Here is a 114,385-nt window from a genome sequence, read left to right as displayed (position 1 = left end):
AAAACCCCGTCCTTTTCCACTCCCTTCTCTCAGTACCAAACTGACCATTTTTTTGTGCATTTTTCAAAAGCCTGAAGTTGGCAGAGTTAGCTCTGAGCTGGGGGTTTACTTACACTTTAAAGGTGTGTAGGCTCATCAGGTTTTTCAGGTCAGGCTTTAAACACTTTAACTTTTGGTACCCTAACACTTATCTTAACCCTTACTTTAACCCCAAATGAAAGTTTAATTTGCATTCACATTACGGACCTTGCCCAAGGGACCTCATGGATACCAGTTGTGCCTGGGATTGGATTAAAACCCCCAATCTCCTGAATCAAAGTCAGCAATGTTAAGCACTGGTCTATAGACACCAATATTCTTCTAATGAATTCAATCCTTTTTATCTTTAATTAATCTTTTGGTCACTTTTATAAAATCATGTTTCATTGGCTTATGGTTTAAAAAATATAAACAATGAGTCACAAGAAGTCATTAAATCCTGACTAGAGTAAAAACTAAAGCCCATACAACTTAAGACAAGATTCAAAAGCAAGAATTAATCCATAACAAGTATTTAACAGCTGTGTTATGATGAATGTTCTATCTACATTATTTTTTTCCTCTTTCTAGTATGAGCATGTTGCCTCTTTCTAGTATGAGCATGTTGGAGGCAGCTGGTTGATTGACTATGATATCTGCTGCCTCTTCGCCCAACTAAGCCCTGGAGATCTGGCAGAGTTTAATTAATGACTTGATAACTGTTGAGGTGTTAAAGAGGTACACAGCTATGAAATATGACTGAGGAGTGGAAGCAGATTTGTGCAGGATTTCTTCCACCTGGTTCTCCATATGCTCTATCTTCTTATGTTTCCTCTCTCTGTCTCTGTCCTGTTATGTCTGGTTTCCATCAGTCTCATCGTTTTACTCTGTATACCTCATGCTCTCTCGCTTTATCACACAAACACCCACATGTCGGGCAGCATGAGGCTTGAAACATGTTACCAGACACTTTACTGTTGGAGCTAAAAGCATACTGGAAGAAGATTGTACTATTTGATGTCATTAACAAGCAGTAGTGGTTCATCTGGTGTTATACCAGCGTTAACAGTTTGTCAGTGAGACAACCCAGATGCATAAACAGCACTGCACAGTCACAGAAACAGATGATTACCATCTAGTGGGCTCAATCTGTGGCAGCAGACCTAATCAGTGTGGAGGGTAGCCAATTTTCATACAATAAACGATTTTAAAAATGTGAAATCACACACATAAGGACAATTGGCCAACCCCCCTCTCTTCACTCGCCTTCATCAGCCCTTCCTATCAGGCAGTGGAGGGGAGGTTGCTGTCATTTATAAAAATTATTTTAAATGCACTCCTGTCTTAAACAATGACTTTGCTTCATTTGAACATCTTGGTTTTATTAGCAATCAAAAAGATCCCATCTTAATTTTAATTATTTATAGCCCCCCCAAGCCCAACAGTGTTTTTATCCAGGAGTTTTCTGTTTTTTTTTTAAATTACATTTAAGGCTGGAGTCAGTAGATCAAGAACCACCACATACAGACGGTCCAGGAAACAGGAATTAAGTGTTGTGCTCTTGGTGTTGAGCCAATTGTAAACCACAGACATTATAAGCTGCTCACCTGAGCTAAGGAGAAAAAGAACTGGACCATTGTTCAGTGGTCCAACATCTTGTTTTAAGATGAAAGTGAAGTGGCATTTCATTTGGAAATCAAGGTCCCAGAGTCTGGAGGAAGATCTGAGAGGCAAAGAAATCCAAGGTGCTTGAAGTCCAGTGTTTCCAGTTTCCCCAGTCAGTGATGGTTTAAGGTGCCATGTCATCTGCTGCTGTTGGTCCACTGTGCTTTATCAAGCCCAGAGCCCACGCAGTCATCCATTTTACATTATAGAGCACTTCATGCTTCTATCTACTTTGGAGCTTTATGGAGATAATGATTTCCTTTTTTTCCAGCAGGACTTGGCACCTGCCCACAGAGAAGCTAAAATTAGAAACTGGTTTGCTGATGGGGTTGTTGCGCTTGATTGGCCTGTAAACTCACCTGACCTGAATCCCATAGAGAATCTCTGGAGAAATGTAAAGAGGAAGATAATAGACGACAGACTTAAAAATACTGATGAACTTTAGGCTGCTGTCAGAGCAATCTGGGCATCACAACACCCGAGCAGTGCCACAGACTGATTGCATTTATGCAACGTTGCATTGATGCAGTGATTCATGCGAAAGGAGCCAAGTGGATAAATGAGAATGTTTTTCGATAACTTAAAACTTTAACTCCATACACCGTAACTCTCACCCTAGCTGACCACTGACAAATCGGTTGAAATATTGGTTAAAGAAAATTCCTGGGGTAACCTGTGGTAATTTGTCTTGTGTGCAAGGTAATGATGTGATGAGTTAATTCCATTGCACAGTAGGTTTGTAAATGAGATGGATGATGTACAGATTGTTGGGAATTTTAGATCTATATTTGATTATAGGAACTGTCTGGGTTTGGGCTTAGCATCAGATATTTACTACTTCTATCTCTGCCCCTGGAATAGCATTTAATAGAATTTCTAAGGAATCAAGAGACAGAATTTAAGGCTAAAATGTTCTTAACAGGCAAAAAAACTGATATGTAGCAAAATGATAATGCACTGAAATTCCAGGAGGGTAGTTCTGCAGCTAGCAGCAGTCCATGTAAGCAGCCAGGTGTGCCAGGCTGGTAAGAAACCCTATCTGCAGCTCTGCTGGCTGTGAAAAATAACAGCCAGATGAAAGAAAAACTCTTGGGGTCAGGATTATAAATGATTAAAATTCTTCAATTTTTGTCATGTAAATTTGCACCTTTCATCCTTGAACTAACTGAACTGCCCACAGAGAGCCTCTCTTCTCAGTGCTGGTTCCCTCATTATGTTCAATATTTCATGGTGAGTCCAATTATACATGCACAGGTAAGAATTCACTGTTGCATGTTCTCAGCTGTGGCTGTGAGCCAGGTGCTGAGTTTACATCTGAGATATTATGGACACATACTGTCTCAGTAACTCTTCCACATGCACATGAAGTCCATGTACACCAATACTAAAACCAAGAGCATACTGAGCCCACTGGTGTCCACCTGGATTCTGGACACTGGCCTGATATCCACTCTGCCCTCATCTGCTTCTGTCTGTTTGGCTCACAGTGTGTGAAGAGCAGCCATCTGTTTGGGAGGAGCACCTGTCCTTTGGCTGTCTCTTTGCCTCTTTGTTGTTAGGGATAAAGCATTCACAGCTTTATTTTTGATTTTCTTTCAGAAAACTGCACTGAAATGTTAGCAAAACAGAAACCGTTTTTATAATGATTGTGCTGCGTTCTGTCTTGATAAAGTAGATACTAAATATTATGAAGCAATGATGATGATGATGATGATGGTAAAAAATGACATCTAGAGACTTAGCCAAGGTGTCATTATAAAATCATTTTATTCATCCTTATACTCTTTGTTTTTGATTGTTTCCCCCTCACCTGAGCAGATCACATGAAAAGATAAGACTGATGACTTGCTGCTTTTATAGCCAGCCTCAAGTGGACACTCAAGGAAGTGCAGGTTTTGCACCTCTGCACCGGCTTCAGTTTTCAACAGTGGAGAGCGCCTCTCGGTAAATGTTAGATTCCTCATGTTTAGAGATTCTTTTGTTCAGTGGCTTTTATTTTGACATTTCACTTGGGAAGTGCAGTTAATCTAGCATCCTTTTTTACCTATTTCACAGTGTTTACCATAGTGCTTGTTGTCTCCATCGGTGCCAAAGTTGCTGAGGATGTAAGTGGCCTTAAGTGCTGTATGATTAACAAGAGTCATGTCTGTTTATTCTTAGTTTGTATTATTGAATGTGACATGTTTTAACCATTTACATTTAATATTCCTTTAGAAAAGTTTTAGATTTAATGCTTTCAAGGAAGTGCATGTTTACGCTTTATGTTTCTTGCCACAAAAGAAAAGCGCCTACTGTTCTTTTTTAAATTCCATTAAACCTTCCCAAAAAATTAACTTAGTGTATAGTAATACCGCCAGGTGTTTAAAAACCACTTAAAGCAGTTGGTGGTGTGCATGCACAGGCACAGTGAGCGCACTCTTTTACTCGTTTTTCATTCACTCCTTATAAAAATGCTTCAAGTCTAAAAAAAAAACATTTATAGTTGGTTTATAGTTGCAGAATATTTTTCAGACTTCATAGGTAAGCTGAGTTCAACCCCATGTGTAATACCAGATATACGTACCATGAGTTCACTGAGCTCATAAAAATGTACCGGACTACCATAGCAACCAAAATAAGCAACGACTACCTTTTAACATAATCGGCATATCCCATATAAAGGGTTAACGTACGTTCAAACGTTTATAAAAATGTTGGATGGTTTTATTTGTGTTTCATGCGTGTTGCAACATGTAAAGTTACTAACAGAAAATTTCAGATAATTCCCATCACTATATTACCACAGAAAGAAGAATTAATGTGCTTTTAAACTGACTTTGCCCTGGATCAATTTACGACCAGCGGTGCGGGTTGAACAATTTGACTTGAGAGAAGACCAGAGTATTGTGCTGCAGTGCATGCCTTGATGATGGTAATTAAAGCACTACCATAGCTATTTTTTTAAATTTACCAGTGCACAGTATTATCAGATTACCACCTTTTCCCAAGAGTACCTGGATGCTGCCGAGGAACTCAACTTTACACCAGAAGTCAGACTATTGCTGCTATATCTTGTCTTCTAACACTGGAAGTCATGGACGAAATTTGATTTCAGAGGTGGGGGGGGGCACAACTGGTTTGAGTACGGGGATTATGGTCAATAGACCTCGTTTACATAAAATTATACCTAATTTTTTAGTACAAATAAGAGATAATAAGCTATAATAAGATATAAAAGTAAGATTATCATCACCCTAACATTTGTCACAATGCTCAGTCTCATGACTAACATATCTTTATTCTTTCAACCTCACCTGTGAGCCTCCAGCCTCTCCTCCTCCATCTCCTCCAGCCTCTCTTCCAGTCTCTCCTCCTCCTGTATCTCTTCCAGTCTCTCCTCCTCTACCTCCTCCAGTCTCTCCTCCTCCTGTATCTCCTCCTCCATCTCCTCCAGCCTCTCTTGCTCTACCTCCTCCTGTATCTTCTTCTGGATTTCTATTATCTGTCACCTGACAAAAAAATATTGATGGATGACTTAAGAACAGTGGGACAATTTGGGATGCAACAATCATTGATTTTGATGGTATAGTCTGAAGAAAAAACTCAGTTTCTCAGTTATTATGTCTAATTTATTCACAAACAATATGGATGTATAAAATCACATTTATAATCCAAGGTTTTATTTTATTTTTCCCACAAACTTCCATTGTTAGTGTTTTTAAACAGTGGCTGCCTTTCAAAACACAAATAATACATGAAAAAATCAAAAAGTGTATCTCTTTGGCTTTAAACAGATGCTTTTTAAAAACCTCTGTGTTGTTGAGGCTCTACAGTAATAATAATAATAATATTTTATTTGTCAGCTCTTTCAATAAAACTCAGACACTTTACAAGAATAAAACAATTACATAATATGAACATATAAACTGCAATATAGAAGTTTGTCATGAAGTTAAATGATAGAATATTTAAAAAATACAAGTACTACTATTACTACTACTACTACTACTAATAATAATAATAATAGGAGGGGAGAGAGTCTGAGTTTCTGATGAATGAGGGGAAGGAGTTTGTGGTGTAATGTGTTCCTCTGAGTAACTTACACTTTGACTTCTAAAGAAGTCTCTTATATCCACTTTTCTTTTTTTCGACATCTTGCCACCTGGCTGCGCCTAATTACCAAACACATATACACACGCACGCACACACACAGACACACATTCAATGTTAATGTAAACGAAACCTCTGATATTAAAAAAGCTGACGTGGCCCAGGCAGAACAAATTCCAACATGTTAACAACTTACAGTGGCAGATGAACGTGGACTCATGACCAACTAGCTAAACACCGGTGTGCTCATGTGCTACAGTCCAGGCGCTGTTTACAACCAGATGGAGTGACAGCGGGGACGGCCAATCACACGTTAGCAAGAAACGGCAGAGCCAATCGATGAGCTTGTGGGCCAGTGGGCGGTCTAAAGGGAAACAGGCTTCAGCTTGAGCAGCCGTTTTCCGCTTGGTCCTAGTGCTCAACCTGTCTCCATTTAATATAGCGTAACACTGTTTTTGGATGGTAAAAACTGTAGGGGACCAAAACTGCCTTTTTAAAAAGTGCAGGGGACATGCCCCCCCCCCCCAAAAAAATTATGTCCTAGCCGGAAGTCACTTGAACTGGATGTCTTCTTCATTATTTTCTTCGTGCGTCGCCGCCATATTAATAGAGGCCAGTCCGCCACATAAAGAAATACAAGTGGACAAAAATTATGTGGGCTTTTGGATTAACAAGCACAGCGATAACATTACATTAGTTTTAATGAATTGATGAATGAATGATCTTAATTCACATATCACTGAGCAGAAACATTATATGCAATGGGATACTGGTTGGCTGGCCGGATGTCGACATCGCCACCATGTTGCCAGACTAAGGTCCACTAGGAAATGCATTTCATGTAGACAAGGAATGTACAAGTTTTTTCGGAATTAAAAGCTGAAACGATGAGATTAAATTGATTTTAATGAATCATTTATAGTCAGTGATCCATATTAAAATAAGAACTGATAGTGAAATATAAAAGCAGATCCTGCTTTCTTGTATTTTCTTAGTTAAATCAGATGTATCCATGATTTAAAATAAAATAATTTAATGTACAATATAGTTTCATATAATTATAGATTTTTTCATTTTGAATATCTTTATATAAATTATGATATAAAATAAATAATATAATACATATGTAGATGATTAATAGAATACACATATTTCTGATTATATGCATGTAATTAATATAAAATATATACATACATAGCCATATATCTTACACTGAATGTTTCTAAATGAACAACTAATACTTCAAAGACAAAGCAGATGTTTCAGGTGCTGCAGATTTGAAACCTCTCGTTATTTAAAGTGGTATAAGATGCTGTATTTGATGGGTTGTTATGAACTGTAAAATTAAAACAGAGCATTATTTTTGAATGCTTCAATGTATCACAACTAATTTGGCATTGAATCTTTTGACTTGAGTTAAAAATCCCACTTTTATAAACTCTGGCAACAATTTGATGTTAATCATTGAAAAAATTGCTCCCTCTCTGTTTGATGACTTGCTGATATTCTCATCATCTCTGCAGAGAGTCTCCATTGCTAAAGTTCGGGAGGTAATTAGGATGCTTATATGCAAAATAATTATCCAGTCTCATCTCATTAGGGTGTTTTTTTGACAGCAGGAGCAGTAAGGTCATGACTGGGTCAAAAACTCAACACACGGTGATTTCTGTCAAATCTTCTCATTATTTAAGAGGTTTTTACAATATATTTTTAATGCCTAAAAGGAAAATTGGACTGGAAACCCTGGAGTTACAGTACTGTGCCTGCTGTGGACTGTAGAAGCACATTTTGACCAAATCTGCTGTCATCTATAGTCACTGTATTCAGAACATGGCATTAAGATGTTGTTATGTACATCAGCATACAGCAAGATAAATAACTATGCAGTCTGTGTTGATGTTTTTGTTGAATGGATGGTGGTGAATTGTCTTGTCTTTTTCGAAGAAAAGCAAAAAACAAAAAACAACTACACTGGGAACAATGTCACTCGGGAGGTACTCTGAGACACAAGGAGGCCAAATGAGCAAAGTCAAAATAGAAAAAAGAATTAAAAATAAAATTTTATATATATATAAAACTTATCTCTTATTTCAGGTTCAACATAGTAAACTCACATACATCTGCAATGGTTTTGTTAAAATGACTGTTAAGGACAATGCCATTCTTTTAAAGCTATAATATTGTTTGATTCATAATTGTTTTTTAAATGTAGAAAATAGAAGTTAATTGGACTTAGAACACAAAAAAGAAACCCAACTCTTCCCTTTCTGACTCCCCCACTGCTGACATTCAGGAAGCTAATATCCAGTTAATAGATGAGCAACATAACCTTCAAATAATTCATTTCTATCTGAATTCCAGAGGCATTTTACTGACTCACAATGCTGAGTTGATTTTTCTAAGACGCTAAAGTTTAATGAAGGACCTTGTTTTTACTCATTACTTAGAACTCCAGAAGTTCATGTTTACTGTGCCTTTAACACCCCGTGCATGCTATTCAGCATATAAGTACCACTGTGGCTTCATTAGTGGCCATTAATTTCTCAAATTATAGTCTGAAAAGGCCCTCTCTTATATCTCCCAAGATTTTACATAAGCTCTAGGTTTTATCTAATCATCTCGCCCTCAGCCAGGACACTCTCTCTCTAAAAAGTTATTCTACTTCAGATTATTGAAAACCTTTAACAGGACCCTTAGAAGTAATTATGAATTCCATATTCTGAGCAGATTAATACATAAAGGCATGAAGCACCTCTGTCTGCTGCACTGAGCCTGAGCAGTCTGGATGGAGGCTTGTCAGTTAAGAGTAAACACCGACTGTTTCAATATGAAATATTCAGCTTTCGACAGTGTTTCCTGGGAAAACTGTGCAGAACCTTTAACAATTCAGAAATGCCCCAAAAATATCATCAAATAGAGGCACCAAATCAAAAACAAATTTAAAAGACATTATATGCTGAGATCTGCTGATAGGCTGAAGTAAAGCCTGCCACACATGGAAAGATTTAAAAAATCTGACCAGTTTTTCAGTATGAGACCCTGCACATAGAGACATGTTATCACAGATAGTACTGTTTCATTTGTAAAGTGTGTGGTGTTGAATGAGAAGGTCAACTCAGCACAGCCCATACTAACAAATTGTGTTCACAGAGTCTCGGCCTGGTCTCGTCTCTTAAAATCCCAAATCTTGCACAGTCAGATGTGGCTTAAGAGTGAAAAAGACGCTGTGATTTGCTGTTAACTGCATGCTAAGTCCATTATGGTTTCCATTTGGGTCTGGCTCTCTTTCTTGTCAATTCGTCTGTGGTTTGTTTTTACAGCACACATTGTTTAACACTCATTTTGTTGCCACAAATCAAGGTTCTCCTCCACTTCTGATGTCCATCCGACTTTATGTTTCCCATTCACCGGCGCAGTCCATGGTGCTGCCATTTGCTTGTATTGTCATGGCTGTGTTTTAGTTTTGCTTCCTCTTTCAGTCAGCCTGCTTTTTGATTGGCTCAGTATCGTGTCTAAGGTCTGCTCAGCTTCCCCTGGGTGCTCACCACACACAACAGGATTTCTGGTCACAAATATTGAACATGTTTAATACGTAAACTATCTTAAGTCAGAGAGCCTCAAATCAGGACAGAGAGGGAAAATACTTCACACTCTCTATACACATGACTGCAGCCCCAACCCCCCAGGCGACTCCATTGTGAAGTATGCAGACAACACGACAGTGGTCGGGCTCATCTCAGGGGGGGATGAATCTGCATACAGGGATGGGGTCAAAAAACTGTCATCATGGTGCAGCATCAACAACCTGGTCCTCAACACAACTAAGACTAAAGAAATAATAGTGGACTTCAGGAGAAACAGATCTGACCCTCAGCCCATACACATTAACGGGTACTGTGTGGAGAGGGTCTTAGACTTCAAGTTCCTGGGCCTGCACCTGAATGATGACCTAACCTGGAAAACCAACACCACAGCTGATCACCACTGATCAAAAAAGCACAGCAGTGACTCCACTTCCTGAGGGTCCTGAAGAGTAATGCTCTAGCCAAGGAGCCGCTGGTGTCCTTTTACAGATGCTCCATTGAAAGTGTACTGGCATACTTCCCAGTGTGGTTCTCCAGCTGCACTGCTCAGGAGAAGACAGCTCTCCAGAGGGTCATCAACACAGCACAGAAAATCACAGGCTGTGCTCTCCTCTCCTTAGAGGAGCTGTTCAGGTCCCGCTGCCACAGGATGGCCCTGGGCACCCTGAAGGACTCATCCCACCCAACACATCACCTGTTCCAACTACTACCCTCAGGAAGATGGTTCAGGACAATAAGAATCAAAACTAACAGACTGAAAAACAGCACCTATCCAAGAGCAATTTCAATATTAAATGAGGAACTGCTCGAGCACTGAATGAAACTGAAAAAGAAAAAAAAAATTGTTGTACGTTGTACAATGACAATAAAAAATGATTCTGATTCTGAAATTTGACTCCCAACACACCATACACCAGGATAGTCTCTCAAGATAATCTTTAGAACCATCTTGTTTGGTGTTGTTTGTGGGATTGGATGATTGAAGTCTGAAGAAACAAGACACAGTGCCATGAAAAGGTATTTGCCCCTTCTATGATTTCTGATTTTTTTTTTTTTTTTTTTTTTTTTTGGATATCATCACACTTAAATGTTTCGGTTCATCAAACCAATTTTTATATTTCACAAAGACATCCCAAGTAAATACAAAATGCAATGTCTGAATGATTATTTAACTTTTAAAAGGTGAAAAATCTAAACCTATCAGACCCTATGTGAAAAAGTAATTGCCCCCCTGAACCTTAAGTGGTTGTGCCACCCTTGGGAGCAATAACTGAAATTAAGCATTTGTGATAATTGGTGATGAGTTTTTCGCATCGCTGTGGAGGAATGTTGACCCACTCTTCTTCACAGAATTTTTTTTAACTCAGCCATATTGGAGAGTTTTCCAGCATGAGCTGCCCATTTAAGGTCACACCACAGCATCTCAGTTGGATTTAAGTCCAGACTTTGACTTGGCCACTCCAAAACCTTAATTTTGTTTATTTTGAGTCATTCAGAGGTGAACTTGCTGGTATGTTTGGGTCGTTGTCCTGCTGCATAACCCAAGAGCGCTTGAGCTTGAGGGCACATACTGGTGGCCAGACGTTGGCCTTCAGGATTTTCTGGTAGACAGCAGAATTCATTGTTCCATCAATCACAGCAAGTGGTCCAGGTCCTGAAGCAGCAAAGCAGCCCCAGACCATCACACTGCCACCACCATGTTTGATGGTTGGCATGATGTTCTTTTTATCAAATGCTGTTATTTTTACGCCCGATGTAACGAGCCGCACACCTTCCAAAAAGTGCAACTTTTGTCTCGTCAGTCCACAGAATATTTCTGTAATCAGGCCTGGGTGTGGCCAGTAAAATTGAACTCAGCACTGCACTGTAAAAAAAATTCCGTTAAATTTACGGTAAAACGCTGGCAGCTGTGGTTACCAGAGATTTACTGTAAAAATTACGGTGAGAATGTATGAGAAAAAACTGTTTTCATTCTACAACTGTAAATATTACAGTTCAAACCTGTTTTTTTTTAACTGTAAATTTCTGTTAAAAAAAATACAATATTGTAACCATTTATACAAGGATTTGCTGTAAAAATAACAGTTATACTGTAACCATATTTACAGTAATTTGCTGTACAACTTACTGTAATTTGATGTAGAAGTTACAGCTCTATTACAACATTTTCTACAGGGATTGGCTGTAAAAATAACGATAATGAAACGAACCTGTTTACGGTAAATTACTGTAAAAACACCAGAAATCCTGTAAACCTAAATACAGTCTATCTCAGTAATAAAAACAGTAGACCCGTATAATGTTAAACGGTATTTTATTATAACTACTTAAATTTTACAGTAAATTACTGGCAGCTGTGGTTACCAGAAATTTACCGTAAAAAATACAGTACAAAACATGAGAAATTACAGCTGATATTTGCAGATTTTACGGTAGTAGCAAAATACTGCCCAACTTTAAATTTTACAGTAAATTACTGGCAGCTGTGGTTACCAGAAATTTACTGTAAAAAATACAGGACAAAACATGAGAAATTACAGCTGATGTTTGCAGATTTTACAGTAGTAGCTTAATACTGCCTTACTTTAAATTTTACTGTAAATTACCAGCAGCTGTGGTTGCCAGAAATTTACTGTAAAAAATACAGTACAAAACATGTGAAATTTCAGTTAATTTGCTAGATTTTTGCAGTAGTGCCCTAATACTCCTACTTTTAACAAAAGATTCAAGCTCTCTGATAAACAATAAGAAACTCTGCAGTTATATGTTTGCAATAAAAAACCTTTCAACACATGTGATAACTTGTCTGTATACTCACAAAGCAGTTTAGATCTTGGAAAAAAAAAGCTTGTGTCCATATGTACGACAGGTAGTCCTTGGTGTAATGCATGAAGATGAAACAAAGTCATTTGCCCCTAAATGATTGAAGAGTAATGAGTCCAGTCTTGACTGAAGAAGGCCTTCCACTTGGGAAGCTTCACGTGGCCAAGAAACTTCATCTTCTTGAAGACTTGAGCACAGTTCATCAGGTGTTCTACTTTGGACTGGCTCCATCCTCTCTGCAGGAAGTACATATACAAAACAAAGTTAGAGTGATTCAGTGCTTCAGTTTAATGCCTACACAGATGTAAATTTGAGAAAACTAGGCTCTAATAAGCCATGCTTACAATCAGCACAACAGAATAAAATAAACAGTGTGTACAGTACATACAGATCGCTTCTATAATAGAATATGGTGAAGAAACGCAAATGTACCCACAAGTGCCAGCTATTAAGTCAGCAATCACCTAACAACAGCCAATTACTTTTTCCGTTATTGATTATAATGAGACAGTTATGACATATTAATTGCAATTTGCTTTTCCTTTATAGTTTAGAGCTGTGGTGCCCAGGCTTGTATCCACTGAGCTCCCCCCTCCTTCACATATCCAAGAAGATATGGACCCACACAAAAAGTGACATAGCTATTGCTGTAAAAACTAAACATAAATTTGAATTGATGTCATTATTTAAAGCAGTTTTAATTTTGGCAGATATTTTTAATTTTAGTCTTAGTTTTAGTCTTTAAGTGAAATGAATTGTAGTTTCAGTCACATTTTAGTAATTTCTGTCCATTTAGTTTTAGTCCATAAAAAGTCCTCACATTTTAGGTTTTACTTTTAGTCCAAGCATTTATTGTCTTGCTTAAATCTGGTACCAAGTCATAGTGGGATGTTCTCTGCACCCTGCCAAACCTGGGGTCCCTGCTTTCTACAGCTGAGAGACAGAAGAGCTACAGCTGCATTGTTTTTGACAGAATTACCCACAGTGGAGAGGTATCATGGATTTTGAATGTCCGTGAAAACTACATTACATTCTAGTCAAAAACTAAACTTAGTTTTTGTCAGTTTTAGTCATCACAGATCTATTTTTGTTAGTCTAGTTTTTGTCATGGAAAACAAAGCTGTCGATGAACATTTTTAGTCATAGTTTTAGTCGACGAAATTAACACTGGTTTAAAGCTACACACCATAGCCCAAACCACAAGTGTTAGCAAAAGACCTTGGTATGAACCATTCATAAGGGTTATATTGTGATTTTAGGTAGTTGAACCACAAGATAAATATTTGCAAACTATGCTCTTTATTTATATATTTACCTGTAAGACCACCCAAATAAATATAGAATTTGCTTTTACATGTCAATATAATATATAATTTTATATATAATTTCTATATAATTTCCCTTCGGGGCTGAATAAAGTTATTATTGTATTGTATTAGGGTAAGCCTACCCATTAAGCCCAGGCACCATTTAAGCCCACTTGCGACTTTGAAGTCAATTTAAAAAAAAAAAAGAAGAGGGGCCTGTCTTATGCTATACATTATTTTGTCCAATCACACAATTTCTTAATTATATGTCAGTTTTTGTTTGACACCAATCACATTTGTAGATATTGAAAAAGGCCCGCCTACATTTGTGCAGTCTCAAGGAGGCTCAGATAAAGTCGCCTCAAAACTTTGGTGTTTTGGGACCCCTCAGAAAGAACCTCTTTTCAACCATTTTCAGCCACTGACTTGTTAAGTACATTCACATTATGTAATTTGAGAGATTATTGATTTGTTTTTTTGTGTATAAACAGGTATTTTTTTTGTAATTTCTTACTATTTAGTTTTATGTGAAAAGATGAGTCATGCTAGCTAGCGTAGCAAGCTAATCACTAGTCAATACATGTAGCCCTACTGATAGATACACTGCTTAATGATTAAAAATGATAAGTACACAAACTAAGTGTTTTCTGATTCATTTTACATAAATCTTACATAAAACTTTGAACAAGAATTCCTTGATAATTCAGAAAGTTTGGCAGAAGAGGAATAACTGTGATGGCAAGTTTTGCAGCATATTTAGCCTACAGGCATTTCTTTAAACATTTGTTTAACTTTGGTGAGAACATATTATCTTCATTTCCCTGGTAGTCACTGTAGTACCATTTAAGCCCAGTGTGTTCCATTTAAGCCCATCTGATGTGTTTCAATAGAAAAAAATGAAATTTTGAGGTTTGATAGCTTTTCGCTGTAATCCTGTGTTGGATGTTGTTATACTAACTTCATTAACACGAGTACATCACAGATCACACACTGACCAGAAGAATTGTTATGTCAGTTAATTTTGCATAATTATTTGTTTATAGTGAGAAAAATGCCAACAAAAAAGAGGAATTACAGCAACTGTCCTAAAATCATCATTGTTACAGCCAAACATTAAATCCAAGTTCAATAAGATATTGTTGATTCACTGTAATGTCATTTAATACTTTTAAAAACAAACACATTTTTTTTATTTTGTCAATATTGAATCAAATTTTGTCAATATTAAATAAAATGTTCAATGAAATGTTAAATACTGAAGCCAATGAAAATTTGTTTTAGGCCTACTTAGTCATGTTTGTGGTGGTCCATTGTTACAAGCCAAACATTAAATCCAAGTTCAAAAAATCAATTTTGCTTAACATGTATAACATGTTACTGAATGTGTTAACTACCTGAAAAATATAATAATTTTTAATATTTCTGTCAATAGATGTGGTTGTGGGCTTATTTGGAACACAGGTGGGCTTAAATGGTACTTAGGTACCAATTAAGCCCATGCCAGACTTTTGACTTTATTCATAAAATTTCTTTAATTTGTTCTTTAAAATATGCATAAGTAAATAAATATACTTCCAAATGAGAGATTAATTCTTCATTTTAACAAGTGATCATGTTTATAAACCGTCTTTGTATCTACGAAAAATACGTGAACTTAGATTTTGGTGGGCTTAATGGGTACACTTACCTAAATGCTTTGGGGTACAAAAGGATTTTGCTGTAACAAAGATGATGGGTGCTGAATTTTAAATCAATCATAATGAAAACATATGACTCACACAGAAAACTGTATTGGCCCCCATATGGTGTGATCATCAGAACACTGAGAACAAGCTGGACAAAGCAGTGGCATGGCAGTATTCTGGGTATTTCTACATGACCAGATTAATGCAGTGCTTGGTGTAAACTACATAAAATAAACATAAAATGGCTTCATGTTGCTTAAAGAAAGATTAATCTAAAGAATTTATTGAGGTATGTACAAATGCTGTGCAAGGCTTACCATTATTTTTCCTTGATAACTGGCGTCTTTTTAGAAGAGTGGAATACCGGAGACAGTATGAAGTAATGGAGTCCTAGTCACCACTAGCAGAAGAAACAGGACCTTAAAAAAGAGTAAGGAAAAATAGAAAGACAAGGTAAAGCACCAAATCATGTCAACTTAGAAGTTTTGAACACTTATGTATGCACTGATTGCAAAGTACTATCCAATTTTTGAATTCACTCAAAAAAGGAGGGGACCCAATCTCTTCTTGTCCCGTGAGCTGAATGTCTTGTCACATCCCTTGTGTTTTGTGGCAGAAGCTACAGCAGACACAAAAATGCAGACATACATGTAGAGTGATCCAGCTGTTAAGCAGTTATCAGACGGGTGTTGCTGTGTTTATATGTTCTTCTAAAATCAACACTAAGCTGTGACTGGTGCTACCCTCTCCACTTAGAGTGTGTGTTGATCCCACAGCTCTGTAAGTCATCTTGCTTGCCCTTGCGCTTTTTCTGCTCACAACAGTTTTGGTTTAGAAAAAAATGCTGCACATCTATTTCTTTTATGTTTTTTAAATTTGAAAATTTGGATACTATCAAACCTAAAAATCTGAACCAGAATCTTTATTGTCATTGTACACAAGTACAACGAAATTTTGCACAGTTCCATTCAGTGCAATTATTATTACCTCTGCCAAGGAGGTTATGTGATCGGCAGGGTTTGTTTGTTGGCAACATAACCCAAAAAGTTATGGATAGATTCTGATGAAATTTTCAGGGAATGTCAGAAATGGCAAAAGGAAGAACTGATTTGATTTTGGGACTGATCCAGATCATCGTCTGGATCTAGGAATTTTAAAGGACTCTTCACTATTGGGAGATAGGGCTAATGGCGGAGGTCTGCGCTCTCTGAGTGCTTTTCTAGTTTATTATTGCAACTGCTCTGGGATATGTGCTGTTTTTCAGTCTGTTAGTTTTGGCTCTTATTGTCCTGAACCGTCTTCCTCAGGATAGCAGTTGTTACAGGTGACAATAACACAGTTATAAAAATAACTGATATTGTATCATATGATGCACACGGCTGGAAGGAAATAAAACATTTTGCCAGCATTACACTATACCATATAACTACCTCTAAAGAGGAAAAATTATTACCTCTGTAGGAACTCCTGAGTGGATCCCAATGCTGGTCAATGCATAGCATGAGCTGCCTTGAAGCCTAGCAAGAGGCTCCTGGGAGGATGATAAAAGTAGAAAAGAATTACAAGCAAATCATCCATTACCATCCAAATGAGTCTTTAAAGTGTTTCTGAGATCCACTTACTACAAAAATCAATACATGGGGCAGGCTTTCCACTGGTACCCCATCTGGCAAGAATGTTTCAACAAGGCAAAAGAGGTTGTCTTCTTTTTTGTCGAAACAGGAGAGAAGCCCTTTATGTCCTCTGAGCAGCCCTCCAACTGTCCTCTCTGAATCTTGAGCTTTGTGGCATCCTGCAAAAATCAAGTGAGCTATTAAATCTTTAGTGCCATGACACTGACGTGCACATATCCCCATTGTGCATTTAGGAGGTGCTGGAGCCAACAGGTAGTGCCCAGGACCACCACAGTCCACCACCACACTATCCCCTTATTCCTGGGGCTACTGCAAATGTGAATATGGGCGAAACTTCCGGTGCCAAAACGGAAGTAGGCTACATTAAATACATGTATTCTAGTACAGCAACTAACTATAGATGCTAACAAAGAACGACAGTTGTTTCAATAGGAATTCTTCTGGAATTAGTAAATATTTATATTTTTGTTATCACATGTTCACATTGTTTGTATTATAAGCTGTAGATAAGTAAATAAGGTGGATACCACATTATTCCTGGGGGTCTACTGTAGCTATGAATGGAAGTGGAACTTCCAGTACAGTAACAATAATAGCAAAAACATGATTTTTCCAAAGGCTTACTAAAGTGATTTAGTGTCAACAGTGGTTGTTCTGAAATAAATAAATATTTATGTAATAAATACTGCTTCATTTTTGTTAAATCAATGAGCTGAAATGTTTTAATCATATTTTCTGTAATGCTCAGTACCTGTTGCTATGTTCATGGTACTAATATTATGACAAAGTTAAATATGTCTCTCACAACATGCTGTCCACTGTCTAAATGCATCGGGGATGTGATTCTTTTAGTATTAATTTATCATTAATTCTTAATACAAAACTTGACATTTACCAAACTGAAGAGCTGGCAACTTGAGTCATGGATAATTTTATAAATATAATTCCCATATTTAAGAGGGATTAGTTTGTAAAATGAGAATTTCAGCAACTCCACAAACTAGAAATGTATCTTTTTATACCGATATAAAGCTACTAAAGTTAGCTAAATATGCCCTTGTAGGTTATCTAAAGTAATGTCATCAATTTGAACTCTCCAGTAGAGGCTAGAGAAATAATAATAATATTATCCCGTCTGAGGTGAAGCAGTCTAACTTTATGTAGTTTAGTATTAAAATTGCTTTAATAGTCACGTTTAGCATCTCGTTTCTATGCAAAGTCCCATTTAGATAGAACGGAGCGGAAGTTGCGCCCATATTCATGGAGGGATAGGAATAAGCTGGAAAGCCTACCTCAGGAGACTCTGAACACAGATATGAATGTGACTCTGAAGAGGAAAAATCCTTCACCTTAGGTCGCTCTGAAGCATCAGTGCTGGCGGGACTCTCACTTTTGGCTAGGGGACATCACGGTCCTCACGGTCACTCCCACCTCATCTGGAAAACTCCGTCCTTTTTCTTTCCCTCTTCCCAGTGTTCCCAGTATCCAACCGCCCATTTTTTGTGCATTTTTCAAAAGTCTGAAGTGGGCTGAGTTAGCTCTGAGCTTGGGGTTCACTTATGGTCCCCAACACAGCAAGTGTTCAACGTTCTCCACGCTAAAATGACAGCAAAAATACATATCAAACAGCAATGTTGGCTGGTCTAGAATTGAAACAAAATGCCTCCTGACCCATTTAACTTCTACCTATAAACACGTGGTGTTACTGAATGAAAAGAACTCAAGAAATATTTGACACTACGACAAAAGAAGTTCTACATACCTTACCAATAGCTCGTAGGCTGATGCTACGGGTGACGTCGAATTAATACACGCCAATGTCCTGCTTTGTATTCCATCTTCGTTTGCAGCTCGTTCTACGAGCAGACAGCAACTTTATGAAATATTTCCGCGCACACGAGACCACAGAAGACATGAAAACGCTGTAGTTTACCAGGCAGCCGTTGGCGGTTTGATTTTCCAACGAACCACACACGCATGCGTATAAGGGCCTTCTTTCCCCGCGCCTGCGCGACCGTACCGTCGCGCATGGCAATTGACTGCAACCACAGTGCGCAAACGCATTTGGAGAAAGCAGCACTGTTAGTGTACATGGAGGGAGGTGCCTGGAAACTGTTCACTCTGGAGCTCGTTTCCAAATTGTTCCATTTTTAAACACCCAAATCGCTGTTCTAGTACAGACAGAATAGAAATCGTTCCTGTGTAGACAGGGTTGAATGGCGACGGGAAACAGTTTTTCAATTAAGAATTTTTTTTCCCTTAGAAATCAATTTGATAGACTATATGCACAGTTCCCATTCATTTTTAAAACTGATTATGGAGGGTTTCTTGTCATTCTATTTGCATTCATGTTTAAGTTGTTTAACCAGTAAAAATAACTATTGTATTTATATAATGTATATACTATATATTCAACTGTATTATATACATATTATATATACAGTATGTATCTCTCTCTCTCTCTCTTTATGTATATATAAAATAGTTCTTTCCAATTACCTTGTTATATTTCCTATCGGTAATATGTGTCATCCAATTTCAGTTCTGAAAGATTGACTGAAACATTAAAGTACATCAATGTATTTTGTGTTAGATGCATTAAAGGAAGTGGAATGGCTTTACAAATGCAATGGCATTCTTTGTGAGAGCAATTAACATCATTCTTTTCCAATAAATCAGTTAAACTAAAATAATTGACCACTTTCATCCATCAAATTAAGAACAAACAAAATGATTTTTGGTACCATTCTTGGTTTCAATAAGGTTTTCATATTAACTGTAACTGTCCGTTTATTTCACAAGGCAGCATCATGTGGTGTAGCACTGAGAAACAAATGTGGACATAACAACAAATTGGTGCTTGTTCACAGGTTTTGCAGGTTGACAGGTTTTTACTGTATTTTCTACAGAACTTTCCTGATCATGCAGTATTTTTAACCTCTTGTCCCTGCTAAAATTACGGTATGTGATTGCAATTTTTTTCACAGATTTTTACTGTGAATTTAAATGTACATGAGAGAAAAGTCTGTAATTTTAACAAAATACTACTGTAATTTTTAGAGTAATTGCCCGTCTTGAAGATTACAGTATTTTTCCTTTATTTTCACAATCTTCTTTCGTTTAAACGGTACAATTTTGTAATTATTACGTACTTTAATTGTAAAAATTTATGTTTCATACCGTTGCTTGATTTACAGCAATTCTGTGTATTTTATACAGTAATATATGTTTATTTGTTTTACGGTCTTTTACTGTTGCTATTTGACAGTCTTTTGCCGTATTTTCTACGGACATTTTTTACAGTGTGTAGTGCTATTTTAATAATGTATTTATTCAACAAACAGAAGCCTCAGTAGCATGTGGAAGAACCATTCACAGCTACAACAGCCTGGCACCTCCTCCTCATGCTGGTCATCAGCCGGGTCACACTGCTGTAGGACGGCATCCCATTCTTCAACCAGCATTTGTCACAAGTCAGCCAACGTGGTTGTGTTGGTCCCTCTGGCACAAACAGCATGCCCAGGCTGATCCCACAAGTGTTCAGTGGGGTTTGGGTCAGGACTGCTGGCAGGCCATTTCATCCTCTACACACCCAAATTCTGGAGTTCAGTCCATAGAGATATGGGTTTGCTAGTTGTAGAATCTCATCTCGATATCTCTCTGCTTTGAGATTACCCCCAGTTAAGACAACAGGGCACCTTTCCAATGGTACAAGATTTATTGCCAAGAAGCACTGTTAGAACAAAGGAATAATCTACCAAACACACATTTCCTTGCTTATTTCCTTACTTTTCCTTCCTTACTTACTGATAAGTTCAGAAATGATCAAAATATAAAATTAGTGGACACTAATTGTTTACAATATAAACCCCTAAAAGTGTAAGTATTTATATACAGAATAGAATCAGGGGTTAAGAATCTACATTTTCTAGAATGTTTCTAATGAAGAAGTAAATGAGTTTTTCCTGAAAGCACACAGCTTTAAAAGCACCGCTGTCTGCCAGCTGCTGACTGCTTGGCAGCAGCAGTGTTGTAAAGCAGAACCAGCTAATCAGGCCTAAAACTAATCTCCTCTAAAATTACTTCACTTAAACGCTGCCACTGCCTGTCCTCTGAGCCGTTAACATGCTTTACATGGAGCAAATTGATTTTTCCAGCCTGATTGAACTCAACTTGCCTGTGATTGGTGCTGCTGATTGACTGCTCAGTGATTTCCCAGACTGATCCTGGTTGCTGTGATTGTTGGAGCCTGTTGTGCTGTTAGTGGGGACTTCATCTGAACACAGATTAGGAAAGGGGAGCATGGAGAATTCATGGTTCTACTCATAAGACAACAAAACCAGCTGTTTACAGGTCATATGCTCTTCTCTCTCTAAACCAGGGGTTTCAAACAATCGGGCCGGATTTACTCCAGTGAGAGGTTCTGCAGGCCAGGCAATTTTATATATAAAGTGCTTAACAAAATTTCTTGGATCACCCTAACCCTAACCAAAGTAAGGTTTACGCCACAGCTGCCCTAAATTAACAGCATTGGTAATTACCAAAATCATTTTTTATGTTTCTGCAATGGTTAATACACCAATATGTAGAAGCTCTTTAACCCAAATGATACTTTTAATGCTAAAATATAATTATCAGTGTTATCCATGAATTTTCAAATTTACTGATTTACAAAAAAACTGAAAAAATAGTCAAGCACATGAATATTTCTTGATTAATATGTCAACTTATAGTTATTTACTTGCATTCCTGAACATAAAATTTTTTTTTAATGCTTGAATGTTATGCTTGATTAATTTCTGACTTCTCAGAGAAGCCCAGTGAGCCGGCTCAAATTTGGGTGAATTCAGTTTGATATCCCTCATTCCTGTACAAAATTGTAAAACATAGAGAGCTCACTGAGAATGAAAGAGTCCACATTAAAGCACTTCATGATGCTGGATGGTCTTTGAGACAAATATGACAGGTGGTCTAATAAATTTGTTAAGCACTGTATATATATATAATCTATTATATATTTTTGTGCCTTTATTAGATAGGGGAGGACAGTGGATAGAGTCGGAAACAGGGTCAAGAGTGGGGGAGAGACATGCGGCAAAGGGCCCCAGGCTGGATTCGAACCCTGGCCGCCCGTGTACATGGGTAGCGCCTTTAACCACTAGGCAACCTGCACCCCAATTGCACTTCTTTTTGACATAAAATTAAATTGTATGTAAGCAAATTTAGTTGAAATTAGTTTGGCATCACACATTTTTATAATGACTGATTAAATCAGGTAGGAGATTGAACTGTGTCACTCACCAGAACAGAAACGATGTCTGCATTTGTGGCTGATGGACAGTTACGCAGGGAAAGTATTTGCTATCCTGAGAGCAGCTTCAATCCCCCACAGGGATAGATGTTTGGTTTTACAATGCAAAAACCTCTGACATTCATTAAGGCCTGAGGAAGGAAACAGGAAAACTGAAGTGCAGACAGGACCGGACTCCATGAGAGAGCGAGATGCAGCTGTGCACGGTGGTTACGTTCTTTATCTTAATCCATAAATAAATGAATAAATAAATAAATCACAAAAAACTCCTTTCCTTTCGGTCTCAAAAATCTTGCAGTCTGTATCAGCTTATCTTTTTTGGACAGTGTGTTTGCAGAGCTGAGATGAAGCAGGTGCGCTGCTGTGCGTTGTGCCGTGCGTCTTTTTTATGTTCCTCCCTGCTCTAAAGAGAGTACAACGTACAATATTTACTCATTCATTGCATTGTATAATGATCTTTCTTTGCTATATTATAGATAGATCATGAACAATGAGTGAAAATTTGTATTTTAAACACCTAAGTTAGTTAATATTGAAAATTAATATTTTTTAAAAATGTCCATCTTTTCCCTAAATGTCTCATATGGCACCTGCTGGCGGGCCGAAGTGGCTCGCGGGCCATAAGTTTGACACCCCTGCTCTAAACATTGATTCCCTTATTTATACTTCATTTTGTTTGTTTTCTAGGCAAAAAAAAAACAAAAAACTGGGCACATAATAATATCAACTGGTTCATAACTCTATGACTCTGTTTCTTCTACTACTACACTCGTAAAAATACAAACTAGCTGTTTGCTACATTCACAAGATGGTATCATGTAGTGTCTATATAGTAATTTATGTTTTAAGGTTGAACATTGTATCATCTTGATTTAACATAAAATGCAATAAATTACATTTTTATTGATTTAACATAATACCAATACGTCAGTACAGCGATTTATTTTTAGCACATTCTCCCATGAAATTTTTGGTGCCCCATCCACTGGGGGGCCCAGATCCTAATTAATGGACCTGAGGATATTTTGTGGCTATATGATGCTAAATAGTGAAATTATATGATTACAGGCAAGTGTTTGCTGATCGTCTCTGAGTCAGATGTTGTTTTAATACAACATAATGAGGAAAAAAATCATACCAATCAATTAGGTGGTGTGTGTCTGGGTTTGATTTTGGTTGACAGAGTTTTTCTTTGGTTGACTACAGGCCTAGCTCTTTACTGGTTTCTTGTCAGCCATAAATCAAACTCTGTCAGAGGACATGAAAAGGAAAGAGGATTTATTCCTGTTCTTCACATGACATTTCTGTTTGATCTCTCCTCTAATTGTTTATCCTGCTCTTACCTATTGTTGGCTGTGTTGTGTTTCATGTTCACTTCAGGTAATGGGATGTTCCTGTCACTCTTTTTAAGTCTTGTCATCTTTGGCTTTCATGTTTGCAGCACCCTGCTGTGCCTGCTCTGCACTGTAACTATAAAATGAATAGTTCAGTAATGAATTTAATGATGTGAAATTTAAGTCTCTTCCTTGTGTTTAGCCTATGGGGAAAGCTTGCAGTTATGGCCATTAAATGATCAATCTAAAAGGGGAAGAAATGCCATTCGATCAGCAGATTGGCCTTTCTGTATAAATCTCATTAACTTGGGAACATGCTATTCCCCTGTCACTCATCGAGCCCAAAATGTCACTGAAAATTGGCACTTTGCTTTCAGAGCAAAGGGAATTTATATGAGCCTGTTCAGCACAACGACACCTCCTGTTCACTACTTAGGATGCTGGGACATTTTTTGTTAGTTTTATCTGAGCTTTTCTTGATGGTCTAGCAGATTTTCACATTTGAACAATGGAGGGGAATAACTGAAAGTAAATAACATTAAAGCAACTCAAATGTAATATAAAACATATTACTAGTGCATCTTAAAAAATTAGAATATCATGAAAAGTTCAAAATTTTTTGTCACTCTTTTCAGAGAGTGAAACCCATATATTATATAGACTTGTTACACATAGAGTGAAATCTTTCAAGCCTTTGTTTTTTTTTTAATGTTGATGATTATAGCTTACAGATAATGAAAACCCAAAATTCAGTGTCTCAAAAAATTTGAATATTACATGCATTAATTAAGATCAATAAAAAAAGGGATATTTTAAACAGAAATTGGTTGGGCCTCCTTTTGCATGAATTACTGCATCAATGCGGCGTGGCATGGAGGCGATCAGCCTGTGGCACTGCTCAGGTATAATGGAAGCCCAAGTTGCTTTGATTAGCTCCTACCTGAACCCCATAGATTTTCTATGGCGTTCAGGTCAGGCCAGTTTGCTGGCCAATCAAGCACAATAACACCATGGTAATTGAAGCAGCTTTTGGTACCTTTGGCAGTGTGGGCAGGTGCCAAGTCCTGCTAGAAAATGAAATCATTATCTCCATAAAGCTTGTCAGCAGAAGGAAGCATGAAGTGCTCTAAAATTTCCTGGTAGATGGCTGCGTTGACTGTGGACTTCAGAAAACACAGTGGACCAACACCAGCAGATGCCATGGCAGCCCAAATCATCACTGACTGTGGAAACTTCACACTGGACTTCAAGCAACGTGGATTCTGTGCCTCTCCACTCTTCCTCCAGACTCTGGGACCTTGATTTCCAAATGACATGCAAAATGTACTTTCATCTGAAAAGAGGACTTTGGACCACTAAGCAACAGTCCAGTTCTTTTTCTCCACAGCCCAGGTAAGATACGTCTGACGTTGTCTCTGGTTCAGGAGTGGCTTGACACGAGAAATGCTACATTTGTAGCCCATGTCTATTGGTCTGTGCCTCAGTCCAGCCTCAGTCCACTCCTTGTCAAGCTCCCCCAAATTCTTGAATGGATTTTGCTTGACAATCCTCTCAAGGCTGCAGTTCTCCCTTATGCTGGTGCACCTTATCCTACCACACGTTTTCCTTCCACTCAACTTTTTATGAACATGCTTGGATACAGCACTCTGTGAACAACCAGCTTCTCTAGCAATGAGCTTTTGTGGCTTACCCTCCTTGTGGAGGGTGTCAATGACTGTCTTCTGGACATCTGACAAGTCTGCAGTCCTCCCCATGATTGTGTAGCCTTCTGACCCAGACTGAGAGACCATTTAAAGGCTCAGGAAACCTTTGCAGGTGTTTGGAGTTAATTAGCTTATTAGGGTGTGACACCATGAATTTCCAATATTGAATTTTTCCCAATATTCAAATGTTCTGAGACACTGAATTTTGGGTTCTCTTATCTGTAAGCCATAATCATCAAAAATTTCAAAAAATAAAGGCTTGAAATATTTCACTCTATGTGTAACAAGTCTATATAATATATGGGTTTCACTTTCAGAAAAGAGTGACCAAAAATATTTAACTTTTTCATGATATGCTAATTTTTTGAGATTCACTAGTATTGATACATCTATTAGAAAGAGTACTGCTGCATTTTGATAAATATGCTTATTTGCCTGATTAGCATCACCATCATGTCTGCATGAAGTTAATATGAGGCTCACGCTATGAGTTTAAGTTCATTCTAATAACTGGAAACTAGATTAAAGTTAAAAACAAAAAGCCTAAAAGATTTCAAATGGGTCAGTTTTCTTCAATATTCTACCATTACTGATCATAACCCTTATCATAGCCTGTAGACAAATCATGACACAAAATTAGAGCACCATTAGGCTACATTTTGATGTGCGCAGTATGGTGCTCAAGATTCTTGCCAATCTCTCTAGCAACATGTACAACAGCCCGTAAAGTTTAAAATTTACAGACAGGATTCAGTGGTGTACAGTGCCTTTGTTTTACCCTTTTATTGATTTTTTTAAATCAATTATGCTCAATATAATTTGGCTTTTTTTAACAAAAAAATACAAAAGAAATCTCTTTAATGACAAAGTGAAAACAGATTTCTACAAAGTAACATCAATTAAATAAAATATGTATTGTAAAATAAGTGACTGCATAAATAATTACCCTTTTTAAAGGTGCTGACCTAACTGAACAAAGGTCAAGCCAAATGGTGCATAGCAGTCTTACAATTAGTAAAATGGGGATCACCTGAAGACAGTCGATGTGTCTCAAGTTACTGTAGTGTAAAGACACCTGTGTCTGGAAGGTTCAGTCACTGGTTAATCAGTATTCCTGGCTACCATTAAACCATAAGGACAAAAGAACACTCCAGGCAACTCAGGGAAAAGGTTATATAAAAATATAAGTCAAGGATGGATACAAATAATTTTCCAAGGCACTGAACATGCCCCAGAGGTCAGCTACTGTAAATCTATCATAAAAAAAAAAAAAAAAAAATGGAAGGAATATTGCACATGTGTAAGTCTGCCTAAATCAGACCGTCCTCACAAACAGAGTGACTGTGCAAGAAGGAGACTAGTGAGAGAGGCTACCCGGACACCTATGACTACTCTGAAGGAGTTACAAGCTTCATCAGCTGAGATGAGAGAGACTAAGCTTTATGGGAGAGTGGCAAAGAGAAAGCCACTGTTGAAGAAAACTCAGATTAAATCTAGAATAAAGGTTTTTGGTCTTAGGTGACCAAAATAGTGCTTTCTGGCTATCAGACAAGATTCTACCCCTACCCCTCACATAGTTTGTCCATGTCTATTTGTTCCTGTAAAGCGGCCTTGGGTTTCTTGAAAGGCGCTATATAAATTTAAGCTATTATTATTATTATTATTATTATTATTTTTTTTTTTTTTTTTATTATTATTATTATTATTATTCTGTGTTATGCAGACACCAAACACTGCACATCACCACAAACACCCCATTGTGAAGCATAGTGGTGGCAGCTTCATGCTGAGGGGATGTTTCTCAGCAGCCAGCCCTTGGTTTGTAGAGTAAGAGGGTAAAATGAAGCAGCAAAACGTAGGAAAATCCTGGAAGACAATCTTTCTCAGTCTGCAAGATAACTATGACTTGAAACAAACAATGACCTGAAGCATACAGTGAAAGCTATACAGAGGTAGGTTTAAAGACAAGGTGAATGTTCTAGACAAAGCTAAAGGTGCATCTGCTAAATACTGACTTGAAGGGGGTGAATATTTATGCAGTGACTTATTTTACATTACATTTTTTGTTTAATTGACATCACTTTTTGTTTCCCCTTTGACATTAAAGAGTTTTATGTCATCATTTGTAAAAAAAAAAAAAAAAAACCTAATATGATTGATTTATGAAATAAATAAAAGGGTAAAACATTAAAAACTGTGAATACTTTCTATAGGCACTGTATGTCTGAGAACAAAAGGAAACAGAGTGCAAAGATGATAACCAAGTTCCAGGTTTTGGCAAAGAAAATATCCTTGCTGTCTAGCCTTTTCTGGTCTGAAAGGACTACTGCGTTAACAATCCTTGACAATCTGAATGAACCTGAGCAGAGAAAGATGAATCAGTGATACACTCTTCAGCAGGTATCATCATAATATCCTTGAGTGAGACATTCATCTGCTACTGAGCGGGTGCTGCAGGAGGAAGCAAGGTCATTCAGGTCTAAGGTCAGACATTTAACTAGATCATTCAAACAATAATAGTACATCGAAAGACTGATGAGAAACATGTTATTTCAAAACAAAATACAGTGTAGTTATAGGCTAAATCAAATTAAAAAATGTATGCTAAATTTATAAAGGTTTATCAGTAAGGCATAGGTAATAAAAGTCAAAATAAGCTTGTAATTACATTAACATGTACTAAAATCTAGTTTTCTCAATAACAAAAAGAAATCTGTGTATATGCTACCTTCCCAATGGCAAACTCAATGAACAAAAAATTGCTAGACCAAGCCTTTTTTGTCTGTTCAAAAGCATATATTAAGAAGTAAAAATATTTCATTAAAATATTTTAAAACATTAAATATCAAAAATAACCAACTGACAACAAATTTTTACCTTTGCAATAATTGAGTATTTTCTCTTTTTCCAGGGCCACCATAATGAGCATCCTCTTTCAGAGTAATGAGAGGAGTAGCATTCAGCCAGAGAAACCCTCTGGGAGGTTTTCTAGCCTTAAAGCCTCTCCAGGGTTTCTTTTAGTTGAATGTTTGTCGTCCCATTCCTGTCTGAGAGAGGATGCTGGTCTTCTAAAGCCTGCAGTCACTCAGGCCTATCTTAATAGAGATCTCCCCTCTCACACTGAACAGTCAATTGAATGTTATCAGTTTGGCTGTGAATGCCGACTGAAAACAAACAAAGGGTTAAGGGTTAATACCTTTGGTGTTAGAGGGGGTGACATGGGGAGCTGGACGGACACAGAAGCTCATTTCTTGCAGTACAAGTGTGAAGGGATTGGATTTGTATATTGCTCGCCTGTCTAAGCCCTAGTGATGGGACTTAGCTGCTTTGACTGAAACATGGATGTCACTGTCTGTTGTTTTTTTTTTTTTTCATCCAAAACTTGGAAACAAAATACAGCTCTTCATGTGATTTATGAAACTTTCTGCCTATCCAAGAAGCCAGAGGCTGAAGATATACTTCCTTTTCAACCATGCATCCATGTAGACAATCAAGTGTGTCATGATTGCAATTATTGTGCACTACTTATGTGGCTGAAAGATATCACTGGGGGTATACCAGAAAGCTCCAGCTACATGCAACAATGAGATATGTGGGATGTTAACAACAGATGTGGGAACACTGTGCACTGATATGTCTAAACATAACAGAACAAGTAAGGGAATTTGTGTATTGTAGATTATTTATTTGTTGTAACAATGCATCCTGGCATTAAATCTTATACTTTTGGAAGGCCTGTTTATTTCCCTTTAAAATGGAGCCATATTTGTAAGGATCATGCATTTGTGGGAAGAGCAGCAGAGCTGAGTGTGTGGGCTGCACCAAGATGGGCAAAAAGACACTTTCTGAAAACACACATGCACACTACAGTTGCAGTCAATTGCCACGCGTGAGTGCCGCAGCAGTCTGAACCAAGCCTTCTGGTGTACTTAACTTCAGCTTCCCAGTCACAGACAGTTGGATTAAAAATGTTGCAAACAGAAGTGTGAAAAGGGGAAATAGCATTCTTGTTCTGAGGGCTATAAATGCCTAAAATATAAAAGGCTCTCCTTTGTTCCACCTGTGCTCATATGCAGGAAGTGCTGAGAAAATACATGAGAAATTAAAGATTGTAGGAGCTAAATTTTTCCCAATTTAGATTAATTATTCTCAGCTGATACATTTTATTGTCAAAAGTATTCACTCACTTTCCTTGACTCGCATATGGACTTAAGTGACATCCCATTCTTAATCCATAGGGTTTAATATGACATGGGTCTACCCTTTGCAGCTATAACAGCTTCAACTCTTCTGGGAAGGCTTTCCACAAGGTTTAGGAGTGTGTTTATGGGAATTTCTCATTTCAGCCTCTTGTATCTGCGATCTCATACTTTCTGTCATTACCCAGAGTTCATGACCATAGGTGAGGGTTGGGAGGTGGATTGACTGGTAAATTGAAAGCTTTGCCTCTCTGCTCAGCTCCCTCTTCACCACAATGGTCCAGCACAACGCCGGCAATATATTGCCAATGCTGCACCAACGCGCCTGTCAATCTCACGCTCCCTTTTACCCTTACTTGTGAACCCCAAGGAACTTGAACCCCATCACCTGGGGCAAGGACTCACTCCCCAACCGGAGGAAGAAATCCACTGTTTTCTGGCAGAGAACCATGGCCTCGGATTTGGAGGTGCTGACTCTCATCCCGACTGCCTCACACTCAGCCACAATGCCAGCAGGAATCGAATTCTGAGGTCCGCGACCCGGACCCCCCCCAAGCTGCGCATTGAGATCCTGTGCATGAAAATTTGACACTTCATACTTTAGAATCATCATCAGGTCATTTTCACACCTGATTGTCCAGAGGACTTGGTTAATTTTGGAACTGTAATTGCAACATTGTTGCAATTTCCTATGGTTTGGTTCGCATTCACATTACCCTTAGTCAAACAAACCAAACCATAACCGTGTGGTGCTGTCATCCCAAACAATGAGAGGCAAAGAAGAAAAGGAGCTGTAGAGGAAGACAAAACCAGAAATCCATCTCTGCCAGTCTTTTATCCACATAAACAATGAAAAAACACAGAATTTACGCTGTGTTGGGGTTTCCGCTTTTGCATTGGGGCATTACGAGCAGCCAACGAGTGAGGTACTGACATGCATTTGAGTGTATTAATTCACATATAAATCAGCACGTCATTACACTTTATGCCACTTCACGTCTTTGGTTCAAGTTGGTCCGCTTTGCTTTCACACTTCAAACAAACCACACCAGGGTTCATTTGGAAGTGAACCTAGACACCCCGTTTTTAAGCGGACCGGAGTCCGCTTGTTTGGTCCGCACCAGAGTTTGTGTGAGCTTTCACACCACCCCAAACAAACCGGATTATCCAGAAAAAAGGACCAGAGTTAGTTTAAAGTGGACCAAACAGCTCTGGTGTGAATGCGCCCTCAGTCTCAGCTTGTCCTTAGTACTGTCTGTTACCAGTGTCCCTATGTTGACTCTGTCACATCCCCTCTGCCTCTACACTGCCTCCTAGTGTTAATTTTCAAGGATGTGCACAGCGACACTCCTGACCATACTTCACCTCACCATGCCTGCTTGTTAGCACATTCAGTGTTTGTTTGCATTTCTTAGACTGCTCAGTGTAAAGCAGACAGGAGAGTTGATGGCTTTTCCTTGTAGAGATTACAGACGGTGGTGATGAGAAGACATTTCAAGGTCAGTGTCAGTCAACAGCCTCACTCACTGTAGATTCAGTCCATCGCTTTCTAGCTGATAGCTGTCTTCACTTCTTGATTCTGATGAACAGTTACAGTCAACCACACATACAGTCATGGACAAAAGTATTGGCACCCCTGAAATTTTTCCAGAAAATACACCATTTCTCCCAGAAATTGTTGCAATTACAAATGTTTTTGGTATAAACATGTTTATTTCGTTTATGTGAATTGGAACAACACAAAAAAAATCTGAAGAAAGAAGACAAAATCGACATAATTTTAGACAAAACTCAAAAAAATGGGCCAGACAAAATTATTGAAGCCCATTTAAAACTGTGGGTAAATCATTTTATTTCAAGCATGTGATGCTCATTTAAACTCACCTGTGGCAGTAACAGGTGCTGGCAATATAAAAATCACACCTAAAGCCAGTTAGAACGTATGAAAGTTGACTCAGCCTTTGTGTTGTGTGCCTGTGTGTGTCACACCAAGCATGGAGAAGAGAAATAAGAGACGAGAATTGTCTGAGGACTTAAGAAGCAAAATTGTAGAAAAATCTGAACAATCTCAAGGTTAAAGGACCATCTCCAGAGATCTTGAAAGTTCTTTGTCCACTGTGTGTAATATAATCAAGAAGTTTATAACCCATGGAACTGTGGCTAATCTCCCTGGACGTGGACAGAAGAGAAAAATTGACAAAAGAATGCAACACAGGATAGTTAGAATGGTGGATAAACATCCTCAGTCAACTTCCACACAAATTCAGGCTGTCCTGCAGACTCAGGGTGCAAAAGTGTCAGCTCGGACCATACGTCGTCATCTGAATGAGATGAAGCGCTATGGCAGGAGACCGAGGAGAACCCCACTGCTGGCAAAGAGACATAAAAAAGCCAGACTGGAGTTTGCAAAAATGTACCTGAGTAAGCCTCAATCCTCCTGGGAGAACATTTTATGGACAGATGAGACTAAGGTAGAGCTTTTTGGAAAAGGAAGTCATTCTACTGTTAACAGAAAACAGAATGAGGCCTACAAAGAAAAGAACACAGTACCTACAGTCAAACATGGTGGAGGTTCAAGGATGTTTTGGGGTTATTTTGCTGCCTCTGGCACTGGGTGCCTTGACTGTGTGCAAGTAATCATGAAATCTGGAGACTATCAAAAAATTTTGGGCTGCAATGTAGGGCCTAGTGTCAGAAAGCTGGGTCTGCGTCAGAGGTCATGGGTGTTCCAGCAAGACAACAACCCGAAACAAACCTCAAAAAACACCAAGAAATGGTTGGAGACAAAGCGCTGGAGAGTTCTGAAGTGGCCGGATCTAAATCCCATTGAACACCTATGAAGAGATCTCAAAGCTGCTGTTGCAAGAAGGCACCCTTCAAATCTGAGAGACCTGGAGCAGTTTGCAAAATAAGAGTAGTCCAGAATTCCAGTTAAGAGGTGTAAGAAGCTTGTTGATGGTTATAGGAAGTGATTGGTTTCAGTTATTTTTTTCCAAGGGTGTGCAACCAAATATTAAGTTGAGGGTGCCAGTAATTTTATCTGGCCCATTTTTGTTTTGTGTAAAATTATGTCAATTTTGTTTTTTTCTTCAGATTTTTTTGTGTTGTTCCAATGCACATGAAGGAAATGAACATGTGTACACCAAAAACTTTTGCATTTGCAACAATTTCTGGTGTATTTTCTGGAAAAATTCCAGGGGTATCAATACTTTCGTCCATGACTGTAGGATCTCATTCTCATTAAAACATCAGGGTAAACAAGCTCTTCTCAAGATAGCATTTAAAGCCACAGATATTGATGGTAAAGCTGTGATATCCTCTCCAGCTGAATCAGACAGGTGATTTTTCTCTAAATCTATTGTGCTGCCCTGCTACTCCTCTCCTCAAATTCTCCTCAGCAGGCACTGGGGTGCCAAACCCTGAAGCCCTCGTAGATCACAGAGCAACATCCCTGCTGTCCTTTAAAAAAAAGCCTCTCTGTAATGGTGACTCATTTGGGAGCAAAATGGGTCATAGCTCAGCTGGAAACTTCCACTGACCTGGAAAACTGGATAATGATAATAATATTGAAACCATGACAGATAGAGCAACACAGTCAGACAGATAGACAGCTAGAAAGACAGACAGACACTTGGATGGATAGATTAATTCACTGCCTTTGTACAGTTTTTTGTTTCCATCGATCACTACGATGCCTGTTTTAATTCAAACACTCATCAGCACAGACTTAATTCAGCAGCTAGTGGTTTTCTCCTGTAAAGCTGAATATGAATTAGAGAGCAACACATAATTACAGAGAAAGGTCAGCACAGACCCAATCTGCTCTAATAACAGGAGAAGAAAAGTTGGCTGAGCCCGAGAGCGTTTTACAATGTCAGAGACAGATACAGCTGCTGGTTGTAACTCAGCTGTTTCACTGTGTGAAGGGTTCTTATTTATTTCTTTTTTCAGACTTTATGGCTGTTTTGCCTTCATTGAGATAGGACAGCAGAATAGAGATGGGAAAATGGGAATATAGGGAGATATGCACTGAACAGCGCTGAGACCAGCAATCAACACTGTACCCTGTTCATCAAGGACTATAGCTAAACCAAAGTCTAGTGGGAGCTTTCTATTTGCTCTTGTACAAGAAAATAAAGTTTTATTTTTCACTGTAGACCACTCTGAATGACACTGGTATACTCTAAAAAATTACATCCTAGCTCTACTTACAAAATTATGGTACATTTTTTCAATTTTAAGTATTTCCAACTCCAGCAGTTATTGTCAGACTGACATATTCTCACAATTCCTTTAGACAAGTTAAACTAACTTAATACTATTTAGAATTGAGTATTCAATTTCAGTTATCCAAATTTCTTTATTTTATATTTATCCTACTTAATAAAATTGAGGTAATAATTTGTATTGACCTTTTCCAGTATTTGCAACTTCATTCACTTAAGTTGAAATAAAGAATACAGAGAAACTTTATGGTGGAACTGTTTATTTCATAACACTTAGGCCAACGTCTGTCTCCTCAATCACGATCTTTGGGATGGTTGGTTCAGACTTTGAGGCTCCTACAGAGACAACAATCCTCGTCACATCATCAGAATCCCATACTTCATCCTAAATTGGAATATTTAAAGTCACATGTTAGTCTTAAGTCATCATATTTTAACAAAAGTATCATAGTGCAGTGTTTCTACACTGCTGTGTTTAAATTAAATTTACTCACTAAATGTTCTATGAAGAGATCTTACTCCCACTCAGAGATAAGCCACCAGGCTATGGATAGGCCAGAACAACCAAAAGAAAGGGAAAAACAGTAGAGCACCTTAGGGAAGAGAGGACTGACAGATTACCGTTATCTAATTTTTTATTCAATGTACAGGCTGACTAACCTTGCAAAGCAAATGGATACGCCCGTTTCCTTGTTTTTCACTGGTGAATCCATCTTGCAAAGCTCCCATCTGAACCGTTTGGGTTTGCACACGCAGCTCGATAGCTGCTACATCATGTGTTTTGTTGCTCTTATAGGCCCGTAGAGATGTGACAGACAGAAAGTTCGCCCAATCACACTCAGAGTTTTTTTCAAAGCCTCTGCCTTTTCTCAAACGTTTCCTATTGAAACGTTAGGCTGACCAAAATTGATTGAAAATAGCCATTTAAATGAGGCCAAAAGAACTTCATTGATTTGTGCTTTATAGAAAAATAAAGTTAAAAAATAACAGATGATGCAAAAAAAACTGCATTTAAGACTGTTAGCTAGCTTGAAATGCAATTCTAAAAATGTGCCAATGCTAAGTTAATGTTAGCTGAGGACATGTAACCATGAACTTTTAAATATTGAGGGTTGTGATTTAACAGTTTTAAGACTGTGCAGACAGTTTGTAGATATCAATTAGACAAAGAAAACTGCTAGTTAACATTTATATTTGCTCAGAAATACTGTGTCTCTCCCTTTTCTTTTGTGTGCTGAGTGCCGTGTGTCAGCAGAACAAGTTTGGGCAAAGCCAGACTTTGAAATAATAAATGTAGTTAAAACAGAGTCAACAATAAGTTGCCAAAACTTAATATCTTTAAGAGTCAACTGGACACAAAAAGATATGTTTAAAATTGCTAAACTATTAAAGGGGTCATATTATGCAAAAATCACTTTTTCAGGCTTTTATAACAAAAATATGTACCCCTGGCCTGTCCACATCCCCTCAAGTACCGGAAACACCCCCCTTCTCCAGCCTTCAGAAAATGTGTGCTGAAACAAGCCGTTTTTTGCCCTCATGATGTCATTTGAAGAGTTAGCCCCGCCCCCAGGTTCAGTTGGCCCTCTGCACTTGGAAGAAAGTTTCGCCCTCCTCTCGCGAGCCACATCCATTTCCTGAGAGGGGCAGAGTCAGACAGCTCATTACCATTTAAAGCCACAGACACAGAAACAGCTCGTTCTGAGCAGGCCTGAAACAGAGGGGTTTTAGACATACAAAAATCCTATACTGGAGTGTTTTTCAGCAACAGACTTCACAGGCATTTTTTGGGAACCTCTGAGACAGATATAAACTTGTCTTAAAAGGGTAAAATATGTCACCTTTAAGTTGAGTCAGTTCTCTTACATTTTGACATACTCATTTAAATTAGTTGTAAACTGACAAAACTACAGATAACAAGTTTTTTAACATTGACAAACATGTTAATTAACATTAACATAACAATAATAATAATATAGTAAATTAACATTAAGTCTGTTTTACTAACCCCATGAGTCATTTTTAGAGCTTACTGTCGGTGATGTACTGAAAGTTGAGAATATACATACCAGTTACTGATTACTGATAATTGCCAGTGCTGAGTGGTTCTTTTGAGTAGCATCCATTAGTGGGATTTGAACTGTGACATGCTGGTCACAGGTCAAATTCAGTGGAGGGCTACTTGGGCACAAGAAATGCCTGGTTGGCTTACAGGGCCATACAGACCCTCAAGGCATCTGCTTCCTCTCTGTATTGCTCTGCAGTAAAAACACCTGACGGCATAATCCTGACAGAGGAGGCAGATCTAACGGAAAAATGGTCTGGCTACTTTGAGGAGTTGTATCAGGGAGAATCTTCCGTGTTGCAAACTTCAAGAGGCAGCTACAGATGCATTACATGTGGGTCCACCTGTAAGCTGGGATCCACCAACTGTCGTGGAAACATGACAGGTGGTGAGCAAGCTGAGGAGAGCACCAGGCTGAGATGCTCAAGGCAGGTGGTGAAACCTCCCTCCTGTAGTCACAGGTGCTTATCTGGTCCATATGGAGAACTAGCATCATCCCTACCGACCGGATGAGGGTGATTGTTGCCCCAATCTGGAGGGAAAGGTGATGAAAGTGTAACAACTACAGGCAACTTGGGCAGCGAACTGTGGTGTGTCATTTGTCAATGACCAGGTCACGGATCTGGCTCAGATAATCCACAAATTGACCTCATGCATGGGGAGATGGGTAAGGCAGTGTGGTGCTCATAGTAACTGATTATGCAGACCAAAGTTAGGGTCTTGCTTATTGGGTGCCTGGAAGTCAGTGGGTTGGACCAGGTCTCAGGAGCAGCCTTGTGCATTGTGGAGGGGTCAGCTGGGACGACACCTGGAGAGACAGGTCATGGGCTGGGTGCTGGCCTGGGCAACGGCCATCAGGAGGCTGGAGTTATAAGGGCCAAGGTTGATGGGGCCAAGTGCTGAGGTACGCACTTTATATATATATATATATATATATATATACATATAAATTTAAGATTTATTCATGAGTGAAATAGGACCGTGGATAGAGCCTGAAATTAGGATGAGAGAGTGGGGAATGACATGGGGGGAACAGAGCCTCAGGCAAGACTGAACCCGGCTGCCCACGTACATGGGGCATGACCAAACCACTCGGTCATCTGTGTCACTGAACTGCATTATACTATTATAAAAGACATTAGTGGCACAAATAGCAGACTGAATGATTAAACATTGCCAGTAAAAGGCTACTTTTTGCAGAGACTGTAATGTGGACGCTAACAAGCCTGGTGGTGCTGATATTAGCTTCACCCATCAAACTAATCCGAAATTGTTACCTACAGATGCAGCGATCTTGGCTATCAATATCAAAATCTGTACAAGTTATGAAACCTTAAAAAAATGAGCTCAATTTTGACTGTTGTCTGAGTATTTGGACTGGTCACTTCGTCTGAATTTAATTTTCTGTTTTATTTAACATTTTGATGCGTAGAACGTCCCTCGTTTAAATGTATTCTGAGAATCTAACTGCATTGACATTTTAGATTATTATTAATCAGAATAAACAGATGTATTTCAGTAGGTGAAGTAAAAAACAATTAGTCATAATTGTTGCCTGTCAGACTTTTGTCATTTTTCCCTTGTCTGTTTATAATCTACTGATTGAATATGCTAGCTGATACTGTAGTTTAGCCTCCTTTTATCATTCTTATTGCTTTTTCTTTTTCCACTTTTGTCTTTTGTTGAAAATGTAGATATAAACGATATCAACCAAGGTTTTGTTGAAAATGCTTTATGCTTGGTTTGGAGACTGTATTTTAAGTACAAATTTCTCACCTTTCTGTCTGACCTTCTTATTATTTTTGATTCTGCAAAATAATCAGTGAGCATAATTATGTTGTAGCCACAATATGTCTGCATTATTTTAAACTCTGTGGCTTGTGTTGATGTAACTTTCATCCTATGTTTAAAGATGCTGCTCCTACTCCTGCTGCAAGGATCATAAAGTCCCCCCAGTTTATCATTTTTTTCCAGAGAAAACACCACGGAGGGTCTGAAAAAGTATTTATGAAATATTTATAACGTGGGTAGAATCCCTGTTGTTTTTAATCACATCACAAGAGCAGCCCCATTATAATTATCTTAATGGTAACTTTCATCATGAGACCCACCTGCTCATGAGCCTGCAGAGGCACAACACACATAAAAGGCACTAATACACACTGTCATGTGCACACACAGGAGTAATGTAGCATCAGTGTTTGATGCTGAGGGTATTGTTCTGTCTTGTTGAAATCTACCTGAGCTGACAGCTTCAAAACAAAAAACGGATGCTATGGCTTACGCTGTTGGGATGAATATATCACTTGTGTCCTTTTGTATTTCTGGGCTAAAACAAGACAGATGCGCTTATTCAGATTAAAACAACCCTGTTGAAACTGATTACTTCACAAGTCACTTAAAAGTCCCACTCAAATGTCTTTTAGCATTTCTGAATCCTGACAATAGTACATCAAAATAAAACAGCAGGAAAAGGAAAAATTATGGCCTGTTTTGAAAGAATTAATACAATTACAAGATGGTTTGGCCTGCTTCACCTTGGTTACAGAGCTGCAAACAAAATGAATAACAGGATTTTCCAAACACTTCATGTCCTATAATTTCAAACCTTTATTTGTTAATTTGCAATAAGAAGGTTGTTGGTTCAATCCCCATCCCCTGATGTCAGTGGTCAAAACTCTTAGCTCCCACTGCTTCATTGGTAGCATGTATATAGATGCATGTGTATGGGATAAGCAAATACTGATGGCTGATTCTCCATCAGTGTATGAATGTGGTGTGAATGGGTAGGTGTGACCTACTGTGTAAAAGCACTTTGTGAGATGGATTTCCATTGCCAAACAAAACTGAATCACAGGCAGCATCATCAGATGGTTTGTTTCAAGCTGCGACAGCCCCGTTTAGACAGCTTTAACTGCCACGCTGGTTGAAGCAAATTTTCCTCTGGGAGCTCTCTCTTGAACATTTTGCTTATTGTTTCACATGCTGTTCATATCTAATATGTAAACATGAGACCCATCTGCTCATGAGCCTGCAGAGGCACAACACACATAAACACACTGTTGAAGCGGAGCTGCCCACTCTCACATCACCATTTGACTCACGGTCTTGCCAGTGATACCCAAAAATGGGTTATTAATATTTATATGGAAGAGAAGTTTCCACAAAGGACTCCAGTTGGCACCTCTGGCCAACAGTCAACGTCCAGGCCTCCCAAGAGTATAGTAAGACTGGGATGACCAAGGACCGAAAGCTTCGATTTTTGTCCACATGTTCAGATATGGGAAACACCATACCGTCCTACTCAGCAAACCCATTGCCTCATTTGTGAGTCCAAGTCTGTGGTTGATCTCAGCCTCGTAGTCAGCAGATCGATGGATTACACTGCCAAGGTAGGTGGACTGCTCTTCCATGCTCTCACCATTCACAGACACAGATCTGATGGCAGTATCCAAGGTATCCCCAGATGCTTTGATCCTTGTTTTGGCCCAGGAGCTGTGCATTCCCAATGCTTCAGCTTCCTCACTAAACGATTTTAGAGCCCCATAAAGACATCTACAGTTTTCAAAAGGATACAGATTCATCAGCAAAGTCCAGATCAGTGATCTTGACATCGCAAAATGACACCACAGTTTGCTGTCCCTGTTGCCCTGATCTTACACTTAAGGCTACAAAGTGCAATCATGAAAGACAAAGCAAAAACTAATTCTCATATATGTAAATGAGACCAAAAATATTTAGTTTATTTGAAAATGCAGCCACCAAAGCATCTGACTTGGGAAAAGCTGGCCCTATGGTCACGCTCTGGTCGAAGGATATAAATGTCATCACCCTCTTCCTCTCACTCTTGATGAATTTTCTGAATATTTCCAGCTGTATCAGCACACCCCATTTCATGCAGTAAATGTAGTTGGATGGTGGAAGTGAAAAAAAACATTAAGATATGCAGTTCATTCCAAAACTTCAGGAAGTGTTCAGGTTAAAACTGCACTATTTTCTTTAAAAAAATGTAAGAAGTTGAAAATCTTCATATATTTTGGTTATTACTCACAATGAAGGAGGTGGCGGTGGGTCCTGAGTCCAAAAGCCACTGTTTTATACCATCTAAAAATCAGACAAGACCAAGAATGACTGTTTCTTTATAATTAAGCATAATGAAAGCATGTTAACCTGGGCAATGGGTCATGCCAGACAAAGAGGGTTTGAGCATGCAAACCTGATCCTGAAATTCTGTTTTAGTGACATTTCCCACAGAAAAGACAAATAAATGTGACCATAAGAAGACAGCGGGAAAAGAGTTGTGTAAATTGATGCATGAAAGGAGTTTGAGAAGAGAAAGATGCACAGTCTTGTCCACAGGGGTGCCAAAATCAACACAGCGTGAAACTTTCCTCACAGAAGTTTCAGAGGAATAAACAGCAGAGTCATGAGATAATTATTGCTACACTCATCCTTTGCATCTCTTCAGGTGGGTGATTGTTAAGAAAACTTGGGTGCAATTTGCTGTGGGTGTCACACCGTCTTCATTTGTATCATTTTTCAGGTCAGGATGGTCTCAGATATTTCACAACGAGTGGCCTGTCAGTGTAACCTTGCTGAAGCTGAACCTTGTGCAGCTCTGGAGATGGTGTAATAACAAGCTCTGATCTGCAGTATTGATGGAGCAGTGGGAGGGCAGGAGAGCGGTCTGAGTCATCAATAACCAAATGTTCATTTGTCACTCCAGACAGGGTGGTTTCAGTGGAATGAGGAGATAAAAGTCCGGCCTGAGATTTATCAAAAAGCTCTTTATTTGATAAAACAAGGTTGTGACTTTTGAAAGCAGATAAGTAAACTATTAAACTAAGTGAAATCAAAACCCAAATGCAAATGTAGAGTTGAATTAATTTGATGCTTTCCTGTTTGATGAACCATTGGAGGGTTTTGTGAAATGTAGTCTACCCCTTCACCTTTACATGCCACTGTCTGGACCCACTCTGCCACAGAAGTTTAATCCTTTCAAACTGTTAACCTGTACTTTCTCTCTTTGTTCCCCTCTCATTTCTTAGCAGACAGCAGGTTCATTCATCATTGTCTTTGTTCCATTTAAATAAAAGAGAAAAAAACCTCACATGAAGCTGTCCTGGGGTTGACTGGTTGGCTGCTGAGTTAAAGGATGCGTCTGTCTGGTAGCCTGACAGTTTGTTTTTACAATCAGTCTCTTCTGCTTTCGGGAAAATCTTAGCCTTTCTTTTTCAAAACAAGATCATTCATTTACTTCCACTTTCTTTACAAGTGAAAACTTAAAAGTTTCACATTTAAAAGATGCTGAAACCAACAAAACATCTCACAAAGTGGCTTTTAAAACAAGTGTGCTATCTTTCACCTGGTGTTAATTGGCACCCATTGCAGTATGAGTGTTGTTTCTGTTTTTGCAGCTGATTCGTTGGTCCTTTTCAAGCCAAGTTCTCAAAATCAAAAATCCTTTTGTGCAAACTCTGGCTCCTCTTTTACTGTGAAACCAGGCACACATTTGGAATATTTACTATAATAAACTAAAGGAATAAAGAGTGTCTGGCATGAAAAGTGTCTGGCATGTCTACTTTAATGTTCTTGTCTGACACCTACCCTGCAGCAGCTATAAAATAACATCATAGCAGGGGTGTCAAACTCAGTCAAGAGAGGATTCTGAAACTATACCTGAGAGCCCAACAGGGTCAACATTTAACTGTCAACCTCATTTTCACCAGTAAAAAATTATAGAAAAAAATTAACACTGATGATAAATAATTATGAGATTTTAAAAAGTCCAAACGTTACGTTTAAAGGATTAAAATCTGAGACAAAAAGTGAAACTTATTACTTCACAAAAAGTAAAAAGTCAAATGATTATTTATTAGACAAAAATATTAGATAGAAAGCCAAATTCATACATTTTAAGGGTCAAAATTTGAGAGAAAATTCAAAATCATGAATTTAAAGGTTAAAATAAGATTGTGATGCTAAAAGGTCAAAATATGAAATAGAAAGTCATAATTATAAATTTAAAAGGTTAAAATTTAAAGTAATAATCAAAATAATAAGTTTAAGTTGTAATTTGGTGATACGAAATCGAAAATGAGAAATAAGAACACAAAGTAATTTATCTTCTCACATTCATAACTTAATACCTACTTATTTATACTCTACTTTTCCAGATTTGTATGACTTAAGAATAATATCTTAAATCATCAAGGTTAAGGTGGGCCAGTTACAATAAAAAATATATGATCTTGCAGGTCGGATTTGGACTTTTGGCCTTGAGTTTGAAACCCCTGCCTTATAGCAATCATCAGTCTTTATGGTTTTGTTTGCTTCTATGCTTCTTTAAAAGGGTGCAGTCTGTTCTACTGGTCTCTTAAAAAGGGTTTTGTTAAAAGAAATTATAATTTTAAAATTAAGGTGAAACTAAATTATTTGTGGTGGGAAATCAAAAGTTTAGTCATGCAGAAAACTATCCTGATATTATACTATATAAAAAGTAGGGGAATTGATATGCACCCATTTTGCATTCTCATAAAACACAACTAAAGTAGAAAGGTAAAGTAGATAGAATAAAGGGAGAAACCAGCTTAAGCCACAACACTGATGCCTTGCATTTCTCTGACATCTGAAACATTCCCACAGAAAGAACAAAAACAGGTCATCTTTAAATCTGGCCAGCATGAATTTGGGCATCAACTCACACAGCTGTGTGTGAAAATGTATTACCTCTGAGTGTTCAGCCCACAGCAGACTTAAAAATTGTGGTCAAAATGAGCTCGGCAGGTTGTGTTTGGAATGAAATGAGCCGTTCATGATTCAGCTCGTGGTTGGGCATACCATGCAGAAAAACAAGCCTTTTTTCTCTTTAGATCTTTGTCTTTAATGTAAACATTTCATGCTTTAATGTTAGAGGTGTTCAGCTGAATTTTACTGGGATAACTAGATGGTTTTGGTCTGAAAACAACAAAAGCTCCAAGTAAAGGCAAGAAAAGTGAATCTGTTGACTTTGTCATGGCAGCGACCATGTTAATTTTAAGAATGCAAGCAGTGTTTAAAGAATATCTACACAATTACTGTATTTTTGCTCTTTTTCCTTCTAGATATATAAATACGATGTCATGTTATGGAGCTCCCATTTTGCATTCACATTGCAGGCTTTGCTGAATAATAAAAACCTCTTAACAGTGCAAGTAACACAAATGTTATTACACATCCTACACAAATAATTTGTTTATTATTTTTTAACCCTTAAGTAAATGTCAATACTACTTGTTTAAGAAAAGCAGGATAAAAAAAGGTGAAAGTCTTCAATTATTATATGTCTAAATCCTCATAATAGCCACTTTTGTCATTTTTCTACATATTTTATATTATTATAGAGAAAATCAAGGTAAATAAAGTGACCATGTATGGTTTCCTGCCTGTTTATAGTTTAAAAGAAAGAAAGAAAGAAAGAAAGAAAGAAAGAAAGAGAGAAAAAAGTTTCCATAGAGTGTATTATGCATTTAAAAATGTTATTCGTGTAAAAATAAACATAAAATGTCAAATGAGTATTTACTTTCATTTGAAAACATTCAAATACAAAATGATAATTTTATACACATAAACATTTTGAGGTACAGTTTGACACTTTAAAGGTAAACTGACATGCTACATTTCCATAAAACTTAGGACATGTAACTGAGACAGGTCAGACCTAAAAGACTCATCTGAGATGCTGCAGATTCTCCTGACAGGGTCAGAAAGGTCAGTTGGTGAGGCTGACTTTAGATTCAGAACCTTTTTGGAGGCAAGAAGTTATTGGCTTCAGAATATTTTGATAGCAATGATGTTGTCACTGTTTTATCATATAATTCCAACAGGGGAATGAATTTAGCAGTGATGACACAAAAAAAAATTCAAACTAATTTATGTCATTTGAGTGTAATTAAACTGTTAAATGGTTGTAAAACTGACTAAAATCGCATTTATACACACTTTCCCTGGTGTTGAGGGCTAAAATGAGCAACTTCTGCCATCTGTAGGACAAACAAGGAGTCACAGCCAGGCAGTAAAGGGAAATTTCACCCCTAAACACAAACTTCCTGTAGATAAATACATGATAACTAATGAAAACTCTAACAGATCTATACATATCTCCACATTGAATTTGTCTCTAACAAATGGTCGTCTGACTTGACTTAAATGGGTGAACACATTTATACAGCACTTCTCTGGGATCTTATATTGATGTATATTTGTTTAATACAAATACACTGACAAAAAAGACAAAGACAAAAACAGAAATCAGCTCAAGGGAAAGATAGCTTGTCAATACAGAGGTTAAAAGAGTGGAGTGACAACCTATTGTGACAATATATGTGGTGTGATGAGCTGTAAGAAGCTCTCCTTTTGCACAAACACTACGACAAAACACGTTCCCATTGCAGGATACACTTTAGCGAGTGCTACATTTTTGGGGGGGGGGGGGGCTTGATCGAATCGTATCGGAACTGTTTTATATATCGTCTATAGCTGGAGAGACTTTGAAGGGAGACATTATTTGGTACGGCTGTCCCCTTAAAAGTTGCATCACTATCCTTTTTGGTCCCCTTCGCTTTCCGTTATACCCGGAAGTGAAGTTAAAGTTTTGGTGTTACGCAGTGCGTCTTTCAGTACCACCACTTCGTACTAGGAGATTTCCTTATTAATGTAGTCTGAGTTATTGTGCTAAAATGTCTGTTGGCGCTCAATTGGAAAACGCAAACCCTGTGATTTTCCAGCGGACTGGGGAGAGGCTGCAGACAGCAACCGATGAGGATGAGGACATCCATGATCCCATTGATGACAGAGAAATTTTTGATATCCTGTTGTGGTGTAGACTCATCTTGGCAGGTTTACGCCTGATAGAGAACTGAGTACTCGCTTTTGGACCCAAACAGTGTTTATTTCAAACCCTGTCAGCTGTTAATATATATTTAGCCGTCTGTTTTATTCGCACATGACGTTTGTGATAACGCATCTGTTACAGATTCATGAATACGAGCAATTTTAATAACATTAGGAGGTTATTTTTACAGTAGAGGTAACCTATTTAATTAAGCTAGTGACATTGTTTTCAACTGGTCACACAAACTTGTTTAGTAATTACTATTTTGGCTGGCGTTTTGTTGAATTGGGTGACCGTGTTAACTGGTGACTCGTCTGTTTTCACACAGTTACATCAGCTGTTGAAAGCTACATGTTCCAGGTAACTACTGCGTCTTTGCTAAGTTTTCTTCAGAGATACATCTTATGGGAAGGTTTGCTTTATTTTTCATCATATTATGACGCTATAGTGACCCAGATAAAAGAGGCATCCGTTTGGGCTTTTTGCGTCTTCAACATCCGTTATAACTACGACAACTGCAAGTGCATTAGGCAGAAAGTCACGAATTAACACGGTCACTCGCTGAACTGATACACCGGGATTGCCAGAATAGTTCTTAAACAGCGAATCAGTTAATTATTGAATGATGAAAATGAATAATCATCTTAAGAAATTGGATATCATGTTAGTTATTAGAGGAAAATCAAACAAAAAAGGTTTATTTCGGTTCACAGTATTTACCTTGTGCAAGAAAAAAGCTTTTGTGTTTGATGTGCTCCATTAAGCTACACTACTTGAATATAAAAATGTCAGGTTTGTTTCGCATTTTGCTGTATTCTGTAAAAGTATAATACATATGTAGATAGGGTAAGTATATATATTCACTGGTGCCTTTTATTACCCGTAGTTCTAGGTAACTGGCTGTAAATGTACATTGATTGTTACATCTTTAACAAAAAATACATATGATCAGATCCATCAATGACCCAGAACATCCTCTGTCTCTGGAGGAACTCAATGTCGTGGAGCAAATCAGAGTCAAGGTACCCTCCTTTCAGCTTCTGAAACTTTATTCCCATATCTGGTTGAATTAATGTCTCTTTATAATGGACAGGTTCTCAGATTAAATGAAGTAAAATGGGTTTCTCCTGGGTTGTTGCATTAACTCTGTAGTGAAATTGTCTCTTTGTGTCTTTTCTGTCTCGTCTCAGGTAAATGATGAAGAGAGCATTGTGGGCGTTGAATTCACACCCACTATCCCTCACTGCAGCATGGCAACACTCATCGGTCTGTCAATCAAAGTCAAGCTGCTACGCTCCCTGCCGGACAGGTTCAAAGTACGTTCATGAGTGTGGTGGTAATATAAATGCACATAAATTGCATCTCTTAATGTGTATTTTCTCTACAGATTGTTTTTCTTTTTAGTCTAAATGCAGTTTTTTATTCTGTTTCTGCTCAGATTGATGTCCACATCACTCCTGGAACTCACGCCTCTGAAGAAGCAGGTACAATATGTCAACCAGACACAACAGACCTGTTGGGATATTAGAGCATGATTCCTGCATTACTTAATATCCAACAATTGTTTCAATAATTTTTATGTTCTTTCTGCAGTGAACAAACAGCTGGCTGACAAAGAGAGAGTCGCAGCAGCTCTGGAGAACTCCTCTCTGCTGGAAGTAGTCAACCAGTGCTTGTCCACCAGGAACAGCTGAGCAGCCATTCAGCATTGTCGCCCTCTGCTGCCCGTTTTGATCAGTTTAGCTCTGTCAAGCTCTTTATCAGACCTGTAATGAATCCAGGTGGGAATATCCAAAGCTAGGAAACACTGAGACAGTACTGTCACCAATCAGGTATTACTGGGAAAAATACATGTGCATGCACAAATAAATGTTGCATGTTTTCACCAAGGAAGATTGATAGAAACTGTTACTTACTATGGAGAATAGGTCGATACTTCAGCCTGTGAATTTTTATGTATAAAGGTTGAGAAATTCTGCCCTTTTACTAATTTAGTATAATTCCTAGATTTATACTAAACATTGTTTTTAAGATAAGCAACAATTTTTTTCTGAGCAACAATCCTACCTGGATTATAATGTTTATAATTTTGATAGTTTGAAATGTATATGATTAATAAAATTGAGCAGAGATCATTTTCTTCTCATTTTTTCTCCCTATTTTTAAATGGTCTTAACTGAAACTTCCTGTGACAATATAGCTGTTTATGCAGTAGGTCAAGGTAAAACTAATTGTGGGAAATTTAGATGTTAAAAAGGGCAAATAATGCAAAGAAAACAAGTGCCAACAGTTCAAAAGGAAAAAGAGAGGTTATAAAAAATTATATATTATAAACCTTTACCTCTAGATAGATTGGTCTAGGGTTTTTTGTTTTTGTTGCAGATAATGATAAAATTATCTTAAAGCAAACATTCAATTATGCAAAGTTAGTTTAGGAAGAAAGGATTTGTCTTGTGAGCCTAAATAAGTTACAGAAAGGACTCAAAAAACAATTTAGAATTGTTTTGACAAAATGTGAAACTTGATCTGTGATTATTAAGGTGCATGTTTTCCTTACCTTAATTACCAAGTATGCATAAGATAAAACACTATAATTATGTAAAATTCATGCTTATAATAATGCAGTTTATGCACCCATCACCAAGGTTAAGCAGCAAGTTAAAATGAGCCCCCCCCCCCCCCGATCATCGAGGATTCAGTCATTTAATCATTTTTATGGGTTTAATTCACGCAAAAAAAATCCAAAACAACTTATTTCCCTGTCCTCCTTTATCCACTGGAGGGCGCCCTTACCCTTTCTGGCAAATTCAGGGGGCGATGGAGGCCAGTTATGTGAAGTCTGTGTCTGTCAGATCTGAATCGAATCTGGCAAAAACAAACTACAGCAGTACCTTCCAGCATGCTTGTCCACCCACTCCCTTAACAGTGAACACGAAATGCTAAGTATTGGCAAAATATGAATTTTAAGAATCCATAAGTTCTGATACTCGCAGATTGGTCGGCATTTACCGTGTAAACTTTATTGTAATTAGTACATTAGCCTACATTTACAAAAGTTGCCAAAGACGATTGTATAATCCCACACAATTACAACTAAAGCCGCTGTTTGGTGACAGTACCAGAATGCACCCATGTAGGCTCCTAACATATGGCAGGCCCTGAAAATAATTAATTCATGCTCATTTAGGTTCTGTTGTAAAAATCTGAAACATAAAACGCAATCAGTCGTGTCTGGTGTTTGTATGTGACAGAGCAGAGGCGGTGTGTATTCAACATTCATACTGAGTTTTAAAACGCCACAACATCCATCATTCTGAGCACCACTGGCCCTCTAGCCGAGACCCATGCCATACATGTATTGATAGTTATTGGGGGGACATTAGTTGTTCGTCTGGTGAGACTCAGAGTTTTTCCCTCCTGCTCCACATCTGGAAACATTGCATCACGGCTAAAACCCCGGATAGAGACCCAGCCGACACAGCTGCATGAGCTGAAACCAGAGCCGTGTATACACAGGGTTGAGTCAACTTTAACGCTCATCAGCAGTGAAGAGGGAAGAAAGCCCAGGTCAGCTCAGGACAAAGAAGGGGGACAGGTTTATGAGACACGACATTAGCTATTGCACAGGGGAGGAAAAGAACGTAAAGGATTATTTAGCCACAATCTCTGTTGTCTGTTGGCGTTAATGTAGCGTAATAGTTGGCAATGGAGAATATGCTGATTTAACGAGTAATACAAAAATATCAAACTACCCTTTGAAGTAGGCTATCTGGAAGACCGAGTCCATTTTCCCACTGGGTTGCATTTTTCTCAGTTGGGGAGGCATTTATTTTTTACTGATGTGAGCCTGTTCGATAGGCCGCTGACTGTGGCAACGCGCACACAGTCAAACTGTTCCCTGACTTTCAGCATTTATCTTCTGGTAGGCATAAACTCACCATAATGCCTTACTTCTTAATTTTAATTATGCGAAAGGAAATCCTAACTTGATATTTATGTCCTCACCTTCACGCAAGTCTATCTCCACCTACATCAAGAGATGCTCCGTATTACCACACCATGTCCCTTCTGCAGGTGTGATTAAAGAAAGCTGTCATGCTCCTTTTGTTGCGCAAGTGGATTGTCACGTGACATAATAATCAAATGTTTCTCTTTCATTATCTCCAAAATCATGCTGTCGTTGTTAAAATTTATTTAAAATGCATGGAATATTTGCACAGAGGTTGTTTCAATGATGGTAAAATATTTAAAGTTGTTTTTTTTAACTGATAAAATAAAACGCTCATTAGCATGTACAGGTTTAAACAGGGGTTAATGTTCTTTTTATTGGCGTCTGCTTAGATGCGGTAGTGGTTGACATTATTGGGTGTTTCTACTGTTGAACTTTTTTCTGTCTGGTACTCTCTCTTTATTAAAGAAACAACAATTCAACGCCAACAAAGAAAAAGTTCATAACATAGTTTGAGGGTGACGTAAAACAAAGAAAAAACGTTCAAGTTCTCAAAATTCCTCAAGCAAACAGAATAGACAGCACAACAGCTACAACCACCATCACAGTTACCCCTTTAGACCATTTTTTTCTGCCCATATCTGCCACTTTTAACTTTTTTTTTGCCATCTTAGTCTCTTTTATAAAATTTGTGCTGCACTGGGCCATTTTTTGCCTCTATTGGCCCATTTTCAAAATTGTAACTCAATTTCAATCCACCTTTTCTGTCTGTTTTTGTCCCTTTTTACCAATGTTACCTTTTTTTCAATGATTCAGTCATTTTTCTCTATGTTGTCTCAGTTTCTTCCACTTTGTCTCATGGCATCCTAATGATTTATCATATTATGGCTTAGAAGTCTGACAATACTTTAAAAATACTTTGGTCCAATGTGCTCAATCACATTGATAACATTACCAGAAAAAGGTTATTCTTTTTTGAAAAACAGGTTTACATTTTGAAAAAGACTATATTGTAATTTAGCATTGTACTTTGTTACTTGATATGATCTCAATCTAGGATGCCCTGTCCAACATATTTGTTGAACCTTCTTGATATGGGCCCTGGAAGTACCACTTTAAACCATAACAATTGAGAATGGAGACCCCTGCTGGTGACTGTATTCTTTCAATAGCCTGCTTTTGGTGATATTAAAAGAAATGGGGGAAAATTAAACCCATTTTCTTAGACTGGTTTTCCGATTCTTCCTTCATGTCCTTGGTTTAAACTGACAAAGCAGAAAGAGTAACTCCTTCGCTTCTTCTTCAGTCGCACCCAGTCTGAATGAGTGTCTGCTCGTACCCTGCAGGAGGAGGCTTCACTCAACCCAGTGTATATATGGCTCTGGATAAGGCCAATGTAGCTGGCCTGGCTGCTAGTGCTCAGCACATTCAGGGCTTGCTGCACACAAGTCCTCGACCCCAACTACAGTCTTCATGGAAGATTAGTAGCCGTGCGTCGAGTTTCGTCTCTACAGAGGTATGTTAAGCTAACATTATCGTATATTCTCGTAAGTTTCAGTGTTTGTCTGCTTGTGTAGAGGAAAGCTTTAGTGGAGCGGAAAACCGTGAGAGTCGAGTTCAGTTTACAAAGAAGTTGTCATCTTTGAGACAGCAGCTGGGGCTGGTTCAAGCACTGATGGCAAATGAATTGAGACCAACTCATTACTTTTCCGTCTAAACAAGCTTTTGTAACGACTAAAGGCTTGAAACGGGATATAGTATTGTGACAACATGCGAGTGTTCCGTTAAGAAATGATGGTCAATGGGAGTTTTTATTATCAACTGTTTCACCATTAAAACGCCTTTAGACTGGCCGTCTGTGAGGATTTAACGCGTTACACATAGCCCAGTTAAGCATGAGGGATGTTTATTTTCCAGGAGACTTACAGAGAAAGGAAGGGCTGTAGTTTTTAACATATTTTGGTTTTATTTAAAGCAGCTTAGAAGTCAGCAGGGACCACTGGTGGATATGACACATTAACAGATGTTAAGCTGGGATCATCAGCAACAAGGTTTAAGATTTGGAAGGCTAAGGGAAAGGAATTTTTATACACAACTTGTGTGTGTATGTGTGCAACCTGTTTGACAGAATGCCATTTTGGCTGTAAGCAGTCTCTCTCAAATCTCTTTCATAGACTCACATTCATTCCAAGGCTGAGCTTCTATAAACTACATGTTTACACATTTAGTCCTCTAACTTTAGAAAGAGTTTATTCATACCTCTGTGACACTGACCTGATGGACATCAGGAGACTAAAACAGCCTTCTTTCTCTGTCCTTTTACCTTATTACATACCAGATGAGAAGATACTGTCACTGGTGTGTAAACCCTGGCTGACCTGTTGAGCTCTAAACTTTCCTCCTATGCACTGATTTGTTTCTTGCTTTATAATATATGAGTGTACGTGCCTAACATGTTTTGAATAGTTCTACTCATGCAGTATGGGTGCTGTCTTAGTACTAGATTTGGTAGATGTAATCATGATGGTTAAAGGGTGGCTGACATGGTCTAAATAAGAACCACATAATTTATTTTTTGATACGCTGTATTGTACAAGACAAACCCCATGCATCAATGTCACCTTTATTGGATCCCTTTTGCAGTAGTAAGAACCATAGTTTTGATTTGTGGTATGATCAGTTTGTAATATATTGGTCAGTTTTAGTATGCTGTTTAAATTTTAATTTAACTAAAATAAACTTTCCCTGGTTGTTTATATGATACATTTGATATAAAACAGTCAAATCTTCATATTTGTCTGCTGATGTGTCACCCCAGAGGGTTTGCCCCAATGATGAGTGAAACTCAGAGAACTGGGTCCAAAATAAAGCAGTAACCATTTTATGTGAGAATTTCCCCCAATAATTCCAAGATGCCTTCTGCATTACATATTTTATTGCATCCTAACCAAATGCTTTGTAAGGAGAGATTTATTTGTAGAAGCAAAGAGCTAGAGCCTTTTCTGCATCTGCTGCAGGCCTACTGTGCATGCATACTTTTCAAAAGTCTGCAAGGGTTGCTGCTAATTTGTGACAGATTTCACAAATCTTTTTATTAATCTAAATGACATAAGAATAGAAAAGGCCTCCAAAGCAGACTTTTTACAAACATAAGAGCCTACAGAAAAATGGGAATATCTAAGACAAGAGAGGCTGTAATCTTTATGGGGGAATTAAATATATTTTCACAGCTACTCATCAATCGTTTGTTGCCATATGGACTACAGAAGTCAAATATTGGCTTAGGAGGGCGCAAGTTGTGTGAAGTGATCTTAAACGTGTTCAACTTGCATGTTCCTGGTTTCAGTGTTACACATACTGATTTTGTTTTATAAGGAATAAGATTTATTCATTTTTGCTGAACAAAGCTGGTGTTCTGAAGTGATCTCTGAGCTGAGTTCACACAACAGTCAGCATAAGATTAAGTTTTATTTGCTGCTGGTGCTTTTTACTTGCAGTCACTTAAAATCACATCTCAAAAGTCTCAGCTTTGTGCGGTTTTGGCTTGTATTCAGGAGCAGTTTAGGTTTCAGTGTCATGTTTAAGGTCACTTTGACACGCGGACAGGAGAAACTATTTGGAAACACATCACCCAGACTCATATTAACATACAGCTATCTTCTGTCCAAGGAAATTAGAATTATCCAGAAGCCTCAGACCAATATAAGCCCCTTCCCCATTTACCTGTAAACAGTCATAGTAACTAAAGAAAATATTCTGAAGCATCTCTTTTCAAGTAAAGCCAGAGAACTGAAGGACACTCCTGAATGTGAACCATAAACAAATGCCTAACAGAACTTCATCACCTCTTAAAAGAGCATCATAACTTGAGCTAACCTCATCTAAATGTTTTAACATGTTTCTAGGCCAGATATACTCGAAATCTAAAAAATATTCTCTCTTTTGGTGCAATATCTGCTCCGCTCAAAATCATACATTTTTATTTTTTGCATGCAATTTTGAAACACAGTCATCAACCAATGAATTGTTTGGTGTGTCTGTATATAACTTTATTTTGCTGGACAAGAAGACATTTTGGGTTTTTTCTGAGGGGCTTTGACCTTGTTTTTGGGTTTAAGGCTCCTGCCAGGGACTTTATTGGGTAATCGATATCTATTTGTATGTTATTTTTAGGGATGCACAGACGCATCGGTTTACATCAGCATTGACTGATATTGGCCCTGTTTACAAACATTTACCGTTGAACAAATCATATGGCATGACTAGAAATATTTCAGTTAGGAACACTCTTGTCATACATTTTGCCATTTTATTGCAAAATGAATGACAAGAGTGTCACTTGGAGGGGAAGGCTCTGCACAAAAGATGCTCCTAGCATCAGTCAAGCAGCGTGCTTTGACTAACCAGGGAGCGCATAGCCAGAAACCCCTGTATCAATGGCTACATTCATGACAATGCTTATTGTATACAATAAAATTAGTTCAAAAGCAATTAATACATAGTTGCATGAATCTAAATATAAGGGTGCAACAAACTGTATCCTATAAAGGAGGAAGCTGAGGTGGAGGAGGTTAAGCTTTGCAAGCCGCAGCGTGGTGCATCAGCATTAATGCAAGCAGGGATTAATGAGAAGTAAGTCATATTTAAATACACTGCTGTGTAGAGAGAAAGAGCTGTGATTGGCTGTGGGAGCTAGGAGTCGATAATTAGGATCAGCTGGGCATCAGCTGATTGCAGCTGAGTGTATGACTGCTGTGTCCTTCATGAAATAATACTGAGCTTCATTTAGTAGTTATTTATTTTAAAGGGTCAGAACATATGAATGAACATAAGTATAAAAGACAAATTAAAACATGGGGGTTAGCATGGTTAGCAGATCTGCTTATTTATATCTGTAGTCCCTGGGCAGGTAACACAAAAAATAGACAATACAAAAAATCCTTACAATGTAAAAACACACAATAGGAAGATAAATGTAAACAGTTACTGGAGTGTTGAGTCCATTCTCTTTTGTCTGGGCTTTTTTTGTGTGTGAAAAAAAACAGAGACTGCTAGTGGTTTTTAGGCTTGTGGGGGGCTCATTGAAACCCTACTACCTGTCTGGATGGTACCCCAGGCTGTGCTTACTAGACACATCCACCCATGACTCCACCCTAAAGGTGTGGTATTTGTTATTTTTTCAACAGATTGTGTTTCCATGCTCCTGGAAATATGCAAGGAGACCCAGAGTATGACCTGGGTTGTGTCAATCCTCTGTCCTGCCCAATGGTGCTCTCAGGTGGACTTTTTTTGCCAGTACCCTTACAGCTGCCTCAGTTTTTGGCCAAACATGCCTGAAAGTTCTGAAGTACAGTACTGTATGGTTTGTTAAAGACACTGTAGATTTTTGACCTCATCAAGCTGCTGGAGCAATTAGAAACAATACAAAGGGACGTTTCTATAAACTCTTGGTTTGCAGGTTGCTTATTGCTTTGGAGTAAACTGGACTGACTTTTTGGTATCTGCTTAGCAGCATCTTTGTGAAGAGGCAGTTAATTCAGTCATGAATCTTACCAGTCTATGTCAGGATTTCTTTGTTGAGGGTTTGGCCATTGCACAGCAGAGAGGAGCCTTGTTTACATGTTTCCTCTGGTTGTGTGCTCATTTATGAGCTTTTTCACATAACTAGTTTTAGGTCAATGCAGCTTGGAGTTCTTGGCATACCTCAGTGTGAGTATAGTGACTTTAGGGGGCTGGTTGATCATCTGTTGTGTATCCCTGCGAGTTCATTGATACAAATTTAGTGTGTCTCCACCCTTGATATTGTTGTCAAAAGTGTCTCATAATTTCCTACATTAAATTCAGAGATTCAACAAAGAAAAGAAAGAATGGACTCACTGTTCAGTGTGTGGTGCAGACAGAGGAGAGCATGTGCATTTATTTAGTGTGTGTGGGTTGTAGAAGAAACCTATGCTCTGTCTTTGTGCTGTTTCCTGTGTTAAGCATGTGATCCTGGCATATCTCAGTCCATCTGACACTGAAACTCATGACCACGTGCCTCATGTTTTTTGAATGCAGCAAGTCAGATCCATCAAGAGAGACAGGGATCATTTCAACATGATTTTTGTGGGTGTGAGTTATGAATCAGAGTGCCATTACAATGCTTTAATGTTTATTCATGAACTCAATAAATAAAAATAAAGTTAAGTGGTGGGTCTTGGTATTTATTTCCTTATTTTAAAGGCTGGTGCATTTTGTCCTACACATTGATTGAATTATTGCTGTGGTTGAACTTTGTTAGTGCAGGTTAAAGGAAGTATTATTTAAAAATCTGAATTTGCAGACCAGCTGAATATTGAGCTGAATTGAATGACATTTTCTTGCATCTCTGCTCAGCCAACAGTTTGAGTCATATGTGGTGTGATCACAAAGAAGCTGAAGTGACCGAGGAGCCTGCAGGCGCTCCTCACTAATGTTCATGTGACAGTGACATACAGAATGAAGTGCACATGGATCCCCTTTTCTGATAAATTCTGCCTCTATTCTCTGCTCATGGTTGTTTTGAGGCTAATTTAGGACTGTGCCCTTTAGATCTGTGTTAATATTGTGGATTACCACATTCCAGGTTAGGCAGTGAGATGAGGAAACAACCAGAAAAACTTGAACCTGATGACATCCTTTTTTTTCAGAGAGCAGAGGTGGTGCTTTGTTAATAGGAAAAAGGAAATATTTAAAATAGTATGACACAACCAGTCTATAGTTTAGATATGGCTAGAACCAGGAAACAATAATCAGCCTCTGGAGGACAGAAGGAAATAATAGTTCTGAGAAACACAGGTGCATAGTGTGTAAGATTACACAGCACGTTTCAGTACAACATTTCAATAATATAAAGTGAGTATATCTTTTCTGATGAAATAGCCATATTAATAAAGGACATCACACATTGGGCCTGCCCACAGAGTTTGCTGGGCACCTGCAAAACTCAGACAATGGACCGTCCCAGTTGTGGTTTATTGGTGATAACATTGTATTGGACCAGAAGCAATGGTTCTGGCAACTTTTCTAACTGAAAACTCATTTTGAAGCCAAAGAGTGTATTAAGCTTCTGTTGGGATCTAATGCTGAAGTTAATTGTGTTTTTTTGACCCCCCCCCCCCCCACACACACACAACTTTTTAACTGTTTTGACCAATTTTTAAGTACAATTTAGCCATTTTTTCCTGACCATTTTTGCTCCCTTTAAACTCCTCTTTGTCACTTTCAACCAATTCTCCTCATTTTTACCCATTTTTGCATCTGTTTATCAATTTTATTGCCACTTTCAACCCCTTTTTGGCATTTATTTATCCATTTTCACCACTTTTTCTAGCCCGCTGTGCTTCTTTTTGCTATTTTTTTTTTTTGCCACTTTCAACCATTTTTGCCACTTTTAACCCATTTTAAGCACTATTTGCTGTAATTGAATTGTATTGCCCCCAGTTATCTCTGTTTTATCTGCTTTATTTTCTGGAATCCTGACTATTGTGTGCATTATGACTTAGCTATGAAATTTGGCCATACTTTCCAGATACTTTAGTCCAATGTGCCAGTCTACATTGTTAACATTATCTAAGGTAATAATATTTTAAGGAACGAGGTTTACATTTTGACAAAGGTTAAATTGTACAGTCCTTTAGCATAAATAATAAAAAACTAATTGTTCCTTTGATAAAAGGGGTTATTATTCAGGTGAAAATAAAATATTGATAAAGCAGCCTAACTTTTCAATGGACTGTGATTTTGCTGGCTTCTATTAGCCCCTCATTTGGTTGGGCCCCAGAAAGTTTTCCCCCTGTATCCCCCCTTATTGTTGGCCTTGATACAAATATGAAAAATCTGAATTCATGTGATGGAAAAAACAATTATGCTGCCCTTTTTTGAGCAGCATTGGGTGCTATCCCTTTTTTTTGTTTCTCTTGTTGACAGCAGCTAAAGAGTAAAGGCACAAAGACATGGGGGAAGCAAGCAAAGGGAAGATTTATGTGTTGAGAATGTCAGAGAAGTGCCACAGAAGAGTCATATTTCTTCTCAAATTGACTTCAGTCTCTTACTTTGTTAAGAATTTGATGATATCAAATTCTTAATAAAATTCAGTGCAGATTATGCATGTTTCAGTCACTTACCTTTTCTCCTCTTAGAACCCCTAATAGTTTACCTTCTTGTACTTATAATATTAATTGTTATATACTATCTTTTTGAATAATTATTGTATAATATTCTGTGAATATTCTCTTCTGCTTTCTGCAAGAGATATTTCACATCCTCACTTTCACATCTCATGTTCATTTTCTGAAGGTAGCAGCGTGTCAGCTTAGCTCTGCACAAGGACTGGAAATACAGTAAAACTTCAGCCAAAAAAAGCCATCCCAAGTCAAGGCTCGGTCCCTTTACTAGCCTGGTATCGATGCATGTTTTGACTAAAAAAGTTAGATCTGAATTAGAGACCCCTATACATTATATATATAGTATGTATTCTATATATCTGAAAAAAACAGATGTTGCATTAAAAAAAACAGAAAAATGAAGTGCATTTTCTGTACATTTGTAAAAATTACATCCAAATCTTGTATTTTTTTCCTTACTGGGTCTTAATGTTTTCGGAACAGCCGTCTTACAAGAGGCTGACACAGACTCAGTCGGAAGAGGAGGAGGATAAGTAGAGACAAAGCAGGCTGTTGGAGCAACTTGTTTCTTCATTTACTTCATCAGTCCTTTCTAACTATTCAAAGTTAAGTTTAGCAGACAGACTTCGGCCCATGAGTGTAGCTGCTGTGACTGTTCATCGGTAGCGCACACTGAAGCTGTAAATAAACAATCAGCACATGAGCAACCCGCATCATGTTGACACTTATGGTGGGAACCCACTAAACGCCGATTGGCCTCGTGTAGCTTGGCGTCTGCCTGAAGGTTCATACCAATGTAGTGCAGCAGCGTCACCAGAAACTCAGAGCTCACTTCTCTTACCAGTTTTAGAAGTAGTTATACGAATGTTGGCTTGCTTCATAAGCTTTAGCTAAAGCTAACATAGCTATGCTAGCTACATAATTAACACTAATACATGATTCAATGTAGCTAAGTTAAGCTTTAGCAAATGTAGCTTGGGCTAGCCTAGCTACTCAGCTTATGTAGCTGCTTTTTGAGCTTAGCTTAAGATCAGTTAGCTGTGTAGCTCCGTTTGCTACTTAGCATACACAGCTAACAGAGCTGCTTTTGCTGCATTAACATTTTTTCATGGAGGATGAGCTTTTTCTGGAAACTGTTTATTCTGCTTCATTTAACATTTTGTAATCAGGTTTTGCCGGTCAGGTTTTTAACTTTTGGTATCCTAACCCTTACCCTAACTTTAAATGGAAGTTTAATCCAATTTTATTTGTATATTTTAGTGGGTTTTTCAGTTCTCACAGAAATGGCATCTCACATGATTGGTCTGATGCTTGTCCCTAATACATACAGAAAATTTTCACAAGATGCAAGTAAGTTAAAGCAAAGGCTGTTAATTGCATGCTAGCAGCTCTTAAGGTCACTGAAAACATGTAATCTTTTTAAAATTAATATTGGCTCTACAGGAAAATTTTTGCTGTCTCTTATAAATCTCCTTTATACATTATCTGCCAAAATTCAATAAGAGCATATTCTCAGATTTCCCTAGTTATTTTTGCAAAGCTACTTCATTAGTTTATTAAGCTTCAGTGTTCCCAATCTAATGGAAGGATGGGGTGACTCACTGTAGCTGGAGCCTGCCTACATCAGCTGCCAGAAAACACCACAACGTGATGTAGAATGAAGGAATCTCAGTTTGAATGATGTCACTTAATAACTGCAATTTGGTGAATGCAAAGACAACATTAATTATGAAATCTGCTTCACATCTTTACATATATCATCTGTAATTTTTCACTAGTCTGCTACAAAGTGCGAATTGTATCTTGATATGAGGTTTTTCCTCTCTGTTTTTCTTGCCACCAAATTCAAACAAGGTTAGATAGATATCAACAGATGTTGACATCTGGGGTTACTTTTTAATCAAAAATGACATGGCTAAAGAAAGGAAAGATCCAGATTGTCTCCAATGGGGCATTAAAGTTTTGTTTTCTGTTTTTGGATGTTTTGATCTCAGTCATTTAACAGTTTTAGTTCCAGTAATTCTCTTGTTGCTTTAAATGTAAAATCACATAGATTTCCAGTTGCACATTTGTTTCGTGTCAAGGCAGGTGTTAATTTAATAGAGAGTGCATTTCTTCCTGATGCATTAGCCAGATGAAATGCCCTCTGTTGGGCTCTTTATGGTTAATGAAAGTAGTGGCTCAGACATGTTTTTCCTTTCATTTGAGACTGGAGTAAAGAAAAACAGCTGAGCTCATGGGAGAGAGCCAGGCTGCCTCTCGTAGACACAGCTCTGCTGCTGTAGTGTGCTGGAGAGAGGAGACCAGAGGGAGAGTATTGAAGTGCGGCCGATGGTGTGTTGGCAGGACGCCGCTGAATGTGTTGTGAGGCAGGAAGTGTGACACTGAGAGCGCAGGAAGTGGCTGCTGTGTGGAGCTATGCTAACTCTTTCGTCCAGCCGCTTCAAGGGCTGGGATCAATTCACTTTCAGTTCAGTGGAGGGAACTATTCATTTTGTAACAATAAACATGTGGAGTGCTTTTCTTTTTTTTTTTTTTGTCTTCATACAAGTGATGTTGAAGGCTTATTATGCTTTGTGCTCTAGAAACATGGTAGAAGAAAATTCAATTTCTGTTGTGAATTAGAGATAAAAAATCAAATTAAAGACATCAACTGTAGCCCAGAATTTTTTTTGCCTTCATTTACTTCAATATTCATTTACTTAAATATTCTTAGAATCTGAAGCTGTGGTAAGCTAAATTCTAAACTTATCCTTCAGTATTTACAGCTACTTCTTCCGACCCATCTTCTACTTCTCTATTGTGGTCATCAGCCTGAGCATGTTTTCACACACAGTCACTCTTTAACCAAACTGGTTTGTGTTTCTCAAACTCAGTAGGTGTTAAACAAATGAGCGGACAAAAAATCCTCTGCACATATGTCTCATCCATTTGACATCATGGAATCTTTTTTAAATATCCTCTATTTAGGAAGTATGCTGTAGTCAGTCATTAATCATGAGGACCTTTGAACAGACTGTATGATCGATTTAGACTCTTAGAATGGGAATTAACATCCATGAAATGATTCAAAACTACTGAAAAGGCTGCTTTCTCAAACAGCTGTGTTTATTTTAGAGCTATATTTTAAACTCACAATTTTCATCTTTAAATAGTGATTAACTGCAAATTAATTGTGCATTTTTTTATCTGTTCTGAATGTACTGTACAGGGATATTTCTCAAGATTAGAATACCCATATCGACACATAAGTAGACAAAAATGCTTTCTTTATGCAAATGTTTGTTCATGGCAACAACCTGAAAAAGTGACGGATAATGTCCAAAAAAATTCTCTACACTAAGCACAAAGATACTGAGTGCTCTTGCCCTTAATGTGACATTACTGAATAATATCACAATGTAGTATCTAACCTCAGATTTGTAGAAGTTACTCCTCTGTTCTAGGCAGCTTCACACAACAGATCTCATCATCACACATGTACATAAAGTACATAGTTAGTTTTAATCACTTAAAGGTCATTCCCTGGATCCTTCACACTTGAAGCTGAGAATTTCAACCTCACATGGGGGAAAACAAAGGCTCACAAAAAACATCTCTTTCCACCAAGAGGGCTCGAAACAGGACAATACAAAAAAGAGATAATAAACAGAGAATTAAACTACACATTACTGGGAGAAATCAAGTCTCTAGTGAGAGCATACATGTGGACGAGAGAGCCTTTTAGTATTTAACTTACAATAATGGCTCTCGAAGAAAGTTCATAAGTGCAGTCGTCAGATGCAAATTATTTCTAGCAGAACCTCGTCCTCCACAATATTAATCTGCCTGCAATCTGTAGCCAATCATTTAGCAACCACTGTTGAAAGTTTGTTGCTTGCAGAGTTGTCTGAGTGTCTCTCCATTGTAAACAGTCCAGCATGGCCTCCCTTTGGCTAAGGGGACGGCTCTCTGCATTGGCGGTGTGCTTGGCCAGCAAGTGGTTCAGGGTATTTAAAACTCTACAATCAATCAACCTAATCATTTCATTACTTCCACATGCTTAGAAAAACACATCCCTGCAAGTGAGAGTGAGCAAGAACGGAGAAGGGGAGGAAGTAAACACGGCGAACAGGTAACCTTGCAAAGCAGATGGATTGCCTGTTTCTGTGTTTCTCACTGGCGAATCCATCTTGCAAAGCTCCCGTCTGAACCGTTTGGGCCCAGTTAGAAAGTGACAGGACCAATCAGTGTTGAGGGGTAGTACTTTCGGGTGCGGCAGAGTTGTGACGTAAACAAGCAGCAACAAGAGGCTGGTGCAATTATGGCGGAAGACCTTAGCGCGGATCCTGCTAAAGCGCCAGTTTTATAAGAGCTTGAAGACATTTCTACGTAAAAAAAAGAACAAAGAACAGCATTGAGTTGTTTTCTTTTCAAAAACGACAAAAGTCGAGTATTGACATGTCTACAGTTGCCATGGTCGCATTATGCAGTTTACTACGGAGTTTACTCCTTAGGTAGGGGTGCAGCTCAGTAGCAGCTACGTCACATGTTTTAATGCTCTGATTGGCCCCCAAAGATGTTATAGACAGAACGTTCATCCAATCACCCTTCAAGTTTTTTTTTTTTGCAGAGGCTCTGCCCTTTCCCAAATGCTGTTGGTGGTTTACCAGATGGATGTGTGAAACAAATCCATCCGGCATGTCAGGTTAGTGAACAGGCTGAAATGGTTGAAAGTGTGGGTTCATTTTCCCCCAAAAAATGAGATGAGAAGCATGACGTGCAAATGCCTGTTGAACAGTGATTTCATCAAGGCATGCATCTTTTTGCACAAGATTGTATTTACTTCTATACCTTCTACTGATCTAGGATTCAGACAAGTTTTATATTTATTTTTAGGTTTTATCTTTTAAAGAAAATGAGCAGTAATGTTGTATTATAATTCAAGTTCAGAGATTGAAGATTCACAAAGTCGTTTGTTTTGACTGAGACTTTTCCAACAAAAAAGATCATTTATTTTAGCATGTTCTGATCTCAAACACTGGATGTTTAACATGTTTCGTAACCTGAACTGTTTTTATAGCCAGTAAATGAAGTGTGCTTGTTATTGACTTTCACTTCAGGTAGCATACATCTTCAGTGTTTAGTGAGAAAGAGACTCAATAAAATTTGAGTTGTTAACAGTAAAAAAACATATAGTTTATTTTTTATTTAATAAAATCATTACAATTCCCATCCCTATTCTCTCAGAAAGTAAGGGGGAGGCCATGAAGGAAGTAGACCAAAGTAACCATGTATGGTTCTCTGCCTCATAAAGGTTAAGGTCTATTTATGGCTTTATGCCTTTATCTGTGAGAGAGGATTGATAGTTGGGTCAAGAAAGACAGTAGAGATTTGAACCAGGCCATCCACTTGAAGGACAGCCGCCTCTTTGCATGGGGCGCACAGACATGACCACAGACATGGAACCTCATTGCTTTATTACCCATTTGAGATTGATGTGCATGCGTTTGCCACTAACCTAAGCAGATTGCAGCAACAGTAAATATACAAAAGATTAAACTAATAATAAATCATGTGACACTGGGAAAGTACAGATAACATTTGGAGGATCATACGGATTAGGTCCTTTAAAGCAATCTCTGAATTCTAGTTTTATCACCACCTGAATGGCTGACTGATCTCCATACTTGTCTGAAATGTTTAAAACCTTGTCACAGACTCTATTTAAAAGTCAGCCCCAGTGGGAACACCACCCCCCTCCTCCTCCCCCCTCCTCCCCCAGGTGCGGAACTGAAAAAGAGGAAGTTGCGTGTGCCGTATGTGTGTGTTAAAGTGGGACTTCTCTGAGAGTCAGATGTGAGTTTAGAGGAAGAGGAATCAAGAAGTTGTACTTGGTGCAGAATGTTTTTTGAAAAACACTTTTAGATGCCGCTGATCTTCCGCTTTTTCTGTTTTCAGCTGTATGTGGCTGCTCTTCTCATTTTGCCTTTTTATGAGAAATGAACTGAGGTGCTTCTTCTACTGCCTTCTGAACTTGCTGCTGATTTTTCTATGGACACAGATTGAGTGAGTACACTCCCAACATATATGTGGTTTCTGATACAGAAGCTAGAGCTTATGATTCCTATAAACAGTTTCTAGTCTTCTTGCAGTTTTGCCTGGTTAAAAGCCAGCTGGTGTATAATTAGTATTTATCTATTACATATTTTTTTTTAAACCAGACATCCAGACTAGGGCTGGGCGATTAATCGGAAATTAGATTAAATCGCAATGTGGCCTGCTACTATTTTTTAATCGCAGAAGGTGCAATATTTCTTTAACCTGAAATTTGTGCCAAAATACCAGTTTACACCTTTTTTTGCAGCAGAGATGGTTTACATTGCATATCTTTTTTTTTTTTTTTTTTTTTTTAGAATAGTCTGCAAAAAATCCTACTTTCTTCGCTTGTGTACATTTTTCTTATTGAATATGAGAATGGTGTAAAATTGACCACTCCTTTCAATACAAAATTCATGTCCGATTTGCAGAATAAGTCAAGATAAGCACAGTAAGGTATCTGTTGAAAGTTACATAAGATGGGCAACTTCAGAAATAATTGCACATGGAATTGCAATTGCAATATTGTGGGAAAAAAATCGCAATCAGATTATTCTCCCAAATTGTTCAGCCCTAATCCAGACCAGTTTCCTGTGCATGACAAGTTGACAAGTTGGTTTATATAGAGCTGTCCACATTTTTGACACTTTTTGATACCATTTGGTTTAAAAAGATAAAGTATTCATCATTTTAATTTCTGATGGGGTTAAAGCAAAGATTTTAGTCATATTTTTGGCCAAAAGCTGAAACAAGAGAAATTACTGTCTGAATTTTACAACTATGTTGCCAGTGTAATATGATTGTAAAATCTGCTCAGTGTGTCAGAGATCCTGCATTTTTTTAATCAAAAACAAAGACTTTCCTAATATTGGGTGCCTAGGACTTTTGTCCCTGTTGTACTAAGTTTAAAAATAAGGAATTGTAACATCTGTAAATTAATTAGTATGCAGCGTATTTACTCCAAACCCACAAGTATGAGTTTGATTTGGGAACTTGACTCAGACCAGATATAAAGCCCTTTCTAAAGTCAGACTGTGCTTCTTTAGGTGAAAAATATGATTGTTGATGTGATTTTTCAAGTATATTAAGGAGCTTTCTTTGTATGAGAACATCTTATGAATATTTCCATCAAGCTAAATAAGGAAGTAAAGCATTGTGGGTATGGTTACGTGATTGTACCAGTGATTAACTAACCACAGCTCTACAGAAAGGTCAGAGCTCACTTGGCTAAATGTTCTGAGACTCACTGATATAGCTCCAAAAATCATTGAATTTCTAATCTGTATATTGTGTCTAATGTAAGATTGTAAGTCAGCCTGTAACAATGCTAGTGTTCATCTGCAGGGGTTCACATGACATCACAGTGCATAAAAGGCTCTGATGTGAACAAGAAATGATGCTGTCACATTATTTGTCCTGCAGGGATTGACTTGTTTACAGTGCTATGACTAGCATGTTGTTGCTGGCAGTTTTATCAGACGACACCAACATCTGCAAAAAGTAGAAAGCTGGCTTCTACTTAGCCTTTCTTTTAGGTGTGCATAGACCTCTAGAAATAAAAATAAAATCTCAGTGTTATTTGGTATATAAGTTAATGCCTAATGATGCAAAACTTTAGCATCCAGTGAACACATGTTGATTGTGTTTTGTCATCCCACAGCACGGGCAGTTGTGCAGATCAGGAGTAAAAGAAATGAACATTTTCAGTTTGACACAAAGTAAAGGATGCTTTTTATTTTAATGGCAAAGAGAAACAGCAGATAAAACTGTGGCTGCATGTATTTGTTACATGTTCCTCAGTTATTTGATCAGCCTGAGTCAGTGGTTTGACTTGTAGAACTACTGGCCATATGAATGTGTGCAGGAACTTCTTCTATTTCCTCTATTCTGCTAAAACTGTTGGAATCCAAATATAAACATGCTAAAGTCCCATCTGGTTCCACATGTCAAGAGAGGAAATGCATGTATATCCAGACAGTCTTGCTATAAAAGAAAAACCTCAGTTAACAGAACAAATACACAGATATTCTCTTCTGTAAACATTTCTGCCCTGAAATGTGTTCAGCATTAATTTCTTTATTTAAAGAATGTCAGAGATAAAAATTAACCTGCTGAACCAAAGCCTAAAACAGCAGCAACAGAACCACATCGGTTGCCCAATACAGCTGCTGCGTTTGAGCATGTGTCAGCAAGTGCCTTTGAACGCACCACAGGATGTTAGCTTAGCCACTCAGCACTGTTCCTGCACAGCCAACAAATTTATGGCTATGCTGGCCTGTACTCACTAAGTCTAAATGGCTCTCTAGCTCATGTTCAGGTGGGTTTTTTATCGTGAGTGGAGAAAAAGCAAAAGGATGGTCTGTTTGAGTCGTTTTCTTGTTCCTGAAGCCAACACATTTGCCTTGAGCTGTGTGAGAGCTCGGGTGGAGTTGAGTCTCAGTGATGGGAGGTTTCCACTTAATGATATACCCACTACCACCCATCATCACCTTGAAGACAACCACAACATGTTTCTGCATAAAACCACACCTTTTTCAAGTTACCAAAGATATCAATTTGAGAAAGCTTCATAGTCTCATAACCTTCTGAGACCTGAGCTTTTGTTTGAAATGCATTTTTAGTTTTTCCCACTTATTCAGAATAATAAGGACCTGATAAGTTTAAAGACTCAGACTTTTTCTTTTAACAGTAATTCATTTTGACTTAAAATGATGTCAAATAGCTACACAAATTCCCCTAAAGTATCAAAGAAACTACCTAAACTTTCTGTAAAAAAAATTCCTAAACACATTTTTAAATTTTCCTATAAAAGTACCTCAGATTTTCTTCAAATATTTCTCAAATGTTTCAGTGAAACTTAATCATAAAGTCTACATTTCTATAAAATATTTCCCCAAAATTTCAAGTAAATCGTCAAATGAAAAATATCCCCTAAAATCTCAAAGCAAATTCATCGAAATGTTCAAATTAATTCCCCAAGATTTGCTGTGAAAATGATCTAAAATTCCTCCTAGAATCCTAACAAATTCCCTGAAGATTTCCATAAAATTCAGCAAAATTCAAAGGACACCCCCTCTAAATACCCAGTCAAATTTCCCAAAATTCAAAACAAATGTTCCACATTTCTGAGAGAGTACCCAAAAAATTAAAAGCAAGTCTACACAAAAATGACAAACTCTACCAAACATCCCAAAAAAATCCCATGAAAATACAAAAAAAAATCCAAAATGTCCAATGATTATCTCAAAAATACATAAAAATATCCCCAAATTTCTATCAAAATAATTGAAAATTTCCAAGACATTCCAAAAATGTTAATGAAAATTTCTTGCAAATTCTACCAGCATTTCAAGTGAATTACTTAAACTTCAGTGGACATTCTGGACAATTAATTTACAGAATTCTAATATTAGAAATTATTACTCATGTACTCATGTATGCAGGGTCCTAGTTGGTTAAAATAATGTAGCTAGCTGATGACTTTGTTTGTTTGTTTTTTTTGTTTGTTTGTTTGTTTTTTTGATCAGGTACATATGACCTGCTTTTTGTCTTAAATCTTTTTATTCAAATTTGCACATGAATGTGAAACCAAATGTTCTCTTGCTTAGAGGAGGGACAGAAAACAATGGTGAGCAGTGCTGATGCCTTTATTTCTCCATGAGCTACCTTCAGAGTGATATTTTACCTTTAAACTTAAACATAGAAATGCAGTATGAGATAAATCTGCTAGGTAGATTATGCATTTATATGGCAGTTATGAATGTGTGGATGTGATGTCTGGGAAAGAACAGGTTTAAAAGTCAAACATGTCTTTTGTGTTGAGGTTTTACCTGCATGTATTTGAATGTATGTGTTAATGTGCAGTGAGTAATGAAGTTGAGGAGCACAGGAGGTTCAGAGGCAGGATGAAGAAGCCTTTTTATGGCTTTTTGTAAACTGAAACACATGTTAGCCTTATTCCTTGTACATGTATGTGTGCCCGTGGTCCGTGTGTGTGTCTTTATGGTGTCTCTTCAAAGGATCCACGCCCGGGAACCCCTCGTATCTTCTTCTCTGTTTCCCTCCATCTTTACTCTCTCTGTCTATCAAAGGAGCCATTGTAAATTCTTAGCTAATATTAGTCGCTGTGTTTGTGAGTTGAAGATAGAGCGAGGGGGGTTGTGTCGTGCATTTTAAATGACAGCATGGTTTCCTGTGGTAGAAGTTGATTTCTTTCTGCCTTCAGTGTCATTGCACACTCACAGTCAAGTTTAGTTTTAGATGTTTTAAAGGAATAGTTTTGTGAGAGTGTCTGTTGCTAATGTGATAAATGCCAACCATGCACAAAAAGGGGGTTTTCCATTACAGCCTCTCCTTCCCTGAACACCAAAGAAACTCAGGCTCATTGACTCTTGTCTTCTGCCTGATTTTATCTTCCTGTCTTACAACTGCAGTTTTCAGTGTCATTTCATCACTGCTGCAGGAAATGAGTCAAAGTGTTAGCCTCAGTGTCCTCATCAAAACTGTGAAATGGTATTTGAACACATTTTTACCACAAACTGAATTAATACTTGACTGTGTTGACTCTCGGTGAGCCAGCTCATTCCTTAAGTTCAGTGTGGTCTGCTGCTATTCTATGAATTTGGCATAGTTTAGGACTAAAAGGACATACAGCATAGTGACAGAAGTATGTTTCACTGTCATAGAAAGTTCAGTCATAGTGCAGGCCAAATAGAAACATCTGTAGCTGTAGCATATTGCAAGCAGACACATGTGCATTTGACTTCAAAGTTTGAAATCTGCCAGTGCAGCTTCAACAGCCAGAAAGCAGAACAGTAATAGTTTTGGGCTAAAACTTGTAATCACGTGACATTACTGGTTTTCTGTGCCCTTTACTAATACACAGTTTTTGTGTTAAAAAAGCAATTCGCCAGCTAGGAGCCAAAACCTTGTATCTCCAAAATCCCCACATTTTTAGGGAATGGGGGAAGAAAAACATTGCATTTTCAATAAATTTAACACTGAATGGTCATTGTCAGCACCTAATTAATGATTTTCATTGCTTTAAAATGGGTTAAACCCCACTGACAGATGAAAAGGGTGACCAATAGCTCTGAGTTATGAAAAATAGAGTTAAAATCATGATAAATGGAGATACAAGGTTTTGGTCTGACACCAGCAAATTATAAGATCATATTTCTCATATCATATTATGTAAGGATATTTATCAACTGGTCTAACCCCTTTCTACCCAACCCTGCAGAAAATATGATACATCACCACTTTTGTATTTGGACTGATGCACATTTTGCTGTTCAACCTGCTCACTCTGACTCTGCTGTTACAGTTTGCAGTTCTTATAGCCTTCACTTATAAAACATGACTTTCCAAGCCAGAGATGCACTGTTTATGACTTATATCACTGTTTTCTAAGTTACTTCTTTTGGTGTAAGACATCCACTTGGCCGACATTCTCTGTCATGTTTTTGACCATGGAAACATATCAAAGTTTGTCCAACAGGTGAATTCCCCTCTTTTCTTTGGATCAGCTTTAAGGTGTACTCAATGCCAGCATAAAAGGGATTGGACACAGCTAATAAACGTTGGCTACTGATATTCGCTCATACCACGTTATTTGCCATTGGCTGATATTTGTCAACAGGACTGATAATGGCTAATACTGATGTTAAGATGGTGCTTGTTTTTAACAGGGAATGTACTGCAATTATGTTGCACCTTTTTTTCCTTCTGGCTGCAAGGAAACAAAGAAAAAAAGTTTGTTGAGGCTAGAGATTGACTGATATTGTTTTGGTGTTTTTTTCAAGGCCAATACCAATACCATATATTTGTAGTTCACAGGACCAGTAATCAATATTGAAACTGATATTCCCTAATGGTGAACATATAAAATGTTTTAAATGTGGCAAAGTAAAATTGCATGACCAAAAAAAAATTAAGGACAATAAACATTTAGCCAGAGCTCTATCATTATGAGAAACGGCACAAAGCAAATCAGTATGCAGGAAAACAGAAAGTGATGTCATACGTTCACTGTGTTGGTGGTACCAAGGCCTAAGTGTTAATTGGCCAGTAGTCATGTGACATCTAGCCAACTGGACTGTGTCATATCAAAGACAATTGTTGAGACTGAGAGGGAAAATAAAGCCAGTGTAGAAGACGCACCTTGTAGCTGAACTATAGTAGCGCACCTTTTGATTAATTGACTTTAGCGATTATTGGTAAAATAAAATGCTGATACTGATAATTGACCAAATCCAAATATCACCATCAATAGCCGGTCCGGCCGGTAATTAGTCCAGCCGTAGTATAGATGTACTGATTGTAAAAACCAGGGCTGATACTGATAGATGTTTAGAATAATATTTCAGCCAATAACAGAAACAGATTTGGATGTTTTTTCATTTCTTCTTTTGATGTAAGTCCATCAAATGCTGAAGTTTTCTCTCATGTTTGACAACAGAACATTTCAGAGTTTGTCCCAGAGGTCACACCTTCTGCCTGATAAAACCCACTTTCTCTTAATTAGCATTCAGGTGTACTACATTGAATTGAGCCTATATACAACTAATAATTTATTACTGTTTGGGCCACAGTGTTTGCCGATGTGCTGATGTTTGTCCATGAGGCCAGTATAGCCAAAGCCAATGTTAAACTGTTACATCTGTGCATCCCTACTCCATACAGTCTGCAGCTGGAATCTTAGTCTTCCCATAAACGTTAGAACTTCGTATGAATCTAGCTAGTATAGGTTAAGTGTCAAGGTTAAGGTAAACTTTATTTTCCCCAAGGGGCAATACGTTTTACTGCCAGCAGAGAACAGATAAAACACGCAGCAATACATACACAGAATCCACAACATAAACAGGTTAACATGCAGATATAGGCCACTAAAGTTTGTGGGGAAAATCAGATCAAGGAATTAATGAGGCCAGTAGAAGCCAGAATAAATGAACTCTTACATCTTATTATTCTACATATTGGTGCCATATAACTTTGACCAGATGTGTGACTCTGATCAGCAAGGTTGGCTTTGGCATTCCTTGTGGCTCTGACTAGTGCCCTGCACAGGCCTATTATCTGGACCCGAGTCCGGCCCTGGCCCAAGGGGGTGGAGCCCCAGCCCAGCCCGGCCCAACAGGTTTTCAGAATTATCAAGCCCGAACCCGTATGAAGCCCGACTTTGTTTTTTTTTTGCGCACGCGATGCAGCAGCACACAGCAACAGCTGACCTGCATATCACAGCAATTGTGGGCCTATTAACAAATAAACACTTGTATTCTATTCTATAGTAGAACTATTAATCAATTCCGAACATGGCGACATCCAATTCAACAACAGTGAGCTGCTTAACACGGCAAACTCTGTTCTTTAAACACCACAAGAAGAACAGTCTGTTTACCTGGCATCATGCAGAAGAAGAATAGCACCCACAGTTTCAGGGGCAAGTCCAGTCCTCCTTTCTTCCATCACTCTTCCAGCTGCGCTGAAAGCACACTCGCTGCTGCTACTGCTACTGCTGGCTGGGACACGTAGAGCGGTAAGGGAGGGGGTAGAGCGGCTGCTGCGTTCAAGTGTTGCCATTTAAATTGGTTAAACACAAACACGACAGGTTAATTGGCAGGTTTAAAACAAAAGAGCTGGAGCCTGGCCCGTGTCCGAGGTGATGATATGATCATTGGCCCGAAGCCCGACCCTCAGGCTGTCGGGCTGTCAGGCCCCTTGGGCCTAGGGCTCCAGTGCAGGGCTCTAGCTCTGACTCTTTAAAGGAGGCAGGGCACTTCACAATTTGTCCTTGCAGTTGCACCACACATTTGACACATCAACACAACCTTCCTCGCCTCCAGTCTCCATTGAATGCATAGCAGGATTAAGAATTTTAAAACTGAGTTAATGATCATGCTATATATATACTGTACATGCAGGAGGGTTGGTCAGTGTACTGATTTTTTGATAAATATTTCATATGAGCATTGTCAGCCATTGCTAGCTTAATGTAAAAAAACAAGGCTCTTTTACTCAACAGTATGGGGACAGTTGAGCCAGCATTGAAGGTATCTCTTTCAGGAAGTAAAAGGTCACCGCCATGTATTTAGCTGCCTGCCAACACTATCGTGGCCTTTAAATCTGCAGGCTTTTTAGTTTACCATGTGCTGTATCTTTTTTAGGCATCAGTGCTCAAACAGCTTGTTTATGATAATGTCATGAAAATCTTCTGGCTGTTAATATAAAAATAGGCACAAAGTCTTATATAGATCAACCTTTGCTCATGACAAAAAGTTTAAGTTTCAGTGTGTTACTTTTGGAGGAAATCATTGGCACGAATTGAAAATGATTACGTTTAAAAGGATGAAGCATTTTTAGGTTTAGGTTTTACCATGAGACTGAGTTCTGGTACAAAGCTGCACAAATCCAAAGAACTGTTAGATTGTACAGGCGTTTGTCCTGCAGTGTCATGCATGCAGACTCCAGAGGTGATAATTGACTCAGGAACTAACTGAAGCTGAATGTTAAGTTGAACATCACAATAAGGAAACAAGAAGGAGACATGATAATCTATTGTAAGGTGAGAGTGATGAGCTGTTCAAAATAAAATGGTCATTGGTAGGAGGAGAATATCAAAATGAGGCGTAGCTGAGATGAAGAATTATCATCATCCTGGCAACCGGATGGCTGCGGTGCCAGAGCCGCGTGGTGACTTCCTGTTTGTCAGCAGCATACAGGAAGTAAGAGGCCCTTAGAGGATGGTCTGACTGTGTGTGTGACTCAAAGTGAAGCGAAGGGCTGAGCTGCTTGAGTATTTGTGTGGAGGAAAACTGACTTAATTAGAGTCAATTTTAATATTTCCTCGTGTTTGGAAAGGGCTTGAAATGCTAGTTGCGCTCATGTCAAGGTTTTTTTTCAGTATTCTACCTGCCCTGACCTCTGAATCCTCTGCAGTCAGGAAAAACAAATCAACTTGTGCAATATAACTGATGCTACAGGCCTCTGATTTTAGCTTGGGTTCTTTTTAAGCGTATATTACTTATATTCACATTCACAGCAATCATTGTGAACAGATGTCATGGAATGGAAGATATTATATAGGCATCTAATCACAGTTTAAATTTTATAATAAATCTCTGGTGCTTTTAAATCTATCAATGTAAACTTTGCACTATTTTCAGTAGAGACGCACCAAAACATCTACAGGGAAGCCTCAAGTATTTGCGTGTTTACCAAACCATACAGCTCAGATGGGGAAGTGCTGACTTTTTCACATCAAAGACTTTCCTTATTAGTGTATATATGAAGTTTATGGCATGATTATTGCAGGTTGGGCTTTATAACCAGTGTTTTTCTATGCAGATGCAGAAGCCTTGAAAGTCATTCTTAGATATGTTTTTCAAAGTTTATAAGCATGACATTTATATCCCTTAAGATAAGATATTCCTTTATTAGTCTCGCAAGGGGAAATGTATCTGCAGTTGTTTTGCATCATCTTGTTTAGGTCTGAGCCTATTTTTCTGGCTTAATGAGGCATGTTGACAGATTCTGCTTATATGTCAGTTGCACTCAGATTTGAATTGAATATTGAGGTTCCACACCAAAAAGTGAGGTAAACTATCATGCCAGTTATTCCATTTCTTTAGTAATAATAGTGACATTTACACAGTACAGCACAAAACACACCATATCTGTCTTGTCCACCTTAACTATGAGATGGTTTTTAAGAGGATCCTTGTACAAAAAGGTAGTAATGGCAGCATGTTTTAAAGCCTTGTTTGGGGGAACTTAATACTCAACTTCCTGTTGATGACTTTTATTACAGGTTTGTCATTTCCTGTATGCTGACTATCAGCTGATCTACTTTTTTTGTATACGGTTAAATTATGGTTATGAATTGAGGTGATGGGAGCCCCTTCAACTATCTAAACTACCTTCCTCCAGTCTCGTGAGCCCTCAGTCTGCTGCTTTCAGTTCATTTTGTGTTTTTGTCCATTTGACTTAAATGTGTGTGTTATCTGTCCTCCAGGGTGCAGCGCCCAGTGCAGATAGAGTAAAGTGGAGAGAGGAAGATGCCAGCCCCACCTCCCCCACCACCCCCAGGGCCTCCCCCTCCTCCCACCTTTGCTGTTGTAAGTCATCCTTCTGTCTTTCTGTTTGGCTGCTCATTGTACTTTGCTTCTCACGAGAGACATCATGTGGATAGAATATGGGATATCACAGTTTTATCTACATTCTAATTCTCTGACATGGTTTGAAATATTTGACCAAAAAAGTTAAGTGTTTTCTGTGTGCATGTTTGTGTTTCAGGCCAATACAGAGAAGCCATCTCTAAACCGCTCTGAGCAGCAAGGAAGGAATGCTCTGCTGGGCGACATTTGTAAAGGAGCCAGATTAAAGAAAACTGTTACCAATGACCGCAGTGCACCTGTACTGGATAGTAAGTCAAAGCTTCTGTAATAACACTCATCATGTTTACTATACTCATCATCAGTACTATTTGCAGAGACGATGGTTGGACCTGGAGACACACGAGAAGATTTTTAAAATCTTAACCAATTTGAACATTTATTTGACCTTCCACGTGATGCTAAAATCTTAAATCTCAAAATCTTAAATCTCATATGTTAGGTACCTGGTTATCCACTGTGGTAGCAATTTCTGTCCAATTCCACTGCTTGTTCGACTGTGTTGTTTTACAGAATGTTACCATAGAATGTGTTTTACAAAAACTTGTGTCATTGCCACAAATCAACCAGTCGATCTTACATTTCTGGTGTCCATGTAATTTTATGATTCACATTTGCTGTCGATGCCGTGGCCATTTTTGTGCTTCCTTCTTCAGTAAGCTTGCTTCGTGATTGGCTTTTCTTCTGCTGTGTTCCCACCATGCAACAGGATTTCTGATCAGAAATATTAAACATGTTATACATAAGGATGACATTATTAGCCCCCTATTAAAATGTAGTTCTTTAAGTATTTCCCAAGTGCTGTTAAACAAAGCAAAACATTTTAACACGGCTTTTCCAAACATCCTAGTTTTATTTTGGGTGCTACATCATTTTAACTTGGACGCAGAACCAAAATTATTTCACGATAACCAAAAACAATCAGGGTCTAAACTATTATTCATCAAGTCTCAGACATATCTCCTGAGGAATCCCAGCCCATTCTTTTTTGGCTGATCTCCTGAGCTCCTCTAGATTTGATGGCCTTCTAGCATGGACCTTGATCCTCAGTTCATCTCGCAAATTTCCAAAGGGGTTCAAGTAAGGTTTTTTGTGTAGGCCAATAACGTTCACTTTGGTCTTCTGGAGGTAGTTCTTCCCCAGGAACCATGTATGTTTTGGGTAATTGTGGTGTGGGAAAGAAAGTTAGGATTCCTTCCACCTCTAAGTGATTCCTTGTTCCAAACGCACTGAAGCAGCTCCACAGCATAATACTGTACTCCCACCGCAGTGTTTCACTGTGGGGACGGTGTTCTTTTGGTTACGCTCCTCTCCTTTCGTTCTCCAAATGTAAGCAATAAATCTATGACCAAAGAGCTCTAGTATTGTCTTATTTGACAAAGGACACACTTCCAGCATGCATGATCTATCTCCAGGTTGTCAGGCTTGAAGGTGTCTCTTCTGCAGATATGGAGTTTTTCTCAGTTTGCAGCCTCACATTCCCTACATTTCATTACTTGGCTAAGTCCTTCACTAGTGTCTTGGCAGTTCTGGGGTCTTTAGACATAGCTCTCACTAGTTTTCCTTCCAGATTCTTTGAAATCTTTCTCTTTCTACCTCTGCCAGGCTTGTTCTGGACTCTGAGGCTCTCATTGAATTTCTTCATGATATTTCTCATGCCAGTTCTTGACTTTGGAAACTTTAGATTCTTCTCCTGCTTTGTGAGCATCAGTGATTCTTTTTTTCTCAAGTCTAAGCTGATTTATTTTGGATATCTCAAATCCTTACTCTAGTTTCTATACTGTGTGTAAACCAGAGGATAACTGTCAGTTTTAACTTGATTTTACAAGCTTTGAGCATTACAAAGTCAAAAGTCATCATTGCACAACAGTGGTATGTGCTATGGCTCAACTACAAAAAGTCAGTTGTAAAGGGGGCTAATAATTTTGACCCTGGTAGGTTTTGTAAAATAATTTTGTTTCTTTGTGCAAAGTAAGAAAATTTAAGCGTCCAAACTTAAACTAGGAGGAGCTGTGTTAAGAATGTCTCGCTCTGTTTAACAGCACATGGAAAATACTTGGGAAAAAATTGAATTTTTAAGGGGCTTATCATTTTGTCCTCATCTGTAAATATTTACAGTATCATTTAAGGGCAGCTCCGATCACCTTCAGGATCAGGGAGGGTAAAATCACAATAAACACACCACAGGAAAATCTGGCAAGATAGTATTTGGGACCATCAGATGGCAAATTAGCATATAGTTTTTAAGATTTATTTTGTGGGCTTTTTGTGCCTTTATTGATAGAGGAGAGCAGTGGATATAATCTGAAACAGGGATGAGACTTGTGGAGAGACATACAGGAATGGGCCAGAGGCTGAATTTGAACCCAGGCCACCCACTTACATGGGATGTGCTTTAAACCACAAGGCCATCTGCGCTCCAACAAATTGGCATATCTTGTAGTCTGTGCCCTGCTGTAGTGTGTAGCCATGTTATCCACATGGACTTCATTATAAAAAAGAAAAAGAGGAAATTATATGAAAGAAGTCATTTTGAAAAAAAAACGTACTAAGCGAATACCATAGCAGCCTGTCCTAAAGAAAAAAATGCTTAAGAATGCCTGTAGAGGTGGAGAGGTGAAGAAGAACTTGATGGCCCTTGTTGGCCCTTGTTGGCCCAGATACCTACATCATATCTTATTATAAATCTGCAAAGAAACAGGGTATACATTTTTTTTCTTTTTTTTTTTCTTTAGAACCCAAAGGAGGAGGAGGGGGTGGAGGAGGAGGAGGAGGAGGAGGAGGAGGAGGAGGAGGTGGTGGTGGTGGCGGAGGAGGAAGTTTTGGCGGTGGGGCTCCCAGTGGTTTAGGAGGCCTGTTTGCAGGAGGGATGCCAAAACTAAGGTCTGCAGCAAACAGAGACTCCAATGGTAAGAAAGCATCTGAAACTGTTTAAAGGTGTGACTGTGAATGGTCGTGTGATATTGTCTTTCAGCTCTGTTGGCTATAGATAAGCTGCGCAGAGAAAGGTAACCAGAGGTCCTGGAAAACCTAGAAAAATAGAACATATCCTGTAGAATATTAAGCTTTCATTAAATTAAAATACTTTATACATTCTCCCTATTTCATATCTGATGACATTCATTTGAGATTGCTCTGTAAAATTTTCCTTTGAAAAGGCTAAATAATACCTGTCTGTATACTAGCTACACTGTATACTGATGCAGACTGGTTCATATCTGACTTCTATTTTAGCCACTTAAAAATCCTACATAAAAAAAAATAATTCAGTTTTTGTGTATATGTGGATATTTTCTGGACTTTTTCTGAACATAAACAGCATTTAACTCATTATAGATTAAGATGAAGTGGTGAGAATATCCACAAATACTGTGCACACTTTAGATTAGGCATTTTTCATGGTGGGCTCTTTTAGTGGCTAGAGTAGGTTTTGGAGTGGTACTAACTAAGCTCTGTGTAGAAACTGACTGGCTCCTCTAAACAGGAATGGTACTGATGTCCTGCCAAAACAATTTTTCAATTGCTGTATCACCCCTCCAGACTCAGCTCCCAGCCGAGGGTCCATACTCCCCCCAGGAGGTCGTACTTGTGCACCCGTCCCCTTTGGTGGAGGTGGCAGTGGAGGTCCACCTAAACTCCCAGGAGCCCCTGCTGGTGTCCGTAATACTGCCCCTGACCTTCCTAAGGGCCGACCAAATTTTTCATTCAGACAGGACACTCCTGGGGGCCCTCCTCCCGTGCCAAATACACCCAGACCAAACCAAGGCTTCCAGTCTCGTGGGGGCCCACCTCCACCATCACTCCCTTCAGGACCCCGGCCAACACCAGCTGCCTCTCCTAGCGTTCCACCAGGAAGGCTTGGACATCTCCCACCTCCCCCTGGAGGCTCCTTGCATGGACCCAAACCAGGATTCTCTTCACCACCTCCACCTCCTCCAAACAGCAGCAGACCTTCTTTGCCACCCACTCCCGGAGGGAGGCCTCCAGTTCCTGATGACCGGCCCCCACCTCCACCTGCCCCAGTGGGAGTTCATCGGCCATCTATACCCCGTGATTTTCCACCTCCTCCTCCATGTATTAACTCCAAACCATCTTCTGTCTCCTCCTCCCCTGCTTCTCGCTCTACACCTGGGGGAGGAGCACCGCCTCTACCACCAAGCCGACCAGGCCCTCCTCCTCTCCCACCCTCCCCAGCTGGAGGAGAGGACCACAGCACCCCTCGTCTGCCCCAGCGGAACAGTTCACTCAACAGGTATGATAAATATGCTCCTAAATAGCCCTCTATCAGAGTCAGACACTGGTGGATGTTCTTGATGTATGAACAAACTTTAAAAGTAGAGCAGAGTTTGCATAGATTAATATCTTATAGCTGCTTAATGTTCCTGTAGGTCTCACAACATGTAAACTTACTTATTTGGTTTCCCCTTAAAAGCATAGTTCTTTTTTTAAAGCTTGTTCAAAGACAAGTAAGTTTTTGTTTTGATTGCTACTCCCTGAGGAGCTGATTTAGGAAATATGTGTCCCAGATGAATTCACTCTGTGAATTTAAACACTTTGAAAATTGGATGAGGTTTGCAAAGTAATTTTCACTTGATCTTTATAAATTGAATATGGATACATAATATTGATTAAGACTCTGTTTCTTTTCACAGTCATGCTCCAGCTTCTTCACATAGTCGGGGGGGACCTCTCCCTCCTCCACCAAATGAGAGACCACCATCTCTTCATGGAAGGAATCAATCCTCAGCACGTACAGGTGAACAGCCTTGACTGATACTCTGACCATTTAATTATTGCTGCCTATAAACCAAATTAACAAGATCAGAAATACTTCAGAAACAGTGTTTGCTTTCTTTGCAAAATAATGGTCACATTCTGTGCTTTAAATTTGCATTTCAGGTTATTTATTCTGTATCAACTAGATCACCTGCTAACATTTTCAATTTGTATTTCTTCTTCCAAAGGGCCTCTTCCTCCCCCTCCTCCCTCAGGTCGTAACATTGGTGGGGGCAGTGTTAGGTCAGCACCGGCTCCTTCTCCTATTGGGCGGCCAGGCCCAGAGCCCCCTCGTGGATCTGGCAGCAGACCTCCCCTCCCTCCAGACAGGCCAGGGACAGGAGGGCCCCCTCCTCCTCCTCCACCCATAGGAAATGGTTTCCAAAACTCTCACCACAACCAGATACAGGGTGAGTAAATCTGCTAAGGTGATAGTTTGATTAATTTAAGAACTGATAAACTCATTTGTCAGGAAATTGGGAACAATGCAATCTATGGGGAAGAAAAACAAAAATAATTTTATTTCATCAGTAAAAAGTGTAGAAAACTAACAATGTCTACTAGTGTTTAAGTACATACAGGATAATGAGGGAGAAAAATCCCTATCATTCAGCAAAAAAGTAAGACTGATATATAAATTCGTGGGTGCCAGAAGTAGCTTTGAGGGCAGACAATTTTGCTGCCCTCAGTGTTGATTTTAGCACGAGTTTCCAATGTGTTCAGCTTAGGAAGAAACCCGCTGACCTCCTTTCAGAGTTGTTTTTATTCCACTGAGCCAAAGTTTGATTTAGAAAGCAACGGGAACTAGAAGGGACAAGGGATCCTAAATGTCATGTAGAGGAAGAATATGACACTTTTAAATACATCCTTTGGTAAGAAAACACATTGTTTGTGTGCAAATTCTTATAAAGCCCTAAATAATAACAAGTAATCAAAGGGTGTTGAAAGGAAACACATTAGTATTTCCACTTATGATTTGATTTTTTGATATTGTGATGTTGTTGTCTATATAAAATGTACTTATGGTTGAATATGGTAATAGTAAGGTCTAGATATTTTTTATCATAAAGGTTTATACCTACTTACTCTAATTTTTATGTACAATGAATGGATAATAAGTTTATTTAACTGTTGTTGCTGGATAGATATTGAGCAGTTGTCAGATAGCAGAAAAATAGACCATTATGGATCATTTATTTAATTTAATGTCATGTCAAATGTATGTAATTTCTTTTTAGATTTGAATAGGAACAAAACATGTCATTGACTTAAACAGATACAGTGCCCATAAAAAGTATTCACCCCTTGGATATTTTACCCTTTTTTATTTAGAATTTGGTCATGTTCTATATAATTTGGCTTTTTTACTCTTTAATGTCAAACTGAAAACAGATTTCTACAAGCAATGCCAATTAAATAAAAATGTGTAATGTAAATTATGTGCTTGCATAAATATTTACCCCCTTAAAGTCAGTATTTAGTAGATGCATCTTTGGCTGCAATTGCAGCACTAAGTAAATGTGGATAGGTCTCAGTCAGACTTGAACATCTGGACACTGCAATTTTACTTCATACTTGCTCTGTCAGGTTGCATGGGGGTCGCGTATAAACAGCCTTTTTGAAATCCAGCCACAATTTCTCTGTTGGATTGAGATCTGGGCTTTGACTCTGCCACTACAGAACATTCACTTTATTTCTTTAAACCATTTCTGTCTAGCTTTCACTGTATGCTTCTGGTCATTGTCTTGCTGGAAAATACATCTTTTCCCAAGCTGTAGTTCTCTTGCAGACTGAATAAGATTGCACTCCAGGATTTTCATATTTTGCTACATTTATCATACTTTCTGTCTTTACAAGACTTTCAGGGCCAGCTGCTGAGAAGCATCCCCACAGCATGATGCTACTTCTCTGTGGGCATGGTGTGTTTGTGGTGATGTGCAGTGTTTGGTGCCTGCCAAACACAGCGTCTTGTCTGATGGCCAAAAAACTTCTCACCACACCAAAGAACTTTCGTCCACTTGACCATGGAGTCTCCCATAAGCATTTTGGCGAACTCTTGTCAAGATTTAATGAGTTTTCTTCAACAGTTTTCTCTTTGCCACTCTCCCATTAAGCTTTGACTGGTGAAGAACCTGGGCAACAGTTGTTGTATGCAGTTTCTCCCATCTCAGCTGCTGAAGCTTCTTACTCCTTCAGAGTAGTCAATAGGTGTCTTGGTGTCCTCTCTCACTAGTGTCCTTCTTGCACAGTCACTCAGTTTATGGTCAGGACAGCCTGATCTATGCAGATTTACAAATTTGCCATAATCTTCCCATTTCTTGATGATGTATTTAACTGAACTCCAGGGGATGTTCAGTGCCTTGGAATTTTGTTTTTCAGTCCCCTTAACATAACTTACCATGACTTAACATAACTTTATTTCTGAGTTGCTTGGAGTGCTCTTTGGTCTAAATGGTGTAATGGTAGCAAGGAATACTGATTAACCAGTTACAGACCTTTGAGACGCAGGTGTTTTTACTAAAATCACTTGAGACGCATTCACTGACTTCACTGACTGGACTTCTGTCGAATTAGGTCAGTCACTTTAAAGGGGGTGAATATTTATGTAGTCACTTACAGTATTTTACCTTAAGTACTTTTTATTAAAATTTTAATGTCAAAGTGAGAACAGATTTCTATTTTTTTTTGTTTGTTTGTTTTTTTGGTAAAAAAAAAAAGCCAAATTATTTTGACCATGATTGATTTATAAAATCAATAAAAAGGTAGGACATCCAAGTGGGTGAGTTCTTTTTAAAGGCAGTGTATGTGTAAAATCTTAATTTCTTCTGTAGTAAGCAACAATAGATCTTACATCAAAAGAAAAACGGTAAACATCCTGAGATGCAAGGCTAGACATAAAAGAACCCAGTTTGATGTGAGAAACAAACCCACTGCCCTTCTTTCATGTTGATGTACGTGTTCAGAGAGCTTGTATTATGTTTTTTTTTTTTTTTGAGCCCGATAGGAAACCCCTTACTTTACTTTTCTCTGTTTATTTACAGATGAGTGGGAGAGTCGATTCAACTTCCATCCCGTGTCTGACCTTCCTCCACCTGAGCCCTACGTCCCCTCTCAGAAAACCTACCCAAGCAAGATCGCCAAGAATGACAGCAGAGGTCAGTCTGGCACGCACAAATACATGCTCTAAAACTCCAGTCTTTGGCTGGTTTTAGCTTTACTTTGACAGGCTTGATGAAGTTGCAACAAAAAGAACAGTCACTTGACAACTCAGATAGAAAAGATAACAATAACAACAAGACCAGTAGCATAACAATAACAGAATACACATAATCTCCAGTTTAAATCACTGTGATAGGCAAGAATCTACTCAAACGTTTATCCCTGTTGAAAACTATTTAGTGTGACATGTGTTTTTGATATAATCAAACAAAACATGCAATACCTTTTTGGAAAGAGAAAGAGTGCTTATTAAATGTACTAAGATATAATAAATGGCTAACAATAATTACTGATGCTGATTAATACTTATCAAAAGATGTAACTCCCTGTGCCTGTATTTTGTTTAATTTTCTTCAAATTGGGCATATTTTCCATTTTCATTTAGCAACCTTTTAAAACCGATCCTAGAGATGCAGAGAGATTTTTAAAGATACACTTTGAGATAAAAATCTGGACAGTAAACTCTGAGGCAAATGCAGAGAAACAGTGCCACCTGGTGGAGGATATATCCTCTGGAAAGCTAAGTAAAATGCTAACATCTCATATTTTTTCCCCTCTTAGGTCCTGGTAAAAAGGAAAGAGGAGCTCCTCCTCTTCCTCCCATACCAAGGTGAAGAAAAGATTGCATTAAGCACAACTCCTGGAACTTCTCTCTGTTTCCTCAAACTCTCCCTTTCTCACTGCCTGCTCAATGTGCTTTTATCTGTGGCATGAGGTTCATCTCAGGACTGTAAAATGTATGATGGACCTGAAGAATGGTTGACCAAGTAAAAGGACAAACTCCCACAAAATGTGCCTCTGCAGCAGCATTTGATGACTGAGGCATGTTTTTATTCATGTGCACCATGCCTTAATAATAGCAAAAAATTATTTTAAGGTTACATCAAAACTGTTTCTGTGAGACTGAACACCCATAAAGAGCATTTTTAACAACCTTATCTCATTTGTTTCATAAAATCAAACACCTTTTACATTGTTTGATACCACTGATGCTGTATTTCTTTATTCTTGCAAGATTTTTATCTCCTCAAACAGCTGCATTTTTAGAAAACTAGCTGTCCCTACAAATTAACCAGCATTTTGCAGCCTTTTGGAAATACGCCAACAGTAGAGTCCCTGAGCTTCTAATGTCGCCTTTTGCTAATGTGTTTACAGGATTTGTTTCTCTTTTGGTACACTGCACTTTCTTTGTGCTTTTTCCTAGCCTGGTTTGTAATTCCAGGCTGCTTTAAAGAGTTACAGGAATTACCCTTAAGTGCCTTGAATTGTGTGAGTATGCTAGTTCAGATGAATTTGATGACCTCTACTGATGTAAATGGAAAAATAATACAGGAGATGTATTGCCTTACACCCCATATCATGGTGTTTTGATACCAGCATCATTTTGTAAGAAAAATCAAACCAAACAAACTAAAATGACCAAAAACCTCTTGCCTCCACTGCTTGATCAGGTGATTTGCGGGTGTTTTGATTTGCCAAAGCCACATGTGCCTTCACACCCCAGATACTTACATCTGAGCATTTGTATTGCAACCACTGAGCGGTACTTTTATTTTGATTGTAAAATGTGCATTTAATGTGTCTGACGGAGATGTTTTAAATGACATTGTATGGTGTTATGGCAGCATTGGTTTACAATCAGTATGTTTTTTTTAGTTTGTTAAAGCTGCCTTGATATGTTGTGAAGGACCTGTGTGTGTATCTGTTTGGTTTAATCAAGTGATAAAGAAGGACTGTACTGTTTTAAGTTATGTGTATAAACTGTGCAGTATTATGTTTGTTTTTCTTGCTTTACCCAGCACTGCTTGAATATCCTTTTGTATCAAGATGTATTATCAAGTGCTGGTCAGAGAAACATAATCTTAAAGACAATCATAGGGAAGTAAACATATTTACATAAATAAATAAATAAATGCTTTAAGATATGTGCTTTATATTTACTTTTATTTGAATTTTTAAAGAATGTTGATATTTCTGAAAGAAAAAAAAAACTTCTCCTGATTACAGACAAGATGATGAATTGTAAAGTGATTGCTCAAAGGTAATGATTTGTTATGGATTGTCAGATGAACTATGCATTATTTGCATGTTTGTGCAATAAAGCTGGACAATACTTTGATAATACAATGTGTCATGATATATGAGAGAGGCTTTTATTTTGTATATGCTGGACCTTGCATTGGTCCATTGGTTCCCAACCTGGGGTCCAGGCCCTTTTGAAGGGGGCAGAGATTTCAAAAGAGGGTAGGGCTCTGTCTTCTCTGAGGTTGTTAAAATTAGATATATTTGCTAAATGCATTAAAAAAAACATAGTTCAAACTAAGGTGTTTTGGTGGGAACACTTGTATGTAGGGCTGTTTTGTCTGGATTTAAACAACAGATTTTTTTTTCAATTGGTGTTAATTTTTCACAGCAATGCATCACTGTTTTCATGCTGGGTCTATGGGGCCTCAGCTAATTTTAGATGGAGGAAAAAAGGTTGGGAATCACTGCATTAGTATATATTTTAGGAATAAGTCTTGATTTTCTGTGTAGGAATCAGATTAATTTATGTAACTTAGAATGGATCATTTCTGAGGTCAAAATTTCCGGTCTTTAGGGTTTTTTTCAAACATGTGTGTTTTACCTATTAACTAGTCTGAACAGCTGTCATTATTTTCCTGATATCATCTTAATTTTCATATCCCCATTGCAGCTGCTGTACTGCTGAACAGGCTACGCCAGAAGTTTGGAGGTCCACAGATTTAATCATTCCGCTTGTCACATGACAGCAGCGTCAAGTCAGACGGTATTATCCAATCAGAACAAGAATCGGTGGCATAGCGTAACCGTACTCGGCGGTGATTGGTTGAATCGCCTGTCAGGCATGATTCAGGGCGTCGCATGTCGACGCAGCTGTCAGATGCAGAAGCGGAGCTTCTAACACGAACGTAAAATACAGAGGTTTAACAGCCTGCTATACACGAACCTTCTGAATTTCTGAGCAAGGATGGTTTTGTGAGTAACAGAGGTAAAATTGTATTTCTATTAAGTCATAAAAAATAGTGCCGGACGTTGATGTAACACCCGCTTCAACCAACGGTCCTCTGATGTTTTTAGCATGCACCTAGCTAACGTTAACGGTCACCTGGCAGTGATAACGGCTTTGTCATGGAAAGAGAATAGGTTTTCGGTCTGTTTGACATGACATTTGTTTTAGTTTGCTACAGTGGCGTTAAATAAAAGGAATGTCTTGCCATTAAATGAACCTGTCTGACTTTTTTGTGCTAAGTTAGCTAACGGTATGGTTTGTTCATGTAGACAGGCGTAAACTGGGACCCTTAGACCGTTAATTAACCAACAGACCCTTCTGCCTTTAAATGACAATACCTCATGATGTTTTTCCCCACCGACAGGAACACATTACGATTCTCACTTCTCTATTGTTCTGTATTAAAAGACTGTATTCCCCTGACTTATTCCTGTCACTGGTTGTTTTCCGTCTTTGCCCTCCTACATAGAGCTAATATTCCTCAGCGTCACCTGACCACGCTGACCCCGTCCCATCCTCACCCTCACCATGGAGCTCGCCAGCAACTACGTGCTGATCCACGGGAAGAACATATCCCACAATACCCTGGCGGGCTCTACTGCTATACCTCACATGTCCATCGACAAGCTTTTCCCAGCTCTCCTAGAGTGCTTTGGCATCATATTATGTGGCTACATAGCTGGCAGGTAGAGTTGTGCAAAGATATTAATTGATAGAAAAATCAGAGTATGATTCCTAAGAATCCTTGGTTAAAAAAAAAAGAAGGACCCTCAAAAATGACATCTCTGATTGGAAATACTCATTAGCCTTAGGCCAGATGTTTATGCTAAGTACAGATATCCATTTGTTCTCTTTCTGGCCTGCATGTTCTCATTTAGCATGGTTGTTGGCATGCAGAATACAGCACATTCTTTACAATCATGAACACTTATCAGTCTAATGTGACTGTGGTTGGTAAAAGAGTGTTGCATGTTCAATTGGAATTCCAGAGACACCCTGTACAAACATAAAAGTAACATGAGAAAAACAACAGTGTGCTTTAAGTGTTTGTATCTCTTCATTCTTTTCCTATTTCTAGAGCTGATATCATCACAGAGAGCCAGGCAAAGGGGTTGGGGAACTTTGTGTCAAAGTTTGCTCTCCCAGCTCTGCTCTTTAAGAACATGGTGCTGTTGGACTTTGGAGATGTCATCTGGGCATTTCTTTGGAGCGTGCTGGTTGCCAAGGTCAGTGTCTGTACATGTCTTTACAAATGGGGATTCTTTTTCTTTTAATATAAATTTGATTTAAGAGGGTAAAAGTGCTAGAACAGACTGATTTCTGAAATAATACCAGATTAAACTATGGTAATAATTATGCATGAAGTAGGATCAGGTCCATTGTTACTGGGAATTTGATTTGGTGCTTTTGGTTTTAATTAGCACATAATACATATGTCCAAGGTATTAATGAGGCTGACAGCAGAGGGAGCCTGACCTTGGTGTTTCCCCCTTTGTGTATATGCAGGTGACAGTGTTTGTGCTTGTGTGTGTGCTGACTCTGATGGTGGCCAGTCCAGACAGCAGATACAGTAAAGCTGGCCTATATGCCATATTTGCGACACAGAGCAATGACTTTGCATTAGGATACCCCATAGGTGAGGCTGACACAAAACACTGATGATCACTGAACACTGATGTCATCAAATTTGTCATGTAAGAATACTGTTTTTAGACACAAAAATATCTATCCCACTTGTTCTTTCTGCTCTTTTCTCCTAGTTGATGCTTTGTACCGCAGTACATACCCAGAGTACCTCCAGTATATCTATCTAGTTGCCCCGGTGTCCCTCATGCTCCTCAATCCTATCGGCTTTGCACTTTGTGAGGTGCAGAAGTGGAGGCAGGCCAGCCATACACATCACAGCACTGTTGGTATTGTTGGAGTTGTAGTCCTACAGGTGATATATACACACATATTCATAAAGCTTTTTTTTCAAACTGTAGTTTAAGCAACACAATCTAAATCTGTAAATGGCTACAAAATGTTTTATTAATGACTTATAGCTGTAAACACTTTGACTTGCTGCTTTTTCTTTCCACTGCACTTCTCTTACCTCTGCAGGTGATGAAGAACCCTGTAGTATTCATGGTAATGATAGGAATCATAGCCCATTTTGCCCTTGGCCAGCAAATCCCTGCTGTGCTGTCCGAGTTCATAGATGGTCTGGCTAACTCTTTTGGAGGGGCAGCCTTGTTTTATCTGGGCCTCACCATGGTAAGTTTGTTTATGTTGAGCACTTTGCACTGTGTTGCTTTAATTTTTATTTAGGAAAGTTCTACTATACAAGTGGACTACCATAATCATATTTTGTTCTGAATATTCATTTGTCTGCTAAGAATAATTTGCTTTAAAAATTTGGCTTTGAACAGATTTTTAACCATAGGAATCTGAAGGATAGCATCATTTTAAAGTGATGTCTCTGTTTCTGTGGCAGGTCGGCCAGCTTAGAAAACTAACCAGAGACACAGGAGTTGCCTTGATTCTCCTCATAACAGCCAAACTGTAAGTCTGACTAGGATGCTGTATTTATGATAGAGTGATTGGGTGGCTTCAGTTACTATGCTGTAAATTTAAGCTCATTTAGTTTATTGCACAATATTATCATTAAAGGAATAACAGTTTCAGCCGACAATAGCATAAAAAATGTTAATGATCGGTTTTGGCAGGATTGACAAAGTGCTCATAAAAGCCTTAAAGCTTTGTGTTACTGTTAAAATGTTTTGCATACGAAGTTTGTGTAGCTCAAAGAATTTCTTTGTTTTTCATTTCTGTTTGTATTTTTACTCATTACTGCCTATATTAAAGAAATAATACATCTTTAATTCAAAAAAGAATTAAGTGTTTCTTGTCTTAAGTATCTTTTATAAAATAAATAGACCATCAGAATAAGAGTAACCAGTGAATTCCTGTACAGGAGAGACTAAGTGTTCTTTACAATGACAAATCATGTGTATATAATGGTATGGACATCAGCTAAAAGGAGTTTTGAAATATGGGCATATCGGGTATCAGAAAAACATATGTAACACGCTAACACAAGAGTAAAGACCTTGAACAATATCATCCGGTGCACAGCCATGTCTAAGGACAGCCTCAGAATTGCCATAGATTTTTATCTTTCCCTCTTTGTCAAAATGTGGATATAAATATACCTTTATAAGCTTCTAGAAAAATATTTTTGCAAGGCTGGTGTATCTAACATTGTTGAATGATAGAGGTGTATCTCACTATAATATAATATCATATCCATATTCTAAATATAAAAAATGTTCCTTGCATCTAAAATTACATCAGAATATTAAACAATTACAGAAACAAACAGTTTATACACAATCGTTAAATATTGAATAACGTTTTTCGGCTTAACTGAATCACTTAAACAACATTGTCACTGATGCAGTTTAATGGATCTTTCTGTGTCTCTTTGCAGCCTTATTATGCCGCTGGTCTGTAAAGACATGGTGGATCTTCTGGATGTGGGAGTGAACAGCTCGAGTGCCAATCACACTAGTCTGTCTAACTTTGCTTTCCTGTATGGAGTCTTCCCAACTGCTCCTAGTGTGGCCATCTATGCTGGACACTACAACATGGAGCTAGAAGTGGTAAGTACCTTTGATATATGATATATTATACTGAAATGGAACCTTGTGTTTGTTGTTTCCAACCTCTGCCCATGATCAAGTAGTTTTATTTTAAAATAAAACTACTCCTACCCACTCAATAAACATACTGGATTTTTGAAGCATATGAGAAACAAAACTGGGTTATTTGATCTATTAACAACTGGACGCTGGTCAATTCACATTTTAAGAATAAGCCACAAAAGAATCTTGACAACACACATTAACAAAATATAACTTTTAACATGTAACAAAAATATAACATTTCCAATTTCTTGCCATTAGTCCACCATTTAGTCTTTTAACTGTATCAACAATGCTCAGTGTTCATACCCAACACCACGATACTATCACTCTTCTCCAGTTAAAGTAGCTCTAGTAAGGAAAGCACTTTGTAAATGTAATGTATATAAGCTGCATGTAAAGCACTTGTAACTTTGTTTAAAAAAATGTGCAGTATATTCAATGTCATTATTATTATTTTCATTGATGCTATTATATGTCTTTTCATAAGCAGTAGTACTGCTGTGTATGTACTGTGTCAGATCAAGAAAAAAAAACAAAATAGGTTTTTTTCAAATGTTAGTTTCTACAGTAAAGTTTGGTCAGTACAGCTATTAAGAATTTTTATTGTTTTATATCTCAGAGAAAATGTGTCAGTATATGAAAAAAAACTCCCCCAAAATTACATTTTGCCCATCTTGAGAACTTAAGAACTGATTAAGTGGATCATGTACCTTCAGTTTTAAAATGTCCTCTCTTGTCCTTTCTGAAGGTAACATCTGGGATGGTAATCAGTACGTTTCTGTCTGCACCAATCATGTACGTGTCTGCCTGGTTATTAACAATCCCTTTGATGGACCCAACCCCACTGGTGACAGAACTTGAAAATGTCAGCTTCAACATCAGCATTGTCAGCCTTTTGGCACTGGTGCGTATATGTAATTGCAGGTTTCTCCTGTTCTTCCATTTATTTAACACTAAGGAATACAAAAAAGCTTACACTTATCAAGTCTACATACAAAAATAAATCTATGTCTGTTTCCTCTTTTAGGTGTGGACCATAGTAGTGATGTTACTCAGTGGGAAATTCAACAGACTTCCTCACCTCTTTGCCTTAAATCTTTTCCTGGCACAGGTCAGTCTTTTATCTATACTCAAGAGATCTAAAGTTTAAAATATCTTTTGGTATCATAGGGAACACACACTTTCCTCTATTCATGGTCTTTAAGTTTGCTTTCCTTTGCCTGTTTGACCTGCAGTACTGTCTTCTTCTCTAGTTCTTAGTTTGTGTCAGTATGATCCTGTGGAACTTCTTGGTGAAACAAGAGGGTAATTTGATTAGCAAAATTGTCACCTTCACACTGCTCTATGGCTCTCTATACAGCACCTACATTTGGACAGGTATGTGTGCCCGTCAGTTAAAATCAGTTAGACAACATTTCACTCATATATGTATTGTTACTTGTGTGTACAACTTATAAATGAATATGATTGGATTTGTTTTGTTCTTCAGGTTTGATCCCTCTCTGCCTGGCACTAACTAACAGAGATGATCTACTGAGACTCCGTCCTGGAGTATTCATGGTTTTAGGTTGGGGGTAGGTCAACATGAAAAACACCACATGATTTTCTCTGAAACCATATAAAGTTTTTTTATGACATTAAATTAGTTAATGAAAAAAGCATAGCCCAATCTAAATTTAACACATATGATGAATTTGTTTGATTGTTTGTTTGGTTGTTTGTTTGTTTGTTTGTTTGTTTACATGTAGGGTACCCTTCCTTATGGTTGGATGCCTTTTGATATTAGGGGAAAGGACTGATGCCATAGACTCTGCTTTTTTCTATGGCAGAGCTCAGGTTAGAAAAATATCTGTTCCAATAAGTGTTTTTTCTTGTCTTCTGTCAATTCTCTGCTAATCTTTCTTGTGTCCACTCAAATCTGTCATGGAGATCTTTAATTGGATCTATTAGTTTTAGTTCAACATGAATATCACTGCATATAAAGTCAAAAACACCATGAAGTAGTAAAAAAAGTTGTGTTCTCATTCTGTGTCTTTGTGTCTTCAGATAATCAGCACAGCAGTGGTGCTTGCTGTCAGCCTGGGGCTCGGTGCTGTTTCTTTGATGGGCCTCAGCCAGGGAGACAGAGAGCAGAGAGGCTATGAGGCCTTGAGTAGAGCGGCAGTAACAGGCATGAATGATGAGCTGAGGCCCCCTGGTGGCCAGGATGACTCACAACAACAACAACAGCAGCATCAACAGCTGGTAGCAAATTCCCCTGCCTGCAGCATCAATTCAGGTAATACTAGCCTGCAGTTACCACTTGTGTTTATTACCTCTGCCAAGGAGGTTATGCGATCGGGTGCGTTTGTTCATTTGTTAGCAACATAACTCAAAAAGTCATGGACAGATTTTCATGAAATTTTCAGGAAATGTCAGGAATGGCATAAGGAAGAACTGATTAGATTGTGGGACTGTTCCGGATCACCGTCTGGATCGAGGAATTTTTTAAAGGATTCTGTACTATTGGGTGATAGGGCTAATGGCAGAGGTCTGCGCTGTTACCACTTTACACCAGGAGATGGCGGACATGAGTAACTTTATCAAAGTTTTGGAGTTTATAGAGTTTGAAAGACACACCAGGTTGAGGAGACGAGTCAGAGCGTAACAGAGAGAAAGACAGTGAATTGTAGCGAGAATACTCACAATGCTGGGAGGAATAGAGGAATATTCACCCTGACTTTCAGTCGTGACTTTCAGTCGTCCGGTGAGTCCATGGGTGCTTCTGCCATGATAGTCCACATGTAGTGAAGCCAATGCTTTGCCTCACCGTGTCTCCACCCCACCGGGGAGGGAGTAATTGGCGAATTAGATTTTGGGAGTCATCCACACTGTCTGAATCCTGAAATGTTTTTAAAGGATTCTATACTATTGGGAGAAAGGGCTGATGGTGGAGGTCTGCGGTCTGAGTGCTTTTCTAGTTCCTTCGTGTACTCAGTTTATTTAACTCATGGCACCATTCACCTGAAAACAAGGTCTGATCTGTTTCCAGACCCCACTGGTTTCTCTCCTCTCCAGTCCTTACCGGACATGATAGCCAGCACGCAGAGGGAGCACACAAACAGCACAGGTAAAAAGATCCATCCATCATCCCCTCACATGTAGTAAATGTGATTTGTACCATTTAAATTATATGACTCACTATTTGATATTATTGTTGCTGTACCAATCTAGCCATTACAGATACCATAGCAAGACACAGCCAATGGCCTGTTTAATCCTAAAAGAAAATTGTCATCAATTTTGATCAATCTCATTCTTCAAAATTGGTTCCTTGTGTTTTTCTGTGATTACTAGGCTGTTTCTTTGTTGTCAAAAAACTACAGGGAAACTACGTCAAATGAAAAGATCAAATGTTTAAAGTGTTGAAAGCTTTATTGACTTGATAGCGTCTGATATCTGTATTTAATTTCACTGGAGTGAATCCCTGCTATCTATTTCCAGGCCACAGTGGGGCACTGTTTGATGGGCAGACTCAAGGCTCTACCTCATCTGAGCAGCCTCTGGACCTGCCGCCACCCGGGCTTCAAACCACTGATGAAAAACAGACTGTCAGGCACGTTCTACTCAGTCTGCTACTCAGTGTCAGCCTGCTGGCGGTGAGATTCTAATTGTTTGTGTGTAGATCTGAGTGTGATAAGCAAATTAGCAGGAGGTGAAAAGGGAGAAGTCACACATTGTCACCTAGTTGCATGTTAGTGCTGATGAAAGGACAGTGTGCTTCAAAATACAGCATTTTTCCACCATCAACAGATGTGACAGAGGGTAGAGTACCAAATATTTCTGCGTGGTCAAGTGACCATGTGACCAAAAGTGAAATCTTAATATGTTAATGCCAAAACTAGTCTTATTGTCATCTACATCAGTGATTGTCAAATGTTTTTTTGCTTTGTTGTTGATGTTGTAGTATGATGCATGGTTGTTCAAATTCACAATGCACACCCTGACATGCCTCACTCCACCATTTGGGAACAACTGAATTACATACTGTGTAATCCAAGGAAAATCCAAACCCTTTTGTATTTGCATTTTTACACCAAATTATCCAAAATACATGCATACGAAATAAAGGCATAGTGAGAAAATGCGCAAAATACCATAGAGAATATTTAGTTGACTGAGAGATTGTCCAATTTCTAGATATTTTAATACATTATGATATTGCGAGTTTTAGGTGTTTTGGTGTGAACACATGTAAAAGTATCTTTGGTTGTTGTATTATCATAGTAATCAGGTATGGTTGTACAAAGTCCCCTGCACACCTTGACTTGCCTCAAGGCACATTTGAGAACCATTGATCCAGATGCTTGCACTCTGATGAAGATCAACCAATAAACTAAACTCACTGCTAAATTGTCTTGCATTGATCTGAAATTAGAAACTGGTATATAAACATGTAAAAGTAATTTTACTGGTGTCATATTGATCAGCATCTGTCTCTATATAGAACCTGTCCAGCTGTCTGTGGTGGCTGTTCAACAAAGATCCTGGAAGACTTTACCTTGAGCTCCAGTTCTTCTGTGCAGTGGCTAACTACGGACAGGTACCACTGTGTTTCATGTACTGTATGTCTGCATAAAATCTTAGATATTACTGTTACTACAAGTATAAAATGTTATTTTCTTGATTCAGGGTTTCCTGTCATTTGGGATCTTTGGCCTGGACAGACATCTCATCATCCTGCCATTTAAAAAAAGGTGAGCCTTAAGGGAACCGAGCCCCTGTTTGACTTGTTTATCATAATTTCTGTATTTGTTATAGATCGACTAATCACAATAAACTGAACAAAAATATTATTGATGTGTGTTTAAGGTTTCTGGGCCTGTGGCAGGGCAGGGATGTTGAAGATTTGAGTCCTTCAAGTGTACCAGAGGAGGTCAGACTGACATGTACCCAGTTTGTCCGCTATCACAAAGATCAGTGTGTACAAGACATTGTGCACACTCGCAGGTATGAGTAAGATTCTCTACGCCATAAGTCATCATAAGTTATAAATTGAGCAGAATGGTTTGGGTCAGTTTGTTTTTCAAATACCCTCTAAGTTCAGTGTGTTTTTTATCATTCTGTGTGAAGGGAAATACACATGTTGTAAGCCTGTGGAAAGTAAACGAAAGAGGAGATGTTAGCTAAGCTTGACTCAGTCAAAGCTTGGCTAAAATCAAATGCCTTTCTGTTGTCTTAGACTTGCCTGACTTTTCTTTGTGTCCTCTTTGCAATTTATCTCTTTTAACTTTTCTACTGCTCAAACTGACTTAGTTAAATATGCACATTTGTTGCCATTTAGCTTGTAATGCATGCCTCTATATCTTGCATCACACAACTATTTGGTTGACTGAAATTAATATAAAGCAAATGATGTAATGCAGGCTATAGCAAAGACCTTGCCTGTTTACTCTTTATCACTAAGCAGATTGAACTGATATGTTTTTTATGCTGGTTATAAAATCTAGCCTTCCTGCTACGCAATGCTATACCAGAAATTTCCAAAACTTTACTAACTTAAACCTTGTCTATTGTTTATTCTAACACTTTATTTCCCCTCTTTCTCCTTTTATAAATCTTCCCTTTAAAACTTTCCTTGGCCTGTCCTTTCCTCCTTTTTCCTCTTTCTTTTAATCTTTATTGCCTCCTAGTGGCTCAGGGGAGAGTGTGAGCGCTTCCACAGGTGAATCCTTCCTCTGAAAATAACAGGTTTGGAGGAGGAAGAGGAAGACTGGAAAGGGAGGAGGCTTTGAGTCATTCTCCTTCAAATCAGCCCCAGCACCATGACCTGTCTCAGGATCCTCAGGAGCATCTAAACCAGACTTTTCACGAAACTCAGCATCTACCAGAATCCTGCAGCCAGTATTTGCTTCCTTCGAGAACTAAGCTTGAGCCTGAGAATGATGACCAAGCTCATGACACAGCTAATCCACCTCACCTACACCAGCATGATCCTGCTTCAGGCTCATCCAGTCTCCAGCATCATCCCCTGTCCCAGTCAGAGTTTGTGTTTCGGGGCAGTGACTTGGTGGACTGGTTGGTAGAGCGGGATCTGTGTGCTGGACGAGCCGAGGCCGCTCTGTATTGTGTGCGACTTCAACAGGGAGGTGTGATTAATTATCTGGGAGGTCAGGGAAGCTTCAGGGATGATCCCACTGTGCTGTACAGCTTCACACAGAGAGGAGAGAGAGGAGAAGAGGGGAGGGATGGTCCTATAATATGCTAGAAGAAGAGGGGGAGGGTATAGATCAGCAAACCATGACATGACTGAGAGTCGAAGCCAAAGCTGAAGTGCCTTAATGTATGGTGTAGTTTTTCCAGTGACCACTGGACAGGAGAAGGTGACAGACTCAACATCTTTGTTAAAAGGGGTTTGTCCTCTTAGCCTGTTTGCTATTTACACTATTTGATGTATATCGGGGCAAGTATTGCATGATTGTTTCAGGTTGATATTAAAGCTCCTGTCAGGACTTTATAGCTGGTTAAGAAACAGATTGAAACTAGAATGGCCATCTGAGGCGGCAGACCCACGCCTAAGCAGCGCCACCGAGGAACGCTCCCATTGATCACTATAGTGTTCAAAATGTCGAAGTCTGAGAAAAACCGAACGGGTGCGCGGATCATCACCAAAATCTATTCGATTCTTCCCTGTCACTATCCCAATATTCCCTGAAAGTTTGGTGAAGATCCGACTTTCCGTTCTCGAGTTATCTTGTAAACATACAAAGAAACAAAGAAAGATACGGAACTCTTTACATAACCCCCTGACAATTTCATCGGCGTGGGTAATTATTATTGAAGTCCAAAACAACTGACTTTGGTTAGTAGTCAGAACAATAACAGCACACTGCAGAAAAATAACACTATTTTGCAAATTTACAGGTTCTGCTTTTTACGCAGAAATCGCCAAAACCAGTATAACTGAAAGTAGCTTACGGGAGCTTTAAGTGAAGGTTTGACTGAAATGTGTCATTGGATATTGGTGATAGTTGCTGCTTGCTTGCCAAAGGAGTTGTAGAGACATTTGATAAAGGATAAGAGGAGAAAAAAAGAGTAAACAAGCACCCCCCTCTTCTGACTCTGGACAAAATCTTCACTTCTTTTTCCTCTTTAATCAAGGATTAATTAACTACTCTGAACTGAGTTGGCATTTAAACATCTTTCTCTCTTCTGTATATCTGTGAGCCAGTGAACTTAATGAGGATGCACATTTTCAAAGTCTGAAGGACAAACATAAGCTTTGTTCTCAAGGACCAGTGATCATTCATCAGCCTGTTGTCATGAAATATATAACATTGCATTTAGATAAGCAATGAGCTGCAGAGCTTCTCACTTAAAGCCAATGGCATTATTGCCTGCTCGTTGTTTTATGTTATCTTGTTTTCTGTTGAATCATCTTGAATCTGCTTGTTACTTCAGCATTTGATATTTTGCACGCCGTATTATTTAAATGCTGGTTTGCATTTTTAAGTTGCATGACTCCAAGCAGAACAGATGTCTGCTCAGCACTAAATAGTTTGCACTGACAGAATAATGCCATTCATTTTTTTTATTATGCAGCTCTGGATCTCTGTCATGTGACGATGCTGCAGGAGCTATGTGTTATCTTTGCATTGAGTTAATATTTTTCTACTGTAAACTTGAATTCTTTGACTGGTACTGATTTACGTAGGGAGAGTAACTTACTGGATTTATTTGGCCAGTATCTGAAATAAGCACTGAGGTCTTTACCATTAAAACTGGCTATAATTAGGGATGAACCAGTAGGTCTGCATTGATTTATTTGGTCCTGATTATTAATGCTTAACTTTTTGGGGGGACTGATCTTAAAGACACTCCTTAAATTCAGCGTATTTGAACCACAAGATTGCATATTTATTGCCAAAAGAAATTTAAAACCACTTAAGAGCCCTTTGCTTAAAGAACCACTCTGCTAATGTAAAGTTGTTAGACGTAAATAAGCTGGATAACATCATGATTACAGTCCTTAACTATAACATTAAATAAGTGTGCACTGACTCTGGTGGGTCATAACCACTACCACTATGTTTACAGATAGTGAATCTCCCATTGAGTGACTCCAGCACTCTGTACACTACAACTGTTGTTTGCCTATTTAATTGCTGCTGCTCTGTGTTAACGTTACTGTGAAGATTATTGTGTGGAAGCAAGGTTGTAGAAGAAGCATGGACGCACATTGACAACAGTTGCTGGCTTTATTCTCATTACATGGCAAAAAAAAAGAAAGAAGTTCATTATGTGAGCCCTGAAGTATTAAATCCAAATTCAGGACATTTCTGGGTTCTCCTGGATCCATTTTTCTTTTTCTGCCACTAATTGTATACAGTATGTGTATATGTCATTGTCTTTCCACATCTAACATCACATTTTGTTAATATGTATCACATCAAATACTTTTTTATCGAGTTGTTTTATTGAGTAGTGTGCCTGCCTGTGCAAATGTTAGGTGTGTTTTTTTGTGTGTGGGTGTGTGTGCATGAACAAAAGTGTCTTTGCGTTTCTGTGTGACGTGTGTTTGTAACTAAGTGAAGGAAAGCACTAAGAGTGAACAAGCCACAGTTTCAGTGTTACTTTTTGTTGCTGTAAATTAATCAGGGTCAGTGACTGTGACCGTGGAAAAGGCACAAATAAACTATTTGCATCCAAAATGTGTGTCATTCACTAAAGGAAATCAATAAAAGCATTAGTAAACAGAAACACAAATGTATTACAATAGTACAGATTTCCACAGAAAACTCAGCATTGTACAAATCATAATGGATTGAACTATAAGACATTTTATAGATTTGTATCCTCTTTCAGACTAGAGAAGTTTCACCTTTTATTTACATTTGTTGATCTTTGGTCAAAAAATTAAATACAAAAAAATGTCCTCCCATTGCCTAAACAAATGCCTTGCCACAGTGTTAGCAACTTCTTTCAGGTTGCTTTCACTTGCCAAGTATTATTAAGACTTTCTGTGCAGTCTCTTGGCGCTTCAGTGTCTCTGACAACCTCACATTCATGGCAACTCTCAGCAAGGTTCTCATTGTAATGAGGGCAGCTGTGCTGCCATTAAAATGTGACTCTTTTCCTTAAAGCTCCAAAACTCTGCATTGCTTTCAACCTTTAATAATATGACATCTAAAAATGAAGACATGGCAATGATAATTAAGGTATATTTTTATCTTGTACATTAAAAAACATGTCTATAAATCACTTGTGAATTCAGGACAATCTGTGGCAGACTGCCTGAAGTCAGAACAAATGTATAAGTTTCTTCTGCTTGTGTTTTTTTACATCCTATAAACTAAGAGCTGGACACTAAAATGTGAATAAAGAATTTGAGGTGAATTTTGAGGTGATGCACCAGGCGTTCATTTCAACAGTTATAATTTTGAAAATGCAAGCTGCTAGCATCAATTTAAAACCAGCGCACAATTTTAAACAAATCAGGAAAAATTCTGAGTTTCAACATTTGAAATGTTGTCTTTATGGGATTTGAATGATGTTATACAAACCACCTTGTTACAATTTTTTTACATTTTAGATGCCATGTCACCTTTAAGTAAAGTGATTAAATGGGAGGCTACTGTTTACACCTATTCTCTATAAAATCTCTGCTTTCCAAAAACTTGAAAGTAGTTCACAGGATCTTTAAGAGAAGGTTTGACTGACAGGTGTCATAAGATATTGGTGATAGTTGCTGCATAGAAAATAAAATTATTAACTACTAAACTTCCATATTAAATCAGTTAAACTGATAGCAGAAGAGACAAGGTGCAACATCACTGCATTAAAAGGCCACACTTGGTATATGTGATCTCATCATAATTTTGTCTTTGGGTCAAAGACTTATTGAAGTGTAACTTAAAATGAGGCTACATCTGTCATTGACACTGCCCTCTGAATGTTACAGTTAAAATCATAGCCAACAGCGGCCATCATTAGAAGCTCTACTGTGGATCTAAAAAGCTACAGTATAAACCCCTTTGTGAATACAGCCTCAGCTACAGAAAGGCACACGTTGAAGTGCTTTAAGTCTCAATCTTTAGACATTTACAAGTCCTAATTTGTTAAAAAACAATTAACTGCATGCAGACCCTGAATAAGTAATGGTAGCAAACTGAGTTACTGAGTAAACATAAGAAAAGAAAAATGATTGTCTAGCTGGTTAACAGTCTGTTCAGCAGACTGGAAAAACCATCCAAGAATAAAGGGAACATGAAGATTTGTGAAGACATCCAGTGACTCTAAGCCAGAACAGTTTCTTCACAGCTACACGGAGTGAGGCTTCCTGAACAACTCTAAGCTCCTTTATTACACAAAAATGCTATAAAGCACTGGTGATAACTTGGCAAAAATGGCAGCACACCAAAAATACAGGTTGGATTTACCGCTACTGTCATGTTGGGCTCGGAAAGACATATGATGCACAACTGACTACTGAAAAGAAGCCCTGATGGCTCTGGGATGAAGAGTGTGTGACAGCAGTCAGAATGTCTCACTAAGATCACAACAGTCAAATCTGTCAAAAAGTTTTCCCACAATAACTTAGTGATACAAATTTTGTTGCTTGGAGTATTTTCATATTTATGGGTATGAGTGCTGCCTCGGTGTTGACATGTTAATTTAAAGTGTTATTTCAACATCATTAAACTGATCTTAAGATGCTCACACTGACAGTTTCTGCTCCTCACCTTGGTCTGAGCAACAGGCTCACTTTAAAGTAGAGCATTTTATTAGCAGGAGATTTTAATAATGCCAATTTATTGTTTATTTCATTCATGATTGTTATAGGCTGATGGATGAAGTCTCTTTGTACGAAACTTCATGCTACAGTCAGGACCTGCTTGGAAAAGAAAGTTCCCATCTCAATAGGAATATTTCTGGTCAAATAAAGGCTGAATAAAAACTGTTTTGCCCTCAGGATATCAACTCTTGAGCATTTTCAGGAGCAACTATGAGGCCTAAAATTTTAAGACATATCACTGAAAATCCAGGAGCCTTAAACATCCCTCTCAAAACATTTCCCTTAAACTCTGTCCCAACATTGAGAAAGGAAACTAGTGTTTAGTCTGGTGCTGCATGACCTAAACAAACAGATGGCACTTTCCATATGAGAAGTCTCCAGTGTGTCCTTACAGGTTGAATATGGCAAACAGTCAAATGGCCACCTGAAAAAAATGCTTCCTCTTCCCACAATCATTGTCTCTTTCGGTGATTGAGATCTACCTGGCTGGGCCCGTTACTGTCCATACCATCCACCTTTAGGTGAGCTTTGCTGTAATGTTTGATCAGTGCTCCGGGGACGAGAGCCATGACGGCGATGGCCAGGAGCTGGGCCAGCGTCCCCCAGGAGAAGATATCATCCAGGGAGGAGATCTCAGAGAGGATGGAGCCCGTGCGGACACAAATGAAATTGTAGGGGATCAAACCTAAGGAGTGAGAAGTGACAGCTAAGTTATCAGGGTGTTTAAGTGGTAGCACATGTGTGTTTGAAGTGTGTGTGTAGTCTCACCTATGAACACAGAGAAGAAGAAAATAGGCATAGGGATGTTGAGGACAGGACAGGTGATGTTAAGGAACCAGTTAGGTGTCATAGGGAAGAAACGAAGGAAAAGAAGGAAGAAGAACAAACTGCTACGATTTTCCTCCACCTGACCGAAGGAGGAGAGAAAGACGATAACAAAATGACAAAGATGTGGAAGAAAAGGAAGTGGAGAGAAGACAAAGACAGAAAAAAGGTAAGATGCATGCAAATTACAAGAAAATACACTGATAAGAAAGCAGCATAAAGGGTTGATGTGCACTTTTCAAATTGAAGATATTTTTGACAACCTACCAAAGTAAAATTTATTTAAAAAAAAACTATATGGATAAAAGTATTTGGCTTAACCTGATAATAGTTGAATTCAGGTGTTTCATCAGAGCCGTTGCCACAGGTGTATAAAATCAAGCACCTAACCATGTAGTCGCCATTTGCAAACATACAAAATGATCCTTCTAAAGAGCTCAGTGACTTCAAGGGTGGTACTGTGATTGACGCTACCTTTACAGTAAGATGGTTCGTGAAATTTCACAAACCTGCCTGACTGCACTGTTACAACTGTGAAGTTTGGTGGAGGGGGGATAATGGCATGGCCCTGACCTTCACCCCATCAAGAACCTTTGAGATGAACTGGAGTGGAGATTGTAAGTCTAGGCCTTCTCATCCAACATTAGTGCCTGACCTCATGAATGCTCTTCAGAAAGAATCCAATAGAAACACTCCAAACTCTTGTGGAAAGCTTTCCAAGAAGCTGTTACAGTTGCAACTCTATATAAAGGTAGATATACAGTATTTGAAAACAATATCATTACAGCCCCTGTTGGTGTAATGGCAAGGCAGCCAAATACATTTGACTATATAGTTTAAGTTAATCAGTCTTGCTTAGCACAGGTGCTTTTGATTTTATGGGGCTCCTTGTCATAAGTTTTTTTTGTTTAGTTTTTTTTGTTTTAAGTAATGCAAGTTGTCCAACAATTGTTGTCCCAGTCCTCTATTCCTTTTATTTTTCATTCTGAATCGAAATTTGCATTAATTTGCATTTCCCTAACTTCTCTTCTTTCAATGTAATAACACTGTGAAATGTCACATAAACAATTGAATCCAGTCTTGTGACTGACAGCCCCCATGACCTTAAATGGGATGAGTGGTGCAGATAATTGGGGGAAGGAAAGACGAGTGAATCCACAACAGTATTCACATAGCTTATTTAACCTTAAGACCTCTCACAAGTAGGTAAAAAAAAAGAGTAATTTAAAGGATCTGCAGGAGCCATGATGAAGCAATACATGAGGGATATTTTACTTCAGAAAGCCTTTTTTACTGTAATTTTTTCAGTTATGGTATTCATGTTACTTTCCACCAAACGGAAACAAAAAAAAGAAGCAACTTTCAACCACTAATATGAAAACAGATTTTTTAATAGCTGCATATTTTTGTTTCTAAAAGCGGATCTTAATTGATAGCAGCAAATCACAGAGGTTGAGAGGTTAATGGAAAAAAGGTTAAAGGTTAAAGGTTTAAATGTTAAGTCTTCATAAGGTAAAAGAAAGCTATAGTAAAAATACATTTTAGCAACAATGTTAGAGGTATACTAAAATGGCATGCCCAAGCTGGTTGCTACCATAAGTGTAGAATCATAGTTTTGTAATTGACTGGACAGAGATGTTACTGTACCTTCCTCTGCAGCATGGCCACCTTTTCAGGGAAGACCTGAACCACATACTGTTTTCCAAATGCTGATGAGAGCAGGAAGCAGAATGTGGAGCCTGACGTGGTGAGGAAGCATGCCAACACCAGACCCTCCCAAGGCCCAAATATCGCACCAGCCAGCATGTTCTGAAGCAGAGATCAGCATATAAAGGAATATTGACTTGTTCAGAAAGCTATGGTCTGAAATAAAATTGATCACGCTCCAGCATATAATCTCATCAGACACTGTCTTGGTGTGCACAGGAACAGCTAAAGCTGGTTTAAATCCTTTTGATTAGACTATTTTCAGTTTGTACACATCTACATTGATTCTCTATACATAGTTAAAAAATAGTCTAGGAGTTCCATAAGTTTTCTGGTCTGGGACCAATTCAGTTTATACTACTTACACATAAATACAGTATATACAGTGCTTAATAAATTTATTAGACCACTTGTCTCAGAGACCATCCAGCATCATGAAGTGCTTTAATGCGGACTCTTTCATTTTCAGTGAGCTCTCCACCTTTTTACCATATTGAACAGGAATGAGGAATTTCAAACTGAATTCACCTTTTTATACCCAAATTTGAACCGGCTCACTGGGCTTCTCTGAGAAGTCAGAAATTAATCAAGCATAACATTCAACCACTAAAACTATTTTTTCTGTTCAGGAATGCAAGTAAATAACTATAATTTGACATATTAATCAAGAAATAATAATGTGCTTTACTATTTTTTCAGTTTTTTTGTAAATCAGTAAATTTGAAAATTCATGGATAACAATAATTATATTTTAGCATTAAAGATATTATTTGGGTTAAAGAGCTTCTACATATTAGTGTAATAACCATTGCAGAAACATAAAAAATGATTTTGATTTTACCTATTTTTACCAGCGCTGTTAATTTAGGGCAGCTGTGACATAAACCTTACTTTGGGTGGTGGTCTAATAAATTTGTTAAACACTGTACATCATACAGACTGAATAACAACACTAAATCAAGTCTAACATTCATAAAGTGCCAAGCCACTGCATCTATAACCTAAAGTACAACTTGACTTCACTGACCAGAATTTTGCCTCTGAACAAACTTAAACTGTAGTGCTTGGTTCTAAACCCCTAGTACAAATAATAAAGGTGCACCTCACGGCATTATCTTAGCATCCAGCTCTAGCTTATAGAATCTGAGTAATTACTTTCTTGAGATCAGTTTGTTGTGATTTGGCACAATATAAAAAACTGATTGATAGGTCTTACCAGAAAGGAGGAACCAGGGATAGCAAAGGACTGTTTGTAGAGGTAGGCGCTGCAGAACAGCAACAGGACGTAGCCATGATGTTCTCTTTTGTAAAATTTGAGCGTCTCCGCAAGCTCTCGTAGCTCATCCAGGTCAGAAGGGAACTTCAGCCTAGACAGAAAGAAACAACAGAACAAACATTTTTAAAAAATATATCAAGACCTGGACTTTTAAGACTGATATATTATTTGAAGGAAACCATTTATATCATAAGACTAGTGTTGACAAAAATATTTTTCATTAATGTTCACTACACACATATTGCTCAATTTTTTATCTACCCAGTCTGTAATGGCTATATCCAGCTCTGACTTAATTATGTTCACCATTTACTTCAAGACACTTTTTGTACACAAGATCATTTTACGAATCACTTGGAGATGCCGTCTACAAATCAACCGGAGGGGCCACAAGAGTTGAACTATTCTTGATTCACCTCAAAAGAATCGAATGTTTAAAGTTACAACTCATGGTAACTCTTGATGAAATAAAAGCTTTTGTACTCCGCCCTCGTTTTCCACTATTCTGCCACCTTTAACCAATTTTTGCCACTTTGTTTGGATCTTTTCTTGCCAGAATTAATCAATTTTTGCCACCTTTTGCCCATTTTTGGCCCATTGTAAGCATTTTTTTCTTTTTGTTTACCCTATTTTGCTGCTTTTAATCAATTTTTGCAGCTTTTTACCCATTTAAGCCAGATTCTTACTACTTTTCGCCACTTTTTGCCATTTCTTTTTAGTGATGCACCAATGCATTGGTGGAAATCAGCATCCAGTGGCCTAGTGAGCCCTCATTGGCATATAGTTATTTTAAACATTGGTATCAGCATCAGCCCTGATTTTCATAATCGGTGCATCACTACTTCTAATCACCATTTTTTTTTTTTTTTTTTTTGCATTTTTTGGCTCATTTTTAACAAATGTTTGACATTTCTTTTCCCACTAAAATCAAATTTTCCCACTTCCCATTCACTTTTTGTCTCTTTTTACAGTTATTGAGTTGTTTTCTAATAAAGTTGTCTCCTTTTTTAAACTTCATTTTCTGGCATCCTGAGGTTTTTAAGCACATCATGGCCTAGCTATAAAGTTTGCATTATTTTCCTAATCAGTTAGTTCAGTGTGCCCATCCACCTTGTTAGTATTACTATTAAAAAGGTAATTATGGGGGTTTACATTTTGAAGAAGGCTGTATTGTACTAAAGCATAAATAAACTAGAATGGCCGTCTGAGGCAGCAGACCCGCGCCTAAACAGCGCCACCGAGGAACTCACGCTTCCACTGATTACTATGGTGTTCAAAATGTTGAAGTCCGAGAAAAAACGAATGGGTGCGCGGATCATCACCAAAATCTAATCGATTCTTCCTTGTTACTATCCCAATATTCCCTGAAAGTTTGGCAAAGATCCGACTTTCCGTTCTCGAGTTATCTTGTACACATACAAAGAAACAAACAAAGAAACAAACAAAGATACAGAACCCTTTACATAACCCCCTGCCGATTTCATTGGCGTGGGTAATAAAACTCATTTTTTGTTGTTCTGATAAAGGTGGCTGATATTCAGATTACATATAAAACATGATTATCACAGCTTAACTTGATAATGGACCACAATTTTGCTGACCTCCTTGGTCCCCCACTTTGACTGGGCCTCTGAAAGCAGTTCCCTTTACGCACACACACCGGTGGCCTTGATCATAGGCATAAAGTGATGTAACGGTTCCTAAAGTGAATGCACACAGGTCTCAGAGGAAGTAAGTAAAATAAGGAGAGCATCAGGATCCAATCCCAGTTAAACCCCAAGACCTAAAAGGTAGTAATTCTGATGAAAACAGTGAAGACTATGAATCACTGAAGTTTACATGAAAATTGCAAGGAGGAGTAACACAGAAGTTTTCATAGTACCTGACATTAACATCTATCAACATCTAATCTGTACAAAATAATTGCTGCAAAATTTAAAAGCATGGGGAAAAGGCCATGTATGTCAGTGCATGTGTATGTGTGAGCAACAGTGTGTGTTTGTGTTTGTGTGTGTGTGGGGGGGTAACGTGATACATTTGATTTCAGGACAGAAATAGCGTCACTGCCTGCAGACTTGACTAGAGGGTAGGGACACAGTTCTAAACACACACAACCCCCCCTTGAAACTCAAGATGCTGACTTCCTCTACCAGCTGCTGTAGCTTCAGCATTCCTTCTTTCTATTGGTCGGTAGACAAACATTCTGTGAAGTTATTGGTCAGCAAGTTGATGATGCTTTGGTGCTCAGATACATGAACTCACAACTTGCATGAGTGTATGTACAGTATTTAAGGAGGGAAATGTGTCATCGAGGCAATTTTAATTTTGCTCTCACATAACTCGAAGAGAAACACCATACACATGCACAAACACATGCACATACACCAGTATTTATATACAGGGACAAACTCCCCAAGGAGAGGGGGTTTTTACTATGAAGTCACTTTGTCGCGACTAAGATATGATTCAAGGCTAAGTTGTATTAAGTTAACAGTTGAGAAAGTTCCCAAGGCAACTTGGGATTCAACCACCCTTTTTTTCATTATGTATTTAACACTGTGATTTGTTGTTTTTCATTTTCAACATGGAGACAAACAATTTCAATTTTCCATCTCCACTCTCCAATCAGTAGTCTAAAGATATTCAATTTACACAGATACTAAGCTGAAAAAAGCAGCAAATCCTCATATTTGAGATGCTGCAATATTGACAAATGGCTTAAAGGATTAAATGGTTATCAAAGTAGTCTGAAATTATTTTTCCAATGGCACACTCATCATTTTAGCCCTGAAAGTGGCATGAAACAACTTACCAAGACTGCAGTATTTAAGACATACTGGGGCTATATAGTGGCATTCAGCAATATTGAAATCTTTCAAGATAAATTATAACGTGCAACTTTTCCCCAATTTGAAATGTAAAAAATAACTGTTTACTTACAATCTATTCAGAAGTTTCTCAAATTAGCTGTGACTTTCTATGTGATACCCTACTGAGTATGGATAGGCTTAAGCCATCTCTAACTTTTACTGCACCATTGCCCATTGTAAAAAAGTTACAAGGGTACCGGTGAAATCTTCTCTTAGAAAAAATGGGCTGATTCTACAAGTTCCCAATCATTCATCAGTAGTCATCAACAGCACTGACCTAAAAAAAAAAAAAAAAAAAAAGTGACGACAATACTGGACATTTCTACTATGAGTGTTTTTTAATGCTTTTTCAAAATAAAAGGACCATAATGCATTAAGGCAAAATCAATTCTGGTATCAGACATTTACTGAAATTTTCTAAGCTTATTTACAAAAAAAAAAAAATACCAACATCTGTACATTTCCTGAGCCGCCATCTTGCCAATGATAACAATTCACCATACCCCTCCATACCATACCATAAATCAAAATATGTTGGGCTAAGCAGTGGCGGGCAAAGAGTGTACTGGGATAAAGCTGTAGTCTCAGTGATGCCACCCACTGGTTCTGAGTGATGACAGTGTTGTCCCAAACTAAATTTTCTTTCTACTGAACAGACAAAGAGCTGAAGCTAAGATGGACCTTTAGCCTCCTAGCAGTTACTCTGCACTTGCCTGTCAGGTCAGCCACACCCCCAATTACACATGACTTTTATCCTTAATACAAATGAGATATATATGCTGCTAATACATATATAGCTAATACATAGCTATTTGGTCCAAAATCGATGAATGAACAAGGCTGTAAATGGGTATTTCTACTGTCAAAATGTGGATTTAATATGGCTGTTAATGGGACTACCAGGGCTTTAGGAGAAAGCCTCAAGGGGACATTAATCCAAATAAAAGCTTGTTTTGTTGCCTAGGTTTGGCACAACTGGCACACTCTGCCTTAAATACTTCGACTGTAGCTGCTGAACTAAAAGTAAGGCTGAAAGATTTCAAAAAACAGTAAGTTGCAGTTATTTTCTAGGGAATGTTCATTTTAAATTCACTCTCATTTTGATTCTAAAAAACAGTAGCAACACCATTTCAGAGGCCTCCAATTACCTGGTAATTTTACAGTAGTAAGTGTAATCATCTAGTCATTTATCAAGAACAAGGTGGTGCTTAGCGAGTATTAAGTTGGCATTTTACCAAGTATTAACTCTGTTTTCCCAAGAAAGTATTTACCTAGTAATAATGTATTACTTATTGAATAATTCATTGGAATATTGTGGCAATTCTCTGGTAATTGGGTAGTATTTTCCCAACCCTAACTCTACCCATACACCTAATACCCAAACCCTAGAGGGTTAGAGGGTTAGGATGAAATACCACCTAATACCAGAGAACTAACACAGTATTACAGGGAATATTTTGATAATTAATACAGTAATACAAGGAAAATAGTTCCTTTATATTGCCATATTTCTGAGCCAATTTTACACTGATTACTATACAATTACCAGGTAATTAGGGCCCACTAAAATAATGTGCTAGCAGATAGTCATAAAGAAAAACAAGGAAAATTTGACTTTTGCAAACTATTAAGAACTAAAAAGAATGACTCTTTTAAAAGGAATGAGAAAATTGCTCAGCTTCAGTTAAAAGAGTGTACAACACAAATGAAGGCTAAAAAAAGTTTCTTCCCTTGACATAAAGGATCAAAATGCTTGATTATCACTAAGGATTGTGATCTTGGTTTTTTGATGGCTCCAAGATATCTTTGCTTTTGACCTCACAGATTATTATGTAGATAAAGAACAAATATTGACTCTAACACTGTCCCAGCTAGAGTTTTTATTTTTTGTAGCTGTTTTAAATAAATAGGGTTTTTGTTTGCCTTTCTACAGACTGTCATACTTAATAGAGGGGCCATCCTGCATAAACCTTTGGTCTGTGCCACTTATATAAGTTAAGGATTCATTTTGCTGCCTGTTTTTTGTTTTGTTGCAAAAAACAGCCTTGTTTTGAACAGATGAAACTTAAATGCACCACCACAAACACAAACATAGAATCATGACAACACAAACAAACGTAGCTTCACTTAGCTCACTCAGCTCATGTGTAAAGGATTTGATTAGTGACATTATGATCTGAGTAATATCAGTTTAGTGGGTGTGAACACACACACACACAGGCACACACACAAACGGATCATGCTCTTGGCATCAGAGAGTCTTGCTCGGCGTTATTCTATCATCCTTACACATCCTTGCACTTGACCGTCTGGCACATTGCAACATACCACTTACACGACTCACACACACTCACATGCAGACACTCAATTATAGAAATAAGCAACAAAACACACTTTAACAGGCACATATACACTCTGAGATGTGATTTATCCAGTCAGGTTGACTTGACAGGTATTCATTTCTTCTTTAACTCACTCTTCAGAGATCATATCTCAGTATGCACTGGGAAAGTAAATATTGTTGAGGGGTCACTTGACTGTTGGACCTCAATCTTGGGGGTTGGAAGACCTCCAGGGGGTCAGGAGGTACGTATGAAGGATCAAAATGTCTCAGCTTCCCCATCACAGGAGTCTGGCCTTTCAGACTGCCCTCTAATTTTTGTTTCATCCTAATAAAACAATGTAAGGAGTGAAATTTTCTAAAACTTACTTCATAGGCAGACATTCATTCATTCATTATTTTGCGGCCACCAGTCAAGTTGGGAACTCATCATTGTGGAGAACACAAGACAATGAAGTTTGACATACATTAGGGATAAACATCAGACTTTAGCTGATGTAGGTCTGTTGATCCAGCCTAAAACTCTACAAAAATTTTCATACATTTGTAAATTATTCACAGTCAATATGAGCTTATATTTATAGTTCATATATATTGAATTTAAATCTCAGAAGGAATGTTTTAATATCTGCAGATATGATCAAGGCTTGGCATTATTTTTCTGCCATCCATCCCATGTAGCTAAAAGTCACTAGCCACTTTGAATTTTCACCAGCCATAATTGAAATGTTGGGAGATAATGTTATATCTTATTAAGGCTGACTATGCAATTTACTAGATCTACAGTCTTTTGAAATGTAAATGAACACTGACTCCAAAATTTAAAGGAGTTACCCTTGTCCAACCTTGAAACATAACTGACAAACAAATATGGGATGAAAGCTGTGCACTTGCTTGGCCACTTTATATATTATTTAGGGAAAAATTTCCCTTCTTTACGTGCAAATTGGACTCAATGCAGATAAGCATCTAATTCACAAAAACTGATGCCCACAGCTGATACATTTAACCTGCCAAAGTGGCTAGTGAGAGTAACTGCTGTACCTGCCACAGCCGAAATCCACCTGCATTTGGCAGGTGTTAATGGACATGATCATTAACTTCTGAGCTCATATCCTCCATAGTGATATCATGGTAACATTGTGCATCCCAAACAAGCAGTTTGACACTCAATGTTCACATTACTATATTTCAGGGGAAAATCCAGCGATGTGCCACAAACTTGAGAGTCATTGCTTGTGGTGAAAGAAGACGACTGACTCAAATGAAGTGTCAGACGGACTGGGGGAGTAACAACTATCCTATACATGTAGTAAACAAAATGTCACAATAAAGGTGCTAAGTTCAGCACACATCCAAGCATTTTATTTTACTAAGTTCTCCCATAATGAGTAATTCCCACCTAATGCCTCAAGATTTCAACATATTTTGGTCATTATCTCAAGACAGCAATTCTGGTTTTCTTGTGACATTGAGTAAATTTCTCAAGATCCCTAGAAATCAGCTGTAATTAACATTATCATGAGAACAGAGTTAAATGTATGGATGCAAGTCCTCCTAACTCATCATACAAAGGCATAAGCATCATATGAACCTGAAAAAAGTACAATACTGTTTCATAAATAGGTCTAAAGTGACGTTAAATCATATGTGGCAAAATAAGACCATTACAAGGTTTTTATCTCTAAACTGGCGGCCTTTTTGAGGAAGTGTCATTTATAACATTAAGGTAACTTTTTCAGCTAACTTTATGTGCCTTAAAATTTGTATTGCTGTCTTAATTGATTAAAGCACTGGATAGACTTTGAATCCATTTATGTCCTCCAATTTTTACTTCTGTCCTGTGTCTGTGTTTTATTGTTTGTTTTATTGTTTTTTAATTTTTACTGTACAGCATTTTGGTCAGTATTTTGTTGTTTTTAAATGTGCTTTACAGATAAATTTGGATTTGGATTTTGGATTTGGAATCTATTTTTGAAAAGTAAAAAGCTTTTTTTTAAAAAAAGTAGACCACATTCATGACGGATTTGTGAAAGATTCCTGATGTCAGCGTCCACACTAGATTAAAGCAGACATGAAAAAGCTTCTACTCAGTAAAATGTACATTGTTAAAAGAAATGTGTGCTTTTTAACTCACTTTTAATAACACAGATGTGTCTACTAGAGTTTTAAAGTTGCACCACCCTCCCCCATTGCCCGTACCTGTACTCTTGGACTTCCCCGTCCTCCCCCTCGGAGCCCGGCTCGACGTGCATGGGTCGCGGGGGAAGATGAGTCGACAGCAGGTAGAGGTAGACAGTCGCCGCCGTCAAGATGGCAGCCAGTCCGGCTAAGGAGCGCATGTTGCCCCCCGCTGATTCTCCCTGTTTCAGTGGTAAACTCCAGCTGGAAAACTCTGAGGCCAACTCTGAAAGAAGGGGAACACCATCTGCATAAAGAGTCGGCGTGTTGTAGCTCAGTTGGACGACACCGAGGAAGGGGGGTGTCACTTACCGGGAAACGGGTTACATATGACGGTTGACATTCTGGCTGGGTTCGGCTGAGAGATCACATGGCAGCCGGAGACCAACAACTTTTAATGTCGGGGGAACATTTTCCCTTGAGACTACTCAATCTAATATCTAAGAAGTAATGTTCTCAGATTTTGTAAAACAACAACATGTTCCCTAATGGGCACATTAAAGCAGTGTATTTAAATTCAACTGAACTGTCTGAAACCTGCTGCTCTCTTGGAGATCGCTCTGTGTATGAACATACACAAAGCTGACACTAGAGGGGGACATAGTAGGCTTAAGGCCAGGTGGCGGGGCCCTAAAGAAACAATAACTTAGATGAAGATTTGAAAAAACAGACAACGTTAATAAAATGGCAGTAGGCTACTTTTTTATTAATTTGAATTTCTGCTTTTTTTTCAAATGGCCTCTATGGGGCTTTAAAATGTTTCTATCTATCCAAAATTAATTACACTTTAACCTCATATGGAACAATCCAGTGGTATTTCTGCAAGTCTTTGCAACCTGGAAACAATGTAAATAATATGCCATCATAAAAGATTTTTTTCTAAATCAATCACAAAAATCTATAATTACTCTTTTGGTAAAAAGATTCTTCTGCAATTCTTTTAAAGCCAGGAACTCTGTATCCTCTAGAGCTGTATAAATTACACAATAAGTGACACTGGGACATGTACTATTGTATTAAAGTTTTTATTAAAATGAAACTGGAGATGTTTTAAAAGCTGTGTCACTGGCATTTATGGTGTGGGATTTTCTCCTGCAAAAGAAAATAAGAACAAAAATATAATGAAACAAATCACCGCTCACCGTTAGAACAAACGTATACCTTTTTGGCCCACTTTTTTTGACTGATTTTATTTATGGCAATTTATTCATTCATTTATTTATTTATTTGTTTGTTTTATCATAACTTAAGACAGATATTGACAGCCTTCACAGAAAGTAACATGAAAGTGTTTTTAATGCTTTAAACCCTCAGAGATGTAGTCACCTTCTGGCTTTTCATCAGTGATTGCTAAGAGATCATCTGCTGGAGATTCCTCATTGACAGTAGAGGGATCCTTCTTCTGTCCATCTTCTATTTTAATGGTATCATCTTTTAGGGAGTCATCTTCTACTGAAGAGGGATCATCTCCTTCAGGGTCTTCGTCGATTGTCAGTGGTTCATCCTCTGAGGACTCATCATCTTGTGAAGAATAATCTTCCTCCGGTGAGTCCTCGTATACTGACAAAAGATCATAACCTGGTGAGTCCTCGTCTTCATCTTTAGGTAAGTCATCACCAAGTGTAGATGTATCGATGGAGGAGTCAGTTGAATTATCCTCATGAACACCTTCATCATTATCCTTCACTTGGGAATCTAATGGCATTGTGTTAAACCCAGCTATGAGAGCGAAGAGCAGGAACACAATGTGCCCCTTCATTTTCTGCGAGAGAAACTTAGTCAGGCAACCTCAGCTTTTCATTTTGATATACTCTTTGGAGTCATTTTAAATATCTGTAAAATCTAAATAAGGATTTTAAATAATAACTCACCTCTGTTTTAAAGTACAGCATCAGCAGTGTTTCAGTGTCTTCATCAGAGATGTTTATAGTGTTTCAGACAAGTCTCTGACTTATATAGCAGACTGACATGCCATAGAAGAATCTTAACAATCCAACCAGTTCAGTTCTAGTAAAATAACTAGCTGTATTTAAAAGTACACTAGATACCATGAGTACAGGGGAACATTTATAGAGCAGTAAATCTGGGGTCAAAGTGTGGACTCTAAGCTCAGATCTGCTAATAATAATACAGGTATTATTGAAAAGAATGACAAAATGATTATTTGTATGTCAGTACCATCACATGGGAGGAGGTATAAAAAGCGTCCCATCTCCAGGGATCTTTCTTTGTTGTTTTTTTATGTTTCAATGTGCAAGGCGTAACAAACTTCTTCCTTCTGAGAATCACGGGGACCTCTGTGCTCTCAGGGACCTTTAGTGCAGAGAAAAAATGTGTAGCCTTCCCTAGATCTGTACCTTGCAACAGTCCTGTCTCTGAGCCCTGCAGGCAGTTCCTTTGACCTCGTGGCTTAGTTTTTGCTCTCTATGTGTTGTCAGCTGTGAGGCCTTTTATAAAGAGGTGTGTGCCTTTCCAAATTATGTCCAGTTAGTTTAATTTAGCACAGGTGGACTCCAATCAAGGTGTAGAAACATCCAAAGATCCAGAGAAATGGGAGGAGCCTGAACTCAATTTTGAGTGTTTTGGCAAAGGGTCTGAATACTTATTTAAATTTTTTTACATATTGTATTTTTCACAAATTTGCGAAAAAAAAAATCTGTTTTTACTTTGTCATGATGTGGTACTGAGTGTAGATCAATAAGAATAAAATATATTGAAACATCAGGCTGCTACATAGAAAAGACACTGAAAAAAGTGAAGTGAGTCTGAATACTTTCTGAATGCACTGTATGTGTCATACTAATAATTAACATGGTGTATTTTGGCTAATGTTGCCTAGCAATAGTATAGCTAGGTTTAGTCATAAAACTACTAAGTTATATTTTATAAAAGTTAAGGATTTGATGACAGTAAATAAAGGTGATATCCTAAGCATCATTACAGCAGAAATAACTATATTCTAACCAAATATTATTGAATAATGCCTGAGAAATGAAATCCTATGTCCCTGGGTTTGATGTTCTCAGCTCTGGTTCTCACTGACTGAGCTTGTTTATGTCACTCAGAGGCTCAAATATGTTTAATTTGTGTTGTTTTGTTTCTAAGCATGAGTCTGACAGCAGGATGGGATACCTCTTAATAGAGTCTAGACACTAGTAGTAAAAGGAAGATGCAGGATGAGATGAGGAGGAAACTTCTGAGGAGCGCCCTGGACACTGTTAAGATGTATAGTAGGTAACCAGTGTGGTGAAGGATGGAACTGAAATGCCAGCAGAAAGAGAGAACAGATTGTTAATCATAACAGTGAGCTGCAGGATCATTGGCTGATGGAGGATGTGGCAGACTCTAGCTGGCATACTTGGAGGGTAAATATCCATAATCAGCTGATCAACAAAGGAGGAAAACAGAGGGAGAGCGAAAGAGAGGGACTCTAATGATGACTTTATGTAAGAATTTATCACATCAGTGACCTGCTTGAACTTACATCGAGCTCCATTTGTCCCCAAAGGACAAAGTTCTGTGTTTGTTTAACCCATCTGTCTTCTTGACCTCTTCTTGTGTGAATTTTTACTCTGTATACCAGCTCACCGGACATTTTTCTTTTTGACATATAAGGACATAAATTCTGGTGAAGCCAGCAGTTTTTGTAGGGAAGCAGTAGGGAATTATCTCCTTTCTTTTGTGTCACTGTTCCCATTTCTAATAGTGTGACTGCAACTTGAGAAATGAGAATTTAGTCTAAGTTAAAGGACTTTTGCCATCCAATTCCTAGGACTATGTATGCACTGATAAATGAAAGCTAAATCACTGATAAAGGATGGAGATTGGTTCCAGTACAGCCAGTATATTTAACTTCTTTTGCTCTCTAGATTCCTGCTGCAGCCAGTGTCCTCTAAAATTTTGTGCAGAGTCCACTCAAACTTAAAAACTGTTATAATAATTAGTTTCAGGGGGATCCAGATTACATCAAAGCATAATTTACAACACATTTTCTTTGTAGTGTCAACCATTTCAATATAAAAGCTCATAAATGCACCAAAGTTGAATGATGACAACTTAGGAGTTGAGAGACTCTGAGGAGAATATGATTGCAGGGATGGCACCAAATAACCACTGAAATGTTCCTGTCTGCTTGGCTGTCTGCATATGAGTTCTTTGCCTTGCGCCCTCAAGCATAATGTGACAAATGAAGACACTTCAAAAACACACAAAATCAAGCTGAGTCAATTTTTTCAATAAAACAGCCTCATCATCCCTCATGAACTTCATCCTGCACATTATTTGATATTCATGATCCATCCACCCATCCATCCATCTTCCTCCTTAGACGTCAGGTTGTGGTGGCAGCAGGCAAAGGAAGTCAACCCAGATATACCTCTTCCCAGTGACATTATCCCTCTCATTCTGGGGGATTACAAGGCGTTCCCAGGCCAGGTGGGAATATAGAATCCCTTCTGCAACTGGGGTATCCTCCTAGCTGGATGTGCCCAAAAGACCTCCACAGGGAGGTGACCTGGAGGCATCGTGATCATATATTTAATGCTGTATCTTTGTATTTCATGCTGCATTTTATAGCTTTCTGCACATAGTAGGTTGGTGGCTGCACACACATTTTTCAAGGTGTTTTCAAGCTTCAGGCAAATGGCTGTAGGTAACAACAGGCTGCACCATATGAAGAACATCACAGAGGAACGCAGAGGTGTCATCAAAAATGACATTGTGCAATTTTTGAAAGGTACAAATGAAGCCCTCAGGTGAAAAAGAGCAATACTTGAATTGCATTATGCTGCACAGAGTTCCTGCTCTAAAGAGAAAAGTAGGATATTTCAAAAAGCCTC

The 114,385-nt window shown here is 38.3% G+C and overlaps 4 protein-coding genes across 7 annotated transcripts; 3 read left to right on the top strand and 1 right to left on the bottom strand.

Annotated features, from left to right (window-relative positions):
- Nucleotides 1-44,250: 44,250 nt before the first annotated feature.
- On the top strand, nt 44,251-46,650 carry ciao2b (cytosolic iron-sulfur assembly component 2B). Its single transcript, XM_041789699.1, has 5 exons — nt 44,251-44,487; nt 45,458-45,537; nt 45,706-45,831; nt 45,954-45,999; nt 46,109-46,650. Exons 1-5 carry the CDS (start codon nt 44,361-44,363, stop codon nt 46,207-46,209), a joined length of 480 nt encoding a protein of 159 aa, XP_041645633.1. The 5' UTR covers nt 44,251-44,360; the 3' UTR covers nt 46,210-46,650.
- A 3,201-nt stretch (nt 46,651-49,851) lies between these two features.
- wipf1b (WAS/WASL interacting protein family, member 1b) lies at nt 49,852-82,963 on the top strand. 2 transcript variants are annotated; one of them, XM_041790109.1, is made up of 10 exons: nt 49,852-49,980; nt 62,549-62,656; nt 72,699-72,801; nt 72,980-73,109; nt 75,594-75,767; nt 76,399-77,110; nt 77,511-77,614; nt 77,823-78,044; nt 80,676-80,789; nt 81,415-82,963. In XM_041790109.1, exons 3-10 carry the CDS (start codon nt 72,742-72,744, stop codon nt 81,465-81,467), a joined length of 1,569 nt encoding a protein of 522 aa, XP_041646043.1. In that variant the 5' UTR covers nt 49,852-49,980; nt 62,549-62,656; nt 72,699-72,741; the 3' UTR covers nt 81,468-82,963. The 2 variants fall into 2 exon arrangements, with proteins under 2 accessions (XP_041646043.1, XP_041646044.1); XM_041790110.1 differs by lacking the exon at nt 62,549-62,656.
- Nucleotides 82,964-83,617: 654 nt separating this feature from the next.
- On the top strand, nt 83,618-96,487 carry gpr155b (G protein-coupled receptor 155b). Of its 3 annotated transcripts, none has more exons than XM_041789186.1 (20): nt 83,618-83,850; nt 84,354-84,570; nt 84,963-85,110; nt 85,391-85,520; nt 85,645-85,823; nt 85,988-86,140; nt 86,361-86,428; nt 87,357-87,528; nt 88,322-88,477; nt 88,601-88,684; nt 88,827-88,950; nt 89,063-89,147; nt 89,322-89,409; nt 89,620-89,851; nt 90,605-90,682; nt 91,057-91,211; nt 92,060-92,155; nt 92,245-92,309; nt 92,425-92,562; nt 93,304-96,487. In XM_041789186.1, the coding sequence occupies exons 2-20, from the start codon at nt 84,413-84,415 to the stop codon at nt 93,818-93,820; spliced, it is 2,826 nt and encodes a 941-aa protein (XP_041645120.1). In that variant the 5' UTR covers nt 83,618-83,850; nt 84,354-84,412; the 3' UTR covers nt 93,821-96,487. The 3 variants fall into 3 exon arrangements, with proteins under 3 accessions (XP_041645120.1, XP_041645119.1, XP_041645121.1); XM_041789185.1 differs by having other exon boundaries at nt 83,618-83,863; XM_041789187.1 differs by having other exon boundaries at nt 83,619-83,863; nt 93,246-93,445.
- Nucleotides 96,488-96,615: 128 nt separating this feature from the next.
- On the bottom strand, nt 96,616-110,106 carry LOC121510872 (transmembrane protein 41A-B-like). The gene is made up of 6 exons (XM_041789188.1): nt 109,860-110,106; nt 109,569-109,773; nt 102,096-102,246; nt 100,820-100,981; nt 99,116-99,254; nt 96,616-99,032 (listed from the first exon to the last, which is right to left on the bottom strand). The coding sequence occupies exons 1-6, from the start codon at nt 109,888-109,890 to the stop codon at nt 98,800-98,802; spliced, it is 921 nt and encodes a 306-aa protein (XP_041645122.1). The 5' UTR covers nt 109,891-110,106; the 3' UTR covers nt 96,616-98,799.
- Nucleotides 110,107-114,385: the final 4,279 nt, after the last annotated feature.

This window comes from Cheilinus undulatus, linkage group 6, assembly GCF_018320785.1.
Source record: "Cheilinus undulatus linkage group 6, ASM1832078v1, whole genome shotgun sequence".
In the NCBI taxonomy this organism is placed as follows: Eukaryota; Metazoa; Chordata; class Actinopteri; order Labriformes; family Labridae; genus Cheilinus; species Cheilinus undulatus.
The sequence above is the reverse complement of the archived record's forward strand: the minus strand, read 5'-3'. Positions and strand labels throughout refer to the sequence as shown.

Bases quoted from the DNA above. Each gene is read 5' to 3' on its own strand.
- ciao2b (XM_041789699.1), top strand. From the start codon at position 44,361: ATGTCTGTTGGCGCTCAATTGGAAAACGCAAACCCTGTGATTTTCCAG. The intron at 44,488-45,457 runs ATATCCTGTTGT...AACAAAAAATAC, and splicing joins TGATGACAGAGAAATTTTTG to ATATGATCAGATCCATCAAT. The intron at 45,832-45,953 runs GTACGTTCATGA...GTTTCTGCTCAG, and splicing joins CCCTGCCGGACAGGTTCAAA to ATTGATGTCCACATCACTCC.
- wipf1b (XM_041790110.1), top strand. From the start codon at position 72,742: ATGCCAGCCCCACCTCCCCCACCACCCCCAGGGCCTCCCCCTCCTCCC. The intron at 73,110-75,593 runs GTAAGTCAAAGC...TTTTTTCTTTAG, and splicing joins CAGTGCACCTGTACTGGATA to AACCCAAAGGAGGAGGAGGG. The intron at 80,790-81,414 runs GTCAGTCTGGCA...TTCCCCTCTTAG, and splicing joins CGCCAAGAATGACAGCAGAG to GTCCTGGTAAAAAGGAAAGA.
- gpr155b (XM_041789186.1), top strand. From the start codon at position 84,413: ATGGAGCTCGCCAGCAACTACGTGCTGATCCACGGGAAGAACATATCC. The intron at 85,521-85,644 runs GTGAGGCTGACA...CTTTTCTCCTAG, and splicing joins TGCATTAGGATACCCCATAG to TTGATGCTTTGTACCGCAGT. The intron at 88,685-88,826 runs GTCAGTCTTTTA...CTTCTTCTCTAG, and splicing joins TAAATCTTTTCCTGGCACAG to TTCTTAGTTTGTGTCAGTAT.
- LOC121510872 (XM_041789188.1), bottom strand. From the start codon at position 109,890: ATGTCAACCGTCATATGTAACCCGTTTCCCG. The intron at 109,774-109,859 runs GTAAGTGACACC...CCCTTCTTTCAG, and splicing joins CATATGTAACCCGTTTCCCG to AGTTGGCCTCAGAGTTTTCC. The intron at 99,255-100,819 runs GTACAGTAACAT...TCCTTCGGTCAG, and splicing joins TGGCCATGCTGCAGAGGAAG to GTGGAGGAAAATCGTAGCAG.